General features: G+C 36.3%; 1 protein-coding gene across 1 annotated transcript; it reads right to left on the bottom strand.

Moving 5' to 3' along the window:
• Positions 1–14,089: 14,089 nt before the first annotated feature.
• Positions 14,090–115,625, bottom strand: LOC132434276 (mucin-19). Its single transcript, XM_060025956.2, has 79 exons — positions 115,574–115,625; positions 115,303–115,485; positions 113,082–113,141; positions 112,233–112,461; positions 111,365–111,482; positions 110,878–110,938; positions 110,526–110,623; positions 108,485–108,695; positions 107,701–107,823; positions 107,154–107,277; positions 105,332–105,467; positions 104,007–104,099; positions 103,098–103,182; positions 102,784–102,921; positions 101,926–102,075; positions 99,905–99,999; positions 99,342–99,468; positions 97,005–97,251; positions 94,884–94,936; positions 94,690–94,790; positions 94,300–94,451; positions 93,852–93,990; positions 92,714–92,818; positions 92,425–92,619; positions 91,595–91,834; positions 90,777–90,933; positions 89,642–89,767; positions 87,841–87,982; positions 87,131–87,162; positions 86,561–86,590; positions 85,284–85,325; positions 84,741–84,773; positions 82,607–82,651; positions 68,950–69,048; positions 68,598–68,672; positions 66,425–66,523; positions 65,356–65,442; positions 64,899–64,964; positions 48,475–55,512; positions 48,172–48,270; positions 47,523–47,570; positions 44,825–44,860; positions 43,680–43,733; positions 42,898–42,951; positions 42,230–42,283; positions 42,075–42,128; positions 41,489–41,542; positions 41,008–41,058; positions 40,006–40,130; positions 39,169–39,381; positions 38,216–38,260; positions 37,927–37,980; positions 37,228–37,267; positions 36,932–36,985; positions 35,817–35,870; positions 35,057–35,110; positions 34,863–34,910; positions 34,568–34,621; positions 30,604–30,657; positions 30,101–30,148; positions 29,800–29,853; positions 29,577–29,630; positions 29,212–29,271; positions 28,583–28,630; positions 28,256–28,306; positions 27,805–27,846; positions 26,616–26,669; positions 23,509–23,562; positions 23,338–23,385; positions 22,978–23,034; positions 22,764–22,811; positions 20,916–20,945; positions 18,685–18,716; positions 18,434–18,596; positions 18,059–18,096; positions 16,709–16,823; positions 15,722–15,757; positions 14,968–15,076; positions 14,090–14,273 (listed from the first exon to the last, which is right to left on the bottom strand). Exons 1-79 carry the CDS (start codon positions 115,608–115,610, stop codon positions 14,090–14,092), a joined length of 13,995 nt encoding a protein of 4,664 aa, XP_059881939.2. The 5' UTR covers positions 115,611–115,625.
• Positions 115,626–117,309: the final 1,684 nt, after the last annotated feature.

The following is a 117,309-nucleotide window of genomic DNA, read 5'->3' as shown; positions in this document are numbered from 1 at the left end:
AGAGCGCAGGGAGACGACTGGGGTTGGCAGCGTGAACACAGCCTGCAGGGGGCTAGTGCACCACAGGTAGCCGGGAGGGAGTCCAGGGAAAAGTCTGGAGCTGCCGAAGAGGCAAGAGACTTTTTCTTCCCTCTTTGGTTCCTGGTGCTCGAGGAGAGGGGATTAAGAGCGCCGCTTAAAGGAGCTCCAGAGACGGGCGCGGCTATCAGCGTGGACCCCAGTGATGGGCATGAGACTAAGGTCGCCACCAAGAAGCCTGTGTGTGAGCACAGGTCACTCTCCACACCGCCCCTCCCGGGAGCCTGAGCCTGTGCAGCCCGCCACTGCCAGGGTCCCACGATCCAGGGACAACTTCCCCGGGAGAACGCACGGCGCGCCTCAGGCTGGTGCAACGTCACACCGCCTCTGACGCTGCAGGCTTGCCCCGCATCGTGCCCCTCCCTCTCCCTCGACCTGAGTGAGCCAGAGACCCTGAAGCAGCTGCTCCTTTAACCCCATCCTGTCTGAGCTAAGAACAGATGCCCTCAGGCGACCTACACACGCAGAGGTGGGGCCAAATCCAAAGCTGAGCCCCGGGAGCTGTGAGAACAAAGAAGAGAAAGGGAAATCTCTCCCAGCAGCCTCAGGAGCAGCGGATTAAACCTCCACAATCAACTTGATGTACCCTGTATCTGTGGAATACCTGAAGAGACAACAAATCATCCCAAATTGAGGAGGTGGACTTTGAGAACAAGATTTATTATTTTTTCCCCTTTTCCTCTTTTTGTAAGTGTGTATGTGTATGCTTCTGTGTGAGATTTTGTCTGTATATCTTTGCTTTCACCATTTGTCCTAGGATTCTATCCAACTTTTTTTTTTTACTTAAAATTTTTTTTTATTATTTTTTATTTTAATAACTTTTTTATTTTATCTTACTTTATTTTCTTTTATCCTCTTTCTTTCTTTCTTTCTTTCTACTTTTTCTCCCTTTTATTCTGAGCCGTGTGGATGAAAGGCTCTTGGTGCTGCAGCCAGGACTCAGTGCTGTGCCTCTGAGGTGGGAGAGCCAACTTCAGGACACTGGTCCACAAGAGACCTCCCAGATCCATGTAATATGAAACAGCAAAAATATCCCAGAGATCTCCATCTCAACACCAACACCCAGCTTCACTCAACAACCAGCAAGCTACAGTGCTGAACACCCTATGCCAAACAACTAGCAACACAGGAACACAACCCCACCCATTAGCACAGAGACTGCCTAAAATCATAATAAGTCCACAGACACCCCCAAACACACCACCAGACATGGACCTGCCCACCAGAAAGACAAGATCCAGCCTCATCCACCAGAACACAGGCACTAGTCCCCTCCACCAGGAAGCCTACACAGCCCACTGAACCAACTTTAGCCACTGGGGAACAGACATCAAAAAAAAACGGGAACTACAAACCTGCAGCCTGCAAAAAGAAGACCCCAAGCACAGTAATATAAGCAAAATGAAAAGACAGAAAAACACACAGCAGATGAAGGAGCAAGATAAAAACCCACCAGACCTAACAAATGAAGAGGAAATAGGCAGTCTACCTGAAAAAGAATTCAGAATAATGATAGGAAAGATGATCCAAAATCTTGGAAATAGAATAGGGAAAATGCAAGAAACATTTACCAAGGACCTAGAAGAACTAAAGATGAAACAAACAATGATGAACAACACAATAAATGAAATGAAAAATACTCTAGATGGGATCAATAGCAGAATAACTGAGGCAGAAGAACGGGTAAGTGACCTGGAAGATAAAATAGTGGAAATAACTACTGCAGAGCAGAATAGAGAAAAAAGAATGAAAAGAACTGAGGACAGTCTCAGAGACCTCTGGGACAACATTAAACGCACCAACATTCAAATTATAGGGGTTCCAGAAGAAGAAGAGAAAAAGAAAGGGACTGAGAAAATATTTGAAGAGATTATACTTGAAAACTTCCTTAATATGGGAAAGGAAATAGTTAATCAAGTCCAGGAAGCACAGAGAGTCCCATTCAGGATAAATCCAAGGAGAAACACACCAAGACACATATTAATCAAACTGTCAAAAATTAAATACAAAGAAAACATATTAAAAGCAGCAAGGGAAAAACAACAAATAACACACAAGGGAATCCACATAAGGTTAACAGCTGATCTTTCAGCAGAAACTCTGCAAGCCAGAAGGGACTGGCAGGACATATATAAAGTGATGAAAGAGAAAAACCTACAACCAAGATTACTCTACCCAGCAAGGATCTCATTCAGATTTTTTTTTTTTTTTTTTTTTTTTTGCAGTACACAGGCCTCTCACTGTTGTGGCCTCTCCCGTTGTGGAGCACAGGCTTCAGATGCGCAGGCTCAGCGGTCATGGCTCACGGGCCCAGCTGCTCCGCAGCATGTGGGATCTTCCCGGACCGGGTCACAAACCCATGTCCCCTGCATTGGCAGGCAGACTCTCAGCCACTGTGCCACTAGGGAAGCCCTCTCATTCAGATTTGATGGAGAAATTAAAACCTTTACAGAAAAGCAAAAGCTGAGAGAGGTCAACACCACTAAACCAGCTTTACAACAAATGTTAAAGGAACTTCTCTAGGCAAGAAACAAAACAGAAGGAAAAGACCTACAATAAAAACCCAAAACAATTAAGAAAATGGGAGTAGGAACATGCATATCGATAATTGCCTTAAATGTAAATGGATTAAATGCTCCCACCAAAAGACACAGACTGGCTGAATGGATACTAAAACAAGACTCATATATATGTTGTCTACAAGAGACCCACTTCAGACCTACAGACACATACAGACTGAAAGTGAGGGGATGGAAAAAGATATTCCATGCAAATGGAAACCAAAAGAAAGCTGGAGTAGCAATTCTCATATCAGACAAAATAGACTTTAAAATAAAGACTATTAGAAGAGACAAAGAAGGACACTATATAATGATCAAGAGATAAATCCAAGAAGAAGATATAACAATTGTAAATATTTATGCACCCAACATAGCAGCACCTCAATACATAGGGCAATTACTAATAGCCATAAAAGGGGAAATCAACAGTAACACATTCATAGTAGAGGACTTTAACACCCCACTTTCACCAATGGACAGATCATCCAAAATGAAAATGCATAATGAAACACAAGCTTTATACACATCCTGTATATTAAACAGGATGGACTTAATTGATATTTATAGGACATTCCATCCAACAGAATACACATTTTTCCCAAGTGCTCATGGAATATTCTCCAGGATCCATCATATCTTGGGTCACAAATCAAGCCTTGGTAAATTTAAGAAAATTGAACTTGTATCAAGTATCTTTTCCGACCACAACATTATGAGACTAGATATCAATTACAGGAAAAGATCTGTAAAAAATACAAACACGTGGAGACTAAAATATACACTACTTAATAACGAAGTGATCACTGAAGAAAACAAAGAGGAAATAAAGAAATATCTAGAAACAAATGACAATGGAGACACGACGACCTAAAACCTATGGGATGCAGCAAAAGCAGGTCTAAGAGGGAAGTTTATAGCAATACAATCCTACCTTAAGAAACAGGAAACATCTCGAATAAACAACCTAACCTTGCACCTAAAGCAATTAGAGAAAGAAGAACAAAAAAACCCCAAAGTTAGCAGAAGAAAAGAAATCATAAAGATCAGATCAGAAATAAATGAAAAAGAAATGAAGGAAATGATAGCAAAGATCAGTAAAAATAAAAGCTTGTTCTTCGAGAAGATAAACAAAATTGATAAACTATTAGCCAGACTCATCAAGAAAAAAGAGAGAAGACTCAAATCAATAGAATTAGAAAGGAAAAAGGAGAAGTAACAACGGACACTGAAGAAATACAAAAGATCATGAGAGATTACTACAAGCAGCTCTATGCCAATAAAATGGACAACCTGGAAGAAATGGACAAATTCTTAGAAAAGCACAACCTGCCAAGACTGAACCAGGAAGAAATAGAAAATATGAACAGACCAATCACAAGCACTGAAACTGAAACTGTGATTAAAAATCTTCCAACAAGAGGCTTCCCTGGTGGCACAATGGTTGAGAGTCCGCCTGCCGATGCAGGGGACACGGGTTCGTGTCCCAGTCCAGGAGGATCCCGTGTGCCGCGGAGTGGCTGGGCCCGTAAGCCATGGCTGCTGAGCCTGCGTGTCCGGAGCCTGTGCTCCGCAATGGGAGGGGCCACAACAGTGAGAGGCTCAAGTACTGCAACAACAACAAAAAAAAAATCTTCCAACAAACAAAAGCCCAGGACCAGATAGCTTCACAGGCAAATTCTACCCAACATTTAGAGAAGAGCTAACAACTATCCTTCTCAAACTCTTCCAAAAGATAGCAGAGGGAGGAACACTCCCAAACTCATTCTGTGAGGCCACTATCACCCTTATACCAAAACCAGACAAAGATGTCACAAAGAAAGAAAACTAGAGGCCAATATCATTGATGAACATAGATGCAAAAATCCTCAGCAAAATACTAGCAAACAGAATCCAACAGCACATTAAAAGGATCATACACCATGATTGAGAGGGACTTATTCCAGGAATGCAAGGATTCATATGCAAGTCAATCAATGTGATACACCATATTAACAAATTGAAGGAGAAAAACCATATGGTCATCTCAATAGATGCAGAGAAAATTTCGACAAAATTCATCACCCATTTATGATAAAAACCCTCCAGAAAGCAGGCACAGAGGGAACTTACCTCAACATAATAAACGCCATATATGACAAACCCACAGCCAACATCATCCTCAATGGTGAACAACTGAAAGAATTTCCACTAAGATCAGGAACAAGACAAGGTTGCCCACTCTCACCACTCTTATTCAACATAGTTCTAGAAGTTTTAGCCACAGCAATCAGAGAAGAAAAGGAAATAAAAGGAATCCAAATCAGAAAAGAAGAAGTAAAACTGTCACTGTTTGCAGATGACATGATACTATACATAGAGAATCCTAAAGATGCTACCAGAAAACTACTAGACCTAATCAATGAATTTGGTAAAGTTGTAGGATACAAAATTAATGCACAGAAATCTCTGGCATTCCTATACACTAATGATGAAAAATCTGAAAGTGAAATCAAGAAAACACTCCCATTTACCAGTGCAACAAAAAGAATAAAATATCTAGGAATAAACCTACCTAAGGAGACAAAAGTCCTGTGTGCAGAAAATTATAAGACACTGATGAAAGGAATTAAAGATGACACAAAGAGATGGAGAGATATACCATGTTCTTGGATTGGAAGAATCAACATTGTGAAAATGACTCTACTACCCAAAGCAATCTACAGATTCAATGCAATCCCTATCAAACTACCACTGGCATTTTTCACACAACCTGAACAAAAAATTTCACAATTTATATGGAAACACAAAAGACCCCAAATAGCCAAAGCAATCTTGAGAATGAAAAACGGAGCTGGAGGAATCAGGCTCCCTGACTTCAGACTATACTACAAAGCTACAGTAATCAAGACAGTATTGTACTGGCACAAAAACAGAAAGATAGATCAATAGAACAGGATAGAAAGCCCAGAGATAAACTCATGCACATATGGTCACCTTATCTTTGATAAAGGAGGCAGGAATGTAGAGTGGAGAAAGGACAGCCTCTTCAATAAGTGGTGCTGGGAAAACTGGACAGGTACATGTAAAAGTATGAGATTAGAACACTCCCTAACACCATACACAAAAATAAGCTCAAAATGGATTAAAGACCTAAATGTAAGGCCAGACACTCTCAAACTCTTAGAGGAAAACATAGGCAGAACACTCTATGACATAAATCACAGCAAGATCCTTTTTGACCCACCTCCTAGAGAAATGGAAATAAAAACAAAAATAAACAAATGGGACCTTATGAAACTTCAAAGCTTTTGCACAGCAAAGGAAACCATAAACAAGACCAAAAGACAACCGTCAGAATGGGAGAAAATATTTGCAAATGAAGCAACTGACAAAGGATTAATCTCCAAAATTTACAAGCAGCTCATGCAGCTCAATAACAGAAAAACAAACAATCCAATCCAAAAATGGGCAGAACACCTAAATAGACATTTCTCTAAAGAAGATATATAGATTGCCAACAAACACATGAAAGAATGCTCAACATCATTAATCATTAGAGAAATGCAACTCAAAACTACAGTGAGATATCATCTCACACCAGTCAGAATGGCCATCATCAAAAAATCTAGAAACAATAAATGCTGGAGAGGGTGTGGAGAAAAGGGAACCCTCTTGCACTGCTGGTGGGAATGTAAATTGGTACAGCCACTATGGAGAACAGTATGGAGGTTCCTTAAAAAACTAAAATTAGAACTACCATACGACCCAGCAATCCCATTACTGGGCATATATCCTGAGAAAACCATAATTCAAAAAGAGTCATGTACCAAAATATTCATTGCAGTTCTATTTACAATAGCCAGAAGTTGGAAACAACCTATGTGTCCATCATTGGATGAATGGATAAAGAAGATGTGGCACATATATACAATGGAATATTACTCAGCCATAAAAAGAAATGAAATTGAGTTATTCGTAGTGAGGTGGATGTACCTAGAGTCTGTCATACAGAGTGAAGTAAGTCAGAAAGAGAAAGACAAATTCCATGTGCTAACACATATAGATGGAATCTAAGGGAGGAAAATGTCATGAAGAACCTAGGGGTGAGACAGGAATAAAGACACAGACCTACTACAGAATCGACTTGAGGATATGGGGAGGGGGAAGGGTAAGCTGTGACAAAGTGAGAGAGTGGCATGGACATATATACACTACCAAATGTAAAATAGATGTTAGTGGGAAGCAGCCACATAGCACAGGGTGATAGCTCGGTGTTTTGTGAGCACCTAGAGGGGTGGGATAGGGAGGCTGGGAGGGAGGGAGATGCAAGAGGGAAGAGATATGGGAACATATGTATATGTATAACTGATTCACTTTGCTATAAAGCAGAAACTAACACACCATTGTAAAGCAATTATACTCCAATAAAGGTGTAAAAAAATAAAAAAGAAGACTCTTTTTTCTTAACTTTAACAATTCAATTAGAATGTCTGGGTGGAGCCTCTTTCATTCATTTTTTATGGAAGTTTCTGAGCTTCCTGGATCTGGATATCTGTTTCTTTTCCCATGTTTAGGATAGCTTTCAGCCATTATTTCTTTAAATAAACTGCCCCTTTCTTTCTCTCTCTTCTCCTTCTCGGACCCTTAAAATATGTATATATATAATTGTCCTCTTGCTGTTATCCCATAAGTTCCTTAAGCACTCTTCACTCTTTTATCACCCTTTATTTTCTTTTTGCTTCTCTCATTGAATGAATTCCACTGCCCTGTCCTTGAGTTTGCTGATCTTCTCCTTCACTTGATCTTGTCTGCTGTTGGACCCTTCTATTGAATTTTTTAGTTCAATTACTGTATTCTTCAGCTTTGTGACTTTTGTTTGATACTTTCTCATATTTTCTATCTCTTTGTTGAAATTCTCACTTTGTTCATATATTGTTCTTCTGACCTCTATGAACATCTTTATGACCATTATTTTGAATTCCCTATCAGTTAAATCACGTATCTACATTTCATTAAGATCTATTTCTAGAAATTTTCTTGTACTTTTGTTTGGAACATATTCCTATTTCTTCATTTTCCTTCATTTTTGTGCTAGTTTTTGCACATTAGTTAAAATAGCCATCTTTCACAGTTTTGACAGAGTAGTCTTTTGGAGGAGATTGGACTTGCCAATCAGCTGAGCCCAACTCCTGTCCAGACTGCCTTCTTTGTTCTTAGTATCTCCCAATAGTTTAAGGTGTGCCAAGACATGTCCATGTCCCAACAGGTAGGATTGCAGTCAGCACCTAGATGCAGGTTGATTAGAAACCAGACTCCCTGGAAGTAACCGGGAAAGTCTGTAGTTAAGCCCTTTCCAGGGACAAACTGAGAGATGGGTGGTTTTGCCTGCTTCTTCTATGCTGAGCCCAGGTATATAGCTGTCGGGGGCCGGTGGGGGGGATCGCTCCCATACCTTTTTAGAACTGTTTCTTTGTTTCCTATAGTCCTGTGAGACCCATGAATGTAAGCCCTATTGGCTTTCAGAGCCAACTGATCTGGAAACCTGTCCCTCGAATGGTAGCCACAGATGCTGGGGTGCCAGATGTGTGTACTAGCTCCTTCTAGAGAGATACTAGAAACTTGGCCTTATTGTTGGAGACAGCCAGAAGGAGAATGCAGAGGAAGTGTCTGCCAGCTTCTCTGGTCTCCAGGGAGGTCACAGCCAGGTCCTAGACACATGCTAAATTTAGAAGCCAGACTCTCAGACCGCAGCTTATACAGTATGCAGTTAGACCCCTTTCAGAGAAAGCCTGAGAGATGGGCTGCTTCATCTGCACTGAGTCTTGGGGGAATAACGATGGTGACTGCTAGTGTGCCCATCACTGCTTCTTTGTTTGCTATAGACTGTGGGTCTTGTGGATGCACACCCCACTTGTTTTCAGAGTTCAGTGTTTTGGGGGCTCAGCCTCAGGTCAGAGTCTTGAAAGTTGGGCACCACATGTGTGGTCCAAACCCTCTGCTCCTCAAGGAGAACCTGGGAGTTGGGGGTTCCCCCCAGATTGTATGTCTCTGTACTGAGTGGGGTCTATGACAAGAGTGTATCTCAGCCTTTCCTAATTCATTTCACTGTGAATATTTTCTTGTTTATCCAATGTGTAGGAATCACTCAGCTAGTTTTTGAATTTCTTTCAAAAGGAATTGCTCCCTGTGTAGCTGTGCATTTTGTACATCCAAATGGAGAAGGGAAGTTAGGAGCCTCTTCTGTCACCATCTTACTCAATTCCATGTACGGCTTTTTACTTGACAATCATCTCTCAATAAAGTGATATTTTTCTAAAGTATATGTAGGACTATGAAATATATAAAGGCAGATGAGGAAAGGAGTGTGACCGGTATATGTGGGATGAATTACAGGTGGGAGAGAAATATTAGAATAGTCAGAAACATTGATTGAGTTTTAAAGGTGTTCTGACAAAATTATAATTCTAGATTTTGAGTATTAATAATCAACTTTCTTTCCCCTCATTAATTTTATGGTAGGAGCATTTGTCTTTTAAAGCCATTAAAATTATCTCATTGGCGTATAGGAAATTTTTTATTATATAAGGGGGAGAAAATGAGAGATAGAGGCAGTGGTGGAGGATTCATATATTTAGCTCATTTCAAGGCCACAGTCAAAAATTAGAGACATAAGTAGACTCATTTCTGCATTCTTCCCCTATTCAATTCTCAGGCTTGAATGTTACAAACAATTGATCCGTCCTAGAGAATGATGCTAAATTTCCTTAAGCAATGCAGAATCAGTTCCCTAGGATCAGACTCTGAGATGGATATTAACAAAGAGTAGGTTTATTAGGGAATGCTCTTGGAATCCAAAACTGTGGAAGAGAAGGAAGGAATCAAGACTGGATGGAGGGAGAAGTCAAGCCATTATGTGTCTTCAATGGAAGGCTCAGTCAACCTTTCAGAGCATTCTTATGATGCAAGTTGTGATGAGAGGGCCAAACCTTTCTACTGCCCATCAGTCACTGGATGCTTCTCTTTTCTCCAGAAAGGGGATAGGACATTGAGGATTGTGGCTTTCTTTAGCTGAGGCAATCCCTGAAGGAGGCAGACAGCTGAGAGCAATCTTCTGGCAACACTCTCAAAAGCTGGGAAAATAAATCCTTTATTTTTGAAAGGGAATCTGGGCAATGCCTCACAGTATCCCTCACAATAAGCTTAGTTTGGTGATGACTGAATTGCAGCTGCTCTTCTAGATGTTTCTGTAACCAAATGAAACAATATGGGCTCCAGAACTTTGTTTCCAAATATTGGTTTGGAATCAATATAAATATTGATTCCAATTTAGTATCTGCTTTCTAATCTACTGAATTGGAATGTCTCGGATGAAGTTCATAAATCTATATTTTTGCAAAGATCCCGAATGCTTATGCTATAGACAATCCATAGGCCTTCATTTTAGAATCATTTGTGGCTCCATAGGCAGTTGTGGCTCTGTAATTCTGGCAAATAGTATATTAATAAAAGTATATGTACAACTTCTGGGTCTTGCCTTTAAAAGGAAGGCACATACATTCCCCTTCTCCCATTCCCCTTTTTTTGCTGATTTGAATGAGGCTGAAATGCTAGGGTCTGAAGGGAACCATCATGAGCTACAGATGGAAAATAAAAGATGCATGTTGAGAATGTCAGAGAAACAAGATAGGAGATACTAGGTGAGTCATACCTGTTCCAGATCACATACCCAGTCTTGTGCATGAGGGAGAAACTTCTGTTTATTTGTGTCACTTATTTTGGGTTTTCTGTAATCAGTTGAATTCCTAATAATACAGAGATGGTGGGCCATCACTTCCAAAGTGAAGGACATGCTGTTGTAAATTGTTCCCCTATACTAGGAGATAGACCCATTAGATTTTGGAAATATAAAACCTATATGGATGTCTTTCTTAAGTCTTTTTACTGGATGACCTAAGAGCTTCTAACTCTAGAGGGACTTTGACCAAATAAACAGCTGTTTGGGTTATCAAGTTTTTGGTGAAAACTGCCTTGATTTTAACTATTACAACTTGTGCTGATCTAATGGTTCTAGAAGAATCTTTAGCAGAAGAACAAAACTTCGGGAAACCAATGACAGGTTTTAATATAATCATAGCAATTGCTTTGGGAGCAAGGCCACATCAGTATCTGGAGTACCTATGCTATTTTCAACAAATACAAGCTTTTTACTGGTATCTAGCAATAACAGGTAACCATGACCAAAGCCCCTCATCCTGGACTGGACATTTTCTTGTCTATATAGCTATGAAGTTAGGTATTCCCAGCAGAAGTCATATATGTAAGATGGGTGCCCCATGACCCATTCAGATCTCAAAGGCAAAAGTCAGATCCATGAGATGGTTTCTTAGTACCTACAATATGATACCACTTATCTGGCTGTCACCTTTGTCTGAATTTATGCCTATTGCTTGGAGGGGAGGACTAGCTTATGACCAGTTGGCACAGGATGAAAACACTCAAAGCTGGATTACCAAATGACCCCAGTATCAATGAAAAGTAAGCTCTATGTGGTATTATAGTCTATCTCAAGCAATGGCATGGATGACAACTGGAAAGGATATTTCTCATTGGCTATTGTGCTTAGTAGAAGGTTGGCTCAAAGTAAGGATTTACACTGATTTCAGGGAAGTAGCAGATTATTGATAGAAATAACCAAGGACTCAAAAGAAGCAAAATTGGAGGATGACACAAAGAAGATTTAGAGAAATCATTTGGGTCACCAGAATAGATCCAAGTCTGAACATAAGTAAACATATATTTACCAGAGATTCCTTACCAGAATTTTCATGCAAGAATCAGATAATAAACAGTATGTGTTAACTATGGTTATCACAGTTTATGGTTGTCAGTAAGTCTTCTTTCTCATCTTGGCCAGTAGTTGCTAAATGAGTGTTGGTTTATAAATTGGCCCCTGTACACAGAGGGCAAGGAAAGACTGAAGAGACAGACCACTACAGATTGGTAGGTGGTAGGTTTTAATTAACAAAGGAACTTACTTACAAGACTTGTCTTGGGCACCACAAGACAAGTGGATCTCTGCACCCACCTGCCAGAATCTTAAAAGATTATATAGAGGCCTTAATTGAATTCAGTCACATATACCATTCAGATGGTCTCAGTAACACCTCACTATCTCAAGGCTATGTCCTTGGGGTAGCTGCTAGTGAGGGGAAGGTAAGTAGAACATGCATTCAAAGGACAGGGAAGTGGGTAAGGAGCCTCCAACTGCCACAGCACATCCACAGATCAACTGGCTGTCACGTACTCTTGATGACCTCCTTCAACAACGAGGTTCATGAATAAGGTAGAAATTGTGGCAGGGAAGAGGTGATCTATGGGCTCAAGAGTCTAAGTTTCTACCACTAAAGCCTGTATGAATACCACAATGTCAACAATAAAGTGATCTTTTTTGGCCTCATCATGGAGTGCCAGTCAGCCACCTGGTAACAAGTGGACAACTTTGATCCTTTTCAGTTGGGAAGAGATCAGTACTTCTTTTCTCCAATATAACCAATTGTTGATTTGAATTTTCTTTTTGTGTTTAATATGCTTCAGGAAGTACTGCTATCCATAGCTTATTGAATATTTTATTCACTACCATGAAATGATGCACAGCACTCCTTTCAACTGAAAAAAATTTGTTTCAAAATGAAAAAAAGGAAAGGAAATAGGTGCATACAGTATCAATGAAATTATCTTGCCTATTATTCATAGATGGTAAACCTTAAAGACTGGCCTATTGAGAACTCCTCTCTAACACCAGCTGAGGGATACTAACTTGTGAGATTGATATGCTGATTGCACTATGTGACATAACAGATGAACTAGAAATCAAGATTTACATTCTCTCCCATTTGTTCAAAGTCCCTGCTAGCCATTTTGGGTCTTTTGTGACTCTAGAACAGCCTTTCTAAGCAGAAAATCCATCTCTGTCATTATATTGTCTGGGATGATCAATTCTGACTACCAAAGGAGAATAGAGTTACTGTCATGCAGTAAAGGCTGAGATGTAGGTGTATAGTTGATTCTGTGTTTAATATTCTCTAAGGTAAAAGATATTGAACAACTCTTACAACCTCATCCATTTGGATTTTTAAAGGCTCAAATTTGCAATATTTTGCCAAATGACCAACTCGGATATAGACTGAGAGGAAGAAAAACCTGGAACCAGTGACAAGACATGGAGGAAAGCCGAAGGCCTTGGGACCAAATTTAAAAGTACCTGTAATATCCACCTGTATTTAGTTATTATTCACCTTTTGTTGGCAGTTACCAAGATCCTAGTTACCAAGAAACCTAGTTTCTTCACCCACCATTGGACATACAGTGTTTGATGGTAGTTAAATGTACCAATAATCCAAGTCATATAAAAAGGTGAGTAGTACAGAAGTGGATTATGATAAATTGGGTTTGGGAAGGGAATAAGAGTGCTAGTAACTATGCATGTTTTGCATATGTAAACAATGTTGTGCAAGACACATTTGGAAATATACGTATAGGAAGAAGGGTATGAGTGTGAGGCAGCAAAGTGTAGAATGTGCTGAAGATGACAGTCATGATATTATTGAACCTCAACTTCTTCTAGCTAACTACCTCAATGATATGCAAAATACAAGTAAAAGAGTGGGTTGGGGGAGTGACATTAATTTAGTTTTGGTCTTGCTTAATTTGTGGTACCTACAGAATGTCCAGTTAGAGATGTAAATTCAGAGTTCTATCAATGTAGTTCTAGCAATGTAATTCAAAGAAGAGTTTGGGGTTGGAGATATAGATTGGAGGTCCTCTATGTATAAACACATCTGCCTATGTTAGTGAAATTGTCTAAGAAGCCTCAGTAAAATGAGAAGAGGAACAGGATACAACTTTGGAGAACTGAGATTTAAAAGACTGGCAAAAGTGAAGGTGTCCACAGAATGTAGAAGTACTAATTTAAAATGATGTCACAGAAACAGCAAGGAAAATGTTTCAAGAAAGGAAGAGTGAAAATGATATCAGATCCTACAGAAAAAAATCATAAGAAGGCCATGGGTGTTCTCAGCAGAGGGAGTTGTCATAGAATGAAAGGGGTGATGAACAAAATTTACATTTTCATAAGTTTAGCTGTGAAGGGAAGGAACAAAACAGGAAAATGGCCTCATCCAGATGAAGAGTAGAAGGTGAGTACACTGGAGAGCCATGATATGACTCAGTTTCTCCTTGACTTCTAGAATTCTCATTGCTACCAAATAAATACACATGTTCCCTAATTGCTTGAAAAGTTGTATTTATTTTTCAGATCCAGTCAATAAAAGAACAAAATGACTCATAATGGCAACTCACATTTTGAGTGACATAAAATGTTTAGTTATTCTCATTATTTAAGTCATTATTTTTGTTCATGTACAAAATAAATACCTGGTCTGTTACAACTGGAAAGGTAATGCTATTTACTATTAACTGACTGTTGAGGTCATAGATTGTTGGCACATGTCTAAGCAGGAACACGTCGTGATGTGCCTGTATCTGTAAGGTATTGTATCGCCATCAGGACAGTCAAGAACAATTTCTCTGAACTCATAGTTTTCTTCTTGGCAGCAAAGGCATGAATTTTTCAACTGAAATTTATTATAATCATACCTAAAAAAAAAGAAAATTAGGTAATAAATAATTTCAGAATGTCTTCTGAAATAAATTGACATCAATGCTCAAATTCTAATTGTCTAAGTGATTTAGCAAGTCTTCCAACCAACTTATTCTTTCCCTACACCTTGCATTTCCCCCTTTACTGTAAACTTCTGGTATGGATTCATTAAAATTGGTATGTAAGACCAAAAAAAAAAGAAAATGAAAAAAGTCCAAAATGGAGAGATTTACCATTTCATAATTAGAGCATTATGGTGCAAAAAATATAAACAAAAGTTTTTAAATATACAATTAATATCAAATTATTATTCTCCATATATTAATCTACATGTAAAAGTGTACAAAAGGAAAAATATGTAATATATGTTATGTCTAAAATGTAAGCAACTTTTTAAAAAATCACTTTTTAGCAAGAGTATTTGCTTAAGTAATCTCTGTAATCACTATATGAAAATAAATACATTTGTCATAAATGTATTACGTTTGACTTATTTAGAAAACTACTTCAAAATGATTAATTACTATTTAAAATGTTTATTTTGATTTGCAGATATTAATATTTTCATTTTAATCAGGTCCTGATCATTAGCTCTCATGTAAACATTTGTCCATGTAATGTTTTAAACGCTTAATTTTCTCCACAGTGTTCCAAAATTAATGCACAGTATACATTCAAGGAAAAACTTACCTGAGAGTCTTTTTGCATTCCCCTGTGCATCTTGCCATCTCAACTTTTTTCTTGCAACCATTGTAGTTAACAGTCACATTCACAGGTGAAGATCTGCAATTAGTTTTACCTAGGATAACAGAATCAAAAATGAGGTTCAACATTAACAATTTCTAAGTCTCAGTTTTCTTAACCATAAAGTAGAGAATAATAACAACAAATACTTCACAATGTTATTGAAAGGGATTAACTGTCTCAGCATCCAGAACAAGGTACCTCGTTAATACTCAATAAATGTTATTATTATTCTATTATTACTATCATAGGAGAAGAAAGAATAAAAGAAGGAGGAGGAAGGGAAGAAGGTAGAAGGAGGAAGGTAGAAAGAGGGAAGGAAGAAAAGACAGAGAGATGGTTGTTTCTGATATCCATTTTCTCATTGCTGATCATCCTTATGATCTAATACAACAATTTACAACATAACCTACTGATGTTAGGAGAGCAAACTAATTTTTGTCCATGAAAATTAAATTTTCTCCCTTGTAAACATCACTGGTTTTTACCGGGAAGAATGCTGCAACCAACATGCGTGAGAAAATATAATACTTTGTATTAATTGTTTGTGTAATTAATTGTATGCATATGGTTAGATTACCTGTTGTGTTAAAAACACAGGAGACTTTCTATTAATGATCTGCCATTTTGTTTTAAAGAAACACTAAATCTTTGTCAACAGTTTACATTTCCTCCGTATGTGGAACTTGATTTTACTTACATGTATAGCAGCAGTTATTTGAATCATAGACTCTGGCTTCCTATAGGGGTATGAGAAAAAGAAACAGGCTGAAAAACCTCTGTATTTTCCTATAAATAATATAACATTGTTAACATATTGAAATAGCATCACAAAGGGGGAAATGGAACAGATAGACACGCTGATCTCAGATCCAGTCAGCACAGACGAGAGAGTATAGCAATAAAAATGAGACTACTGACACCAAATTTTTTCAACAGTAGTCAGAAAGGCAAAAACAATGTTTAAGTTCTTCTTTAAAATAAAATACCAAAAAATAAAAAGTTACTCCTCCCTATTTGAATTGAAAAAAAATACTTTCACAATAACATTACTACTTGACACTAAGTTTCTCATGGGCAGGATTTTCGTCTTATAAATTATTATACCCTCAAACTTATCAATGTCTCAAAGTAAAAACTCAGTAAATGTTGAAAGCCAACATTGGAGTTCTAAAATAAAACTTTAAACTATATTATCAATTATAGCTTCAGAAAGAAAAAATAGTTAAATTTAAACCTTCCTTAGTAATTTAAACTTAAGCATTCATTAATACAAAACCCTCACCATATTTTCAGGGGATAAAAATTGTGGCACAAAGAGAGATCTGAACAGTACGTATTTATGTGATTATATTAAAAAAATATGTTCTGTTACAGAAAATGATTAAGCTGAATCCATGAACCTTGAAAATAACAGTTTTTTGTTTGTTTCAAAAGCAGCAACATGCTTTCTACAGTAACTTACTTCTAGACTAGCACTAGATTAAGTTTTATAGAACCTGAAAATATATATTTGATATGAAAAGTATACTTGGCAATAAAATGTGTATGACATAACTGGAATGGAATCTACAGGAGATGTATAACTATTGTCCAGGCACAAACTTTTCCAAATAGGAAGAAGACAGGTTGCGTTTATATTTAACATGAGAAGTGAACCTTGTTGTTCACTGCTTAAGAAGATGACTTACTTCTGCACACCAAGTCTGGTTTGGGCAGTCTTGTACCACCGCAACGAAACCTGTGCTGTGGCAGAAGTAGGAGACACATGGGTTGCTGGGGTCACCAAATGAAGCACCAACCTGGGAGGTAGGGAGGGGGACAGAACAAATGAGTATTCATCTTGATTTATTTTTCAGGTTGACAATAAAACCTGTAATTCTTTTTTCAAATTTATAATGTTTAGTGAATTTCCAGAGGCAATTCCAGCCATTAAATTAATATTTAAGAAAAGGTGATTAAAGTCTTCTACTTCCATGAATAAATCAAAGGTCTTCACTGAGAGCACAGAATGTGTCAAGATTCTCAATCCTCAAATTAAGATTCATCTATAGTAGCTCTATTATATTTTTCAAGGATTTTAAAGAAAAGTCCCAAAAGATATTTTCTATCTTTCCTTGTGTTCCTGTGCTTTTAAAGCTCTCTAGATTGCTTTATAATTACTTTATGTTTAAAATTCAAACATCAGTTTGGGGAAATTCCATTTATATCAGGCCCTCAAACCACAAGTAAACTTTCTGGTAAACTGAAATTTTATTATTTCAACTATTTTGCATAAAAATGATTAGAGGTAAAACTTTTCTTTGTTCTTTAAACATCGTCTCATTTTATATTTCAAAACTGTCATAGATTCTCAAGTCAGATAACTTTTGGAAACTAAAATTTAAGAAGCCCAGGTAGAAATGTGAGTGTAATAAATGAGTTATATCAAATTAAATTATTATTAAATTATAGGCTCTGTTTTATGTATTTCCTAACATACCACATATTTTATTTTATATTTAGATTGTTGTAATATTTAGTATCACCAGTTCAAATTTATTAATATCAGTTTGAGAATCATCTGGTTTTTATGGCTTTGTGATACTTTTCCTAGAAAGTTAAATTACTTTTCAATATGTCAAATCAATTGTCAAATCCAGCCCTGAATATACTGTGTTGCTATATCCCTATAGTAGAGCTCTAGTCTTTTGGGTTTTCGTATTTGATCTCTGACTGTTCCACCATCTGATCTTTCTGATTATAATTACAGTTTAACTCTCTTCACTGATTTGAACATTGTATGTCTTCTCCATTTGGTGAGACCCATGGGAAATTTTGTTCAGAAGCTCCATTGCTAGGTTAATGATCAAGTATATTGCCCCCTTTTGAAGCAAGTTATAGTGGATATTGCATTTGACCTTTCTTTTGAAAGGAATATGGGAAAGAAATAAATTCCACTCCACCATTATCTATGATTTTTTCATATTAGCCGAAAGAGCCTGCATTTATTCATAATTATATTAATAAAAGTATTTTAAAGTAGAAATGACCTTACCGCATAGTCGATATTCTTAAATAAACATGTTCTTGGTTCTGAAAAATAAGTACATATTTTACCCTAAGATAAATATTATAATTTTTTATTTACAAAACAGAAATTGTATATGAGATCATATTTACCAACCAATAAGGAAACACTATAATGTTTCTTCCCATAACACCATCATCTCCTTTTAACCTACTGATTACGTTCTTAACTGGGTTTCCCCTGTTCCAAAGATAGTAAGCTTTAAGAGGACAAGTATTGATTCTGCTTTATTTATCACACCCATCAAGCATTTGACTCATATTAGTAGCTCAATAAATATCTCTTGAATGCGTGAATAAGTAAACAACTATTCAATTCAAGTAATGTATTATGGATACATACCACAGTACCCGATTTCACAACAGGTATCATTAGCTTTGAACTTTACAAGCCTCTCTTCAGTTTTGCATGTGGGTGGAGAAGGACACTCCTTGGGTTTACAGTCTACGGTCTTTGCATTTGTACAGGTGCACCTGTGGCAATTGGCAGTCCATATGTCTCCAGGCTACAAAAACAAACCAAGTTCAGACTTCTATTTGAATACAGGAATGACAGCAAATTTGGATTAAAGTAGAGACAAACTGTGTACTTACAGACTTCTTTTCTCCTAGTGGACCATGACAAACTGTTAACATGAAATGACAAATGCTAATTAAATTCGGCAAATTATAACAGTCAATTATCTGTAATAACCACCAGGTTGACCAATACTGAATTGGCACTAGTATTTCAGAGATACAGAATTATGAAGGATTGTAAGGTGCTTTAAGGTGGATAAATCACCTCCCCCTACTCTGAGCAAACTGTCTTTAGCAAGCATATATATAGTTCCTATTTTTACAATCCTCAGAAAGGATAATTCTTGACCTCTCCTGTCAGTGGTCAATAAATCTTATGGATACTGTTTTACTTATTGTTTCACTTTCTGACTTCTGTCTCCACAATCCTAAAAGTCACCAAGACCTCATAATTACCAGTCCCAAGCACTCTTTCTCAGCTTTTCAAGTTCCCTACAATAGCTGACATTTTTTTACCTCTCACCTTGGAAACATTCTTCCTTCAGATTGAACACTCTGAAATTCCTGTTAGCAGCACTTCCTCCTCCCTCTCATTTTGTCTCTATTCTTCCCACTGGTACCTTCCTCCATCTTTACAGTATCTACTGTAACATCAAGTGGATGACTCTCAAACTTCTAGCTCCTGTGTAAACATCTCTTGTGAGCTACGGACCCAGATCTCCCTTGGCCTAATAAACAGCACCTCGGCAGATTTAAAAGAAACTCAGACACGTGCACAAAATGTGCACAAAATAGATTGAATCATTTTTCCCCTAAAACCAGTTTTTCATCTAAGCTGGCCACCTCCTGTTACGGGCTGAACTATGCTTTCAAATACTTAAGCTTAAAACTTAGAAGTCATCTTGATTATTTCCTTTCCATCATTTGGCATTGAACAAATTGCAAAATCTTGTATCTTTATCCTCACTTGAATCCCTTCCTTTCCTGATTTTACTTGTTACAATACTACTCCAGGACCTTAGTATCTTTTTTTTTTAACATCTTTACTGGAGTATAATTGCTTTACAATGGTGTGTTAGTTTCTGCTTTATAACAAAGTGATTCAGTTATACATATACAGATATCCCCATATCTCTTCCCTCTTGCATCTCCCTCCCCCCCCACCCTCCCTATCCCACCACTCTAGGTGGTCACAAAGCACTGAGCTGATCTCCCTGTGCTATGCGACTGCTTCCCACTAGCTCTCTATTTTATGTTTGGTAGTGTATATATGTCCATGCCACTCTCTCACTTTGTCCCAGCTTATCCTTCCCCCACCCCATATCCTTAAGCAGGATCTTAGTATCTTTGACCTAGCAGAATCTGGCTTTTTTGGGGAAGTCTGACTCAGTCTTCTTTCTGATCCAGTCAATTGTCTGTGTCATAGGTAGAACAGTTTTTCTAAAGCCTACTTTTCATCTCATCATTGCTTCAATTAAGAACTTCTGATACCCCTTACAGTCTTGTAAACTAAATACTTTATTTTAGCATTCTGCCTTCTGAGGTTGCCATAATATGTCTCCAATCTATCATCTTGACCTTGTCTCACTTCTTTCATTTACATACCCTGAAATAGCCTACTTATTGTTCTCAAATTCCAATTCTCTAATGAAATACACGAGAATCCTTCCAAAGTATACAATATATGTAATATGTGTGACACATAACATGTGCTCTCTATATAATACATAGGTCACATATTTCACTGTGAAATTTATTTTCAGCCTTATATGAAAATTACCTATGTTTCTTTGAAAATCTCCCTTCTCCCACTATATCCTAAGATCAGAGAATGATTTTTTTGGTAACTTTTGCCACTTTGTACAAAGCACATCACATTGGCTTGATAATTTTAGAGGAACTCAAAATCCTCTAAAAGTATTGAACTCTGGTTATGCCTAATTTTTCTTGCTAAAATTCAGTCCTCAATAAAAGCTGGAATTATTTAGCTTCAAAAATACTATCGAGTAGCAATATTTTGATCAAGGTATCATATAGTTACATGAAACACTTTATTTAGTAAACTCTATTTTGACTAAGTGACAAGATGCATTTGTTTGGTTTGGCTTTATTAGTTTGTGTGTGACAAAACAAACTATCACTCACTATTTATTTGGTGAATAAAAGCTAAATTCATACACTTCAAGTTTTCCTATTTTATCACACTTCCATAGCTAGTGACTTTCATTGGCATGACCTCTGAAATTTGATTTACAAGAAAAACCATTAATGTAGGATGATTGATTTTCAAGTGGAGGTAAGCTTACCTGGAGGCGGTGGAAGTGATACTGGACATCCTGTGTAAAAACAGACACCTCATATTAATCTCTAAAGTTACTGGAATAGGTTTGGAATAAATATAGTTTTCTAATCACTGAAAGCACTTGACCACATTGCTAGTTTTACAAACAGACATATTGCCATCAATCTTCCCTTTCTACTCCTCATGGCATTTGATATTCCACCATTAGAAAGTGTTTCCTTTAGATTTCAAATTTTAATGGGAGGAAAATATGAGAATCAAAAGGCAGAATGAGAATCAAGGTAAACTTCTCTTCAAAATTTCTCAGAAGACAGTTCTGATAAATAGGACAATAAAATGTATAATCAAACAAGGAAAAGGATAACTCAGATATAGAAAAGATATAAGTATTATTAGTTGCCTGGTTTTAATCCTTTAAGAATTTTTATCCTCTTTTTGTCTTACAATATTTTAATCTTGTTCTGTCTCCACTCCCACAAAATGCTTTAAACTGCTTACTATTTTTTGTGAGGCTTCACTTATCACAAAGTTTCATCAACCTAACAATCCACTCCAATTGCAAATTCTATTTCCAAACTGCTAAAATTCAGATTAATATTTTTATTCTCTCTACCAAGCAGAAGGCTGAACTAGAAATAACAGAATATTTGAGAAGAACTTAAAGTTTCTTTATGTTTGAGTAAAAGGACCCCAACAAATAATAGGTACAGAAAAACAGAAAATAATTAAATATGTGCAAGTTTGGGGCATAAAATATTTCTCTTTATTAAGGGGACACTAGGCTAATTCTCAATTATAAATGCTTAACAGATTACCAGAAACCAGCAACAGCAGAGAGAAATTGTGTTTAGGCATAAATATAGCAGAAAATTTTCCCTACCCAGAATTCCCAGTTCATTGAAAAAATTTGTAACGGGAGGAATAAGATACAATCTCATATGCTCCACATTGCTATCAGAGCAATTTTTCTAAGACCTATCTGATCATATCATTCTCTTAACAAAATCTTTAAGGAGACCCCATTTATTGTAAGGATAAAGTCTCATTTAAGTTTGGAAATAAGGTCCTTCATAAACATTCCTTTGCTTACCTATCTAATCTCATTTCTTCCCTGAACCTCATACAAATATTACCAATACCTGGTTGATTCCTGAAGTCACTCATGCTGTCTAAAGTCGTTGTCTTTTTAAGTGCCATTTGACAGGAATTCCCTCCTCACCCTAGCCAATATTGAAATCAATGATCTCTTCCCTAATGCCTTCATTCAACCCTACCAACTAATAAACAGAAATTAACAGTCTCAGTGCACTCCCAGGACCATAATTGCTGTGCACATGTTTGAGAAGCATTAAATACACTATAACGATAGTATCTGTGTAGATAATAATCTCTTCCAGGCTTCCTTGGTGGCACAGTGGTTAAGAACCCGCCTGCCAATGAAGGGGACAGGGGTTTGAGCCCTGGTCTTAGAAGATCCCACATGCTGCAGAGCAACTAAGCCCATGTGCCACAACTACTGAGCCTTCATGCTGCAACTACTGAAGCCCATGCACCTAGAGCCCGTGCTCCGCAACAAGAGAAGCCACCGCAATGAGACGCCCATGCACCACAACACAGAGTAGGCCCTGCTTGCCGCAACTAGAGAAAGCCTGCACTCAGCAACGAAGACCCAGGACAGCCAAAAATAAAAACAAATAAATAAATAAATTTATATTAAAAAAAATAATCTCTTCCCCACACACACACACAAAATAATAAAATGGCAAGGGCTGCTACAGAGTCTAGTACATGTAAGGTATTAAAGAAGTGTTAGTTGAATAACAAAAAAAATCAGTACTTTTCCCATACTGACCTGTTTTATTTTCATTTTCTTGATCTCCTGTTGCTACTACAGTGGTTTCTGTAAAAGGATAATGCTGTCATTTTATTTATTAGATATCATGTACACATATCAAGTTTCTGTGTGTATGCATGCACGCACAAATGATCACACACATTCACGATTAAGGAAAGCTTCGTGTGGAAGAGACAATTCATTCCAGTGCATTTGGGTCATTTCATTTTACCTGGGTAGGACACTTTGGGGCTTGTTGTGATTCCATTTGACACTGAGGTGGAGCCTGCGGAGGGAAATATTTAAAATTTCAGGAATGCAATTTCATAATCCCATTCTCAGAGATTTCAAGGTCATAACTAAGTCTTCCAGTGAGGTGTTCTGCTAAAAGCCTAACCCAAAAAAATCCTGGAGGAAAAAACAAATCCCTAGTTGAACTTCAAAGTCATACTCCAAAAGGAAATGTAGGATAATCTTCCTGGCCTTTCTTTGCTGTTTCTTTCCCACCACTCCTCTCCTCCAAACTCAACTCCTCATATATAATCACAGGCACACTGATCATTGAAGGGTCTGTATTGCTAGCATTCATCTGTTTGCATTCCAGTTCCAGAGGTTTCCTTGACTCCTGTGGAAGCAGTGACTGCTAAGAGAGGCACAAACGTGGTGAGTAGAGGGATAAAAAAGCTAGAGTTTAACTTCAGGTAAGCTGCCCTGTCTTCTAAGATGCCACCAAGCAAAGTTCATTTATTATTATTTGACCTACCTGTGGTAGAAATTACAGGAGCACTGGTTGTTTCAGATGTTTCCTTGGAGGTAACTAAAATGAATAGGGAAAGAGCAGTGAACTTTTTCTGGTCTCAGAAGAGTGTGTCTGAAGACATCTTCACAAAGAATAAGAGTCTCAAAGCACCTGGAGTGTATTAGTACACCTACTAATGCTGGTTCATGCTCCTGCCATTGAAACAGGCCCTAACATAGAAACTCCTGGCTCAAAGAAGAATTGAGTATTTTCCTATGACCCTGGTAGCCTTATCATTTAAGGGCCCCCTTCTCTTAATGACAAAAACTATTTTCACACTTAACTATTTTGCTTCCTATATCCTGGTTTCCTGGTTCTCCCATATTAGTTTTTTGGGGAGGGTTGTAGGAGTTGTTTATATATTTTGGATATTAACCCCTTGTCAGTCATATCATTTGTAAATATTGTCTCTTATTCAGGAGGTTGTCTTTTGTTTGTTGATGGTTTCCTTTGCTGTGCAAAAGCTTTTAAATTTAATTAGGTCTCATTTGCTTATTTTTTTTATTGGTGTGTAGTTGCTTCACAATATTATTTTAGTTTATACTGTACAGCAAAGTGAATCAACTATATGTGTATATATATATATATATATATATATATATATATATATATATATATATATATATATATCCCCATCTTTTCTGGATTTCCTTCTCATTTAGGTCACCACAGAGCATTGAGTAGAGTTCCCTGTGCTATACAGTAAGTTCTCATTAGTTATCTATTTTATACATAGTATCAATAGTGTATATATGTCAACCCCAATCTCCCAGTTCATCCCACCACCACCCCTTTCCCCTTGGTATCCATACTTTTGTTCTCTACACCTGTGTGTCTATTTCTGCTTTGTAAATAAGATCATCTATACCGACTTTTTCAGATTCCACATATATGCGTTAATATATGACACTTGTTTTTCTCTTTTTGACTCTTTCATGGTCCATCTATGTCTCTACAAATGACCCAATTTTGTTCCTTTTTATGGCTGAGTAATATTCCATTGTATATATGTACCACATCTTTATTCATTCATCTGTCGATGGACACTTAGGTTGTTTCCATGTCCTGGCTATTGTAAATAGTGCTGCAGTGAACATTGGGGTGCATGAGTCTTTTTGAATTATGGTTTTCTCTGGGTATACGCCCAGTAGTGGGATTGCTGGGTCATATGGTAGTTCTATTTTTAGCTTTTTAAGCAACCCCCATACTGTTCTCCATAGTGGCTGTATCAATTTGCATTCCCACCAACAATGCGTGAGGGTTCCCTTTTCTCCACACCATCCCCAGCATTTATTGTTTGTAGAATTTTTGATGATGGCCATTCTGACCAAGATGGTGGGGGAATAGGAGGATGGAGAGTTCATCTCTCTCCACAAATGCATCAGTAGTATATCTACAGATGGAACAATTCTCACAGAACACCAGCTGAACACTAGCAGAAGACCTTGGACACCGGAAAGGACAAGAAAGATCCCCGCATAACAGGGTAGGATGAAAGAAAGAAGGGAAAAAGAAAAGGAGAGGAAGCAGGATGGGATCTGTGCCCCTGGTGGGGAGCTGAAGCACAGGAGAGGCTCCCACATCTGGGGAAAACCCCTCACTGACAGGGAAATCAGTTGGGACAGAAAGGGAGCATCTGAGGCTGTTGAAGGAGGGTGTGTGGCAGACAGGACACAGTGACACCTACACAGACAGTCCGCACCATAACCCTGCATGCCCCAATCTGGGACGTGTGTCTGCCGGTACACATGGGGGCTGAGAGCTGAATGTGGGGATTGGAGAGCAAACCTGGGGGGAGGACTGCTGTTGGCTGCAAGGAGAGAGCCTGAGGAGATAGGAGGGAGGTAATTTGTAACCGGGAATGCTTCTGGAGAAAATCATTTGCCTATTTTTGTTTTTATTTCCTTTGCTTTTGGAGACAGATCCAAAAAAATATTGCTATGATTTATGTCAAAGAGTGTTCTGCCTATGTTCTCTTATAGGAATTTTATGGTTTTAGGTCTTACATTTAGGTCTTTAATCTATTAGAACTACCATATGGCCCCACAATTCTGCTCCTGGATATATATTCAAACAAAATAAAAACACAAATTCAAAAAGATACATGCACCCTAATGTACAAAGCAGTACTATTTACAATAGCCAACATAGGGAAGCAACCCAAGTGTCCATCAACAGATGAATGGATAAAGAAGATGTAGTAAGTATATATGTGTGCATGCGTATATAATGGAATATTACTCTGCCATAAAAAGAATGAAATTCTGCCATTTGCAACAATGTGAATGGACCTAGAGAGTATTATGTTTAGTGAAATGTCATACAAAGACAGAAACTGTATGTTATCACTTACATGTGGAACCTAAAAAATAAACAAATGTATATAGCAAAATAGAAACAGACTCACAGATATAGAGAACAAACTAATGGATACTAGTGGGGAGAGAGAAGAAGGAAAGGGCAAGATAGAGGTAGGGATTAAGAGATACAAACTACTGTATATAATATAGGTAAACAACAAGTATATATTATACTTTCAGGGAATATAGTCATTATTTTGTAATAATTTTAAATGGAGTATAATCTATGAAAATATTGAAGCACTATGCTGTATACCTGAAACTAATATAATATTGTAAATCAACTATACTTCAATAAAAACAGAAAAGAAACATAGTGCCCCTATCTCCCTGTCACTGTGGGAAGGTAGGAGCCTAACTTCATTCTATAAGCACCAATTAGCAAACACAGATCACCAAATCACAGAAACCAACCTCTCCCCTAACACTGTCTAGTACTTTCCCACTAGCTAACCCCAGCACTTAAACACTCTCCCACTTTTATTTCAGCAAAGTTAAGTTCAAAATCTCAACCTATTGCAATGTTCTTGACTCCTATTTAATAATCTTAAAGTCTTTTTTGCCCATTTAACTCCATTTGGTACAATTTTTCTTTTACAGTTCAAGTTTAATATTCATAGAGATAAATATCCATTTTCTGAAACAATTGGGTGTTAAAGGGAAGAAGAATATTGAACATGTTAACTTCACTCTGTCAGTCATTTCCATTACCTTGGCTGGAACTTTCTGAGACACCAGTAATTTTGCTTGATATCACAGCAGTGCCTGCAAAGTCAAATGAAGGACATTTCACATCAGACATACCTTCTATAGGTAGCCTCAAAGATCAAAAGCAGGAAGAGAAAGTAAATCAGATGAAAGTCTAGGCCAATGCTGCAGCTAGCCCATAGAGCAACTTTATGAAGTAAAAACAAACTAACAGAAAAAAAACCCTCTGGGCAGATGAAACCCCATGGATTTATAACTTGTTGAAGAAATGCTGGCTGGATTTCAGCCTCTACTCCTCCCTTTAGTAGTGTGCCCTTGTGCACTTTTACACACTTACCTCGGGGCTCTGGTTGGAGCCCAGAAACTCAGAGCAAGAAGACAACCTTAGATGGCTGGAAGAGGACATTCTCTACTGAGATTCTACCCTATTTCCTGGCCCTTTATCTTTACCTACAACATTCCCCTAGGTTGAAGCAAAGGCATAGGAGTCAGTAACTGAGAACTCAACAGATATGAACCACTGACACTTACTTTTTTGCATTCCAACTCCAGTGCTAGTTCCTAAGAAAGGCAAAGAAGACTAAAGTCAGAACTGCTGTGTTGATGTTACAACAGTCAGTAAATTCCAGAGAAAGGCTCTTATTTTTCTAGGCTTAGCTACTTAGAGCCACATATTAAATATTTACTTGCCTGTGTTGGAACTTCCAGGAATACCTGTTGTGCCAGAGGCTATCCCAGTGGTACCTGTATTAAGAGAGAAGGATAAGCCTCACAAAGCCTTTCTCACCCTAAGAAGAGTGTGGTATTGACAAGTGTTCCTGTTTCTCTGAAGCAGTAGAAAACTGTTTAAAATTTTTTCTTGCACAAAATGTTAAGCCTAGCATATTTTCCTGTGCACTTTCTCATAACTGCTTGGTCAAATAAAATATAGGAGGAAAAGTCATGCTCCATAGATCTTATTTCTCTAGATCTAGAATCATCTAGAATCTGATATTAAATGAGAGAATATCTGTCCTCTATTTACATGATTTACTTCTAGTGACTTAACTCCCTGGTTTTCCAGCATCAAAAAAAAAAAAAAAAAAAAAAAAACAGAAAAAAATTGTCTAAACTTGTGATCAAGGATTAGGCATCTCAACCAAAGCCTTAATTAACAAATTTAGTTGTGTCTATTATAGTGATCTCCATTCACCTTCTTGGCTACTGGTGACTCCTACTGATTCCAGGCTATTGCCTGGCAAAACAAAAGCAGTGAAATTTCAAATAAAGAATGTGCTTAGAGAATTAAATTACATCTATAGTATGTTCTCTAGAAAAAACCAGGGAGCTAATCTAGGCTGGCCTTATGATATGCTATTAAATTAAAAGAAACCATTTTTAAGTCATGCTAATTTTCATTCACAACCTGTATGTAGTAAATTCAAATGAAAAAATCATTGAGAATCCAAAATCTGGCAAAACTCACCTGATGAGATTCCTGCTTCAGTGTTTCCAACATATTCTTTAAAAGTTGTGGCTTCTGTAAGAGCAAAGGAGGAAAAATTGAGAAGCTTGAGAGGTTGAAAATATGAAAATTATATAGCAGTGTATGATCTTCTCCCTATGACCACTTAAAGGAGAATTCCTTTTACTATTTGACTTACCTGTTTTGAAACTTCCAGGTGAGGATGTCCTAGAGCCTGTCCCAGTGGTACCTGGGATGGGAGAGAATATAAAGAGGAGGAAATGTGCAGGGATGTCTTTCTTATTAGATGGAGATCATGGTTTAGGACAAATCATGTGTTTCTGTAAAAGAATGCATTCCTTCTCTAGGATTCCTTGTTCCAAAAGGTGAAATAAACATTTTTTTTATTGATCTGTTTCATTTCTTGTGGTAAACTCCAGTCTTCTGGGATCCTTCTTTTCTAGAACTAGTATCATGGAGTTGGGTGCCTCTCCCATCTTCATATTTTTAACTTCCCCAACTTCACCCATTTTACTTCTAGTAGATTGGCTCCCTGAAATTATGCTAGTGACTCCTGAAGGTTAAAAAATGGAAAGGATCAAGAATCTTGAAATTTTAATTAATTATTTCAAGACAGTTCTCCCTTTTAATTTCAAAGTTTTATAATTGTAAGGCTAGACTCTCCGAAAAACAAAATATTAAAAACACATATGTCCCCTGCAAATTCTGGTTGATCCTGTTTGATTTGACATTCTGAATCCCAAAATTAGGAGCAATCTAGTCTCCAGCACTCCAAAACTTTGCCTTATGGATTGGACTTAACCATACTGGCAATTGTTGAGCCCCAACTCCTCCCTTTTTCAGGTCCCTTTGCCTTTGCCCACCTTTGTAGCTCAAGGAATCATGTTTCTGTTTATTTGTCTTCTCTTCTCACTCTATATGCCCATCATAAGGAAACCCACCAGCATCCACAGTTTCAAATATCATTTGTAAGTGAATGACTTGACAAATCTCTATCTCCAATGCAAGCTTCTCTTCTGTGTTCTGGTCGCATTTATCACTCCTGCTGAGCATACTAACTGGACACCTCAGAGCATCTTAAACCCAAACTGTCAACATTTGACCTCACTATATCTTCTATCAGTTATAAATTTTTTCCTTCCTCCTGTATATTCCCAGGTGTGATAGTTGTGCCAGTAGTCACCCTCGTGGTAACTGAAATCACAAGAGGAGAGAATCAATTTATGATTCCCTTTTACTAGGGTTTCAAAGTACTATTTGGTTTAGCACAAATTATATCAGAAACTTTCTTGCCTTAAGTGTGGCTTCTATTATGCCATTTTATTACAAATGTACAAAAAAGGCAATTCACACGGGGTAAAATATAGGGCAGTTAACATCCTAACAATTTGTACCCAAAGAGAGATTCAGGTAGAATAGAATTACCCCTAATTTTATTATAGCCAATGTGATATACTTTAAGATGAAGAGAAAAATAATTTTTGACTGTTATTACTCACCTATTTTAATTCTACCCTGGGTGGTTTCACCACTTCCCAAAGAAGTTGTGGCCCCTAAGTGAAACAAAGAAATACTAAATACTGAAGACTCATGTACTCAGAAAAGTTGGGTGGTATCCACTGGGTATGGTAGGGAATGTGTGTTTTTGGGTGCAAGAGTTGAAGGGAGGAGGCTATCTCATTACTGAAGTTCTTTATACTCCCCATTAGGTTATTGTTTTACCTGTGTTAGAGTTTCCAGATGCAACTGTTGTGTCAGAGACTACACTAGTGGTACCTGAAGTAGAAGAGAGAAACAGAGAATCCCAATAGTGATGTATTTAACATCCCGAGAAGAGCATGACCAACAAGATCTCTGGGACTTGAAAGTAGAAGACTCTTCTTGGGGTTATCCTGTCAAAAGTAGGTGCATTCTCCATTTTTAAATTCAGGGCAACAATAAAAACATTGGCTCATGTCCAGGCCTTGATGATTTGCTTCTTAAGGTTAAATATCGGAGGTCACTGGGCCTCTCCCATATTTACCTATTTCACTTCCAGGACTTGGCCTCTCAGATGTGCCAATGGTGGCTCCTAATGACAAGAAATAAAAACAATATTTGTCTAAATGCATTTAATTGTATAAAGTGAATAAATTCATAACATCCAAAATCAAAAATTTAATAGAACTAAACTTCCAGAGTTACTTCCATCATCTCTGCTTCCCTACTTATAATTATATGGACATATAATGCCTCCATCTCACACCCAGGTAATAGCTTGAATGTCAAAAAGGGAATCCTTTCTGGACTTCTCTCTTAAGAATTACAGTATAAGGTTTATCCCAGAAGAAATGATATAATTTTCATAAATACAAGCTTCCTCCTTTTCTTTGGTTATGCTTCCTTCTCTGAAAGTTGTAGCTTCTAAGAATGAAAAGGTAAAGAGTAGTGAAATCTAATAGAAAGTCATAAAAAGGCATCATGTGCTATTGCTCTAGAACTTGCCCCAAGAAAGAAATTATAGCACCTGTTTCCCCATTGATTCACCTGTGTTGGAACTCCAAGGTGAGATGGTACTACCACGATACACTCCAGTAGTACCTGAAAACAAAATTGAATGGTATTTGAGAGATTACTACAAGCAACTATATGCCAATAAAATGGACAACCTGGAAGAAATGGACAAATTCTTAGAAATGAACAACCTTCCAAGACTGAACCAGGAAGAAATAGAAAATATAAACAGAACAATCACAAGCACTAAAATTGAAACTGTGATTAAAAATCTTCCAACAAACAAAAGGCTATAGCCAGATGGCTTCACAGGGGAATTCTATCAAACAGTGAGAGAAGAGCTAAAACCTATGCTTCTCAAAGTCTTCCAAAATATAGCAGATGGAGGAACACTCCCAAATTCATTCTACGAGGCCACCATCACCCAGATACCAAAACCAGACAAAGATGTCACAAAAAAAGAAAACTACAGGCCAACATCACTGATGAACATAGACACAAAATTCCCCAACAAAATACTAGCAAGCAGAATCCAACAGCACATTAAAATGATCATACAACATAATCAAATGGGGTTTATCCCAGGAATGCAAGGATTCTCCAATATATGCAAATCAATCAATGTGATACACCATATTAACAAATTGAAGGAGAAAAACCATATGGTCATCTCAATAGATGCAGAGAAAATTTTGACAAAATTCATCACCCACATATGATAAAAACCCTCCAGGAAGTAGGCATAGAGGGAACTTACCTCAACATAATAAAGCCATATATGACAAACCCACAGCCAACATCATCCTCAATGGCGAACAACTGAAACCATTTCCACTAAGATAAGGAACAAGACAAGTTTGCCCACTCTCACCACTACTATTCAACATAGTTTTGGAGGTTTTAGCCACAGCAATTAGAGAAGAAAAGGTAGTAAAAGGAATCCAAATCAGAAAAGAAGAAGTAAAACTGTCACTGTTTGCAGATGATGTGATACTATACATACAGAATCCTAAACATGCTACCAGAAAACTACTAGAGCTAATCAATGAATTTGGTAAAGTAGCAGGATACAAAATTAATGCACAGAAATCTCTTGCATTCCTATACATTAATGATGAAAAATCTGAAAGAGAAATTAAGAAAACACTGCCATTTACCATCGCAACATAAAGAATAAAATACCTAGGAATAAGCCTACCTAAGGAGAAAAAAGACCTGTATGCAGAGAACTATAAGACACTGGTGAAAGAAATTAAAGATGGTACAAACAGATGGAGAGATATACCATGTTCTTGGACTGGAAGAATCAACATTGTGAAAAAGACCATACTGCCCAAAACAATCTACAGATACAGTGTAATCCCTATCAAACTACCAATGCGATTTTTCACAGAACTAGAACAAAAAATTGCACAGTTTGTATGAAAACACAAAAGACCGTGAAGAACAAAAGCAATCTTGAGAAAGAAAACTGGAGGTGGAGGAATTAGGCTCCCTGACTTCAGAATATACTACAGTAATCAAAACAGTATGGTACTGGCACAAAAATAGACATATAGATCAATGGAACAGGACAGAAAGCCCAGAGATAAAGGAGTCAAGAATACAGAATTCAGAAACGACAGCTTCTTCAGTAAGTGGTGCTGGGAAAACTGGACAACTACATGTAAAAGAATAAAATTGGAACACTGCCTAACACCATGCACAAAAATAAACTCAAAATGGATTAAAGACCTAAATGTAAGGCCAGAAACTATCAAACTCATAGAGGAAAACATAGGCAGAACACTCTATGACATAAATCACAGCAAGATCCTTTTTGACCCACCTCCTAGAGAAATGGAAATAAAAACAAAAATAAACAAATGAGACCTAATAAAACTTTAAAGTTTTTGCACAGCAAAGGAAAGCATAAACAAGACCAAAAGACAACCGTCAGAATGGGAGAAAATATTTGCAAATGAAGCAACTGACAAAGGATTAATCTCCAAAATATACAAGCAGCTCATGAAGCTCAATATCAAAAAAAAAAAAACAACCCAGTCCAAAATTGGGCAAAATAACTAAATAGACGTTTCTCCAAAGAAGATATACAGATTGCCAACAAACACATGAAAGGATGCTCAAAATCACTAATCATTAGAGAAATGCAAATCAAAACTGCAATGAGGTATCACCTCACACCAGTCAAAATGGCCATCATCAAAAAATCTACAAACCATAAATGCTGGAGAGGGTATGGAGAAAAGGGAACCCTCTTGCACTGTTGGTGGGAATGTTAATTTATACAGCCACTATGGAGAACAGTATGGAGGTTCCTTAAAAAACTAAAAATAGAACTACCATACAACCCAGCAATCCCACTACTGGGCATATACCCTGAGAAAACCATAATTCAAAAAGAGTCATGTACCACAATGTTCATTGCAGCTCTATTTACAAGAGCCAGGACATGGAAGCAACCTAAGTGTCCACTGACAGATGATGGATAAAGAAGATGTGGCACATATATACAATGGAATATTACTCAGCCATAAAAAAGAAGTGAAATTGAGTTATTTGTAGTGAAGTGGATGGACCTAGAGTCTTTCATACAGAGTGAAGTAAGTCAGAAAGAAGAAAACATTTGCCATATGCTAACACATATATATGGAATATATAAAGGTTCTGAAGAACCTTGGGGCAGGACAGGAATAAAGATGCAGATGTAGAGAACAGACTTGAGGACATGGGGAGGGGGAAGGGTAATCTGGGGTGAAGTGAGAGAGTGGCATGGACATATATACATTACCAAATGTAAAATAGATAGCTAGTGGGAAGCAGCCACATAGCACAGGAAGATCAGCTCAGTGCTTTGTGACCACCTAGAGGGGTGGGATAGGGAGGTTGGGAGGGAGACACAAGAGGGAGGGGATATAGGGATATATGTATACATATAGCTGATTCACTTTGTTGTACAGCAGAAACTAACACAACATTTTAAAGCAATTATACTCCAATAAAGATGTTTTTTAAAAAAATTGAATGGTATCATTATGTCAATTTTATTCCTACAATAAGAAGAGCGTATTCTAGAATAGAATAAGGAAACTACAGAATTCTTTATTATGTTAAAATGTTGTTTTCAGGGATAGCTTTTTCCAGAGTTTTTAATATTTTTTTCTAATGTAATATTTCATCCCAATAAAAATTTGGTGGGGGGAAGGTGCAATGTTGGGTGGTTGTGGGAGTCTCAATGATAACTATTCCTTTCTCTGGGATCAATGTCAGTGAAACAAATGCAGTTTCCTTTACTTATCTGTTTGAATGCCAGTGACTTCACTACTAGATCCCCCTAGAAGAATGAACAGTGAAGGGTTGATTGCCCATTGAATTTTCATCTGGGTAAAGTATTGATGTTACTGAAATTTTAATGTGCAAGAAAAGTTTAGACATGTGACAAAGAAATCTAGTGAAATAGTGTGGTAGTAGTAACAGAGGAGCATAGCTAAGTGGATGGACCTTGAAGCCAGATGGCCTGAGTTGAAATCTGCTGTTTATTTGCTGTGTGACCTTGCACAATTTAGTTAATATCTCTGAGCCATAGATTTTCTTATCTGTGAAAACAGTAGTACTTACCTCACAGTTTGGTGTGAGGGAAAAGAAATAATAATAAGTTGTAGAATAGTTCCTGGCACATAGTTAGTGTTCAAAAGAGTTAGCTATTATTGCTATTGTAAGTGAAAAGTGGAGAGGTTATGAAGCTTGTGTGCTGACATGTATATATTCCAGTTTCTGTGGTCCCACTGTCTCCAGAGGGTGTACTAGCTTCTAAGAGAGAAGAAAAGTAAAAAAAAAAAAAAAAGTAAGATGAAGAGGATTTAGCATTCTGAGAAAAGTTAAGCATTCAGGAAAGTTAAGCATTCTAAGAAAAAACTTTCTTGATAACAGCACCATGAAAGATACTTTACTAGTAGAGATTTTCCTGTGGAGAATTCTCTCCAGTTGGTTGGCTCACCTGTGTTTGAACTCCTAGGTTCAAGTGTAGTGCCAGAAGCTACCCTTGTGGTACCTGCAACAAAAAGAGAAGTGGTGACTTTTCATCCCATGGGGGACTCTGATCATCTTTTGGGCTTTTTCAAATGCTTGTGAATTATTTGTGTTCTCTTATGCATAGTTTTAATTCCCAAATCAAACAAAGATACAAATTCCTCAGCATAGGAGACCCCTCTTCTGGAATTTAATGGTAGTAAGATAGGGGTTATTCATGCTCTGCTTTCTTGTTCTTCTGGCCCCCTTCCCACCATAGTCACCTAATGTGTTTCCAGTTTCTTCATTTATTGATACTCCAGTGGTAGCTCCTAAGAGGATGAAAATATGAAAACTTTTGAATGTAACATAGATAGTTATTGGGATAAGCACTGCACATTTCAGCCACTTTTGTACTCAAGGAAGAATCTAATGAACAGAGGTCAATTTTCTGTGTTCATTGTAGCCTTCTGTTTACCTGAAATAGAACCCTCTGGGACTGTCTTTCCATCATTTAATTTCGTGGTGATACCTAAAATGGCAAATAGAAAAAACTTTCTAGATATTTATTGCTTCTACTTTCATTTGCAGGGATCTACATGTATGAGGCTGGACAACGGAAAGAGAGGGACTTCAAAAATCTGCCCAAATTGATTCAAAATCAAGTAACAAAAGAAAACATTGTTGATCTGAGATGAGAGTTCCTAAAAAGTTCCTCCACAAGAAACTGTCCTGCAAGAAACAGAAAGCACGGTTGACCATTGAACAAGGTGGGGGTTAGGAGTGCCGACTCTCTTCATAGTCAAAAATCCATGCATAATTTACAGTTGGCCCTCTGTATCCACAGATACTCCATATCCATGATTCCACATCCGTGGATTCAACCAACCACAGACTATGTGGTAACAATAATATTTACTATTGAAAATAACCCACGTATAAATGGACCTGTGCAGTTCAAACCCACGTTGTTCAGGGTCAACTGTAATTTATCAACCAAAATTCTCACACACACATACACAATAATTCTCATCTATTTTCCATTCCACTACAGAAGTTCTAATGACTCCAGTGGAAGTTGTGGCTTCTGTAAATAAAAAAAGAAGAAATGGATAAAAGAGGATTTAGGAAGAAGGGAAAATAGGCTATGATGTTCTTATGTGAGAAGATCAGTGTGAAAGACATTTTTGCCTCCTTATTTCTAGAAAGGATGCTTTCTTTACAGCTTCTTAGCCTACCGATATTGGAACTTCCAGGTTCAACAGTGGTACCTGAGGCCATACCCTTGGTACCTGAAATGAGAAGGACATGGGATTATCATACAGAATCTTCCACATCGAGGCAATCTGAGTATCAAATCAATGTATAAAAATAAATGTGTATTTCCAGGGCCATATCATTCAGTGTTACATTGTGCATGGCAGCTTCCAGAAACACTGTTCACAGAGACCGTTTTGTCCAGATGGCAGACCTGTAAGCACGCCCTTTCACTGGCCTTTCTACTCCTGGATTGAATCACGTGTGTTTTTCTCGTATATCAATTACTTCATTCATTCAACAAATATTTACTGAGCTCTGTTGAATACTAGAGATTCATCACTGAATAAATGAAGACTTTTTACTCAAGAAGCCTATTTTCTAGTCGGCCTACTTAGCAAATATAACACAAAATTTTCAGCTAAAAACAGAGGAAGTTTTCCACATCTACCTGCTTTACTTTCAGTGACTTGATTGTCTGATGTTCCAGAGAGAGTTACTAATGGTTGAAAGCAGGAAAAAGATTCTGTGTATGTTATGACCTTTAATCATTCATGGAGGCAACCAACCATTAGGCAATTTAGAATTTAAAGCTCAAGATACAAGTCAAATGGGAGGCAAAGTTTTCTAAGTTCATTTTAGCCATCCTTTTACCTGAGACAGAACCTTCTTGGACAGTGTTGACTCCTACAGTAATGCCTGTAATATCCAGTGGGTTAGTCTTCCAGGGAATTACTACTCTTACTGCCCTCTTCAGAAATCCACACCACAGTGCCAGGCGTGGGAAAAGGCTGGTCCAGAAACCAGCTGGGGGTTGTGAATCAACAGTATTTTGGGCCCTGCATATTGGCTGGAGGGCCTGCCCTTCCTGTACAATCTCTCTGATCCAGAGGCAAACTCATGATGGTTCTCAACAGCAATGCTAACATCTGGGAATCCTAGTTCTCACTAATTTCATCACAATGACTCTGAGGCTTTCTAAGGAAGTTTTAGACTCTGGAAAAAAGAAATAAGGAAAGTGGAAAGTATGTTTGGGGATACATATTTCTCCCTGAGGTTAGACAAGGGATGATTGCCTTTGTATCTATTCCATTACCAGTGCTGGAACTTCCAGATGTAATAGCTGGGCTGGAGACTACACCACTGGTACCTGAAATCACAAAGGAAAAGGGATTATATGTCATTTCCTTTACGTTCAAAGAAGAGCTAAGAAGAAAATCATTATGTTTCTTTTCAGTCATTGAGGTCCTATTCTAGGATTCCTCACATATCTTTCCACAAGTACATTTCTTTCAGAAAAAAATTAAGTAAAACTATATTTTCACAATAGAAGTCTTCTTATTCTGAGTATTGGTAAATACCAGGGAGATATTTATATTTTCTCATGTTCACCTGTTTGACTCTCAGAGACCTGGCTCCCTGGTAGAGCAGTCTGAAGAGAAGACAAGACAAAGAGATTGAGTGAGAGACAGAGAGAGATTTAGAGAGAGAGAGAGAGAGAGAGAGAGTATTCTGCTGTATATGAATTCAGGGATTTGGGACAATATTAACACTCTGGAATTTGGAAGCTTAGACAAAGATTTCCATAGGGCAGAAATCACTCTGCACTCTGTATTATTTCAGCTAGAAGGAATTGACAAAAAAAAGAGAATTCTTTTTGGATTCTGGCTAATATGCTGGTGATATTTGTAATACCAATGGAGAAATCCCATCCCTTCTTTAGACTTGAAGCAGTGAAGCTCAATTCTGTATTTAATGGATTTTCAAAAAGATTTTATCTCTAATAGCAAACCTATTTTGACTCACTTGCAGTGTCCCTAAATTACACACAAACTTTCTCAAGGAAAGCCTAGAGAGTCCTAAAACTGATGGTCTCAAATCACAGGCTCTTTGTTTTCACCTGTTTGAGCTCCAGTTCTAGTCTCTTCTGTGGAAATTGTGGCCCCTGAGTGAAGAAATAGGATAATGATGAAGTCTGGGAATTTGGAATACTGGGAAGAGATATTGGAGTATTTTTTATTATAGAAGCCCTAAAAGTGAGATCATGACATCTGAGATTAAATATGGGGAATTTCCTTCTTGCTAACCTACCTGTGTTAGAAATTTCAGATGCAATGGTTGTTCCAGACAATTCTCCAGTGATACCTAAAATGCAAAAAGTAAATGTTGCAGTACAGCATTTCCTCCTCAGTTCATCTTGGAATCATCAGTGTGGCCCTAAAGCACTGGTATCCTTTTCTGAAGACTGTCTATGAAAAAAATGGAAAATAAACAATTTTACAGCATTTCATTTCTCAAGTCAGCTTTGGATGGATGTGTTGCACCTGGGGTTCCCTTTTACTATGTAGTAAGAGGAAGCAGCAGTAAAAATCACCCTTACCTGTTTTACTTCCAGAGACATATCCACCTGGTGTGCCAGAGGTGCCTAAGTGAGGGAATAAAGTATGGTTTAATCTTTGTAAGAAAGAATCTTTGATATAACTTGGAACATTTTGATAATCAGTTGCCTTCATGAACTTTTCCATTGAGGGGAGATAGAAAATAAATAATAAACATCATGCATAAGTATGGGAGAGATGATAGACAGCAGGCTATGGCAGGAAGGCAAGCTGGGTAAGGAGGATTGGAAGTACTGGGGGAAGGGGTTGGGATATATGCAATATGTATGCATACCTTTTTACAGGAAAAAAAAAATCTTTGTAAACCAGAACACTGAGGACAACTTGATTGAGACATCTGTGGTCTTGGAATTCCCAGGAAGAATAATTACCCGGGTTCATATGGTTACAGTATTGTTGAAGAAGAGGACTGTCATGGAGAGGATGTACAACTAGTTGACCCTAAAGCTAGACCCAGGCAATCAGTGACACCTCGCCCCATTCCCTGGCCTTGGAACTTACGTTCTGACCACAGTTCCCATAGTGGGAGTCATTTTCAAGGATGCAGCCTGGAGAGAGCAATGTGTCATTGAAACCTTCAGGATGGTATACGTGACTGAACCCAGTTAAGGCCTCTACATAAACTTTTAAGATTCTGGCAGGCAGATGCAGAGATCTACTTGTCTTATGGCTGCCCAACACAAGCTTTGCATGTAAGTTCCCTTGCTTGTTAAACCTGCTACCCAGCAACATGGAGTGGTTTGCCTCTTTCTTCAGTCTCACCTTGCCCTTTGTGGATGGAGTCAAGTTTCAGATTTCACCCAGGAAGCTCCTGAGTTTTTGAACCAACAAATATGGCAAGTCCTTCCATCATACTCCTTACCATTCATTTGCTCATTGAAGTGATCCAAATAAAGAAATAATGAGAACCTAGGCCTTGGACTGAAAAACTCACCTCCTGGTAGTCCTCCTTGGGAGGTCTCACTGCCTCTTGTGGAACTTGTGGCTTCTGAGAGAAGAAAAGAAGAAAGGAGTAAAGATTTGGGGTGTGGACAGGACATTCTGGGCTTCCACAGTCTATATCTCCTGAAGGTCCACGTTTAGGACTCCTGACCTGTGTTGGCACTTCCAGGTCCCAGAGTTTTGCCAGAGATGCTCTCAATTGTGCCTGAAATAAAAAAAAGAAAAAAAAAAGGGCTGTGGTCAACTTGTTGCACATCATGAAATGGGCATAGGCTTTTAAAAAAAACTGTTTCTCCCATATACCAGTGAATCTATATTTCTCTGGACTTCTTAGTTTCAAGAGATTCTCCAGGTATTTCCTTCAAAACATATCATTCCCTTCTCAAATTTATGGAGAAAGTCCTCCAACACTGAGACTCCCTTTTAAGGTCTAGTTAAAGGAAGATAGATTTGAGGGCAAATCACCTGTATAACTATCAGGAATGGGCCCCGTGACGCCCTGATGAAGGCTTGTTAGAACACAAGCAAGAAAAGTTGAAGTGTCTGAACTGAATTTATTGACGTCAAATATTGAACATCTGCTAAAATTTTGCCCAATATACTGAATATGGAAATTCAAAGAGTTTTGATATATTTCAGACAAGACTTTTTATTAGGAAGACATTAGAAAGTACAAGTAGTGACTCAGCAGTGCTCACCCATGATTATTCCAACTCTTGATGTTCTACTTTCTTCTACAGAAGTTGTGGCCTCTGAGAGAGGGGAAAACGAAAGAGAGATGATTAGAAACCATGCAAGGACCATGGAAAATATGTGGTAGTTCTCCTACACAGGATAGCACTGGAGTAAACTCATCATAGCTGGATCCATGGAAGATTTCCTGCCATTTTGTCGACTCACCTGTGTTGGAACTACCAAGGGCAACAGTTGTGCCAGGAATTACCTCAGTGGTGCCTGAAACACAAAGGGTCTAAAGTCATCACAGTGACTTGTGTTTTCTCCTAAAGACCTGCCTCTAGAAGAAATGTGCTATATCAAAGGGTCCTTTCACTGCTTCCTGATGAGGTGAGAGTCATAAACCTTTTCTATGACAAATGCCATTAAAAAAGCAATCAAAATGTTCCCAAGTTGAGGCAACTTTCTCAGACAACCCATTTATTCCAAGACAGGAAAACAAGGTGGTTTTTTCCCAGGTTCACCTGTCACACTCCCAGTTGCTTGACCTCCTGGTACTGCAGTGCTATCTACTGTGGGCCAAAAACCAGAAGAATATTTGAATGTGCCAAGGAAAATACTGAATATCATTATTGATTATTTGAGCAAGAAAACCTTTATATAGATAGGCCTGTTCACATTGCTTTCTCTTCTTCCTAGGTGTGTAATATTCCTTGGTCCCCCTGATGTGTATGCCATCCCAAGGAGAAACCCCTCACACGGATTACACACCAGCCCATCTTTAGAAAGTTACATCTGTGAGGCTAGATGCTAGTATTGGAAGTTCTTCCATAACATGTTAAATCTAAGAAAATCCTAAAAGCCAATGAAAACTACTCTGCAGGAGATCACAACTCCCAACAGGCAAACCTATGGAGAATCATAATTCATGCTAAACCCCAAACTATGAGCAACCCATTTGTACCAGGTCTGAGTCCAGTTCCAGGTGTGCCACTGCCTCCTATTAATCTTGTGGCCTCTGAGGAAATAAAGTGATGAATGATGAGTTCTGAGGATTTGGAATATTAAGAAAAGAATGATGCTGATATTTTATCAGAACAGGTCTACTAACTATATTATGAGGTTAATTAGCAAGATTTCCTTCTTGTTAACCTACCTGTGTGGGAACTTCCAGATATGGTTGTCTTAGAGAATTCTCCTGAAGTACCTAAAGTGAGAAAAATAAAGGGATCAACACAGCATTAACTCCCCAGTGAATACTGAAGTAGCTATGCAGCCTTGAATCACTGGAGACCTGTCCTGCAGATCTTTGATTCTGTAGGAAATGAACCATCAATTACTCCCACAGTTTCCTTTCCTGACCCACCTATTGATCATTATTGTTATTAGAGTTCCCTTTCCATAGAGTCACTGAAAGTGAAAGGAGACCTTATGTCACCCTCACCTGTTTCACTTCCAGACCCTGGGCTCCCTAGAGTGGTGACAGAGCTGCCTGAAGGAGGAAAAAGGCAGATGAAGGGTTCGTCTTTCTAAGTTTTACTCATCAATTACTTGAGCTAATTTGATATTCAGATATTTAAAATAGATCTCCTTGACTCTAATACTCTGATAAGGTTAACTTATTTAGTCCATCTTACCTGACATGGAACTCTGTGAACTGCTGCTGGCTCCAGGTAAAACCATGGTGATACCTATTAAAGCAAATAGAGTGAAGCCTCAAAATAAGTATACATTTCATCATTCCACTAGTATGTATTAATCATCTCTTCTGTGCAATATTGTTTTAGGCCCTTGCATATATCAGCAAGCAGAATATTCAAAGATCCCTCCCCTAATGCAAGTTACATTCTAGCAACTGGAGACCAACAGTGAACAATAAACATAATAAATAGGTCGATGTGATAGATGTTAGTAAGTGTTATGAGAACATGGCAAACCATATAAAAGGATAGGGGACTTGGTAGGCAGGGGCTGGCTAGCAGTCACCCTCATTCATGCCATTCAACAACTAGCTCTGCAAGCCCATGCCTCTGGAAATCCAGATGGAGATATCTGAGGTCATGGAATTCTTAGGCAGACCCAGGTTTGTGACTCTGGCATATTGTGTTCCCAGAGGAAATTCAGGCCCCTTTCCTTTGCCCACTTTCACACTAATGTGTTCACTGTATTCACACAAACAGAGATTTGATGAAAGTCCCAAAGCCTCAGATTAAAAGAGCTCACCTCCTGGAAGTTCTGGTTGGGTGGTCCCACTTCTTCTCGTGGAAGTGGTGACCTCTGACAGAGAAAAGAAAGAAAGGAGTAAAGACTAGGGTGTGGGAAAGTACACACTGTGCTTTTGTCAGAATATATCACCCAAGGTGCCACTGTCCAGATACCTGTGTTGTAACTTCCAGGTTCCAGAGTTTTTCCAGAGACTCTACCTGTAGTACCTAAAACAAGAAAGGGTCAGTGGTCACTAGCTCAATTGCTGTTCACCACGTGATTTAAATAGGAGTCTAAAGTCTCCGTGCAATAGCAAACTATAACCTTGAGACTTTTAGTACAAGTAAGTGATCCATATATGCCCCTTGTAACATGTCTTTCTACAATTTTACTGAGAAAGTGCTCAACTATCAGGTCCCTTTTTTTGGAGGGGAGATAGGAAATTTCTCTCTACATTACCAGTTTATCTATCCTAGTTTGACTTCACAATAGTCTAGTGAAGGCACTTATAAGCTCAGGAAATAAGGAAACTGTCTTGTCTTGTTTTTCTGAATTTGCTCAATATAACATATATAAACAGTGCAGATATATTTTCATAAGATTGTTTTTGTGAAGGTATCATAAAGTTCAGGTATTAGCTTAGCAGGGCTCACCTTTGGCTATTCCAACTCTGGTTGTTTCACTTTCTCCTTCTGTGGGAGAGAAGGAGGAAAGAGTTAACTGGAGAATATTTAAAGATCATGGAAAGGATATGGCAGGAGGTCTGCAAAAGATAGTAACAGAGGAGACATCTAATTTGTGGGAGGACTGTGGAAGATTATATGTCACCTTGTTGACTCACCTGTGTTGAAATTGCCAGGGGCAACAGTTGTGCCAGGGGCTACCTCAGTGGTGCCTGAAACACAAAATGAAATGTAGTCACCATGGTGCTCATGTTTCTTCCCTAAAAGCATGCTTCTAGAAAGAACCTAGGTATATCTTCATAGTATCCAACTGGACTGCTCACTGACTCTTCTCTGTTGATGAGCTCTGTGTAGTTTTTCATTAACCATTTTATTACCAAAGCAATAATAGTGACAATGTTCTCAACCAGAAATACACTTCCTGGCATTCTACATCGAGGAAACAGGGTGGGTTTCTCCCACCCTCTCCTGTCTTACTCCCTATGACTTGGCTTTCTGATGCTACATTGATTTCAAAACAGAAGCCATGAGTGTGCTGAGAATTTGAGACACTGGGAAAATACTGTGTTCTTCATCACTTCCTTGTGAAAAGCATACATCTACGTGGGACAGACATGTTTCCTAGGTTCCTGTAACTCTTCTCAGTTTCTCAGGAATACAAAGTTTTCTCACTCTTCCCTTGTCAAAGCTTATGATATATGTAAATCCACAGGAGAAGTGTTTCATAACAATTACTACAATCCCAACTTCAGGATTACAGCTACGACTCTAGACTGTTATTAGCAACTTTTCAGAAAAAAAATTCAAAACTGAAAAATAATTAATTTGCCTAAAATGCAGTATTGGTAGAGTAAATATGAACTGTTCTCCAGAAATTCTCTCTAGGACATCCTGTGTCATAATTAGTGGTAATAACAAGACAGGAGCTGCTCCTTCTCACCTGTCTGGAATCCAATTCCAGCAGTACCAGTATCGTCTCTGGAAGTTGTAGCCTCTGAGGTAGAAAATAGGAGAACAGTAAATTCTGGGCATTTGGGATATGGGGAAGAGGCATTTAGTATTATTTTTTCACAGCAGCCCTACAAAAAGCTTCATGTCCTGAGTGCCTATAGCAGTGTTCTTATTATTATTTCAGCCTTACCTGTGTTGGAAATGCCTGTCTTAAAGGATCTCTCAGGTTTCTGGTAGTAGGTAATGAGTGACAACAGAGTGATGCATATTGAATGGTCCCCATTCCACAAAGGTAGAATCTAGTGGATCAGGTGGGCAAGTATCAAAATCAAACACCTTATCAGATAAGGACCAGAAAGGGATTTTATACCAGTGAACAAAATAAGAAAAAAATGTCTGTCCTCATGGAGGTTATACTCAAATGTAAATGCTAAAAGAATGCAGAGGGGGAACAATTAAGAAAAAGTGGAACATTCTAAAAAATAAATTTCTTTTGCATATCTTTTAAAACTGTTAAATTTAAAAGAGACACCAGGATGCAATAAAAGCTAAAAAATTTAATGGAAATGATAGGTGACAAATAATATGCTGAGAAATATGGAACTGCCTTTTTATTTAATAAAGAGTGTATTTCTAGAGTCATTTTTGTTTATTTGATTGACTCTGTAAGTTTGTACACAACCAGTGCAGAATTTAACAATTATATATAAGATTCAATGTCTTTGGTATGATTTAAGAAGGTATAAAAATAGAAAAAGCAAGAGCCCTATGCTACCAAAATCTAATTTGAAGTTTATGTTTTATTAATCTGATAAATTAAGACTTCTACTATCATATTTTTGATTCTAGTTACTGTAACACCACTTTTTTTCAAATCCACATTTATAATGTGACATTTTTTCATCTGTTACTTCAGGCTGCTTAAATGGCACTAAATTTAAAAATACAAATATATTTATAAATGTACATTTTTATTTAACTCGATTCATACAGATTAATTTGTATTAGGTTAAAATTTGAGAAGAATATAACAGTCCCTTAGATATTTTTCAGTGTTCAAGTAGAAAAATTAGAAATATTATTTCAAGGCACATTGTGAAAAAGCATAATTTTGTCATTTTAATATCAACTTACCTACAACAGGTTCTGGTGGAATTGCATTATCGGAGCCTAATAAAGAAAAATTAAATTCATGTTTCAATTAAATAATATATTTGAATTTTATTTTTAAAATTCACCACAATGGGGCTTCTCTGGTGGCGCAGTGGTTGAGAGTCCGCCTGCCAATGCAGGGGACACGGGTTCGTGTCCTGGTCCGGGAAGATCCCACATGCCGTGGAGCGGCTGGGCTCACGAGCCATGTGCTCCACAACAGGAGAGGCCACAGCAGTGAGAGGCCCGTGTACCAAAAAAAAAAAAAAAAAAAAATTCACCACGATGTTTCAAATGCCATGATATATAAATTTTTTTATTAAAAAACAGAAATATATTATTTCCACAAAGACTCATCTTAGAAATTCTATTCGGGGTGAGAGATCTCTTGGGAGATAAATTGTAAAGTGCTCTTTTAAGAAATCATCTATGAGTTACAAATTATCAAACTAAAAACAAAGGCATTGCCCTTTTCCCAAATAAAATGTTTACACATATGTAATTCTTCTTTGGTTCAATTTAAAGACTAAAGTCTTGAACTTGGAAAATGCAAAAAAAAAAAAAAAAAAAAAGATAAAATACATACGGTGCCCAGGAGTCACATATTAGTAACTATGGAATTAGTTTATAATTATTATGTTCAATATATAATATGAAGCATGGCAATTCATTTAGGTTAGCATAACCATAGATTAAACAGATAATATTATACATTTAGTCTGAATCAAATTATCAAATTAATTATTTTCTAGTGATTAGTTTGTAAAATAATTTTACATAAGGGGAGTTTGTAAGAGTAGTTAGAATAAACATAGGATAAATCTTTACCAGAAAAAGAAAGAATAAGCAAGCTATTCTTTAAATATTGGACAATTTATTCACTAAAACCTAGGTTCTATTAGATAACCTGCAAATTGAGAAATGAAGTTTTTCCCACTATATTCGATATGAGTATATTGGGTTGGCCAAAAAGTTCATTCGGGTTTTTCCATATACGATGCTACAGAAAAACCCGAATGAACTTTTTGGCCGACCCAGTGTTACTAGTCTAGAAACTTGATAATATATTATAGGCTTGAATAAATAGTCCATTTATTGTTAAGAAAAAATTGTCTTATAAGTATTTGTGAATTTTATGTCATGTTGTAATAACTGTAAAAAGAAATAAAGAGATAAAATTTTGATTTGCAAAACAATAGTATTATAGTTTTCATAAATGCCTCAAATCTTGTGATTTCAGAATGGCAAAATGCCAAAGTTTCTCAACATATTAAAAATGTTATACTTCTTTTTATTATCTGCTGCTGTAGTTTTTATAGTTAGAAACGGGGAAAATTTAATCTATGTAAATATTAAATGCAAGCTTTCATTAATGGGTCACTAAGGATCATTGTATATTTCCTTAGTGAAGGATGACCTTGTGGTAAAGAGCACACTGTGGAGTCAGTAAACAATGGATAAAAATATTGTCTCCACATGTAAATTGATACAGCCACTATGGGGAACAGTATGGAGGTTCCTTAAAAAACTAAAAATTGGGCTTCCCTCGTGGTGCAGTGGTTGGGAGTCCACCTGCCGATGCAGGGGACACGGGTTCGTACCCCGGTCTGGGAGGGTCCCGCATGCTGCAGAGCAGCTGCGCTTGTGGGCCATGGCTGCTGAGCCTGCGTGTCTGGAGCCTGGGCTCCACGACGGGAGAGGCCACAGCAGTGAGAGGCCCACGTACAGCAAAAAAAAAAAAAAACTAAAAATAGAACTACCATATGACCCAGCAATCCCACTACTGGGCATATACCCTGAGAGAACCATAATTCAAAAAGAGTCACGTACCACAATGTTCATTGCAGCTCTATTTACAAGAGCCAGGACATGGAAGCAACCTAAGTGTCCATCGACAGATGAATGGATAAAGAAGATGCGGCATATATATACAATGGAATATTACTCAGCCATAAAAAGGAACAAAATTGAGTTATTTGTAGTGAGGTGGATAGACATAGAGTGTCATACAGAATGAAGTAAGTCAGAAAGAGAAAAACAAATACCATATGTTAACACATGTATATGGAATCTAAAAAAAAAAAAAAGGTTCTGAAGAACCTAGGGGCAGGACAGAATAAAGACACAGAAGTAGAGAATGGACTTGAGGACACAGGGAGGGGGAAGGGTAAGCTGGGACGAAGTGAGAGAGTAACATTGACATATATACACTACCAAATGTAAAATAGCTAGCTAGTGGGAAGCAGCCACATAGCACAGGGAGATCAGCTCGGTGCTTTGTGACCACCTAGAGGAGTGGGATAAGGAGGGTGGGAGGGAGATGCAAGAGGAAGGAGATATGAGGATATATGTATATGTATAGCTGGTTCACTTTGTTATAAAGCAGAAGCTAACACACCATTGTAAAGCAATTATACTCCAATAAAGATGTTAAAAAATATATATTGTCTCCACTATTTGTTTTGCTGTAGAACCTGGACCAAGTTATGTAATATCTTTTCTAAGTTCTTCATGAATAAAATGAGATAACAATATTTATTTAAATAGGTAAATAACATAATAGATTTTAGGGCATTGTATTATTTAACTGGAATTATTATTAATTATTTTGCCATGTTTAATTAGCCAGTGAGCATGAAAACAGGTCAAAAAATACATCTCACATCTCCTGCTTACTTACCAGTAGTAGTGGATCTTTCTGGTGCAATTGTTGAGCCAGGGGTGGCTCCTAAGGAATGTGAGATTAAAAGAAGAAAGTCATGAGCAATGTTCTTATTTTATTGGGACACTACCTGGACATTTAACAATTTAACTACTTTGAGTCCAGATGTTGCAGTTGCAGTACTGGTCTGAAAACACCTAACAAAATATCCAAGGTCCTCAATACCAGATAATTTGGATCAGATTTTCTGATTTCTAAACTTATAATACACTAATATCCAATAATGGATATTTATGAGATTTATCAAAAAAACTTATGTTGGGTTGTAACTGGGGCCAATAGCTTCCCTTCCCACTCGCCTGATTTTCTGCGTGTAGTTGATCTGGTCATGCTTTCACCCACTTCAGTAGTTTCTCCATATGGTTCTTTAGTTGTGTCTGGTTAAAAGGATAACTATTATCTTCACATGGTTCATTTTGTAAAAATTATAAACTTACTGCCATTTAAGTAAATTTCAAATTTAGATGTTAATAATAAACCTAGAACACCTCTTAATCATTTCTCAAAAAATGTGGTCCTTGCTTAAATTAACTTAAATCATTATTGTAATTTGGGCCTAAGGCATGCTCATATTGGACCACCAAAAGAGCACCCTGGTGAGTCTTGCCTGCTTGGTTCCCAGCAGAAATGGTTCCAAAGCTTGATGCTCCAACTGGGCCTCCACTACCAGCACTTCTGGTAGCTCCTACTGATCTACTGATTCCACCTGGTCACAAAAGAAGTAATAGGGATGAAAACATAACCTTCTTAAGGGGTCTGAGGAATCAATTTAAAACAATAATATTCTACAAAGTTCCCATCTTTGAGTTCTAAATAGTATAATTCTGATAAAGTAATATAGTTCAAAATTAGATCTCTATTAAATTAAAATTATTTATATTATTGTCTAAATATAGCTAACTTGTCTTACCTTCATATGTGGTAACCTCACTTCCTGGCCCCCAAGTTGTCCTCCTGGCCCCTGTGGTTGTAAAAGTTGATGATCCAGTTGTTCCAGATCCTTCAACTGGTGTCCCAGTTGTCCATGATCTTCCAGTTGATGGTCTAGTTGTCTTCGACTCTTCAGCTGATGTATCAATTGTCTCTAATACTCCAGTTGATGATCCAGTTGTCCCTGAACCTACAATAGATGTTCGTGTTTTCCACAGCACTCCAGTTGATGGTCCAGTAGTCCCTAAACTTACAACAGAGATTTTAGTTGTTCTTGTCAATCCATCTGGCGATGCAGTTGTCCCTGATCCTTCACCTGAGGGTCCACTTGTTCCTGATTCAACAACAGTGGTCCCTGTTTCTCCAGATGATGATCCAGTTGTCCCTAAACCTACACTGGATGTTATTGTTGTCCTTGTCACTCCAGATGATAGTGCACTTGCGCCTGAACCTATACCAGATGTTCTAGTGGTTATTGTTAGTCCACCTGCTGATCCAGTTGTCCGTGATGCTTCAGCTGATGATCCCCTTGCTCTTGATTCAATAACAGTGGTCCCTCTTTCTCCAGATGGTGGCCCAGTTGTCCCTGAACCTACACCAGATATTATTTTTGTCCCTGTCACTCCAGATGATCGTCCAGTTGTCCCTGAACCTACAACAGATGTCCTAGTGGTTATAGTCAGTCCAGCTGTTGATCCAGTTGTCTCTGATCCTTCAGCTGATGATCCACTTGACCCTGATCCTATAATAGTTACCCCTGTTTCTCCAGATGACGGACTAGCTGTCTCTGAACCTACAACAGATGGTCTACTTGTCCTTGTTACTCCAGGTCTAGTTGTTCCTGAAGCACCAGCTGACAATACAATGGTTGATGAAGTTACATCTCCTGGGCTTGTTGTCCATGATTCTCTAGTTGATGCTTCCATTGTCCCTGAGCCTACGACAGAGAAGCTAGTTGTGGCAGTCAGGCCAAGTGATGATCCAGTTGTCCCTGATGCTCCAGATAATGGTGCAGTTGTCTCTGAACCTACAATGAATGTTCCAGTGGTTCTTGTCATTCCAGGTGTTGATCCACTTGTCTGTGATCCTTCAGCTGATGATCCACTTGCTCCTGATCCTATAACAGTGGTCTCTGTTTCTCCAGATGGTGGTCCTATTGTCCCTGAAACTACACCAGATGTTATTGTTGTCCTTGTCACTTCAGATGATGGTCCAGTTGTCCCTGAAACTACAACAGATGTCCTAGTGGTTATAGTCAGTCCAGCTGTTGATCCAGTTGTCCCTGATCCTTCAACTGCAGGTCTGGTTGTCTCAGATCCTATAACAGATGATCGAGTGGTCTCTGAAACTCCCGCTGTCCTTGTGACTCCAGGTGATGGTACAGTTGTCCCTGAATCTACAGCAGAAATACCACCTGACACTGATTCTCCAGGTGATGATCCAGTGGTTCCTGTTTTCCCAGTTGATGGTCCAGTTCTCAATAAATCTCCATCTGATGATCCCGTTGTCCCTGACCCTACAACACTTGTTCCAGTTGATGCTGATCCTCCTGGTGATAATACAGGAGTCCTAGTCACCCCAGATAATGGTTCAGCTGTCCCTGAAATTTCAGCATAGATTATAGTTGTTCCTGTAACTCCAGCTAATGAACTAGTTGTTCCAAATCCTTTAATTGATGTTCTAGTTGTCCTTGATCCTCCAGATGATGGTCCAGCTGTCCCTGATACTTCAACTGCTGGTCCTGTTGTTCCTGAACCTACAATAGATGTTCGTGTTTTCCACAGCACTCCAGTTGATGGTCCAGTAGTCCCTAAACTTACAACAGAGATTTTAGTTGTTCTTGTCAATCCATCTGGTGATGCAGTTGTCCCTGATCCTTCACCTGAGGGTCCACTTGTTCCTGATTCAACAACAGTGGTCCCTGTTTCTCCAGATGATGATCCAGTTGTCCCTAAACCTACACTGGATGTTATTGTTGTCCTTGTCACTCCAGATGATAGTGCACTTGCCCCTGAACCTATACCAGATGTTCTAGTGGTTATTGTTAGTCCACCTGCTGATCCAGTTGTCCGTGATGCTTCAGCTGATGATCCCCTTGCTCTTGATTCAATAACAGTGGTCCCTCTTTCTCCAGATGGTGGCCCAGTTGTCCCTGAACTTCCAGCCGATAATCCAGTTGTCCTCGTACCTGCAAAAAAAGTTCCAGTTTTGCCTGATTCTTCAGCTGATGTTTCAGTTGTCGATGATGCTTCAGCTAATGATCCAGTTGTCCCTAAACCTACATCAGGTGATTCAGTTGATACAGATCCTCCAGGCGATGATTCAGGGGTCAGTGTTGCTCTAGATGATAGTGTAGTTATACCTGAATTTACAACAGAGATTCTATTGGTTCCTGTCACTCCAGATACTGAACTAGTTGTTCCTGATCTTTCAATTGATGTTCCAGTTGTCTCTGAGGGTCCAGATAATGATTCCATTGTCCCTGAACTTACAATAGAGGTTCTAGTTGTTTCTAACAGTACAACTGTGGATCCAGTTATCCCTGATCCTACAACTGATTGTAAACTTGTCCCTGATCCCATAACAGTCGTCCCTATTTCTCCAGATAATGGTGTAGCTGTCTCTGAAACTACAAAAGATGATCCAGCTGTTCCTGATCCTCCAGGTATTGATCTAGTGGTGACTGATCCTTCAACTGATGGTAAACTAGTTCCTCTTCCTATAACCGTGGTCCTTTTTGCTCCAGATAATTGTGCAGTTGTCTCTGAACTTACACCAGGTGGCCCAGTTGGTGCTGATCCTACAGGCAATGATCCAGGAGTCCCTGATGCTCCAGATGAGGGTACACTGGTTCCTGATCCTATAACAGTGGTACCTGTTGTTGCAGATAATGGTGCACTTGTCTCTGAACCTACAACATATGGTTGACTTGTCCCTGACTCTCCAGGTGTTGAACTAGTGGTGGCTGATGCTTCAACTGATGACAAACTGGTTCTTGACACAATAACAGTTGTCCCTGTAGCTCCAGATAATGGTGCAGTTGTCTCTGAACCTACAACAGATGGTCCACTTGTCTCTGATCCTCCAAATATTGATCTAGTGGTCGCTGATCCTTCAACTAATGGTAAACTTGTTACTAATCCTATAACAGTGGTTGCTCTTGCTCCAGATGATGGTGCAGTTGTCTCTGAACTTGAACCAGGTGATCCAGGGGTTGGTGATCCACCAAGTAATGATCCAGGGTTCGCCGATGTTACTGACGAGGGTAAAATGGTCCCTAATCCATAAATAGTAGTCTTTTTTCCTACAGATAATGGTGCAGTTGTCTCTGAACCTACGCCAGGTGGTTCAGGTGCTGCTGATTCTCCAGGCAATGATCTAGGGGTCCCTGATGCTCCAGATGAGGGTAAACTAGTTCCTGATTCTATAACATTAGTCTCTGTTGCTCCAGATAAAGATGCAATTGTCTTTGAACTTACATCACGTGGTCCACTTGTCCTTGATCCTCCAGGTACTGATCTAGTGGTCCCTGACCCTTCAACTGATCGTAAACCAGTTCCTGATCCTATAGCAGTGGTCCCTGTTACTCTAGATAATGGTGCACTTGTGTCTGAACCTACAATATATGGTCCGCTTGTCCCTGACCCTGCATGTATTGAACTACTGGTGGCAGATCTTTCAGCTGATGGAAAGCTGGCTCTTGATGCAATAACAGTGGTCCCTGTTGCTTCAAATAGAGACACAGTTGTCTCTGAACCTACAACTGATAGTCCAGTTCTCCCTGATCCTCCAGGAATTGATCTAGTAGAGGCTGTTCTTTCAAATGATGTTAAACTGTCTCCAGATCCTGTAAGAGTGGTGCCTATTGCTCCAGATACTGGTCCAAATGTCTCTGAACCTACAACAGGTGGTCCAGTTGCTGCTGATCTTCCAGGTGATATTGCAGGGTTCCCTGATGCTCCAGATGAGGGTAAACTAGTTCCTGATCTTATAACATTACTCCCTGTTGTTCCAGATAATTGCTGAGTTATCTGTGAACTTAAACCAGTCAGTCCACTTGTCCCTGATCCTCCAGGTAGTGATCTAGTGGTCCCTGATCCCTCAACTGATGGTAAACTGGTTCCTGAACCTATAACTGCAGTTCCTTTTGCTCCAGATAATACCGCAACTGTCTCCCAAAAAATAACATGTGATCCAGTTACTGCTGATCTTCCAGGTGATGGTCCAGTGGTCCCTGATGCTCCAGATGAGGGTAAAATGGTTCCTGATCCTAAAGCAGCGGTCTCTGATGCTCCAGAAAATGGTGCCATTGTCTCTGAAACAACACCAGGTGATCCAGTTGCTGATGATCCTCCAGGTGATGATCCAGGGTTCACTGATGCTCCAGATGAGGGTAAACTGCTTGCTGATTCTATAACACTAGACCCTGTTGTTCCAGACAATGACACAGTTATGTCTGAACTTACGCCAGGTTGTCCATTTGTCTGTGATCCTCTAAGTAGTGATCTAGTGGTCCCTGATCCCTCAACTGATGATAAAATGGTTCCTGATCCTATAGTTGCAGCTCCTGTTGCTCCAGATAATGGTTCAGTGGTCTCTGAACCAATACCAGGTGGTCCACTTGTTGCTGATCCTCCAGGAGATGACAAAGGGGTCCCTGACGTTCCAGATGAGTGTAAACCGGTTCCTGGTCTTATAGTGGCAATTCTTGCTTCTCCAGATAATGGTGCAGTTGTCTCTGAACCAAGGCCAGGTGGTCCAGCAGCTGATGACCCTCCAGGTGATGATCCAGGGGTTTCTGATACTCCAGATGAAGGTAAACTGGTTCCTAATACTATAGCAGTAGCCCCTGCTGCTCCAGATAATAGGGCAGTTGTGTCTGAAACAATACCAGGTGATCCAGTTGCCGATCCTCCAATAGATGATCCAGGTGTCTCTGATGTTCCAGATGAGGAAAAACTGGTTCCTGATCCTATAGGAGTGGTCTCTGTTGCTCCAGAAAATGGTGCTGTTGTCTGCAAACCAATACCAGGTGGTTCACTTGCTGCTGATCCTCCAGTTGACAATCCACATGTCCCTGATGTTCTGGATGAAGTTAAAGTGGTTTCTGATCCTATAACATTAGTCCCTATTGTTCCAGATAATGGCACAGTTATCTCTGAACCTACTCCAGTTGGTCCACTTCTCTCTGATCCTCCAGGTAGTGATCTAGTGATCCCTGATACCTCAACTGATGGTAAACTGGTTGCTGATCCTATAGCTGCAGTTATTGTTTTTCCAGATAATGCTGCAGTTGTCTGTGAACTTACACGAGGTAGTGCAGTTGTCCCTGATCCTTGAGGAATTGATCTAGTGGTCCCTGTTTCTTCAGCTGAGAGTAAACTTGTTCCTGCTCCTATAGCAGCAGTCCCTGTTGTTCCAGATAGTGTTGCTGTTGTCTCCAAACCAACACCAGGTGATGAAGTTGCTGCTGATCCTCCAGTTGATGATCGAAGGGTCCCTGATGCTCTAGATACTGGTAAACTGGTTCCTGATCCTGTAACACTAGTCCCTGTTGCTCCAGATAATGGTGCAGTTATCTCTGAACTTACACTAGGTGGTCCACTTGTCCCTGATCCTCCAGGTAGTGATCTAGTGCTCCCTGATCCTTCAACTGATGGTAAACTGGGACCTGATCCTATAGTTGCAGTTCCTCTTGTTCCAGATATTGGTGCAGTTGTCTCTGAACTTACAGCAGGTGGTCCAGTTGTCCCTGATCTTCCTGGTATTGATCTAGTGGTCGCTGATTTTAAAACCGATGTTAAACCTGTTCCTGATCTTATAGCAGTGGTCCCTGTTGCTCCAGATAATGGTGCCGTTGTCTCTGAACCAACACCATGTGGTCCAGTTGCTGCTGATCCTGCAGGTGATGATCCCGGGGTCCCTGATGCTCCGGATGAGGGTAAACCTGTTCCTGATCCTATAACATTAGTTCCTGTTGTTGCAGATAATGGCACAGATATCTCTGAACTTAGACTAGTTGGTCCACTTGTCCCTGATATTCCAGGTAGTGATCTAGTGGTCCCTGATCTCTCGACTGATGATAAGCTTGTTCCTGATGATATAGCTGCAGTTCCTGTTGTTCCAGATAATGCTGCAGTTGTCTCTGGACCAATACCAGGTGGTCCAGTTGCTGCTGATCCTCCAGGTGATGATCCAGGTTTCCTTGATGCTCCAGGTAAGGGTAAACCCATTCCTGATTCTGTAACTATGTTTCCTGTTGCTCTAGATAATGGTACATTTGTCTCTGGACCTACACCAGATTGTCCTGTTGTTGCTGATCCTCCAGTTGATGGTCCTGGGGTCCAAGATTCTCCAGATGAGGGTGATCTGGTTCCCGATCTTATAACAGTGGTCCTTGTTGCTCCAGATAATGGTGCACTTGTCTCTGAACCTACAACATTTGGTCCAGTTTCTATTGAATTTCTACGTGTTGATCCAGTGATCCCTGATCCTCCAGATGACCATAAACTGGTTCCTTTTCCAATAATAGTAGTTCCTGTTGCTCCAAATAGTGGAGTGGTTGTCTCTGACCCTAAAACAGATGGTCCAATTGACCTAGATTTTCCAGTTGTCCCTGATGTTCTCATTGATGGTTCATATGTTCCTGTCACTGCATCTGATATCTCAGTGGTTCTTGATCCTCTAACCGATCGTTCACTTGTCTTTGAACCTAAAGCTGATGATGCAGTCGCCCCAGAATCACCAGTTGATGGCCCAGTAGCCCCTGATACTCCAATTGATGATCCAGTTGTTCCTGATCCTCCAGTTGATGTTTCAGTAGTCCCTGTCACTCCAGTTGATGGTACTGTTGTCTCTGATTCTTTAGCTGATGATCCAGTAGTCCCTGTAACTCCAATTGATTGCACAGTTGTCCTTGATCCTTCAGTTAATGGTACTGTTTTTCCTGAGACTTCATTTGATCGTTTAGTGGTTGCTGATTCTTCTGTTGATGGTCTAGTTGTCTCTGTCACTCCAGCTGTATAAGAGAGACATGAAGACACATAAATGAAATTACTTTCCAACCAATCAAATTCACAAACAAGGAATGCATCGAAGCACTAAGATGAAGTGAGGTGATATCCAGCATCTGGGGTTCTAATTTTAGACTCCCTGGTTAGCAAATGCCTCTCTGAAAAGATGTCATTAATTTTGAGCTCTGACAAGAAGCAGACAACTATGTGAAACTCTAGGGGAAATATCCTTACAGGCAGTGGGATCAGACAGTGCAAAAGACTGAAATGAGCTGTTTATGCTAGAGAAGCAGAACTAGATGAATGTATATGGATCATGGGAGGTTAGGAGGAGAACACTAGAAGGTGAGGACATGTACATAGGATTGGGCAAGTTATTGTGAATCAGGGGAGGGAAATTGGACATTTTTCTAAATGCAATGGAATATAATGTTATGCCTTGGAGTGATAGATTTACATATATTTAAAAATTTCTCTTTCCACTCTGTAGAGAATGTATGGTAAAGGGTGTATAATAGAAGTTGGAAGACCAGTATGAGGTTATTTCAGGAATCCAAATGATATATAAGTGCCTAGGGCTAGAGTGGTGACAAAGGAGATTGAGAACAGTGGATGGATTCAGGATATGTTCTAGAACTAGCATTAACAGGACTTGTTTGTATTGGGAAGTGCAAAATTAAAAGAGAGGCATCAAGGAAAACTTTAAGATTTTTTCCTGAGTAAAACGAGTCAGTTATGGTACCATTTAGTGATATGGGAAAGACTGATAGAACAGGTGGGAGTATGAAAGAAAATCAAGAATTCTGTTTAGCTCATGCTAAATCTGCGATTTCTATTAGACATAAATGTGGAAATATCGAGTTATTGATTACTCAATCTAGAGATCACTCAATCTAGAGATCCAGAGAAGCCAAGACTGGGGATATATATTTGGATATCTAAATCTAAAATGTCTTCGAAAGTTTCTTATAGCTGACTTCCTATGGATTATGCAACCATGCCCACTAGGCCTGTCTTGTCTCTGATTACCAGAAGTTTCTTTCTGAGCTCAATTTAAGGGAACTTCCCACCCGCCAAGTCATGCTCTTGCATTTTTCTACAGACTAGTTTGCTATCTACCAGCTAAAACTGTGATTGCCTCTGAAAACTTAACTTTATTCTCATTCATGCAACTTTGAATTAGTATTCTGTTTGAGTTCTTGAAGCAATTAGTTCCACCATACCTCATACCCTGTCATTCTTTGACACTGAGTAAAGCCTACATTTCAGTTTCCTCTATCATCTGTGGCATTCTAAAGTCATGCTGGGCTTTGTCTCTTTTATTCTAAACTCTTACTTCTTCCACAGCCTGTTCTCTATCACAATTACTTTTACCTTGTCTTCTGGAATCCACATTCAATGATTTTAAAAATTCTTCTATATGCTTAACTGTTTTACAAAATGCTTCTACTTCCTCCTGGGCTTAACCTAACGGACTTAATTCTGCAACAACCTGTCATAACTCAGAATGCTCCAAATCTTTATCTGAAGAATTCTAAAGGACCAAATGAGGATGGAGGCCTTGGATTTGTAGAGATATGGATCTACACAGTGATGTATGTGTGTGGATGCAAAGCTCCACTACTTGAGTATAGCAACAAGTAGTCTACTCCCTCCCACATCTCCAGTTCTTCTGGAAGGTGCTCTTTCACATAACCTGTTATTTTTACTTCATTTATAAGAATAAAGCTCTTAATCCTTTACCAGACTGTGAGTTCCTATTCATCTATTTACTTATTCACCAGATATCCACCAGACACTTATCAAGTCAGTCATTCAGCTAAGTACTGGGAATACAGCTGAAAATAAGAAAAGGCAAGTTGACAAGATCTTTCTATACTTTTGACAGAAATTCACCATGTTGGTGGCCTATGTAGTAATGGTGAATAACTGGATGAAGAATCAACAGTGTAGGCCCTGTTTTGGCCTCACAACATACTCATCCTGTGACTGAAGTAAACACATTAATTTTTTCATAAATAAAATGTAAATAATTCTGAATATACTGTCAATTGCTCAGGGCAGTTGTATAATTCAAGTAAGTAAATGTATGTGACAACACTTTGTCCATTTTACACTTAGTGCATTTTTTTCTGCTCATCATTTTTTATTTTTGCTAAAACAGATTAAGGTGACTCACAAATTATATTATACAATGGTTAATGATTGCCTCATATCTTTATTTTTATCCATTAAGTTGTATCAATATATTGGGTAAAAATCAAGGTATAAAAACAGTATTATTTTATTCTACCAATTATATTTCTCAAACAATTTTTTTTGCCTATTTCATGAGAAATATTCATCAATCCTATTTATTTGTTTGTTTTTAGTCTCTATCTTTAGTCCTTTGAAACATGTTAAGTATTATGAAGCACAAACGTTGTTTAGTATGGGTTGAGCTTTGAGCAAGTGAGGTATTGTCATGTCCCATTTGCAAATTCTAGAAAATAAGGCATTTTTAAACCAATGTGTAGAGATTTTAGGGAGCAAATTGTTTTCTGAATTTTTAGACAATTCAGAAGCCAATGTTATTTATTAAATTACTCTCAGAAATTGGGAAAGCTGTTCATCATGGTTCTAGATCACTTTTCTGTTCAATAAAGAACTTATGGAAAAATATATTAATATTTTAAACTACACTTTCTAATATTAATGAACCGTGAAATTTTTCTAATACTAAAGATAGTGGATTTTTGCAAAAGACTGCAAAATGAAAGACTCTAACTTTAAATTTGAATATCCTTGTTAATGCCTGATAACTTTTAATATCCAACAGTCTATTATTCAAGAAAGAAATGAATTTATTGAACTCAAATATTTCTGTAATGGGAAAATTATATTAACAATCAATAAAATGCAAAAATAACTAATATTGTTTTATAATTATTTAGTACTTTCAATCCATATTTATTTTTGCTTGTTGTTGAAGTGATTTTGTGTAGTGTAATGCAGATCTTAGATAAAGAAATGGAAATAACTGCATGGGAAATACATCCTAAGAAGTCCCTAACTCAAAGACAACATTTAAGGACCAAACAGAAGATGGTCACTATTACTTTTTTACTTAAATCCACTATGATTGTATCAAGTAACATTCCAGTGATTTCTAAATTGGCCATATAAGAATATCAGATTTTAAATGCCACATTAGTCTTGTTTAGTAATGGAGAACACCTGAACTGTCAGATCACTGTCACACTCTGTGACACTAGTTGTACCACCTGACGTTCCAGGTGTACCTGTTATAAAGGGAAAAAAATGGAAAAGTCTCATTCACAGAATTTCTTAAACTATGAGATAACTGATTCTGATTTAAATTAACTTCCAACTAAAGATTACAGAAGCGTCTACTTTTCCATATCAATAATAATTATTACCCTTTATACATTTCAAAAAAATGTGCTTTGACATACATTTATTCATTATTTCATTTGATCGTCATCACAATGCTACTCAATAGATTGCATTACTCAGTTTTTACAGATAAGAAAACTAAGGTAATAGAGGTTAAATGATTCACTCACTTAATTGCATGATATTGATTCTAGGAGTAGTGTTTGCATATGGACACTGCTTGGGCAAGTTGTTTATTTATTTTTCTTTTTTCACATCAGAAATGATTATTGAATGTTTATCAAATGGCTTTTTTAGCCTCTTTGTAGAAAACTACTTGTTTTTATTTCTCTTAGAGCTATTAGTACAATGAACTATTTTAATGATTTTGTAATTTTGAAAAGCTTTCATTGAAAGTTAATAAGAATTATTATTAAACATTATTTTAATACACTTTTGGATTCTAATTTTAGCCACTTGTCTTTTGCTATGCAAACTCTTTAGATGCTCATTTTTTTTTTTTTTTTTTGCTTTTTGCTTTTTTATTTCTCTTTTGATAGTTAGAAAGGTGTTTTCTGGTTTTCTGCGGTACGCGGGCCTCTCACCGTTGTGGCCTCTCCCGTTGCAGAACACAGGCTCCGGACGCGCAGGCTCAGCGGCCATGGCTCACGGGCCCACCCACTCCGCGGCATGTGGGATCCTCCCAGACCGGGGCACGAACCCGTGTCCCCTGCATCAGCAGGTGGACTCTCAACCACTGCGTCACCAGGGAAGCCCAGAAAGGTTATATTTTATAGTGTTTTTTTAATATAATCCCATTAGCATCCTCCCAATTTTCTTTCAGATAGTGTCTATTGGTTGTCCCCTGTGGGCAGCAATAAAATTAACTCATAATCTCTTCTTTCCTTGTTCTCTTTCTCTTCTGTAGTTTCCAATTTAAGTAAATACCATTTTCTTTCTTAATGCTCATGTTTTTACTTGGTCATTTATACTTAGACGTTTTTACTTGGTCAAATATGTAACACTTATCTTCCACCTTTCTTTCAAACTTTGTTATAGTTTTAGAACTACAGTTAAAAATAGCGTTACCATCTTTTTGCTTGTTTTCAAGGCATCTTTTTGCTGCTTAACACTCCTCCAGTGATTTCATTATGAAGGGCTCATGGCTATCTAATTCCCTGAATTCTTTCATATTCCTATAGCTTTAATACTTGAATTACATTTAGTTAGCTATGAAAACCTTGGCCCACATTCTCTTTCCTTACGTATCTAAATGCTACTCTACTCTTGTCTAATGTTAACCTGATTTTCTTTCTCTTTTAATAGCTGCCTTTTCCCTCAACATCCAGAACATTTCTTTATCTTTAAAGCTTAACATTTTTCTAAAATAAGCCACAGAATTGACTGTTCATGAATGATTCTTCCAGGTAGGTCCTTTCAATGTGTAGATTTGAAATTTTTTTTTATTACAGGAAACTTAATCTGATTTACAATTTTAAATATTAGTTCTATTTCATTGCCTTTTCTTCTCCAGAAACTGCAATTATATATATATATATATATATATACACACACACATATATATATACATATATATAATATTTTTGTCTGTTTCCTATAACTATGTCCTACTCTGATCCACTTTACCTTTTTTAAAAGTGTCTGCAATTTTTTTGGGGGGGTGATATTTCCAATTCTACCCTCTAATCCCTTTCCCATACTTTCAGTCATTTATTCTCTGTTGGGTACCTTGTTATTTGGTCTTTACTTTCAAGAAAAATTTTCTTTTTTTTCAATATCTCTCCTTAGTTTTCATCAATTCCAATTTAACATCTTCCTATTATTTATCTGTTTTTACCCTGAGTTTTTTAGTTTATAATTCTGATGTCTCTTTATATCTTCAGTTGTTTCTTTATTTTAAGTTTGTGTTAATGTTATGTTTTTCAAACTGAGCAGAACCCAAATGGCTCCCCCAAGTACAAAGGCCCTTCCATGTCCCCTGCCTCTTGTTTGTAGAAAAGCTGAACTCTCCCAGGCCTCCCTGAGTCACAAAAGAACAAGTTCAAGCAGTTAATGATTAGGGAATAGAGTCACAGAATCTTTCAGTGTCCGGTGCACATTCCTAAGTTGTTTTACAGATAACTATGACTGCCACCAGAGGGAAAAAGCTAACTTCATGATGACCAGAATGTACCCATGACATAGGCTGGCCTATGTCAGCCATCTATGGCTAGCACAATTCCAAGAACTGGCCTCAGGAGAATGGGATTAACATTGTTGCTCATAATAATCTATATCTTTGAGGGTATCAAAATAATTATAACTTGTTCTGCCTGCATATGTAAGCAGGCAATTAAAACTTTCAGCAAAGAGATGCTACAGACCCATGTCAACATCTTCCACTCTAAGAATATGGTGCCATATGTCAACATGAAGAAGTTACAGAACATGGACCTTCACCCCTAATCCCAGAGAAATAGAATGATGTGTGACAGTGGGGATTTGTAAGAAGCTCCTTTGCCCCTTTCCTGTTGCCTGTTTCTGTTCCTCTCAAACCTTATAGAAATGAGATCACTCGGCAACATTTAACTTAACTCCTGACTTATGCCCTAATGAATGCACATAATACCTTGCCTAACCTGTTGATTCTTTCCCTAGATTAAAAGCAGTAGGAATGAGGGCTTCCCTGGTGGCGCAGTGGTTGAGAGTCCGCCTGCCGATGCAGGGGACATGGGTTCGTGCCCTGGTCAGGGAAGATCCTACATGCTGCAGAGTGGCTGGGCCCATGAGCCTGTGCGTCCGGAGCCTGTGCTCCGCAACAGGAGAGGCCACAAGAGTGAGAGGACCACGTACCACAAAAAAAAAAAAAAAAGCAGTAGGAATGAAGAATTCTGTAGTTAAAGAGTGACTAGCTTTCTACCTCCAGACTCCCCCTTAGCAATTCTGCAGGCAGACAATGCAAGCAAGAAAACATCTGAAGAAAGATCATGAGGAGTCAGGCATTCTGCATGCAATGGAGAATGATACAGAACCTAACATTTTGCCTCAACGATTCACTGATTCTTTCCCTGTTTTCCCTTTAAAAACTGTCATGGCCAAGTAGAATCTTTGGAATTGGTTCTGGGACATGAGTCCACCTTCTCCTCAGATTGCTGGACTTCTGATTAAAACAACTTTTCCTTTCTACCAACACTTGCCTCTCAATATTGGCTTTCAAGCAGTGAACAGCCAAACCTGAATTTGGTAACATTTTAGTGTTCCTCTGCTTTATGACTAGATTTTTAGAATTTGCTTGCTATTGCTGAAAATTTCTGAAAATGTATACAAAAGAATAGTTTAAAATAGATATTGGAATTTAATTTTTTTATGCCTTTTTATTTTTGCATTGTGTTTTCCTAAAACAGCAATAGCAGGAGATCCTATGCAGTGAGGGCACAGAGGCTTCTGTGAGGTTCATCAGATTTCTAAGATCAAGGGCTTCCTCTTGTTACATTGAAGGGAAGATTCTTTTATAAGTGGAGCTTTTCCTTTTTCTGTCTTCTAATTTTTAATTATTATACTGTTTTCTTGAGACCCTGAGCATTTTTTTTTCTTTTTCCATTGACATTCATTCTCCAAGGATTCCTTCACCTTCCAATATGCCTCCTTCCCCTTTACAAGCAGTTGCATGCCTTCCCAAGACTGCCAGTTCTCATTCCATGAACTCTCCAATCCTTTCTTTCAAACTCGCATTCACAAATGCTCTGACTTGCCAGATCCCAGATCTCTCAGTATTCTCTAATCAAGGTGAGGACCTTTCCTTTTGGAGGTGAACCCAGTTGATGCTACCTACATTCTACCACTATTAAAGACCTCTCTATGCTTCCCTTTGTTCTGATGCTCTGACCTGAATCTTGATTCCTCTATGAGCCCCAGAGCGCTCTTTTCCAGTCTCGAGATTTTAGTCTTCTCTAAATATTCTAGATATGGGCTCTGTGTTGATATTTCTGGTTGGTGAAAGGAGGTATGTGTAGCTTCTAATGTATGCAGCCACCATTTTCCTCTTTTTTAAAAAAATTTTTTTCACAGGTTCCTTGAGTTTAAGTGCTACTCAATCCTAAGAGCATCAGTGCACATTAAGGATCAGATCCTTAGTCCAGATCAGACACTGATGAGGGAGGTGTGGTTGGGAACTGTTAAAAAATCAGGTCCAAACTTGCCTGATTTCCCGGGACTTGTGGCTCCAGTGCCTGGTTCCCCACGGGTGTTGCCACCTCCAGCTCTGGGGATTGCTCCAGGCAATACCCTAGGCAAGGCTTAATTTTATAATGGGAGAAAAAAGCTAGCTAATTAAAATATAAAATTGATCATTTTATGAAGATGGCCTGTGTAAGAACAAATAAAAATTTTGAATAAGAGGCTTAATTCTCTCTATTGAAAATAAGGGAAGAGACTTCCCTTTTCCTTTTCTTAGAGTATTTACTTTAGAATATCTGTAAATGCAAGTTCTTTTCAGTGTCTTTGAAATGTATGTAAATCTTTCAAAAAAACTAAATAAGCCTCTTGTCAGCTTAATGACCCAGAAATGTCTTTCTCAAGGGCTTGAGCACTATCTCTTTGAAATGTAAACATCTAAGAAGACAGTGGTTCTTCCCCCTCCAGATACAAAACTTCCTCCTATCATCAAGATAGAAGTTTATTTTTCTGTTGTATAAAACCAGTTATTAAATAACCAGATGGTCACCCAATTGCCAGGTGAATTTAGAATGAACTATATGTAATAAATGGTGCTGTCAAGTTCTCTTACTTACGGACTATTTTTCTGGAGAACATGCATGTAGCAGATTGTATTGGCTTGGTGAGATTTCTTTCTGTCTTTATAGATCTTTAGTGAATTGGCTATAATTTGCATCACATTCTGGTTTAATGCTTATTCAATAATAAAACTGTTTTCTTTGTCTTCTACCTTTGTGGACAGGGTCTCTGGGTTGGGAGATTTTGTTTTCAATTCTATTTCCCCAACACCTGAAATATGATTGCTGTTTATTCCCCTGAAATTGAATACATCCCTAAAATTTCACTCAGTTTACTTATGTTTTGAGTGTATTTGCTCAAGTTAAAGTGTATAGTTATAGACAAAGAATGTCTCCTGCCATTCCAGTAAACAAAGAATGTTGCCTGCCATCACGCCATCAGCTACTGCGGCCTCCCCCACCAACAGTGCGCCCTCAGGGGAATTCAAGATGGAGAAAAAGAGGATACTGGCCCTACATAGTTAAGATGAACACCTAAGGAATAATTTCAATGAGCCTAGACTCTTGTATCTTCCCATACACAGAAAAGCACTAAAATCATTAACTTGAGATGTCTGATTTTTTTATGATTAGCTGTAATCTTTTGATGTAAGACTACATGTATTGTATTCAGCAAAAATCCTATATATCTTGGCTCCTCCCTTACCTCTTCAGAACAGTTCCTCAGAGCTATCTGAGAGGCTGTATCATGGGCTATAGTCCTCAATAAGGTCCCTAAATAAAACATAACTCACAACTTTTAGGTTGTGTGCTTTTCTTCAGTCAACACAGTCATAGTGTACTGATCATAATGTCATATTCTTTTCAAAATAGAATAATTCTTTTGCCTTTAACCCCAACAAATCAGTTCTCTTACTAGAAGGTCCTCTTGAGTTCCCACTTCAACAATTGTCACTGAACATTTCCTCGATTTAGATTATCTTCTATTGGACATGGTTTTTGCCTTTGTGTGTATATAAATATTCATTTCTCCTGATCAAAAATCAAGTTCTAAGAGAATAAGTATCTTACTCTTCTCCTCTCCTACTTTCTCTAGGGCACCCAGTGTGATGTGGGCACACATCAATAAATAACTCTTGATTTATTTCTGATCTTCATCAGTTTTGACATCACACAAATAATAATAATTAAATTTTCCAGAAAACCTTGCCTCTGACAAAATTTTAAGTAAAGAACTCACATTTCCATTGTCTGATTTTATTCTGATTATGTTCATTCAGTACCTGCTGCTCCAGAAGTGTTTTCACCAGCAGCTCCAGTGATGGCAGCATTTTCCCCTCCAGTTGTTCCTAATTGAAAAGAACAATGGTTCTCAGTGGACATTGGGGTTGCCAGATACAGCATATCAAAATAGATGACACGCAGTTACACTTGAATTCTAGATAAACAACAATCACATCCCAATTATTGCATGGGGCATACTTATACCAAAAAAATTTCTTATTTATGTGAAATTCAAATTTAAATGGCATCCTGTGTTTTATCTGGCAACTCTACTCTACGTAGATGGTTGTAATGAAAATGCTCAAACTACCCATATTCATTTGTCCTAAAATTATAACTGTTAAATCCATAGCCATTGCTCAATTCACCTAAATTCCTCATGAGAACTTGGAGTCTCAGCTCCTGATGGAGCACCACCAAAGTGTCCTAGTGACCTGCACCTTGACTCTAAGCTACCAGTTGGGCTGGAACCATGGAAAGGTGGTCTAGCTGTGATGCCACTGCCAGTTCCAGTGGTAGTTCCAACAAATTCTCCTATTACACCTGATAAACAGTATTGGGAGAGTACATATATTATTATGACAATCCAGTACTGTAGTACTTTTGAAGGGAAGATTTGGAGAAACCAGAAAAAAGACTTCTTGAAAATGTTAATCATGTTTATACTATTCTACATCCTACATCTTTTGTTGGATGGTATGTTATCAACTAATACTAAGTGCAATCAATTGTATTCTGATGAAAGACTGCCCTTTTTGACAAAAGTCGTGGCCTCAGTGAGATCCTCTACTCACCTAACTTACCTTCAGATTGTGTCACTTCACTGCTTGGTGCTCTAGTTGTTTCACCAGCTGATGATCTGGTAGTCTCTTTCAAAATAAACAATATATATCAAATTACATATATATATATATATATATATATATATATATATATATATATATATATATATATATAAAGATCTTTAGTTAAGCGAACAGAATATGCTGTTCTCTGTTTTCAAAAGACTTGTCACACTTATACATTCCCAGTTCACTCTTTCCAAAAATTGATCATAAGAACCATCTGGGTTGCTTATTAAATATACAGATACACTAGCCCAGTGATTCTCAGCTCCAGCCTATACATTGGAACCAACTGTAAGGCTTTTAAAAATTACTTATGCCTGGGTCTTTCTTCCAGGAGTTCTGATTCAATTACTCTGTAAAAGCCTCTTCAGTATGTATTTTCAAAAATCTTTCTAGTCAATTCTTATTTGTAGCCAAGATTGCAAACCATTACTTTAGCCCCATTTCACATTCACAGCCTCAGAAGTCCAAAGGCAGGAGTCTTAGAATCTGAAACATAACACGCTTTGCTATAAATCACCTCTGAGCTAATGTTAGCGAAACACTGCCATTAATCCCATAAATGCAGGGATAGTGAGGTCACGAATATGTGCATTTACTAGTAACTAATAACTCAGAAGTGCTGGCTACTTCCCTAAGGTCAGTAAGAAGATGCCTCAGACTTCCCATTTCAATACCTGCTTGGCCTCCCGGGGTTGTGCCTGGGGTAGGTGAGTTCCCACTTGTGCTCTTGCTTCCATGCATGGTTGTGAAACCCTCTGATACTCCTGGGGTCCCTGACACAACAGCAGGGAATGAGCATTACTTCCATTGTTGCCGGATTCTACATACCACTCTTCTCTAATGTGACAGAATTGAGGTTTCTCATATAAAAGACAACTTTAAATGATCCCTATGATTTCTGTGACTAGATGGTCTTATACCACATAGAGCTTAATCTTTAGTTCAACCTGCAATATGTTCAGTGCCATTTAACAGGGGTTAAGGAGCACATCCTGATCTGCCTAATTTCCCTGGGCTTATTGCTCCTGTGTTTGGTTTGCTGGGTGTGCCGTCTTCCTCATCTCCTGTTGTTGGTGCAGTAGGACCCCTGTTCCTGCTCATAAAGAATAGCAGTTTGAAAAATAACCTAGACATAAATCAACTCATGTAATCCTATAAAAATCCTCTGAGGCAGGTAATATTACTATTCTCACTTAACAGACATGGTTAAGTGACTTGATCCAGGTCACCCAGGCAATCTAGACCTAAGTTCATACTCTAACACATGCTTCTCAGAAGATCTGTGGTAAAAGATCAATTCTGTAAAATTTTCAGTCTTCCATATTGATGCTTTGGAAAAATGCCATGAAAGGAGAGAAATAAAATTAAAAAAAAATAAATCCATACACAACATAAGCTTTTATTCAACAAATATAAAAATTGCTGTGTCAAATTGCCATGTTTCTAAATACTTGTTTTCTGTTTCTGTTCTTATCACTTCATGGACCAGTTACAAACAGTTCTGAATTGCACTCATTGGCAGAGCAAACTTTGAGAAGCCCTGGACTGACTTGTCATTATCACACAAATAATTCCCATTCAAATTCTAGAAAATATATACTAAATAGTCATCACCCTCAAATTTCAGTCAATTCACTGATCTAGTTGGAATTAAATAGTTTCTTAATTTGTGCTACCCTAGCTTACATCTTTCAACACATTATTTTTTATGCAAACAATATCTTATTCCAAAAAGTTTTTGGCAAAGATTTTAAATTGAGAAATTTACTAAGGGAAAATAAATGTAGGAAAAATAAAGTCAGGCCATCGATTAGTTAATAAATGCATAAAGAGAAATTCCATGAAAACACTATAGAAATGGCTTTTAATGGTATATAAAGGAGTTTTGATTTATCCTAAAAGCAATCTGAAAAGTTGAAAGATTTTAAGTAGTGGAGTGGTATGATGACAGTTGAGGTTTTGTAGGTTCATTCTGGTGTGGTATCAACTAAAGTGTAAATTGGGAGGGAAGTGGGAAAGGGTGGGAAAGTTCTCAACATTGACAAGCATCCATTGCCTAAAGGGCTTGTTAATACACTGTTTGCCTGGCTGCACACTAAGAGCTTCTGATTCTAGGCAGGTAGGCCCCAAAATTCTGTGCTTCTAAAAAGTTTGCAGGAGTTGTGGATGCTGTTGGTGTGGGAACTGCACTTTGAGCATCACTGTATCAGAGGAAAGTGAGCGAGGTGGGTGCATGTAAAGACTAGGTGAAAAATGTTTAACATCTGATCAAAAGCAGAGGCAAATGTGATGCACAGAGGAAATTTAAGAGTTATTCAATATTTAAAGTCACTAACTTGCAGCATAAGGGACAGGGTGAACTCAGGCTTGTTTGTTTTTAATCAAAATCATCTACACTTAAAGAAGTCAATAATATTTTATTCATGAAACCAACAGTAGTTGAAATTTAGTCAGTGATGCACAAGGGCAAGCATACTCTCACTGACTTCTCTTGGATGTTTGCTCTTAGGCACAGATCGCAGAATTGTGGAGCTATGACAGAGGAGGCTAAGGGTCTGGGTTCTAATCCTGCTTCTGCCAGTTTTGAGAACTTTTATTATTTTCTTCCACCTGGGAAAAAAGACACATATTTCAGCATAATTCAGAAATTTCAGTGTGCCATAGAAATGTCACTAATATTTTGTTAACATATAAATATTAATTTTTGAATTTTTCCCAAAGTCATCCAGATAACATAGTGCTGACACCAGACCTCTGTTATCTAATGAACTCAGAGTACAGTTGTTCTTGACTTGAAAAGGAGAACTGCTTGTGGAAAGAAGCTATGGACTCATTTCTTTGTCTCACCTGCTCTGAAGCCTATGTCACTTGTGCTTCCATCTTCAGCGCCTGTGGTTGCACTTACTGATCCTCCAGTTGACCCTGATGAAGGTAAAGAAAAAACAGTTTTTTTCTGTTAAAAAAGTGCGTGCTGTCAACTCTCAAGGTAATGGGTGTATATGATTATAACATGATATTCAATAATAAAGTAACTTGTGCAAAAACTACGGAGTCTACATTTTAATTACATATAAAGAACATCCAAATCTGATTATACATAAGTCAGATACATTTATTTTGTAAAATATTGCAGTGAGCAGTATTGCCTTAAACCAGCTGCTTAGGAGTGGCTGGTATATTTGTTCTGAACTTAATTTACCTGATATAAGCCCAGGACTGGTGAAGGTGGGGCCCACTGCTCCTGTGGTGCCCACACTTCCAGCTGTGGAGGTGATAGGCACTGGAGTTCTAGTAATACCTGAGAAAAATATAAAGTGAACTTCTCATCTCCAGTTTACTTGGCCTTTAATACCAATGGGTGATTTAACTGTTCAGTCAATTCCTACTATAGAAAAGAGAATCATGAATCCAGTGACTTTCTTCAAAGAGTCCTTAAGATTTTTGTTCCGTTATTACTTTCCTACTAAGATTTTGGTTTAGTTCTTGCCATATTTTTTTTAACAAAGTCATGTTATCTTTTCCCACAAAAGAACTTGGGAAGAGGTAGGTCTGAAATTGTTGATATAGCAATAAAAAGTATGGATAAGCCTCTACTAACAGGAATATATGAGAATCCACATCTACTTGTCTTCATGGTTTAATTACCAAAACTGATAGATAAAGCATTTCTGTTCTCATTAATTTTGACATCCATAACCATTACAATTTCAGTTGATTTTTCCATTACTTGCAGATGAACATACACACTAAAGTACTTGATGTTATGAATTACTGTGTATCAGATTCTTTGTTGCCAAGACATAAATGATAATAGAAAGAGCTGTCTTTACCAAAATATTGATAGCTCTGTGTATTACAAAGTAGTAATCCACCCTAACAATTTTCAAAGTGACTGTGTCCATTTATTTTTACCTCATGATAAAATTAATAATTTATTTTATTATTTTAACCTCATTTATTTTTCACCTCTCAATAAACTTAATAATTAAAATAAAATCTTGCAATTAATTTCCCAGCTACTGCTAAGTTTTTTGTTTACTTCTAAGAACCATTTAAATTTTTATAAAATCTTTTATAAATTATTAATTTGCCTTTTTTCTTCAATGGATTCTATTTTACTTAATATAAATTTGAAAGATAATCTTAAGGAGTATCTATAACATTTACCATAATAAACAACACATTCAGTACTGCAAAGTTTATTTTTTGCAAAATATCTTATTCCTGAAAAAAGTTAAAAATACATAAAATTGGTTTTAATTAAGGAAGCAGTATATTTGTGATTAATTATTAAAAATACTAAACTCCTCTGCTAAAATTTAAGTTTATTTACATAATGAATTATTCTTTAAAAAATTGTAAGTAGTAATAAATTTGACTTTATTGAGTATTTATTATGTATTACACAAAGCTGCACTATCACATTTACTCAAGTCCTGTAATGTAGATATTATATTTTTCATACTTAAAGAATGAGAAAACTAATCTTCAGAGTGTTTGACAGACTAAAACTAGGGTCATACAGCTAGTAAGTAGAAGAGAAGAGATTCTAGTTCTTATTTATCTGCTTCTGCTTCCCACTACACTCAGCTGGCTCTCTGTAATATCCTGGTACAATTATCTTCTTTCTATGATTGATGCAATTTTAGAATAAGCACATTATACAAACAAATAAAATTTATATACAACTTATATAAATTCTGATAAAATTTAACTTTTTGAGACAAGAAAGATGTATTTTAAGATATCAAATTGTTATGTAACAGAAACCTACATTTTAATTATATGAATTAGTATCCCATTTAGTCAATGAGCTATTTTTAGTTTTAATAGAAACTTATTAAATAAGTTATAAATTTATTAAACTTATTAAATAAGTTATAAATTTATTAGAAACTTATTAAATAAGTTACTATAAATTTTAACACAAGTCCCAATTTGAAATTGGAATCTGCAATTATATGCTACTACTTCAATAACTGATTTAAATTAAATTTAACTTTTTTTTAAATATCAAAACACAAAAGCCTTAAGACTAGAATCTAGAAAACTATGCCCTGGATTTAATCCTCTCTCTGCTACTTATTACCAAGTGACCTTCAACACACGGCTTAACATTTTGTGCTTCCATTTCCTCATTTGTAATTGAGGAAAATAATGGTGCCCACTTCATAGAATTCTATATCAAATGAGATAATATGTGTCAAATAATTATAATAGTGCTCAGTAAATATTAGCTCTGTGTCAAGATTTGTCAAGCTAAACAGGAAAAAAGCATAATTGAATAATTTTTCTTCTAAAAATAACATACTTATTGCAATGGTTGGCTAAGCATCTCTCAGGGCATTTTAACCCTTTGAAAGCCTTTACTGTACAGAAAATAAAATAGATATATAAGGCATGGAAAAAAACTTAAGCTTTGCATATTGCTTCCTTTAACTTCCTTTAAAGTTTTAAAGTCAAATACATCATAAATCCTCTTCTGAGCACCCAGGCCTTTCTCCTTCTATCTGGCAGGAATGCCTTTGATCCATCCGAGAAGGTCATTTAAATTTATGGAAGAAACTTTAAAATAACTTGTACAAGTTATTGTACAAGTCATTTTCAAGTTATAGGTGAGAAACAAAAACAAAAAAATAACTAATGGCTAGTGAAAAGTACTTAATACAGGGAAGTATTTGATCTATTACTTGATCAAAAGTACTTCACCCAGGGAACAAGATAAGGGAAAAAAGGTACCCTTCTGCACAGTCTTTTTTTGAAATAAATCTTACCTATTCAAGAATCATAGGGTTTTTTAAAAATACCACATTGATATCTTAAGACAATGCAGAAAATAAAAATAGAAGAGTTTTGGCTAAATTAAATTAACCCATTAATCATATTGGTTCAATTCAAAAGGACAAATATATTATCCAAAATGAAAGTACATTTAGAACATTGAGACTATAAACCAAATTTCTGGGTAAAATGGGTTCTCAAGTCTAAGAAAGAAATCCTTCCATCCATCGTAGACAGTTCATGGAGAGGCAACACATGTTCAAAATGATGTGTCTTCCTAGCTATATTATATCTGGAAATATTACATTTCATTTTTCAGTGTCTATTTAAATATTCTTAGTTGAGGCATACTATATTTAGAAAGAAACAAGAAACTTGCTAGTGATGATGACTAAACTCTTATCTTGGGATCCATTTTTCTCATCACTGATCAAGAGAGCTTCACCACTAGAAAGCTAAAAACCAAAAATCATTATGTAGTTATGAATTCATCACAACTTGTCAAATGCTGTTCAACTTTTAAATCACTGATGTCAGTAAAAGAGATGGGATATGACTTTCAAGACTTCACTTTGTGCAAGGCAATTTCTCCACAAAAAGGATCCTTACTTCCTTTAAAAAATGTTATAGATAATCTGATTTGCAAAGCAGAAATAGAGACAGAGAACAAACTTATGGATACCAAGGGGGAAAGGGTAGGGTGGGAGGAATTGGGAGATTGGGATTGACACATATACACAATTGATGCTATGTATAAAATAGACAACTAATGAGAACATACTGTATAGCACAGGGAACTCTACTCAATGCACTGTGGTGACCTAAATGGGAAGGAAATCCAAAAACTAGGGGATATATATATATATATATATATATATATATATATATATATATAGCTGATTCATTTTGCTATACAGTAGAAACTAACACAGTGTGGTAAAGTAACTATACTCCAATAAAAATTAAAAAGAAAAAAGGAAAAAAGTGTTCTAAAAGCAAACACTTTAAACTGTTGTATTTTTACTATGGCGTGATGCTTATTGGATGAATTTATAAAACAAGTTTTTTTTTAATTATGTTGATGTGCCTTAAAATGAATTACTTTATTCTTACATGAAAAATGAAGATCAATAGAACATTAAACTTGGCTTTTTTAAGAGCTTCAAAATAAGACTATCAATAAACATACTCGTCCTTCTGAGAGTCTACTGATTGCCATCCTCACTTTAAGTAGATTCTTATGATACTTCAGTCACCAGCAAATGGACATGTTATCTCTTATGACTGTTAAAATTCAAAAATGTCACATTTAATTCTCAACATTTTATACCCAGTCCAGGAATCTATAGCACATGTTGAAGTACAAAATTTATGGTTGGTGTGGTTCCAGAGGGGGGACCTTCAAGATGGCAGAGGAGTAAGATGTGGATATCACCTTCCTCCCCACAAATACATCAGAAATACATCTACATGTGGAACAACTCCTACAGAACACCTACTGAATGCTGGCAGAAGACCTCAGACTTCCCAAAAGGCAAGAAAATCCCCACATACCAGGGTAGGGCAAAAGAAAAAAAGAAAAAAGCAGAGACAAAAGAATAGGGACAGGACCTGTACCTCAGGGAAGGAGCTGTGAAGAAGGAAAAGTTTCCACACACTAGGAAGTCCCTTCACTGGTGGAAACGGGGGCTGGGCAGGGGGAAAGCTTTGGAGCCATGGAGGAGAGTGCAGCAACAGGGGTGCAGAGGGCAAAGAGGAGAGACTCCCTCACAGAGGATCGGTGCTGACTAGCACTCACCAGACTGAAAGGCTTGCCTGCTCACCCGCCAGGGTGGGTGGGCACTGGGAGCTGAGGCTTGGGCTTCAGAGGTCAGATCCCAGGGAGAGGACTGGGGTTGGCTGCGTGAAGACCGCCTGAGGGGGCTAGTGCACCACAGCTAGGTGGGAGGGAGTCCAGAAAAAAATCTGGACCTGTCTAAGAGCCAAGAGACCATTGTTTTGGGGTGCACAGGAGAGGGGACTCCTTCCCCATCTGCCCACAGAAGGTAGAGCACTGCCTAAATGAACTCCAGAGAAGGGTATGAGCTGTGTCTATCAGCTCGGACCCCAGAGACAGTCAGGAAACACTAAGGCTGCTGCTGTAGCCACCAAGAATCCTGTGTGCAAGCACAGGTCACTATCCACACCACCCACCGCCCCCCTGGGAGCCCATGCAACCTGCTACTGCCAGGGTCCCATGACCCAGGGACAACTTCCTCAGGAGAACACATGGCATCCCTCAGGCTGTTACAACATCATATCAGTCTCTGCCACTGCAGGCTCACCCCACATTCTAGTTATGACTACTGTACCCCTCACTCCCCCTGGCCTGAGTGAGCAAGAGCCCCCTAATCAGCCACTGTTTAACCCCCTCTTGTCTGGGCGGGGAACAGATGCCTGAGGGTGAACTACTTGCAGAGGTGAGGCCAAAACCAAAGCTGAACCCCAGGAGCTGTGTGAAAAAAGAAGAGAAAGGGAAATTTCTCTGTGCAGCCTCAGGAGCAGCAGATTAAATCCCCACAATCAAATTGATTTACCCGGCATCTGTGGAATACCTAAATAGACAATGAATCATCCCAAAATTGAGGCAGTGGACTTTGGGATCAATTGTAGACTTGGGGTTTGCTGTCTGTGACTGATTTGTTTCTGATTTTTATGTTTATCTTAGTTTTTAGCACTTGTTATCATTAGTGGATTTGTTTATTGGTTTGGTTGCTCTTTTTTTTTCATTTATTATTTTTTATTTTAATAATTGACATTTTTTTTTCTTTCTTTTTTCTCCCTTTTCTCTTAGGCCTGGTGGCTTACAGGGTCTTGGTGCTCTGGCCTGGTGTCAGGCCTTAGCCTCTGAGGTGGGAGACACGAGTTCAGGACATTGGACCACCAGAGACCTCCCGGACCCATGTAATATCAGTTGGTGAGAGCTCTCCCAGAGATCTCCCTCTCAACACTAAGACCCAGCTCCACCCAATGGCAAGCAACGTCCAGTGCTGGATGCCCCATGCAAAACAATTAGCAAGACAGGAGCACAACCCCACCCATTAGCAGAGAGGTTGCCTAAATTCATACTAAGTTCACAGACACCAAAAAACACACCACCGGATGTGGCCCTGCTCTCCAGAAAGACAAAATCCAGTCCCACCCACCGGAACACAGGCACCAATCCCCTCCACAAGGAAGCCTACACAAGACACTGAACAAACCTCACTCACTGGGGCAGACACCAAAAATAACGGGAACTATGAGCCTGCAGCCTGCAAAAAGACCCCAAACACAGTCAGTTAAGGAAAATGAGAAGACAGAGAAACACACAGCCGATGAAGGAACAAGGGAAAAACACACCAGACCAAACAAATGAAGAGGAAATAGGCAGTCTACCTGAAAAAGAATTCAGAATAATGATAGTAAAGATGATCCAAAATCTTGGAAATAGAATGCAGAAAAAACAAGAAATGTTTAACAAGGACCTAGAAGAACTAAAGAGTAAACAAATAATGATGAATAACAAAATAAAGGAAAATAAAAATTCTCTAGAAGGAATCAATAGCAGAATAACGGAAGCAGAAGAACGGATAAATGACCTGGAAGATAAAATAGTGGAAATAACTATCGCAAAGCAAAATAAAGAAAAAAGAATGAAAAGAATGGAGGACAGTCTCAGAGACCTCTGGGATAACATTAAATGCACCAACATTCGAATTATAGGGGTCCCAGGAGAAGAAGAGAAAAAGAAAGGGATGAGAAAATATTTGAAAAAATTATAGTTGAAAACTTCCTTAACATGGGAAAGGAAATAGTCAATCAAGTCCAGGAAGCACAGAGAGTCCCATACAGGATAAACCCAAGGAGAAACACATCAAGACACATATTAAACAAACTATCAAAAATTAAATACAAAGAAAAAATATTAAAAGCAGCAAGGGAAAAGCAACAAATAACATACAAGGGAATCCCCATTAGGTTAACAGCTGATCATTCAGCAGAATCTCTGCAAGCCAGAAGGGAGCAGCAGGACATATTTAAAGGGATGAAAGGGAAAAACCTACAACCAAGATTACTCTACTGAGCAAGGATCTCATTCAGATTTGACAGAGAAATTAAAAAGTTTACAGACAAGAAAATTTAAGAGAATTCAGCACCACCAAACCAACTTTACAAATGCTAAAGGAAATTCTCTAGGTAGGAAATACAAGAGAAAGAAAGAAACCTACAAAAACAAACCCAAAACAATTAAGAAAATGGTAACAGGAACATAAATCTCGATAATTACCTTAAATGTAAATAGAATAAATGCTCCAACCAAAAAACATAGACTGGCTGAATGGATAAAAAAACAACACCCACATATATGCCGTCTACAAGAGAGACCCACTCAGACCTAGGGACACATATAGACTGAAACTGAGGGGATGGAAAAACATATTCCATGCAAAAGGAAATCAAAAGAAATCTGCAGTAGCAATTCTCATATCAGACAAAATAGACTTTAAAATAAAGTCTATTACAAGAGACAAAGAAGGACATATCTATTGATCAGGGATCAGTCCAAGAAGAAGATATAACAATTGTAAATATTTATGCACCCAACATAGGAGCACCTCAATACATAAGGCAAATGCTAACTATCATGAAAGGGGAAATCAACAGTAAAACAATCACAGTAGGGAACTTTAGCACCCCACTTTCATCAATGGACAGCTCATCCAAATTGAAAATAAATAAGAAAACATAAGCTTTAAATGACACATTAGACAAGATGGACTTAATTGATATTTATAGGACATTCCATCCCAAAACAACAGTATACACTTTCTTCTCAACTGCTCATGGAACACTCTCCAGGATAGATCATAACTTGGGTCACAAATCAAGCCTTGGTAAATTTAAGAAAATTGAAATCATATCAAGTATCTTTTCTGACCACAACGCTATGAGACTAGATATCAATTACAGGAAAATAACTGTAAAAAATACAAATGTATGGAGGCTAAACAATATGCTACTAAATAACCAAGAGATCACTGGAGAAATCAAAGAGGAAATCAAAAAATACCTAGAAATAAATGACAATGAAAACATGATGACCCAAAACCTATGGGATGCAGCAAAAGCAGTTCTAATAGGGAAGTTTATAGCAATACAATCCTACCTCAAGAAACAAGAAAAATCTCAAATAAACAACCTAAACTTACACCTAAAGCAATTAAAGAAGAGCAACAACAACAACAAAAAAAACAAATTTAGCAGAAAGAAAGAAATCATAAAGATCATATGAGAAATAAATGAAAAAGAAATGAATGATATGATAGCAAAGATCAATAAAACTAAAAGCTGATTCTTTGAAAAGATAAACAAAATTGATAAACCATTAGCCAGACCCATCAAGAAAAAAATGGAGAAGTTTCAAATCAACAGAATTAGAAATGAAAAAGGAGAAGTAACAACTGACACTGCAGAAATAAAAAAGATCATGAAACATTACTACAATCAACTATACGCCAATAAAATGGACAACCTGGAAGAAATGGACAAATTCTTAGAAAAGCACAACCTTCCAAGACTGAACCAGGAAGAAATAGAAAATATAAACAGACCAGTCACAAGAACTGAAATTTAAACTGTGATTAAAAATCTTCCAACAAACAAAAGCCCAACACCAGATGGCTTCACAGGCGAATTCTACCAAACACTTAGAGAAGAGCTAACATCTATCCTCCTCAAAGTCTTCCAAAATATAGCAGAGGGAGGAACACTTCCAAACTCATTCTACAAGGCCACAATCACCCTGATACCAAAACCAGACAAAGGTTTCACAAAAAAAAAGAAAACTACAAGTCAATATCACTGATGAACATAGATGAAAAAATCCTCAACAAAATACTAGCAAACAGAATCCAACAGTATATGAAAAGGGTCATACACCATGATCAAGTGGGGTTTATACCAGGAGTGCAAGGATTCTTCAATATATGCAAATCAATCAATGTGATACATCATATTAAAAAATTGGAGGATAAAAACCATATGATCATCTCAAAAGATGCAGAAAAAGCTTTTGACAAAATTCAACACCCATTTAGGATAAAAAAAATCCTACAGAAAGTAGGCAAAGAGTGAACTTACCTCAACATAATAAAGGTCATATATGACAAACCCACAGCCAACATCATTCTCAATGGTGAAAAACTGAAAACTTTTCCTCTAAGATCAGGAACAAGACAAGGTTGTCCACTCTCACCATTATTGTTCAACATATTTTGGGAAGTTTTAGGCACAGCAATCAGAGAAGAAAAAGAAATAAAAGAAATCCAAATCAGAAAAGAAGAAGTAACACTGTCACTGTTTGCAGATGATGTGATACTATATAGAGAGAATCCTAAAGATGCTACCAGAAAACAACTAGAGCTAATGAATGAATTTGGTAAGGTAGCAGGATACAAAATTAATGCACAGAAACCTCTTGCATTCCTATACACCAACGAAGAAAAATCTGAAAGTGAAATTAAGGAAACATTCCCATTTACCATTGCAACAAAAAGAATAAAGTACCTAGGAAAAACGTACCTAAGCAGAGAAAACATCTATGTGCAGAAAACTATAAGACAGTGATGAAAAAAATTAAAGACAATACAAACAGATAGAGAGATATACCATGTTCTTGGATTGAAAGAATCAATATTGTGAAAAAGACTATACAACCCAAAGCAATGTACAGATTCAATGCAATGCCTATCAAACTACCAGTGACATTTTTCACAGAACTAGAACAAAAAATTTCACTATTTGTATGGAAACACAAAAGACCCTGAATAGCCAAAGCAATCTTGAATAAGAAAAACAAAGCTGGATGAATCAGGTTCCCTGACTTTAGACTATACTACAAAGCTACAGTAATCAAGACAATATGGTACTGGCACAAAAACAGAAATAAAGATAAATGGAACAGAATAGAAAGCCCAGAGCTAAACCAACGCCCATATGGTCACCTTATCTTTGATAAAGGAGGCAAGAATATACAATGGAGAAAAGACAGCCTCTTCAATAAGTGGTGCTGGGAGAACTGGACAGCTACATGTAAAAGAGTGAAATTAGAACATTTCCTAACACCATACACAAAATTAAACTCAAAATGGATTAAAGACATAAATGTAAGGCAAGATACTATAAAATTCTTAGAGGAAACCCCAGGCAGTACACTTTCTGACATCAATTGCAGCAAGATCGTTTTTGACCCACCTCCTAGAGAAATGGAAATAAAAACAATAATAAACAAATGGGACCTAATGAAACTTAAAAGCTTTTGCACAGCAAAGGAAACCATAAACAAGACAAAAAGACAACCTTCAGAATGGGAGAAATATTTGCAAATGAAGCAACTGACAAAGGATTAATCTCCAAAATATACAAGCAGCTCATTCAGCTCAATATCAAAAAAAAAAAAAAAAAAAAAAAAAAACGAACAACCCAATCCAAAAATGGACAGAAGACTTAATAGACATTTCTCCAAAGAAGATACACAGATTGGCAACAAACACATGAAAGGATGCTCAACATCACTAGTCATTAGAGAAATGCAAATCAAAACTATGATGAGATATCACCTCACACTGGTCAGAATGGCCACCATCAAAAACTCTACAAACAATAAATGCTGGAGAGGGTGTGGAGAAAAGGGAACCCTTCTGCACTGTTGGTGGGAATGTAAATTGATACAGCCACTATGGAGAACAGTATGGAGGTTGCTTAGAAAGCTAAAAATAGAACTACATATGACCCAGCATTCCCATTACTGGGCATATATCCTGAGAAAACCATAATTCAAAAAGAGTCATGTACCACAATGTTCATTGCAACACTAGTTACAATAGCCAGGACATGGAGCAACCTAAGTGTCTATCGACAGATGAATGGATAAAGATGATGAGGCACATATATACAATGGAATATTACTCAGCCATAAAAAGAAATGAAATTGGGTTATTTGTATTGAGGTGGATGTACCTAGGGTCTGTCATACAGAGTGAAGTAAGTCAGAAAGAAAAAAACAAATACCATATGCTAACACAATATATGGAATAAAAAAAAAAGGTTCTGATGAACCTAGGGGCAGGGCAGGAATAAAGACGCAGACATAGAGAATAAACTTGAGGACATAGGGAAAGGGAAGGTTAAGCTGGAAAGAAGTGAGAGAGTAGCACTGACATATATATACTACCAGATGCAAAATATATAGCTAGTGGGAAGCAGCCACATAGAACAGGGAGATCAGCTTGGTTCTTTGTGACCACTTAGTGGGGTGGGATAGGGAGGGTGGGAGGAAGATGCAAGAGGGGGGAGCTATGGGGATATATGTATACATATAGCTGATTCACTTTGTTATGCAGCAGAAAGTAACACGACATTGTAAAGCAATTATACTCCAATAAAGATGTTTAAAAAATAAATTAAATAAAATAGAATTTATGGTTATGCAGTTAATTGAACAAAGATAACCAAGTGGTACTATCTGAGCCCCCAAGTTACAGATTTTTGATGAAACTAAATCAATGATTATTTGAATAATTTCTAAGTTCCTACCTGTTATGTATGATATGGGCATATTCTCAGAAAAGATGTTGTGGAATAGTCGATGAGGAGCTAAACATTAAATCACTAATAATTATTTTAGAATTGAAATTTAAGTAATATACAAAATTTTATGTGCCTCAGTTCATCTGGGAAATAAGCAATTATTAATTTATTCCAGTATCAATATAAAGCTACATCTACATTATCCAAAAATTCTGGAAAGTTACTAATGATTCTATAACTTGATAATCAATGTTTTCTCTATATTAGGATTATTTGACTAAATCTACTTAAAATTTATTTGATTTGCGGCACATTTACATAATTTTAACATGAAAAAAATAAACTTCTAAAAACTACTTTTTTCTCCTGATTTCAGATTAACGTTGGGGCAAGCCTTAATGATTCACATCTGTGAAATTATAATTTCTGATTTTATAATTTCTTGCTTTCACAAATAAAAAGGAAAAGACAACTCTTTTTTCTCTCTACATCATACCAGAAAATCCCTTTTTCTTCTGATATTTGTAATGCTGGAAAAAATATTTAAGCTCTTTGTATCTCCTCCCCTGTAAAATATGAGGGCACCTGTGTTGTGGAGGATTGTGGAATCAGGGGATTGTTGAGATTTAATGAGAAATTGAATAAAAAGTTCATGATATAATGACTAAAGTATAGTAATCACTCATTAATAGTTATTATTTGCTATATATTATAATACAGTACTAAGATGATGTTTTAGTAAAATAATATTATACTAATAGCATGAAATGTCTGCTGGAATTTCAGTGAAATTAAATAAAACATTAGGATTTGGTAAGGTTAAGCATTAAAAGTCATAAATAATACCAAATGAATTCAGGAAAACATCACCTAGCTAATCTTCCCTATAATTAAACTCTACATTAGATTTATAATTTTTTTAAATGCTATGGTGGAAGCAATTGATGAGATTTTTGTAGTGTTTTAAGATTAATTTTACATCTAAAACCGTATCAGTGGCTAATGATGAAGTAACGAAAGCTCTAGGTAATCTACTCATGGCCTTCTGTTTTATGTGAAAAGTTTGCTTGCTACAATACAGAATGTTGACAAAATTAATTGCCAGAATATTATGTTCAAAACCGAATGTTTGGGGAAGAAAAGGCAATAAAAGAAAATATCTGTATAAACTGGAAAAAATCAAACCAGTCTTCTTAGTTCTGATTGCCTACTTTTAATGCAAGATGCAGATATCAGCATCATATTGAAATAGTTATCCAAATTGCTTATGACTCATGCATGACTACACAATTCATCAAATCAACAGTCAAGAATACATTAAATGGCCTCAAGATTCAAAAGTTTTAGTAGCTGAGTGAATGATTTTATTTTAACTGAAAGAGACCTATATAACTGAACCAAATTACTTATCTTAGACACAGAACAAGGCTGAGAATTAGGAATTCAGTCCATTGTTTATGGCTGAGATAATACATACATAGAATATCATTATGCAGTGTATATTAAACAACTACTGGGATGAAATTTTTACTAAGCCTTCAGAAATAAATTTACAATTATAGAATAAAGAAAAATATTTCTGAAATGTGTCAGTTCTTCTAAAATTACATTGAAAGAGCCAGACCTGCTAATGATATTCAACATAAGAGAAAGTTTGATAGAAATTAAACATGTCAGTTGGGCATTTTAATGATATTCCACACTATGATGCTGATAAAGTTACATGTTTGCCCTTTGAATATAAGCAACATGTATTAAGTACCAAATAAATCAGACAACACTAAAAATTACAAAAGTACCGCAAATTAGTCATAATTCTATATCATGATATAAAGTCATAATCAAAAAGTAGTCTTGATTTTACACTATCTCTTTGTATTCTAGAGAAGAAATATTAGCTCCAATGAATGAAATGTATGAACTATAAGATTCATCAGTATAAATAATATCTAATCAATAGTATAATCTTCACTAGAAATTCTGTGCCAAAAGAAAAAACCTGAATTAAAATTTGGGACAGGGAAAAGAAGAATCATCCATTCATTCTACAAATATTTATTGAATACTAACTATTATATAGCTTGGGACTAAGTGCAATTGGGAATACAAGGATGGCAAACCATTATCTGTGACTTCAAGGATGTTACCTAGACTTCTTGTGCTGATCATTTTGCAATATATATAAATATCAAATCATTATGTTGAACACCTGAAACTAATAAAATGTTAACATGCTAATTATACCTCAATAAAATATTATGTTTTAAAATATATATGTATATACAGAGACAGACAGATTGGAGAAAGTAATAAATAAGAGGAGAAAGAAAAATAATGTTAATTGAGGGGAATAAAAAGGTATTAAGTATAGGAGAGTGGGTCTGTTGATTCTAATATGTAAAAAACAATTTTAATATATGTAAAAGCCTATATTTGTCAGTTTATAGGCTTGTTGATTCACCTACGGATTATTTCACTGCTTGATGTAGTAATCTCTGGAATGGAAGCTGCTGAATTGGAGAACATAATGGAAAAAAATGTTTCATGTGGAAGGAAAATTGTGTTACTGATAACATCTATGGCAATATATAAGATGGATTAACTTGAAATTAATGTTTCAGAGAAATTTGATTAAATAGTACATAGATGTCAAAATGTAAAATTAAAGTTTAAAATCTATAGACCACAAATAAAAGTCAAAGACTCTTATCAGTTTGTATAACATTTTTTTCCAAAGTTTTCTTCTAAAATGTTAAAAATAAACAAAACAAAAACAGAAAACAAAATCTTCCGAGTTTATTTTTGTGTATGGTGTTAGGGAGTGTTTTAATTTCATTCTTTTACATGTAGCTGTTCAGTTTTCCCAGCACCACTTATTGAAGAGACTGTCTTTTCTCCATTGTATATTCTTGCCTCCTTTATCAAAGATAAGGTGACCATATGTGCATGGGTTTATCTCTGGACTTTCTATCCTGTTCCATTGATCTATATTTCTGTTTTTGTGTCAGTACCATACTGTCTTGATTACTGTAGCTTTGTAGTATAGTCTGAAGTCCAGGAGCCTGATTCATCCAGCTTTGTTTTTCTTATTCAAGATTGCTTTGACTATTGAAAGTCTTTTGTGTTTCCATATAAACTGTGAAATTTTTTGTTCCAGTTCTGTGAAAAATGCTCAAAATGGATTAAAGACCTAAATGTAAGGCCAGACACTATCAAACTCTTAGAGGAAAACATAGGCAAAACACTCTATGACATAAATCACAGCAAGATCCTTTTTGACCCACATCTTAGAGAAATGGAAATAAAAACAAAAATAAACAAATGGGACCTAATGAAACTTAAAAGTTTTGCACAGCAAAGGAAACCATAAACAAGACCAAAAGACAACTCTCAGAATGGGAGAAAATATTTGCAAATGAAGCAACTGACAAAGGATTAATCTCCAAAATATACAAGCAGCTCATGAAGCTCAATATCAAAAAACAAACAACCCAATTCAAAAATGGGCAGAAGACCTAAATAGACATTTCTCCAAAGAAGATATACAGACTGCCAACAAACACATGAAAGGATGCTCAAAATCACTAATCATTAGAGAAATGCAAATCAAAACTACAATGAGGTATCACCTCACACCGGTCAGAATGGCCATCATCAAAAAATCTACAAACAATAAATGCTGGAGAGGGTGTGAAGAAAAGAGAACCCTCTTGCACTGTTGGTGGGAATGTAAATTGATATAGCCACTATGGAGAACAGTATGGAGGTTCCTCAAAACACTAAAAATAGAACTACCTTATGACCCAGCAATCCCACTACTGGGCATATATCCTGAGAAAACCATAATTCAAAAAGGGTAATGTACCACAATGTTCATTGCAGCTCTATTTACAATAGCCAAGACATGGAAGCAACCGAAGTGTCCATCAACAGATGAAGGGATAAAGAAGATGTGGCACATATATACGATGGAATATTACTCAGCCATAAAAAGAAATGAAATTGAGTTATTTGTAGTGAGGTGGATGGACCTTGTGTCTGTCATACAGAGTGAAATAACTCAGAAAGGAAAAACAAATACCGTATGCTAACACATATATATGGAATAAAAAAAAAAAAAAAAGGTCATGAAGAACCTAGGGGTAAGACGGGAATAAAGACGCAGACCTACTAGAGAATGGAATTGAGGATACGGGGAGGGGGAAGGGTAAGCTGGGACAAAGTGAGAGAGTGGCATGGACATATATACACTACCAAATGTAAAACTTATAGCTAGTGGGAAGCAGCCGCATAACATAGGGAGATCAGCTCTGTGCTTTGTGACCACCTAGAGGGGTGGAATAGGGAGGGTGGGAGGGAGGGAGACACAGAGGGAATAGATATGGGTATATATGTATGTGTATAACTGATTCACTTTGTTATGAAGCAGAAACTAACACACCATTGTAAGGCAATAATACTCCAATAAAGACGTTAAAAAAAAAAACAAAAATCTTCCCTGAAAAGTGTAACTGCAAAGGTATAATACTGAAGAAGGAAGTTTTGGAATTTTTTTTTAATACCCTCTTGATTAAGTTGTGGTTGATGATTATGGCTTGCCTGTGCCTGAGCTACTGGTCACCAGTGTAATTGCTGTACAAAGGAGGAGACAAATTTTCAGAAATGTATGTTAAAATGGTGTTGAAAGGCAAGATTACAAAGTATTTATTTAGACATGGGTTAGATATCTCTATAATTCAAATAAATAATGAAATGTCAGTTAAATTCATTTACCAGAAGTACTCCTGTACTTCTCTGATCACTGCTTTAATTACAAATGATTCAATTAAAGTTAAAATTCCTTGGTGTCAGTTGAAAAGAAAATATAAATTATTTTCAAAGAATTTAGCATAGAATTTTCTTCTGTAGCCACTTTCTTCCAAATTAGTAATATGTAGAATGTTATTTTTAGGACACATGATCTCTGAATAGGGAAGAGGTTCTTCACCAATATCACAGTTGGGATGTAGACCCTGCTATTTGGCATTTAGAAAATAAATAAATAGAGAATGACAAAATTGAGAAAAGGGCCAAATGCCTGAGTTGCAAATTCACTTTGATGCTTATTTAGAAGCTAAAAAACAAATAAGCCTTTTTTTTTACCTGCTTCAGCGCTTAGTATGGAGGTAGCTGTTGTAGTAGAAACTGTTTAGGGAAGAAAATATTTATGAAAATAAATTACTTAAATAATTTTGCTGGAAAATTTAGTTCAAGAAACCAGTTGCCATAAACTTAATAAAAGTTTCTGAAGTTGTATGCAGAGGTTAATTAACAAAACAATCTTTCATTAAATCAATATGAATACCACTGTATACTTACTGTATGCCCGAAAAAATAACTATTTTCTGTTATTACCACTTAACCAAAATCTCACAGGAACTTTATAAGACAGGGCCAAGACAAACCCTGACATGTGATACCTTAGCTTTAGGAAAGTAACCAATGATAACTAAAATAACACTTCACTGATGACCACATACTAAATACGTTACCAAAACCTAAGGTTTCCAATTTACTATACTATCTCTTAATTGACACCACCTCTAAATAATGATCAACAGGAAATAAATTCTATCCCTGAATCATACAAGACAGGAATGTGTAAGTGTACTGTAGCAACTCTAAGTACACTTATATCACCAAAGTATTACAAGTTCCAAACCCAAAGTTAAACTGCATTTTGCCCAATACGCTCTTGAATGGACATAACTGAAATACTTGCAACAAATTATAGCTTGCAACAAATACATGAGTTAAGAAAAATAAATTAACTTTTATTTCTATGTTTTCAAGTCATCTCCCAGTATAATCATGATTTCAAAATATTTACTTCACAGGAGATCACATTTACTTCTTTTTCATTCCACTTGTTCCAATTATCATCTAAAAATATCAAGCTTTGGATGATTATATTTAACTAATAAGCATACAATACCTATTGTACGTTCTAATCATATTTCTAACAAATCACAGGAGTATAATGAAATAATATTTTGACATATTTTCTAGCAACTGTTAATTTTATTTGTTTGTTTGTTTTCTTTGAGGTACGCGGGCCTCTCACTGTTGTGGCCTCTCCCGTTGCGGAGCACAGGCTCCGAACGCGCAGGCTCAGCAGCCACGGCTCACGGGCCCAGCCGCTCTGCAGCATGTGGGATCTTCCCGGACTGGAGCACGAACCCGTGTCTCCTGCATCAGCAGGCAGACTCTCAACCACTACACCACCAGGGAAGCCCAATAACTGTTAATTTTAATTTGAAATTTTATATCAGCATATTTACCAGCATATCTTTTGCTGGCACAGATTCATGTGAAACTATAAATGATTATCCATAAAAAGACATCAGAAATACACATTTAAACCATAATGATGATTTTACCTGTAAATGTTGAATTTGTAGGAGCAGTTTCTGAAATAATCATAAATTACTATTATTGACAGGAATGAAAAATTGTGAAAAGAAAATCTAAAACTCAAGTTGCCTATGAGTTATCTGGCCTTTTTTATTTCACTTCTTGCAATTTCAAATGCAAAACAGGAGTCGTTTATATATTCTTTGGAAGCTTATTGAAATTTCTTTTAAGATATATGTTGCACATGAGTAATCCTTCAAGTATTGAATTCTATCTATATAATCCTCACCTTCCACTCCATCCCTTTATTAAATTATTTTAGTTGATGTCTCACTCCCTTAATTCCCAGAACCTACAGACAGGCAGGAGTGTGGCAGGAGAATTGCCCCATCTACCAGTGGTTCGAAGTGCCTTGACAGCATTGGTTTTGAACTGACTCAATATGAACAAATACCCTGAAACGGAATAGTCTCAATCCACTGAGAAGCAGTCTAAAGCATTAAGTACTTACTCCTCTGCTGTTGATGATATGAAAAGATTCCAAACCCTTTACCTCATCTTTCCTAAATTGATTAGAGTAAAACATAGTGACTCACCACTGCACTCCAACTCTCCTGCGATGCAATAGCTGAAAGTTAAATTATAAACAAAAAATAAACAATCAAAATAAAAAACAAGAATTAGGTTGAAATTTTTAGCTCCTAATTACATACATCTCCCAAATTTAAAATAACAAATTGTCTAACAGTGAAAATCAAAACAGAACCAAATAAGAGAACAGTAAATAACTGTTTCCCCAAGAGCATGCTGTGGATTCAAACTTTTTTTTTGTATTTTTCATGTACTGTTTCCTAATCTTTTCACTGAGGAGTTCTTGGGACCTAAAGGAATGTTTGGAGTCAAGCTGTAAAGTTAGTTCTTAGATTTTAAGTTTCAAACATGACTTTTTTTTGATGGCCATGCCGCTCTAGTACAGACCTCCCTTCTTTACTTCCATGTCACTGTCTGAAAGCCTATAAACATGATCTTACATTTATGGAATGAAAACTTTCTTTTTACCCAAAAGTACATAGTGACATTTTCTGTTCTGTCTTATGCACTAAGTATAAGATTTAACAAACCATTTGTTGATATGTGGATTTACTGAAAACACAAAATAACCAACATAAGTGATATAAAACTGAACCTAAAGCTGACCTTCCCATTTAGAAATAACAGTTAAAAAATATATTCACTGATTTTTTTCTTAATTGTTTTCTAAATAAAAATGGAAGAACCAGAAATACTGGACAGTTAGAGAATTTACCATATTCTCCCACAGTTATCTTGGATCACTCCACCAGCAGGTATGATGTCATTATAGAAGCAGCTGCACTCAGACAAACTGACGCATTTCATGGTGTTCTCATCCAGGAAGGGAGCACTGTCTGGGCACTTAGCATAACAGCCTGTGTGTAAAAATGACCCGCAGTTCATCTCTATTTGCTGAAACTACATTGTACCTTTGTAAACTTACTTCAATGGTTCCATGAACTGAAGTAGATAATAGCAAAACAACAGCATACTCTTAGTGAAAAATATATAAAATTGAAACAGCCACTATGGAGAACAGTATGGAAGTTCCTTAAAAAACTAAGAATAGAACTACCATATGACCCAGCAATCCCACTACTGGGCATATACCCTGAGAAAACAATAATTCAAAAAGAGTCATGTACCACAAAGTTCCTTGCAGCTCTATTTACAATAGCCAGGACATGGAAGCAACCTAAGTATCCATTGACTGATGAATGGATAAAGAAGAGTGGCACATATATATAATGGAATATTACTCAGCCATATAAAGAAATGAAATTGAGTTATTTCTAGTGAGGTGGATGGACATAGAGTGTGTCATACAGTGAAGTAAGTCAGAAAGAGAAAAACAAATACCATAAGCTAACACATATATATGGAATCTAAAAAAAAAAAAAAAGGTTCTGAAGAACCTAGGGGTAGGACAGGAACAAAGACGCAGATGGAGAGAATGGACTTGAGGACACGTGGAGGGTGAAGTGTAAGCTGGGACAAAGTGAGAGAGTGGCATGGACATATATACAGTACCAGTTGTAACATAGATAGCTAGCGGGAAGCAGCTGCATAGCACAGGGAGATAAGTGAGGTGCTATGTGACCACCTAGAGGGGTGGGATAGGAAGGATGGGAGGGAGACACAAGAGGGAGGAGATATGGGGGTATATGTATATGTAGAGCTGATTCACTTTGTTATACAGCAGAAACTAACACACCATTGTAAAGCAATTATACTCCAATAAAGATGTTAAATAAATAAATAAAGACGTTTTGTTAAGAAAAATAAATTGAACAGGATTCAGACCCTCTTGCAATGAATATAAACCTGAGAAATTAGAAATTTTGGCTGATTTAATTTTTTTCTAGTATGTTTCCTAAAATATTTTAAATGATTTACTACTTTAATGACAGCACGCTGTTGAACATAATGCAAGACTTGGATAAATATGGGTCTTGAAATGTGAATGCCAATTCCAAATATCTACTTTCACAAGGGTAGACGAAGATAACAGAAATCATAATAAAATGGGCTGAAAATATCCCAAAGCCTGGGATTTAACACAGATGTGACTTTTGGAAAGTTTCTGTATCATCTTGTTTTCTTGTCACTTCATTCTTTTTCTCTAAGATATGTAATGCTAAGAATAAGGTAATTTTTAACTGTGAGATATAGTTAATTGGCCTCCATTCAAGTGAGACTATATTATATGTTGCATTCTGAAACTACATTCTCAACAAACTACCTTGTCTAATGAAATGTATAAAGATTGCCAATGTGATCAGATCGCTATGTTCTCCCTATCTCTCTCTCTCTCTCTCTCTCTCTCTCTCTCTCTCTCTCTCCTGTTAAATAGATAATTTATGTCTAGACAAAATATTTCTAATGTAGAAATATTAATATCATATTAAGATAAACAACTATTCATTAAATTACAAAATGTAAGATACTGAATTGTCAGTATCCTAAAATATTTTCGTTTTAAGGTATCAGTATAATTTGCGCTTCTTCATGGAAATTATTAAAATATGTCTTACCTTCTAAAACTGCAGAAAACTTCTGGCCAATTACTCTATCTTTGCATGTTTTTGCAGTCAGTGTACCACAAGGTTTATAATGCCAGCTGCATTCCCCAGGTGCATTATAATAATCACAGTAGACAGCTATGATTGAATTATATCAAATTACTTGCATTCATTACATGACAATTTTCACCTTTCATTTTCCAAAGCATTTTTATAAGAGTTTTTGAATGAAACTAACAATAAACAGAACTAAAGTATATCATTCTGTCTTATCAAGTCCCTTTGGCTTTATCTAAATTGCCATATGAGCAAAAACAGCTTACAAAAAAAGGAGGGAAAGCATATAGAATCAAAATAGCACTTTTCTTTGACATCTCACAATAAGATTGGTTTGAGGTGGAAGAGTAAATATTAATTTTCCCATTTTTTAGCTATTTTAGGTCATAGTCTATATTCATGGTTTTAATGTCTAAGCTTAAATGAGAAAAATAAATCTCCAGGGAAATTAAGCTTCTTTAATATGTAAATAACAGTTCCCAAATGAGGCAACTAAAGATTTCAATATAATATATAAAGCTGTACATAATAAACTAAATAAAATGAGGATTCAATTTCAACATTTCTCATTTGACACATTATCTCTTATCATACCTTCCTTTGGAAGGAAATGTGTTGACTAATTTCTACTAAAGTTACCACATTCCACACATAACAAAATTCAGTTTATATTCATTTAACAGTTTATCTTGACTAGAACTCTGTAGAACTTTTCAAGATGATGTGTGAGGACTTCACCCAAAAGTGATATATGAGGTAAATATTTAAGAATATATAACTATACCAAGATAGGTAAACAGTTCATTGTTCATTTAAGTATGAATAAGAAATATTTTCCATCAATATTCAATTTTCCCCTGTGAACAGAAGAACTTTTGAAACTAAAAAAGTTGAATTTGATGTACTGTGCCAGGTGCTATACTTTTTTAAATAGGTATTTTTTTTCAATCATAAACAAACATTAACATGTGTTTAAACCTGTCTATGCCCAAGAATATGTATTTTATAGAAAATATGAGGAGAAGAATGGTTGTCTAACAAAACAATTCTGTCTGATTACGTTTTAAAGAACAACAACATATGGACTTACGACAGAGATCTGGTTTCCTCCATGTAACACATACTCCAACCGCACTGCATGCTTCTGCATACATCGCCACAGCTGTGCAGAATCCCAGGTACTTCCCCTCCATGTCACAGGCACAAGCTTCTTCAACACATGCATCATAGTACGTACTGGGGTCCACCTAGGAAGACCATGTTAAAGCAAAAATAGAAATGAGATTTTCTTTTCTGATAAACAAGGAAAATAAGAAAACAATGAACAGACTGGGGAAACAATATAACCACACTTGAAAGAGTTAAGCAATCTTGGTTATTCTTTAGCTGTTACTACTAACAAACACTTGTAGCCTTGTCCTTCACAAGGCTAGTTACTCTCTGACTCCATATGAACTACCCTTTGCACCTGGCATTTCTTCTCCCCTGCACTCCCTTGTAGCACTATTCATTTCAGAAAGAAGGTCACAGGCAATAACTTCAGGGACACCAGACCGGGTTGCTGAGCCACCTGACACCAGCTTTGGCCATGAATTTGCAGAAAAAAAGACATGCAAGACCTTAATTACTTTGAGCCTTATCACCTACCCCAGACCATGAGCCCCAGGCTATATAATCTTTCCCTGTTCCCCAGGGAAGGGGAGCACAGTTCTTGAGGCACTAGCCTGCTGTGTTTTCCCCTTTGCCAGGCAAAGATTAAAGCCATTTTTCTCATTGCTCCAAAACTCTTGTCTCTGTATTTCTTTTCACCATCGGTGCACAGAAAGCCAAGATTTTTGGCATCAAGCACAGCACCTGAGTACCTGAGGGCAAAACCCGTGCCTGTCATTGCTCTCAGAGCCCCACTACCTTATTGTGGCAGTCTCTGAAGGTGCTGTCCCGGATGATCTCACATTTCCGCACAGCCCAAGCTTTACAGTATGGGTTTGAGTCACATGGGAAGGTTTGAGCTACTGTGTCTGAACATTCTTGACTTGTTTTCCAACTATTTCCAAATTCCAGTGCTCCAGCAGCTACTGATGAGTATCTCGTTGTGAAATCATCCTTAAGATCGCCATTGTTATTTCCGCAAAGACCACACACTTTGCCCTATATAGATCAGAAAGGGAACTTTAAAAGTGAGTTATGCTAGAGATATATAGAGAGATAGATAGGTATGGATAGATAGACATATGATAGAGATATTAAGATTGTGTATATTATAAATCTATTTTAAATTCCAAATTTTGAATGGAAACCAGAATCTGTGGATAAGATTCTGCTCCCATTTAATCCAAGATATCCTATATTTCAGTATTGACCAAGATAAATGCCTTAAGAATTTAAAAATAATTATATTCAGTAGCTTCAAATCATACAGGAGTATACTCTTAGGTTCTTAGAATATTTGTTCCAAGGATTACATTAATTCTATCTATACACCAAGCAACCACATATGGCTAAACTAGAATGCTTCAGGTTTATTGCATTTATTTTTCACCAAATTCTATCATCTTTGATTACATTTAATACTTCACGTAAGGTTGAATAGATGTGGAACCTTGTTCTATAACAAAGACTACCATTCTCCCACTTTCCACATTTGAATATGTCTCTAATCTTCAGCAGCAAAAATGATTTTGCTTCTATTGTTATTTGCTTCTGTTATATTATTATATATATGAATGTGATATACATACATTCCAGCGTGGATCCAATAACACAGAAATTCTTGTATTTTTGTCCCAAATTATGGTTATTCCACTTAAAATTTTCAAAATCAAGTACAGGCCAACAGTATGAACAGAGTATGATTTTCCACTGAGTTCACATTCCTTACTTTCCGTAGTTTTGACTGCTGTGATTTTACCATCTTGCAAGACAATATTCTGATCCTATAAATGAAAAGATAGACTTACAAAAACATTAGTTTTATTTGGCGGTGCATAATCTGAGAGAAAAAGAAAGTAAAGAGAAACAGTACTGTACCTGAAGAGCAACTATAATTTTTCTTGAGCATGTAAGCCCATCTTCACAACACGGGACGCTTTCAGTTAAAATACGGAATGTGCCATTTTCACGACCACAATAATCCTTTAAAAATTAAATGTTAATAATAGTTTATTTATATCAGGGACATGGAACTCAATTACAATGTTTGTATCAGACAAACATTTCTTAGACAGTGACCCCTTATAATCAATAAATTACCATATGTTTTGTTATGGAATTTCCAAAAGACAGTGGTGTAACTGTGTTATGGGTCTGTAGCCTTTGCTGAGTCCAAACTAGTTAACTTGTTTTGACTGAGTCCTTTTCCCATTACCTCTATACAAGTTTAGAATTATACCATAGATGTATATATATTTAAATTGTGTAAGTCTTAGATTTATTTCTAGGCTCTGCAAATAGCTAGATAAGATGTGGGGGCTTTTTCCTCAGTGATTTATATGAAATTTGATATTCAATCAAAACTAATGCAAAACAATCCAAACTTCACCCATTACATGTTACTTAGGAAGCAGTTTAGGTGTATGGAACAAGCATGAACTCCAGAATCAGACAGATCTAGGTTGAATATAGCATTTTCTGCTTAGTAATTCATGTTGCTTAACCTCTCTAACCCTCAATTTCTTCATCTCCATCATAGGAATAATAATATAAGCCTTTTATATTTTAAATGATTGAATGTAATAAAATATATAAATTCGCTTTGCAAAAAGCACTCAAGAAAATGTAACTGTTATTGCTAATAGTGCTGTTGTTAAAATAATGACACCTAACATTTATTGAGCATTTAGTATGTGCGCCAATATTTTCTCTACTTTGGTTTCAAGTAGGGGCTATTTCCATCCCCATTTTATAGCTGAGGAAACTGAGACACAGAGAGATTAAGGAATGTGCCCAAAGTAAGTCATACATCTGAGAAATGGCAGAGCCAGGAGTGAAATCTAGGTCTACTGCCTCCAGACTCATTTTTACATTATGTTACATTTTACTGCCTTTGAGAAACATATAAGGGGCCATTTTTTTTTAATTTCACATTTTGAGAATAAAATACTCCAGAGTTCATCTACAAATAAATAATAAGTAAAGAAAAATTGTGATAAAATACACTTGCAATTACCTCAATAAATGAATACTGGCAGAGACCATCAAAGCTGTAACTTTTTCCATCAAAAGATCTAACATGACCTTCCCCATAGATATGGCAGGTGGTTTGACATTCATTTTGTGTACAGTTCCAAGATCCTTTTATGCAAGTACTAAAAGAGAGCAATGATACAGTGTGGTAATTATATTACATCAAGATTCATATACTCATATTGTTTTTGTAAAGAAGCACAAAACAATGTTTCATATTGGTTTAAATTTTGCAGTTTCTTCATTATCTGATGTTCATCGTACATAATGCTATGTAAAATTTCTATTTTAAAGATAGCTTTTTTTCTAACTACATTTGACCATTATTTTCCAAATATCCCAGAGTATGACTTCTTTCCCATAAAAATCAGAGCAGATTGTCCACTTTCAAATATCCAAAACAAATAAAGTAGTAATCTTTTATTATGCACCATTTGTTGCAGCCAACCGAGGTGACACTTCCTTGGTCATACTCTTGTCCACCAAAAGAACATGGGCAGTCATCAGGGAAGACACAGTTCCCTTTAGAATTTCGAACCATTCCTACAGGACAGTAGCATCCACGCTTGCAAGGCAAGTTCTCCTACAGAAATAAATATAAAATATACACCATGGGGCACTAGTCTAAATACATCACATTATCAGTTTTAATTGACAATGCAGAAATATACCAAATATACATTTAGAGTCAACATTTGACAAATCAAAATGACACACAGAAAATAATATGACCTTCTAATTACTTTTCATTGATGTTTTAATTTCCTTCTTCACTGAAACAAAAGTTTTAAAAAACTAAACTCTACTGCCATGTTACTTACTTCAAAATTAGGTATGTTCCGAGTGCTACAGGTACTGTCAACTCTTCTCTGTGCCTTAGGATTCCTACAGTCAACATATTCAGCCCCTCTAGAACAATTCTCTGTGGAACAAGGGAAGCTGTTAATCAAGGGCCCCTTGATCTGCTTATTTTAACCAAAGTAGATATCTTAAGCATCATGATTTCAAAACTTACGTAGTGTTAAATCAATGGGAGTCTGGCAAAGAAGAATTCCATCTCGACATATGCTGGAAATAAAAGAAAATGATACTTTTTTTTTTTAGGCTGTGCCGTGCAGCATGAGGAATCTTATTTCCCCAACCAGGGATCGAACCTGTGCCCCCTGCATTGAGAGAACAGAGTCTTAACCACTGGACCGCCAAGGAAGTCCTGGAAATGATGCATTTAAATAAAATTCCAATGACAGCTTCTTAATACACTGTTACAGCAACTTTAACCTCTCATTCATAAACCACCTGTTTTATCACAAATAATAAGACCAATGAGACACAGTCCCCCAGAAGATGCATAAAATGTACCAAATTATAAGATATAATCCTGTATGTATTATAGAAATGTACAAGCAAGGTTCTTATGGACATACAGAAAACTTCATGGAAAAGATGGCTTGATCTTGATGAATGAGTAAGATTCAACAGATATTGCTGATAAGATGTAAAATGTGACAAAGGAAAGAACAAGGTACGTTCCAATGACTTGTTTGATAGAAGGCAGGATACATTACAGGGAGAAGTACTGGAAGTAAGTTACGGCCAGATTTCAGTTAGTCTCACATGCAAGTTTGTTTCTATTCTTTTTTTTTTTTTTCGCGGTACGCGGGCCTCTCACTGTTGTGGCCTCTCCCGTTGCGGAGCACAGGCTCCGGACACGCAGGCTCAGCGGCCATGGCTCACGGGCCCAGCCACTCCGCGGCATGTGGGATCTTCCCGGACCGGGGCACGAACCCGTGTCCCCTGCATCGGCAGGTGGACTCTCAACCACTGCACCACCAGGGAAGCCCTGTTTCTATTCTTTAAGCAACTGTCACCATAACAAAAGTGTTTGAGCAGCTAAGTGACACAGTCAGAATAGTGCTATAGATTTGATATTCTATTGGTAGTACAAGAAACTTGAGACAGAGACAGAGAGAGACAGGGCAAAGAATAGCCAAGTTAGCTCTCACAGTAGTGCCAATAAGAGGTCTTAGAGGTCTGAAACAGGATAATGATGAAGGCAACCATAATTTGGAGGTGCTGGCCTAAGTTTTATTAAAAAGGTAATGTACAGATTCCCCAGCATCTGTAGGGAATGTATCATTACCAAACCCCAACCAAATGTTTTACATGTTTGATGGAAAAGAGTTGATACACATCCTTTCCTTTAAAATGACCAAGAGAAATTATTCATTGCTAAGTGATATCTTTATGGAACTAAAGAAAAGAGAGAAGGTGCATCCAAAGTTTTTTTGGAACAACTGCTTCAATTTTGCAGTTATGTTTTTAAGAATTGCTATTTATTTGTATCGAATTAGAAATGTGGATAGACTACTTCGCCCAGACTGCAGAAATCACAACCTTCTTATCCATTACAAAAAGTTACAATTCTTCAGCACCTCCTACCTCCCAGGAACAAAGTTCAAACTCTTGAGTATGCCCTGGAAAAGTATGCCTTTTCCAGCGTAATCCTGTGCAGCAACAACCTGCATGTGCAATACTTTTTCAAACATTTCCTACATCAGTTCATTCTGTTTACTCCACTAGAAGTCACTCTTCACAACCCAATTTTGTCTGGAAGATTCATCCCTTAGGAAAACTGACATGCTGGTCTCCTCTGAGAAGTTTTTTATCTCCTGCAGTAGCAACTGGCCCTTTTTGGTACCATATGATAGTATACAAACCTCCTTGCAATATCTGAGTCCAAGACAATGCTCACTCATCTTTGTAACTCCAGGGCTCAGCACAAAGCATGGCACACAGTAGATATTTATTGAATAACTCTTTGTTGAATGACAAATGCTGAGAGACAACTAGGAAACATTGAATATAAAATCATTTTGCATTGTCTGTATGTAGTAGCTTCTAGAATATTTTTTCTACTGTCATTTAAAACCAAACAAGAGTGGGATAAATCAACGATGGCCATTACAGTGTAGTGAACATTCCAGGTAAAAGAGGTAATATCAAACTTTAATAAGAAATACAAAATTTTAAATATGATAGGTCTAAAGAAGACTTCATACTAGCAAAAGACTATTTCTCTGAAAAACACAGTCCCTTGATTTCAAAGTCATAACAAGTATATTTGTAATTTCCATACCATTTATTGTCATCAATATGAATGAGTTTGCCTGGTTGTATGACCTCGTCATTTATGTAGCAGTCACACTGAGATTTTGGAACACAATTTCCTTCATTAGTCTGGTACATTCCATCAGGGCAAGTGCATCCATCAACTAGAACATCTTCCATATCGCAGCTCCTATCTCTCTCTGACAATGATCGGCAGGAACTATTGCAGGTTTTAACATTGTACCTGAAAACTAGGCCACTTGGACAAGATTGATCTGTTGGTATAGGGAAAAATAATCAACATGTAAATAACCAGGAAAATTAATAATCTTACCTCAAGTTGATGTTTATAGGTAGTATAGTGAATTAATCATAATTGAGATTATGAATAATAGAGGAAAAGGTACCTGTCCTTTTTTCATTCTTTTTTTCTGTCATTATTGAGACACTACTATAATGTTTACACATTCTGCTGAGAATAAAGCCCATAAACAAGATAGGCAGTACACTGCTCTCCTGTAGCTTATATTCCTGGGGAAAGGACAATTGTGCTGCATGCTAAAAAAGCAAGATAGGAAGCTCTAAGTGTGTACAGCTGGGAACCTGCACTTAGTGAAAAGGAGGGGGTAGATAGACAGCATGAAGACAGCCTGGAGAAAGGTAATTCTATGTCTGGTAATTCTATGTCTAAATTACAAGAGAGGGAAATTCTTTCAAAAAGCAAGTAGAAGAATAGAAACTATAGGCCCAGAGACAAGTAGCCTTTAGAACTTGCACGACCCTTGTAAGCAGTTTGGTCTTTAGCCTAAAAGCAATGAATTGCCATTGACTTGTTTTAGACTGGAATGTCACATGATCAGGTTAGTTTTATTTGGTTTTACTTTAAAGATTATACTGATTTCTCTGCAGAAATTGGATTAGAGGGAACCAAGACTGGATATTAAAGGAGGTTATTGCAATCACCCAGAAGTAAAAGTGACAGCTTTTGAACTAGGTTGGTGGCAAAAGAGATGGAAAGATATGAATATATTTGAAAGAAATTTTGGAGGTGAACTTGGCAGACCTTACTGATTAACTGGATATTGGCTATGCAGTATTAAGACTTATCTATAGAGATGTGTTTCTACAAAAGTTTTTCTTTTTTGTAAACAAAGTACTTCTCTGAAGTCGTATTTGAATAGTGCAATAAACATTTTTTTCCATTAAATGAAGGATTTATCAGCTTTCTAATAAGAATTTTTTTCACTTTTTCTTTACTGAGTACAGTTGATTTACAATATTGTATTAGTTTCAGTGTACAACACAGTGCTTCAAAATTTTTATAGATTATACTCTATATTTATCACAAAATATTTGATGCATTTCCTGTGCTATACAATATATACCTGTAGCTTATTTATTTTATACACAGTAAATTTGTACCTCTTAATCCTCTACCCCTATATTTTCCCTCCCCTTTCTCCACTGGTAACCACTAGTTTGTTCTCTATATCTGTGAGTCTATTTCTTTTTTGTTATATTCACTAGTTTGTTTTATTTTTCAGATTCCACATAAAAGTGATAACATACAGGGCTTCCCTGGTGACGCAGTGGTTGAGAGTCCGCCTGCCGATGCAGGGGACACGGGTTCGTGCCCTGGTCTGGGAAGATCCCACATGCCACGGAGCAGCTGGGCCCGTGGGCCATGGCCGCTGAGCCTGCGCGTCCAGAGCCTGTGCTCCGCAACGGGATAGGCCACAACAGTGAGAGGCCCGCGTACCGCCAAAAAAAAAAAAAAAGTGATAACATACAGTATTTTTCCTTCTCTTTCTGACTTTAGTGTAATAAATATTTTAAAACAAAATAAGATTTTTTTCTGGCCACGTGGCAAGAAGGATCTTTGTTCCCTGACCAAGGATCCAGCCTGTGCCTCCTGCAATGGAAGTGCAGAGTCTTAACCACTGGACTGCCAGGGAAGTCCCCAAAGTAAGATTTTGTAAACATAGTAGTTGAGTCCTTAGCTTACTAATTTATTTTTTCAAAATAAGTTATTAATATTTGACTATGAGTTAAAAATGTATGTCAGAACATTATTTATATTTCAGCATACAAAAGTTGAACAGAAACATACATTTATATATAAATGCATATATATTCTGTTCTTGTTAAAATATGAATGTATTTAATCAAGATAGAAGAAATAAACCAAGAAGTAAATATGCAAGGATTGCAAAAAACATTTTTTGAACAAACATAAAATCATCTTTGAAAGAACAAAGTACAGACTTGTAAATACACATGCTTAAAGTACACCTAGACACACACACTCACACACAACTTTTGTAAAATTGAGAAGAAAGTAGAGTTATCTAAAGCCTCTGCTTACCACAAAGCCCAGCCCTCCATCCTATCATGTAAGTTTCCTTCTCAGCACATGCTTTCACATAGTTGCCTAAAATTGTGCACAGGCAGTCTTGACTATTTTCACAAGTACAAGTATATTTTTTGCATTCCTTTAAAATAAGAAACAAATTTATATTACATTATGAAAATATTCAGAACAGGAAAACTGTGTATAACAAATCAGTTCATAACCACTCCTCTTCCCTGAAAAACGTATGTCCTTGAAACTTTTGGAATTACGTCTTTTCAAAAATATACAAAATAGCAAATCAATTATTAAATGAGTTTTCCAAGAACTTAGAAAAGACAGAAAAAGAAACTTATTCAAGACTTTTCTCATTTTGGGTTATTTTCCTGTACCTCTTTTTGTTTTGAGTTGGTATATCTAACAATTGAATAAATTAGTATAATCCAATGTTAAATTTAAACATATATCTTAATCTACTGACAATGGCTGCTATTTGAACATTTTTAATATCTCATGCTTCTTTTAATATTATCAAAATATTTCTCAAAAAAAGCTGTTAATATCAGACCCTCACATACCTCTTGATATGGTTTAGGGTCCACAACTGAATGGCAGGAAGCAAAAGGCCCACTCAAATCAAGAAGAATTCCACAGTGCCTTTCAGCAAACCTTTCTGGAAGAAAATTAATGAACCACATATTAGATCAAAACTGTCATAATTTTTTGATTAAAAGAGAAAGTGTAAATTTTTAACTTTTGTCTTTATTAAAACAATTGTGTTTTTAAAGTGTTTTGCTATAATTTGTTATCACTATATACAAAAATAGCATGATATAATCAGAAACTATTTAAACTTAGAGGCAAATCTTTATTAGCTTTGGACTTTTATATTAAATCAGTTAACATTTTTCTGAAGGGCAGTTTCTATATAAAAATATGAATAAGGGAACCAGAGTATTTATTTACGTATCTTTTAATTTAAAATACATATTTATGTCAAATTATGAAATGTTAGTACTGTCACCCAAGTAGGTCAGATCAGTGTTTCTGAAGGTCATACATTAGGACAACCAATATAAATAATTCAGATATGCTAATTTTATTTTTAACTGCTTAATTGATATTTGGTTGGTTTATAAATAACTAGTCTCAGATTAAATTAACAGAAGAGAAAATTCACAAAAATAGCATCTGAGTAGGAAATGTTTTGCTCAGTGATCTGCAGATTCTTAAGGATGATGACCATGACTAGGACAAACATTACTAAAATTTTTTTTAACTATTTGTTGATTGGCCTTTAAAAGTTACTGTCACCAGGAAGCAATAAAGGAAGATGACTGAACCTATTTAAAGGACATTGAGGCCAATTATGAGGCCAAACTTGCAACCAGGTTTCACTGTTTTTTTGTAAACATTATTAACATCTTATTAAAGTATAGTTTAATTTTCTGTATTTTATTTTATTAAGTTATATATAAAACACTGGAAATTGAGTCATTTACATATCTCTCAAAATTGTTAACATATAGTCTGCTTAACCTAAATTGGCTTGGTTTCTATGAGATATATATGTTTTTTACCTATGCTCATTTTTTTCATTGCAACACCACAAAACAAAATAACAACAATTAAAACCGTGAAATATGTATTACCATGTTGATGTTAATGCATTTACCAGCTCATCTTTTAAATCAAAACAAATAGATGAAACTTTCAAAAGGAATCACTTTAGTAATTTTTAAATATTATTAAAAACTGATCAAACATTTGTTTCAAATATGCAGATTAATTTAGAAATAACTAATTAACATATCATCATAATACATCTTAACTTACCTTCCGTTGCATTCCATTACTTATGAAAGAAGCAACATAAAGTGAAGTATGTATTAAAATCAGCAATACTAGGGGAACAATCAGAGAAAGACTTGGACTCAAAACACTTGGATTACACCTTATTAAGAACACTCTATCTAAACTCCATTATCACCATCTACATTAATGGAGATAATAACCTCATCTATGTCCTTCATGAATATTTGTGGAAATAAATTGAACTAATAGGTATGAAAGTATTTGGTAAGCTAAAACATGAGCTGAATCATACAAGTGTACAGTTTTCCCATTAAGATCTATATTTGGGGTTTGGTATACATGATGGCAATGGTTAGGAGACCTGGATCTAACTATAGCTGCATCATTAAGTGTCTCAGTAGTTACGGTGAGTCTCGCTATTCAAAGAAATGATGACTTCTACAACTAAATAAAATAGGAATACTAATAAACTAAGTGATAGGTAAAGTCTCCTCTAACCCTATTATTCTATAACCGTGGAGAAAACTGTATAAGGAAGAAAAGAGTTAGTACAGAAAAAGGCAGCTGTGTCTTTTCCTCCCTCCATTTCCCAATGAGACATGTTTTCTAAGAGTGTCATCAACCAGCCGGATTGTTTCTCCACTGTTCCCTCTAAAACTGGGACAGTACAACAAATGCTAGCTGAAACCAGGATTATCTGGTAGTCTCATATTATTACCAGAATAAGTTTATAATTCCAGTACCAAATATCTAATTACGGAGTTTGATGTTCAATTAACATTACCTTTTTCTATACTGACGCATGAAGCAGTGTTTCCTTTAGGACAAGGCATCATTTCCCAAGAATTAGCAAATGCCTGAGATGTCTTCTCTAATATATTCTGACTTGACATGAAATCATCCTCTGCTCTGTTGTTATAGGAACCACAGAGTCCTGTACAGAGCACAAAACAAATTTTAGCATTTTCTCATCTTCTTTTTGGATTCATATTCAGTTCTTTGCTCAAATCAAAACATGTATAAGCCACCTGAGAGTATTGTCTTTCTTATTTGGACCCTTCTGACCCATGAGTTACATTTTTTTTCTGTGTATAAATGTCACCTTCTTAAGCAAAAGTATATTGCAAAAATTTAGACGGTTTTAAATGAGTAACTGTAGGATTTGCCATCGTTTCTTTGTTTTGTTTGATATTTGAACAGTATGTAAGAGCTGATTTCTATAACAGAAAAACTCAGTAAAAGAAATGTAATCTACGAGCAGAAAGACAAGTTGTAATAGCTTGTATTTGAAACTTGATTTTCAAAAGATTTATATGTATAATATTTTCATTTATTCTTCTACAAGTCAAAGCTTTAGTAACATATATTAGCAAAATGAAATAACAAAAATTATCAAATCTCACTTAATAAATCCTTAATTTAAAAACCTTAAAAATTTTAAATTGTTGAAAACCATTAGGAAATAGATTTTGTAATAAATAAAGCTGTCCTCACTGTATGTTAGAATTATTTTACTGCAATATGGAACGAAAGATTAAGTAAAAATGCCTTATGGTCTAATGTCATTAATTGAGACAACTGAAAATTACACTAGATGGTTACAAGAGCACCTTGGAAATAAAAACATATCTAGACGACTTACCTACAGTGTCTGTGAATTGGTTGGGTGGCATGGAAACATATAATTGCATCACAGGAACAATTTGTATTTGCAGTTTTCCATGAAAGTATGTTTCTGCTTGAAGGTATGAGGAAGATGCATTGGAGATCTGTATTTTTTCTGTAAAAGTAATAATTTATATTAATAGCAACAATTGACATATTAAACAGTTTTTGATTTCTTAAAATGCTTTTATACTTTAATAGATTTTAAAAAGCAGAAACATTTAATATCCTTAAAGATTGAATAAATTAATGCATTTTATATTTATTTTAAAATATTATTATTAAACTTACCTGAATAATAATAACCTTGATTTCTAATCTTGTCATTTGTGACTGTTCCATCTCTATTGAATATGTATTTTTCAACTGGAACAAACTAATATTTAAAACACATTGTTAGTTCATATTAATTTACAATATTAATTCATTTTAGTGTTATATGTGAACCTGAAATTTTTTTCCATAAAAGTTTAATTGTAATGGATTAATTTATAAATATCTAAAATATAGATCATTTTTAAAGCATTTCTTTTTTTTTTTTTTTTTTTTTTGCAGTATGCGGGCCTCTCACTTCTGTGGCCTCTCCCATTGCAGAGCACAGGCTCCGGACGCACAGGCTCAGCGAGCCCGCTCCGCGGCACGTGGGATCCTCCCGGACCGGGGCACGAATCTATGTCCCCTGCATCAGCAAGCGGACTCTCAACTACTGCGCCACCAGGGAAGCCCTAAAGCATTTCTTATATCAATTCTTTGAGGAGGATTATAAAGGACTTTTCATCCCTGATTTGTAGATGAGGAAACCAAGACCCAAGAAGGTAACTTGGATTTCCAAAGGTCGAACCACTTGTAAGTACCAAAGATCAAGCTAGGTGACCTCCCCCCCATATAGGTCATCTCCACTTAAAATGATAATTCCAAATACATGAAATTCTAAACAAATATAAATGTCTTCTTAAATGGGCCATAGATTTTAATAATCGAATAAGCACATAAGGCTGACCTGTAATTAGCACATTAGTTATGTGTCTACGTTAATTTTGATATACTTAAGGATCCTTGGAACTATCCAGCTCTTCCAGAGACTTTATCAATCTTACTTATGCTTTTAATTTACACAGTAAAACCTCTCTTTTACAACCTGAAAATTCTGAATTTGTGGAGTAACTGATTCGATTTTGCTTTAGGAATCTGATTACTTACCGAATTCAAGAGGAGTGTAACACTATTTAAGCACGTTCCTGACTGACCACTTGGACATGGACGAAGCTCAACACTAATAGACCAATCTTTATCCTGTTAAAAAAATGCATTTCATGTAAATGTTTATTAAAATGTCATTGAATATATGCTATTACTATGTGATTCATTCACAATGCATGTTTGCATTTCAAATATGCAAAAGGCTTACATCTTATCATTCTGCTCTGAAACTAGAAACCTAGTTCAGTCAATGGCACAGTCTAGGATTGGCCAAAAGCTTTACAGATGGTTCAAGTTTCTTGCATCTAAGACTATTTAAGTAGTCTATAACTGGTGGATTTTCATAACATTATTTTTTTTTTCTTTTAGCTTTACTTTTCGTCTTCTCCAAAGGAATTGTGCTGCATTATTGAGACTAATAGGACTTAGAGAAAACATAGCTTGTTTATTCTCTGGAAAAATCCATGATGTCAACTTAAATCCAATGAGAGAGGTATTTAATTTGTCAACCCATAATAAAAGTCATGCCAAACATTGACTTCCAGTTTTCATTTCAAGATCTAGGAATCTCTAATCTATAAGAAGCAAATATTCTATATATTTTGACATATTTCCCTCTCACTTTGCCCATCCCCTATTCTCATGGATTATGTGAGGAGTATTACAAAAAAGGAAAGAAGATTTGGAAAACTGGCTTTTGATAGCAGCAACTACATTTTTCAGATTACTGGTCATTGATCCACATCTCTCACTTCAGGAGTCACAAATTCTGCTCATCTTTGTTTCTGACCAGGAAGATTCAGTAAAATTTCCTGTTCTCATGCTAGCTAAAGGTACAAGCTACGAAATAGAATCCCCTTTTATTGAACTTCGGATTACTTAAAATTTTAATATTGAAAAGAGTTTAAATGTAAGGATAACCTCTATCATACTGTTATATTATAAAAACTAAAAATAAATGTAAAAGAATAATGATGAAAGAGGAAGATCCTTTATGGAATGTAAAAGATAGTTTCATTTGAGGCACTAATGAACACATGCAAAGAAAAGTAGAAAAAGGAAAACTTTTCCCGGTGTATTTAGAAAATTATTAGTAATGAAGGAGATTTTGATTGTTTTTGTTTATCAAGAATTTCTAAGGAGCACAGGTAATAATCATTGTCAATGTCAATATGTGACCGAAAGCAGATACTGAAATACATAACCAATGATTGAAGGGATGTTTGTTATTTTTAATAGTAAATAAAGATGAAGATTGTGCTTTAAAATGGCTGAGAAATAGTTTGATGTATCAGTTTTCTCAAGTGTTGTACACTGTTACGTACATGGATGGCCAAAAAGTGACAGTTTCCATGATGATTGTATTTAACACCATCAAAGGTGGTAATCAAACTTCCTTCCACCTTACATCTTCCAGGACATAGCATTTTAGTGCAAGACCACTTTGCTTCTTGGCATGTGCTGTTAAAATGCAATGGTTATGTTAAAGGTCATCAATTATGTTTTCTCTATTGTGAAAATAAATAACACAACATTAAAAAATCATAACTTAAACTACGACATCTAGTTAAGTTTTCTTACACCATTTTCATTCCCCACCCAACATCTCAGCTTTGATAAAATGTCTCATTGACCATGGTATCCTGGTATTTTAAAAGACTCTAATTCCATTGACCAAAATAATAACTTCTGCCTGCATTAAACATATAAAAACTTGTAAACTGGATTTCAGGAGTTTGTTTAAATGGAACACATTTCACTATTAGTATTAAAACACCTGTTACATGCCACATTATAGACCTGCACTGTCCAATATAGTATAGAGACATAGCTACTGATTATGTGAAATGCGGCTTGTCAGTCCAGATTGAAATCTGCTGTAAATGTAAAATACACACAGACTTCTAAGACTTAATATGAAAAAAGATTGTAAAATCTCTCAACATTTTATACTAATTTCATGTCGAAATGATAATATTTTGGATATGTAAAGTACATGATTATAATTAGTTCCACTTGTTTCTTTTTGCTTTTTAAAATGGATCAACTAAAAGTGTTAAATTATATATGTAGGTCGTATTTGTGGCTCACATTATATTTCTCTTGGACAGCACAGTTCTACACATTCAATAAATCATAGCTCTTGTTATTCATAATTATTATTAATATATTATTACCAGACTAATAGAACATTGCCTATTTATTGAGAAAATATTACAGTATTAATAATATATTCGTTTTCATTTAGTCAGTTTATTTCCTCACAAGGACACAGTACATTCTAGAAAGTCCTCTGAAGTCCAGCAGATATGTGGAGTTTCAGAGAAAAGGCATAATGAGGAACAGGGAAATCTGTCTGGTCAGAATATTGTTCCTGAACGCAAAAGGAAGAATCAAGCTATTCAACTAAAAGAGAAATAATCTACACTAACGTTTGGCACATTAAAATCCTATCTGGAGGTTTGGAGAGCACTGGTTTAATGGAATACAATTAGCAAAGTTTATATTTTTGTTATTGCTGTTGCCTCTTCTTCCCTTTCTCCCCCTCACCCCATTCCTTTCCAGCCTTACCCAAAATTTGCAAAGCAACTTTATTTTCCTTATGTAATGTAGTAATGTGGATAAGCTTTACACCAATACTTCTTGTGGCCAAGGTGACAGAAAGTACCAATAAAATGTCAAAAGTATAGAATCTAAAAAAAAAAATCCTATCTGGATTAAATGTATCTTCACCAATGTAGCCTCATATAAAAATTATTTGAAAAGTGTTGGGTTGTTTCTAATTGTATATTTTTAAATATTCTTGGAAATTAGCATATTGTTTCATTATTGTAACCATACTTTTGTATTATGCTTTGCTCTGTTTTGCAACCACCAATCGGTTTACTATTCAAAACACTATTTTAGTTAGTAAAAAAACATTGTCTTTTAAAGATACAAAGAAAGCTCATATATTTTACATAAAACACAAAGCTTTCCTCAAAAATTGAAAGACAGAATATAAACACAGAAAATGCCAGAAGGTTGTTTTTTTTTTTCTGAAAAGTTTATTTTACATGTGGATTTAGGGAATTACTTCAAATTACATTAAAATATTAGTATTATGTCACTATCAATAAAATGTAGACCAAAAGCACACACACATACCACTGAGAACCACAAGAACCTTCACGGATTTCTCCTGACTGATACACTTTTCCATTAGATTCACAGGGACAGTCAGCTTTCAACACGCATCTCCCTTTCTCTCCAATATCATCCAATAGATAACCTAGAGTACATTATATAAAGTTAATCTTGAAACTATATAAACATCAGTAAATTCTCAAGCAGTGTGTTGCAAAATCACTTTTGAGGTTGTTCTTTCAAGTGTAAACATGCACTTAAAATGATAATTTCTATTTAAGAAATTTGAGAACTGGCAAGAGTATAGACAATTTTCGGAGCCACAGAGCAGTCATTTTGAGCCTAATACAGAGCTAGCGAATCATCTGTGTAGTACCATGGTCCTCAGGTGTTGTAGAGACAGAAATGCACATTAACTTTAAAAGTCTCTCTACCCCTCCCCTGCAGTATGCTAGAAGGATGGATTATAAATAGGTAATAATTTGTTCATTAAATATCTTGTTAGAAACAAGATCACACTATAACTGAGTCACTTCATTTTCAATTGTTTTAGTGTAAATAGTATTACCTTCTGGGCAGGTGCAGCCACTCACACATTCAATGCCTTGAAAAGGAGCCACATTAGAACAAGTTGCAGGATTTGAGGGACCACATTCTTTGTAGATATGTTTTGCTGGGCATCTAGGTTTTTCTGGAGAAATATAGAAATATGTATACATGGAAAATAAATGCGATAAATACATAATATTCTAATGTGGATCTTTTCAAATGGGATTCTTTGAGTCTACTTTTCAAGATATGTCAGTTTTTAAAGATATTCAGTACTAAATTATGCCAATTTCCTATGCATTATTTTATGATACAATATTTAATTTGGAGGAAATGTATATTATATAGTATCATTTTACCTTACTTTGAAATTGATATTCTATTTGTATTTTAACTTATAAAGACTGAACTAAGTATAAATGAAAAGTATATTCATATTTGTATGAAACTCATTTAGGTTTTCTAATTTTCTGAAAAAAATAATTACTCATCAACATACTTTTGATAACTTTTTCAGTTATTTTTTACAGTTTTTACAGAATTTCACAGAATTATTCATTTTTCCCAGTGACTTTTACTGATTATAAAGTTCCAAATTAAGATCTTAACACAAAGCACTTGTAGCAAGTAACCCCACAAAATGGACCTCAGTTTCCTCACAGGTACGTGTCAGAGACAAGATTATGGTCTCTGAGGTTTCTTCCAGGGCTTAAGCATTTGAGAAGACCACTTTGAAACACATCCCAACTTTAAGTGCTATACAAGCTTCCTGATTTGGAATCTACAATATATTTGAAACCTACCACAAACCACATCGGGATCGTCTCTCCAGGATACATAGGTGCCGGGACCATCTGATGAACAGAGGCGGGACAATTCTGCATAAGTGTCACAGGTGGATTTTTTGTCTCTACTTTGGCAGTACTCATCAATGCAGATCATTTTGTAGTTGTTGGATAAAGTGCCAACCTTTCCACATTTCTCAAAGTAGGTTCCAATAATTTTGTTACAGTGCTAGGAAATAAAGCATGAAGTTTTAAGAAAACAAAGGAAAAATGAAGAATCAAATGAGTATTTTGGGAAAGATAAATTCAGAAATTTATTCTGCATAATACCCTGTAGCTTTGACAGGAAAATTCTTGAACACTGGTTGAAATGGGGAGTTTTGAATCATTACATTTGGTACAGTGACTCCTAAAAGAAAACTTCACCTCTGATACCTTTGATTGCTATATAAGGACTTCAAAATTTGTTGTACCGAAACTCATCCAAAATTTCTCTAAAAGTGACATGAAGTTTAGAACTTGAGAAAATGAAAGGGGTGAGAAAAGGAAAGTTTGTCAATGTCAGAGATTGGGATGGTGAATGATTGATACCACAATACACAGAGGGATATTGACCCTTTAACTGTCAGTCTGCTTATATCTGATGAGCAAAAAAATAAAATGGACTGATTCTGTGCTTTCTTGGTGGGGGCCATGTGAGTCTGCTCTGGAAACAACATATCTGTTCTCATGTTGTTTAAGGAAGTAAAGACATATTGTCAAGCACAAAAAGTTCAAATTTCAAAATATTTTAATTACCACATAGCTTTTTGCTATCTTAACTATGTTTGTTTTCAGAGAAATATAAAAGCTACTAGCAAGCAAATAACACAGTTTGCACCAATTAAGCCCCAGGACAACTGATAACATTCTCCAAGTGAGGTATAAAATTAAGTGAAATGAAATCTTCAAAGATTGTTTGTTTTTAATGTACTATTCTTTGTGTATATTTCTCACTAGATTACAGGTTTCTTTGGAGCAAGAAATAGAACTTTATAATCTCTAGGCTTAACACAATGTCTTGTACATAGTAAGTTCTTACTAAATACACATTGGCTTTAATATAAATTTGTATACTCATTCAACTAACATTTTTGAGCAACCAGGCTCACACACTGTGCAACTACCACAACAGTAAAACCTAATCTCTGTTATCACAGAGCTCATAATCTCTTAGGAAACGTGAGAAAAACATGAGGAATTTTTATAGATCATAAGTACCAATGAGTGACATAGGGTAACAGAGGAAAGAGAAAGCAATTCTAACTGCAAAACTCAAGGAGCATTTCACAAGGAAGATAGCAGATGACCTTAGTTTGCTTTGCTAAAAGATGACAAGGTGGTTATAAATACAATACCCATTGTCAATTAAAACACAAGTCTCTTCTACCTATACTATTCATACATATCTTGGTCTTGAGAATTTTGTTCTAGATTGAAATAAGAATATGTGAAAATTCCTTCAGTCATCAAATGAGTGCAATCTACCAAATTCAACATTAAGAGTTTCTGCAAGTGCAGAAAATTCAGAATAAATGATGACTATTTTCAAGTGGTGTAGTCAAAAATATTATCTGTAACTTTTTCAGAAAGAAGGTAAAGTACACTGGAGATGACAATTCAGACTGGCTATCTGGGGTGAAAGTAAGGGAGTGAGAGCAGAAAGGAGTTCTTAGGAATGCACTACAGGGATTTCTAAACTGTAAGAGTCAAGTCAGTCCTTATTAAGAAATAATCATGGAGAGGTGAAGCATGTCAGTTTACAGACCAACTAAAACACTGTTCAAAGGAAATTAGAATTGTTACACTCATATATAGTAAATATCATTTTAAAAAACACACTTATTTTAGCATCTACAGCTAAACTAAAGCAGAGAAACAGACCACAGGGACATTGGAGAGGAAGCAATGGCAAAATTCTAATAAGGTCTGAGTGTTAGAAAAGGATGTTGGCTATCCAAATTGAAACCAAAGGGAATATTGTTGAAATCTGCTATTAAATGAAATATATATTTCTTACATGCACTCCATCTTCACAAACTTGATAGCTTTTGGTAACAGCTTTGGGACAATTACCAGGAATTTTACTATTGTCAATGTGCTCATTAATATCTTCTCCTTGAAAAGAAAGCAATGTTAACTTCAAGATATTCATTATATATATATATATATATATATATATATATATATACACATTATTTTCAAGATAAATATGGACTTGACAATATAAATATATTTTTTTATTTTAACAATTTCTCATTCTATAGACAAATGCAAATTGTTAATTGTTAGATTTATCCAAATATGAAAAATTACTTTATAATTTCCTTTTGGGAGGCAATTTTCTTAGACAAAATGCATTGAAATCTTACCTGGAATGCTGTTGAAGTCACCACAAAGACCACAAGTTGTATACTGCTTGTGAAGAGTGAGCTTTAAAAAAAGGTTACATGTATGTTTATAAAATATTGAAAATATCTCAAGACAAAGTTTAACCAAACCAAAAGACAGGCCCTCTTCATGTTCAATTTTACCTAAGCTGGTTACTTAGGAATGTATTACAGGGCCTTTTCTAAAGGATTTAGATTTAGAATTTGGCAAGATCCTGACTGCACTTTTACTAACTGTGTCTTTGGGTGGATTATTTAACTTTTATTAGCCTGAATTTCCTGAGTTCCATCATCTGTAAAATAAGATTAATAACCATATTTTAAATATTAGATAATCCTTAGTACAGTGCCTGATACATAGAGATTTCTCAATAAATCTTAGTTCTTATTTTCCTTATATTGTATTATTTTATAACTGAAAGTAAAGAACAAAAAGCACAAACTATAAGAAGATCATAGATGGACTTACCGAGAGTTTATTATTTTCATCCCACATTAAAGACAGGATTCCTCTACGGCTATTCAGAACATTATGTTCTCCATATTTCTTAATGTGAATCATCTTATTGTCATATGGTATCTGTACACTGAAAAGTATAAAATACAAGTACATATAAAAGGTTTAAGAACAGTATTATTACATCATGTTTTTTTCTGGTAATTCATGTTTCTATATTTAGTATCATAAATATAATACTGCTAATAAATAGTAAAGTTTTTTTTTTCTGATCATTTCAGAAGAAGAGACACAATGGCTTTCATCTGATTTTGGAAAGACTTGTAAGGAACAATGAATAAATCTTTGAGGCTTTGGAGAAATGAACAAGAAGAAACTGGTCCATTATAAGAATAAAATGATTAAATAATTTGAAATGTTCACAAGCAGAATATCATGCCTCACTTTCTTATCCTGAAAAATATTCAAATATGTCATCCCTTCCAAATATAAATTGCTACTTCTAAAAACAATGGCCTAAGTTTTAATGTATTGTAAAAGCTCAAATTTTTATTTAGCATTAAGCATGCAAATGAAAATTGAAATATTCTATTAACAGTTTTGTTGAATATGCATGTTGCCCCAAATCTAGATATTCAAAATAGTCAAACAACAGAACTACTCTTTTTTTCCCAGCTTGTGATAGGAATAAATATAATATCTTATAATCCCACATATAGCAAAGTCTTATACATTTTACAAGAACTTATTATAAATATCAATATGAGCACCAAAATAGGAAAAGAGTACTATCTCTCCCCTAATAAACCTTTTATTTTCTTTTTGCTCAGGTTACTTCAAGTGATTCTATAGCCTTTATTCAAAACACTGTGACATTTACCTTTCTCCATTAACTAAAATGATATTGCCAACAATAGAGATGACATTACTGTCTACTATAACTGTTATTTTTTCAATCTCACTATCATTGTTTCGTTTGATCTCAATATTGAATTCTCCTCCAGATTCAACACAGTGACGGCAGAAACTATACGTGCATGAAGACTCAAAGGAAAAGACACGGCCGTTGAAAGCTTTATATGCTCCTTTGCCCCAAGTAGAAACTTCACCTACAAAATATTTAGGGTAGAATATTCATTACTATTTAGAACAATTAATGTAGCTTCTAGTTTCGGTTTTTTAAGTGTTTATGTACCAAGAAAAAAAATCACTGAAAGGTACTATTCTCACATCCACCTTAAGTCTGTATTTTTCTTTCTTATATACTGCAAAATGTGCTAAAAGTAATATCTGAGTACTTGCAAATACTCAAAGTTGGCTAAAACAAAAAAAGTAAAACATCTTGTTTCCCAGTGGAAAAGGGAAATTGTCTCTACTATGGGAAGGGATATATGGAGGGAAGCTGTGGTCTGTTTGCTCGTTTGTTTTGCTTTTTGTAGAGCTAGCTTTTCTAATGTTGTCTGAGTGGGTTATCATTAATATTAAATAAGTATAAAGAATTATATTATTTCTCTCTATACATATATGTGTATGTACATATGTTATGTGTGTGTATATACGTTATGTGTATGTGTGGTGGGTGTCTGTGTCTGTGTGTGTGTATAAAACAGATAGATGATGGAAAAATTTTTTAAACCAGTTTCAAATTTTCGATACTTTGAAACCTCATTAGGTACTGGTTGTCTTGGTCATATAAATATAGATATAAATCAGAGTCATTTTTACTTACCAATAGTTGTGTTTGTTTCTGAGTATTTGGGGGTTGCTTCTGGAATATGGGTTCCTTTTCCTATTCAACACAATACATAGATTACTTAAATTACAAATATATATTGACTTTAAATATACAGGATATTTGGTCTTCTACATGGGAATTTAAAAGTTGGTATTGAAGGCCATCAGTGGGTTTTTTTTAATCCTAAATATATAATTTGATTTTGTGACAGCTATGATTTGTCAAAGTCATATGTATGATTATCTTTGAAGCCCATATTTTTTCTTGTAGCAATCAGCCACAATATGTTCAGAAATCATTGACAGTTTATTCATTTTGGGTCATGTACAATTAATAACATATGCTGTATTCCTTACAGAACTATATTTTCAACTTCAAAAATAGAATAATTGTAGTCTATTTTTATTGGAAAATGCTACCCAAACAGGCCCAAGATAGATTTTATTAAATCAGCCTACTGTATAATACTAATAACTCAATCATCTATATACAAAAATAATCAGTTCTCCTGATCAAAGGGAAAAATTCATAACCTTGAAGATTTGTTTCCCATTATCATTTATTTCCAATGCATGGACCCTTTTATGCAACCAAGTAAACACATGAAGTCTTAGAGCAAGGTTTAAAAGCAAGCAGAATAGAATAGTAACAACAATTTTAAAAAGTGAACATTTTGATAGAATTTTAAAATATTTTTCACAATGCCATTTATGTATATCTTGAGGCCACTTCTCTTTGCCCAGGTTGAGTGATAATAGATTAAATTCTTAATTTATTTATAAAATCATTCTTTAAATACTATATCTAAAATGATAAAGGGGAAGTTGTATTGTTTTATTTAGGTTCTATTAAGATATAATTTAATCTTTCTTATTCAAAAAATTGTTTCAAGTATCCAATTGGTCATCTAAATTTTAGTACTGGAAGAGGAGAAGCACTTAGATGTTCAATGCTACATGAGAAACACATAATAATATCAAGGCCTAGCAAATCAATAATCAACAGAACATCTTACATATACATTATAAACACTGAACATTAAAAATCAAACTACCTGGAGTGCTGAGTAGTCCAGAAGTACTGTAGTCAGATGAGCTTGTGACACCTATTTAATACAAAATGATTAGGCTGTTTATGTGTATAATTTTATCTGGTAAAATATGAAAAAAATATTTTTAGATCTGATGTATAAACCATAGATCCAAGTTCAGCAATGGTATGCTAGCAGACTTAAAACCACATGAAGCTATATAAGAAAAAAATATTATCAACTCAACAACCTGCTGGAGTAACAAAATTATAAGCCTCACTACTAAATGAACTGACACCAAATTACTTTATTCCAGATAAATTGCCTTAAAACTTGTTCAGGGAAAGAGAAAAGGGTTGTGTAGACAGGACTCCAAGTCTGATATTTCAGTTTCAACCAAACTTACTCCCACTTTGAATTGTTTTACACTTGGGAAACCTAGGTACCATTTCAAGATGTCAACTGAATAAAGGATTCTGCATTCACAGAAACTGGAAGTATTAAAACTATTAATCTAGATGAACTGAGATGTTCAATCTCAAGATGTCTGATATCAAGAGACATTAATGTCTCTGTCTCTTAGGAACAGAGACTGAGAGGATATCTGAACTACTGGCATCAGAGCCAAAGTCTTTATGTCTACCCCTAACATGTACTGCCACTCATTCTATCCCCTCCAAGTTCATTGATTCCAAATCCCTGTTGACCAAAAGCCCCTAATTTGGATTCTAAGTTTCCAGAGCTATCACCAAAAAAGGTATTACCATTTCTCAAATTGGTGTCACCTGCAGAATATAAAATGACTGTCACAGAGTATATTGAAAATATTTTATGATTCAGAAATTTGTATGCACAAATATGAGATATCAATACCTAGATCATTGGAAATGGATCCTTCAGATCTAATCACTCAATTTCCTTCAACTGTTTTGCTACTAAAGTCACCATCACCAAATGAACTCAAACCAGAAGCTCCAAAACCAAATACAGCATTGCCCTTCCCTGCTCCAAGTTCCTAACTAAAGACCCCGTTCCAACGGATGAAAAAAAATCAAGATGTTATCAAAATTCAATCTTTAATAATTAGTTAGTTTGTTGTGAAATGTTATTTAGAGAAAAGTGTTTCCACTACTTAGTTAATTTAATTAACTTAAAATTTGCCAGAATGAGTCTTTATTGGAATACCTGAGCTACTGACATCAGATCCAAGGCCTTTAAATCCAGCCCCAACAGATGCACTGCCACTCATGCTATCCCCTCCAAGTTCATTGATTCCAAATCCCTGTTGACCAAAAGCCCCTAAACTGGATTCCAAATTTCCAGAGCTATCACCAACAAAGGTATTCCCAATTCTCAGACTGGTGTCACCTGAAGAATATAAAATGATCATCACAGAGCCTACTGAAAACATTCTATGATTCAGAAGTTTGTATACACAAAAATGAGATATCAATACCTAGATCATTGGAAATGGATCCTTCAGATCTAATCATTCAATTTCCTTCAACTGTTCTGGTACTAAAGCTGCTGTCACCAAATGAACTCAAACCAGAAGCTCTAAAACCAAATGCAGCATTGCCCCTTCTAGCTCCAAGTTCCCAGCCAAAACACCCTGTTCCAACTGATGAAAAAAATCAAGATGTTATTAAAAATTAATCTTTTCTAATTAATTTGTTGTTAAATGTAAAGAGAAGTATTTTAACTAATTAGTTAATTTAATTAATTTAAATTTTTTCTGGAATGAGTCTTAGTTGGAATACCTAAGCTACAGGCATCTAAAACCTATGGATTCACCCCCAGCAGATCCTCTACTGCTAATTTCACTCCAATCAACTCTACTGACTTCCAATCCCTTTTGACCAGATGTCCCCAAACCAAATGCTAAATTTCCAGAGGCACTGCTACTAAATCCAGCCCCTCTGCCTATGTTGGTGCCTATGTTCAGCTGTCTGCTGAAATTAAAAAAGATTGTCACCAGGGAATATTTAGGTACAACTTACGAGTCAATACTTTTTATGCACAAAACCTAATGAGTAGTACTTAGATCACTGGAACTTGATTTTCCAAAGCTCCCTGTTTTATTTTTACCAAAGCTTTTTATTTTCAAGATCACTGACACCAACTCTGCGTGAGCCAGAATTACCAAGACCAAATCCAAATTAACCTGCCTTTTTACCATCAAGTCCAAAATCAAAAGACAAATGGAAACTTAAACTGTAATCAGGAGCAATAAACAAAGGATGTAAATCATTTGTGTTTTTTCTTAATAGAGTCTAGATCAGAATTCCTGAGCCTCTGAACTGAGAGCCAAAGCCAAAGCCCAGCGAGAACAAACTCCTTGCTCTTCTTCCTGTTTCCACCAATTTCCACGTCTTTTAAGATAAGTTGCTCTGACACAAAAAATACCTATACTTACTGTACTTTATTGACCCTCACTTCTGTCACTGACTTTAATTTCCAAATATAAAAAGCTATTTATCCACACCATTTTGTTTATTGAAAATATAATATAAAACAATATTGAAAACCATTTTGAAATAAAAATCACTATAACAAATTTTAACACTTTTGTTTTACTTATCACCTCCTAATTCTTGACCGTAGATATACACATTTGACAGTTTCAAACATTCTTGCATTCCTTTTCAAGACAATTAGTTCAAATATGAGTAATAGAACTTAAAAAGTCAAATTCATACAGAAACATGAGACCAAAAAGTTTCTGTTTCTTATGACAAAACTTGGGAACAAGAGAATTTAAGTGGCTTTACCAAAGTCCACAGAAGGTTAGTAGAAAAGACTGGATAGAAACCGGATCTCTTCATTCCAGGTCCAAGTCCCTTCATAAAAGCATTCAATCTATTGTCCCTTCTAAAAGCATTCAATCTACTTGCCTCTTCACTAAAATGTTTAAATTGGTTTCTGTTGAAGATAACACAGATCCTTTAAGAATCAAACATAGTTTAAAAATCTTTCCCATGAGTCCCTCCAACACTAAATCTGTATTGGTCAAAAAATAACCATCAGTTCCTCCTTTGCTAATTGATTGCTTTTTCTGTCAAAAGCAGAAACTAAGAAACAACTTAGAATACTTGTTTCACTGGCAGCAGAATTAGAGCTGGCTAATCCATTTACTGAATTCACACCAAATCCATTTGGCCAGAGAGACCCCAACCAATTTTATTTTTATTT

This window comes from Delphinus delphis, chromosome 11, assembly GCF_949987515.2.
Source record: "Delphinus delphis chromosome 11, mDelDel1.2, whole genome shotgun sequence".
Classification (NCBI taxonomy): Eukaryota; Metazoa; Chordata; class Mammalia; order Artiodactyla; family Delphinidae; genus Delphinus; species Delphinus delphis.
The sequence above is the reverse complement of the archived record's forward strand: the minus strand, read 5'-3'. Positions and strand labels throughout refer to the sequence as shown.

Bases quoted from the DNA above. Each gene is read 5' to 3' on its own strand.
- LOC132434276 (XM_060025956.2), bottom strand. From the start codon at position 115,610: ATGATTAGATCTGAAGGATCCATTTCCAATGATCTAG. The intron at 94,791-94,883 runs GTAAGTTTTGAA...CTTGTTCCACAG, and splicing joins TCCCATTGATTTAACACTAC to AGAATTGTTCTAGAGGGGCT. The intron at 42,129-42,229 runs GTATCTGGACAG...TTTCTCTGTCAG, and splicing joins ACCTGGAAGTTACAACACAG to AGGTCACCACTTCCACGAGA.